At 43.3% G+C, this 144,179-nt stretch overlaps 2 protein-coding genes across 2 annotated transcripts; both read left to right on the top strand.

The window, feature by feature from the left end:
• The first annotated feature begins 13,981 nt into the window (after positions 1 to 13,981).
• GNB5 (G protein subunit beta 5) lies at positions 13,982 to 66,887 on the top strand. The gene is made up of 11 exons (XM_073653033.1): positions 13,982 to 14,210; positions 34,294 to 34,430; positions 35,833 to 35,874; positions 36,650 to 36,726; positions 41,439 to 41,571; positions 45,283 to 45,426; positions 48,970 to 49,061; positions 50,650 to 50,698; positions 57,045 to 57,141; positions 60,876 to 61,042; positions 61,580 to 66,887. The coding sequence occupies exons 1-11, from the start codon at positions 14,099 to 14,101 to the stop codon at positions 61,589 to 61,591; spliced, it is 1,062 nt and encodes a 353-aa protein (XP_073509134.1). The 5' UTR covers positions 13,982 to 14,098; the 3' UTR covers positions 61,592 to 66,887.
• Positions 66,888 to 108,618: 41,731 nt separating this feature from the next.
• On the top strand, positions 108,619 to 116,221 carry BCL2L10 (BCL2 like 10). Its single transcript, XM_073653034.1, has 2 exons — positions 108,619 to 109,299; positions 114,200 to 116,221. Exons 1-2 carry the CDS (start codon positions 108,910 to 108,912, stop codon positions 114,329 to 114,331), a joined length of 522 nt encoding a protein of 173 aa, XP_073509135.1. The 5' UTR covers positions 108,619 to 108,909; the 3' UTR covers positions 114,332 to 116,221.
• The last annotated feature ends 27,958 nt before the right edge of the window (positions 116,222 to 144,179 follow it).

Below are 144,179 nucleotides of genomic sequence, written 5' to 3' on the forward strand. Positions count from 1 at the left end.
ATCTGTTTCTTGCAGCTCACCAGAGACGTGAAGGATGTGTGATCAAACATTTCTAACTATCCTGTTCGGTCCATGTTCCAAATGCAGCAGAGAAAGACCATTACGGACCGTCTACATAAAGGCTGAGCCTGTCACCGTCTGTTCACTATGTGTGGAATTGGTATGTTCAGGTTTTACAATCAATAGTTACAATCACAATACAAAATGTATAAACAAATATAAGCAAAGTATTGGAGGTGGTTGGTAAAAAGTAAAGGATGAATATGCTGATTGTGACCTCGGATCCTTCATTGGAGTGCTCCATATATAAACATCTCCCTCTGCTTCCTCTTTGCCATATGAAGGTGCTGAAGTGACACCCGATCTGACCATCTGATCACGACATATTCCTTTATTATACGTACAGTTTTACAAACTATGTTTGAATTACTTCAATGCATTTAAAATAAAACATGAAGCGACTTTGCAACTAGTCGTCATAACAAAAAGATACTACCATTTGTGTGTGCAGATATTTGTGCCTCCCTAAATATAATCCATAGACATTAGGGCTCGTGCAGGTGACATCCGAGGGCAGTCCGACTCCCACGGACTAGGAGAATGGGGAAAATGGAGAAATGTTTTCTCCATTTTGTCCTCATCCGAGAGAATCGGATCACACTGTGATCTCTGATCAAGCTGTAATCAGAATGTGATTTGCATAATGGACCCGATTCTCTTGGATGAGAGAATTTATGCTCGTGTGACCCCAACTTCAGGTTAGCAAAAAGGAGGGGCAGAGTGGAGTGCGGTAACTCCTGTCTATAGACATGGTTTATTTGTAATGCTTTACTATGAAGACCAAGATATCGATTCTTTTTAACAAGATTATTTGCAAAATGTTATTATTTTGGATAGATTGAAGCAATAAAAGGTACATATCCCATTAGTCTCAGTATCATAGATCACGTCAGTCAGCATGTATTTTTTTTTAGTTTAGGTTAAAACACACTTTATTTAAATCTTACAAAATTGAAAGCAGTTTAGTATGACAAGTTCTGCAAACGAAGGTTACACATTACATTGTTCTAATGTCAAAGTTCTACTTGGAATCTGATGCAATGAAGTAAAACAACAAGACGGAATGTTCTACACTCAGCTCTTTGTTTTTCAGCCGACAACTTGGCTGAAACATAAGTGACATACAGTACTGTGCAAAAGGTTTAGATTGGTAGGAAAACTGCTGCAAAGTAAGAATGCTTTAAAAAATAGAAGTGTAATATTTTTATCAATTACCAAATGAAAAGTGAGTGATTAAAAGAGAAATCACTATTAGGTGTGACCACACTGTCTTCAAAATAACATCAATTCTCCCAGGTACACTTGTACACAGTTTTTGAGGGAACTTGGCAGGGAAGTTGTTCCAAACATCTCAGAGAACTAACCACAGATCTTCTGTTTATATGTACAAATCCTTCTGTTTCTCCATGTAATCCCAGACAGACTTGATGATGAGATCAGGGCTCTGTGGGGGCCATTTCATCACCTCCAGGTCCCTTATTTGCTCTTAATGCTGAAGACAATGACATCGGTTATGTTTTGGCGTTTTTGTCCTTCTGGAGAAACATTTTGTGCAATACTGTAGTTTGTTTATAAAGCACAGCGTTCCTCTGCTTACACAGTAGCCACCTATACAGAAGTAAGGAGAACTATGTAATAAGCAACAGCATAGTTAACCTATTTAATATGTCAGTACCCACTAAAGGTGGTGCATAGCTGTACATCATCTTTGACACTAAAGCTAACTCCACCTAAGATACATATCCACACTATTGTTTTGTCACATTCACCTTAGTTCACCCAGGCAGCTAATTTTTAGTTTATACACCTACTACATACTAAGGCTGCATTCACACATCCGTGCTGACCATTCTTTTCTCAGACAGCACATGGATCCATATTTCACTGGTCCATACATCTGTTCTTAAAAAGGATCCGTGTGTCTGATATGTGAGACTCAGAGCATTTCCTATTCTCATCCCCTTTTCAGCTGAAATAAATGAACGACAAAAGACATAATACTTACTTCAGTATTGCATCTATGTTTCATCCTTTTTAACTGATCCATTGCGAAGAGTCAATGGACAAAAAAAAGTTTACACAGTTTACTTTAGTTGAAAAAATACAGTCATGGCCAAAAGTTTTGAGAATGACACCAAAATTATATTTTCACATGATCTGCTGGCCTCTGGTTTGTATTAGTGTTTGTCTGATGTTTATATCACATACAGAAATATAATTGCAATCATATTATGAGTACCAATAGGTTATATTGACAGTTAGAATGAGTTAATGCAGCAAGTCAATATTTGCAGTGTTGCCCCTTCTTCTTCAAGACCTCTGTAATTCTCCCTGGCATGCTCTCAATCAACTTTTGGACCAAATCATGACTGATAGCAGTCCATTCTGGCATAATCAATGCTTGCATTTTGCCACAATTTGTTGGTTTTTGTTTGTCCACCCGTCTCTTGATGATTGACCACAAGTTCTCAATGGGATTAAGATCTGGGGAGTTTCCAGGCCATGGACCCAAAATCTCTATGTTTTGTTCCATGAGCCATTTAGTTATCACCTTTGCTTTATGGCAAGGTGCTCCATCATGCTGGAAAAGGCATTGTTGGGCGCCAAACTGCTCTTGGACGGTTGGGAGAAGTTGCTCTTGGAGGACATTCTGGTACCATTCTTTATTCATGGCTGTGTTTTTAGGCAAGACTGTGAGTGAGCCGATTCCCTTGGCTGAGAAGCAACCCCACACATGAATGGTTTCAGGATGCTTTACAGTTGGCATGAGACAAGACAGGTGGTAGCGCTCACCTCTTCTTCTCCGAATAAGCTGTTTTCCAGATGTCCCAAACAATCGAAAAGGGGATTCATCAGAAAAAATGACTTTGCCCCAGTCCTCAGCAGTCCACTCCCTGTACCTTTTGCAGAATATCAGTCGGTCCCTGATGTTTTTCTGGAGAGAAGTGGCTTCTTTGCTGCCCTCCTTGAAACCAGCCCTTGCTCAAAGAGTCTCCGCCTCACAGTGCGTGCAGAAGCACTCACACCAGCCTGCTGCCATTCCAAGCTCGGCACTGCTGGTAGTCCGATCCCGCAGCTGAAACAGTTTTAAGATATGGTCCTGGCGCTTGCTGGTCTTTCTTGGGCGCCCTGGAGCCTTTTTGACAGCAATGGAAGCTCTCTCCTTGAAGTTCTTGATGATGCGATAGATTGTTGACTGAGGTGCAATCTTTGTAGCTGCGATACTCTTCCCTGTTAGGCCATTTTTGTGCAGTGCAATGATGGCTGCACGTGTTTATTTAGAGATAACCATGGTTAACTGAAGAGAAACAATGATACCAAGAACCAGTCTCCTTTTAAAGTGTCCAGTGATGTCATTCTTACTTAATCATGACTGATTGATCGCCAGCCCTGTCCTCATCAACACCCACACCTGTGTTAATGGATCAATCACTAAAACGATGTTAGCTGCTCCTTTTAAGGCAGGACTGCAAAGATGTTGAAATGTGTTTTGGGGGTTAAAGTTCATTTTATGGGCAAATATTGACTTTGCAAGTACAGTAATTGCTGTTAAGCTGATCACTCTTTGACATTCAGGAGTATATGCAAATTACCATTACAAAAAATGAAGCAGTAAACTTTGGAAAAATTACTATTTGTCTCATTCTCAATACTTTTGGCCATGACTGTAGATGAGAAAAGGGAATGAGCAGTGGAGGCAAATCAGATGACACATGGAAAAAAAACAATCCAATTTACACAGATGTAAAAATAGACACATATGTGTGACTATAGCCTTAAAGGGAATCTGTCATTAGGTTTTTGCTAATCTGAGAGCAACATTATGTAGAGACAAAGACCATGTTTCCAGCAATGTGTCACTTACTGGGCTGCTTGCTGTAATTTTGATAAAATCACTGTTTTAGAAGCAGGAGATTATCACTAGAGGACTAGTAAACCTGCTGCCATGTAGTCCTCCCAGGGGCGGAATTACCGCCCGTGCAGCCGGTTCATTGAACGGGGGCCCCGAGGGAGAGGGGGCCCCTCCAGCCTCCAGCAGGGCCGCCATCAGGGCATGACTGCCCTGACTCCAGTATGGGGCCCGGCCGGTAGGGGCCCCCTCGGAGCCCCGTTGGGGGCCCCCCTCTTGTGCGTCTCTCTCCTCATGGGGCCCCCGGCCCCATGCTAAGCGCCGGGTCCGGGACATCTCAGCGCTGCGCTGCTATGGCAGCGCCTTCATGATTCCCCTGACTTTCGGTCATGTGACGGCGCCGTCACATGGCCGGAAGTCAGGAGAACCTGGTGTCAGCGATTTGGACGAGCGCCAGGATTTTGCAGGGATCGCATGGGGGTAAGTATAACAAGTTTTATTTGGGAGATGCACATGTGGGGGGGGATAAGAGATGCACATGTGGGGGGGATAAGAGATGCACATGTGGGGGAGGGGGATGAGAGATGCACATGTGGGGGAGGGGGATGAGAGAGGTGCACATGTGGGGGAGGGGGATGAAAGAGGTGCACATGTGGGGGAGGGGGATGAGAGAGGTGCACATGTGGGGGAGGGGGATGAGAGAGGTGCACATGTGGGGGAGGGGGATGAGAGAGGTGCACATGTGGTGGGGGGGATGAGAGAGGTGCACATGTGGTGGAGGGGGATGAGAGAGGTGCACATGTGGTGGAGGGGGATGAGAGAGGTGCACATGTGGGGGAGGGGGATGAGAGAGGTGCACATGTGGGGGAGGGGGATGAGAGATGTGCACATGGGGGGGTGAGAGATGTGCACATGGGGGGGTGGTGAGAGATGCACATGGGGGGATGAGAGAGGGGCACATGTGGGGGAGGGGGATGAGAGATGTGCACATGGGGGGGTGAGAGATGTGCACATCGCGGGATGAGAGCTGCACATGGGGGGAGATGAGAGCTGCACATGGGGGGGTTTGAGAGCTGCACATGGGGGGGTTTGAGAGCTGCACATGGGGGGGTTGAGAGCTGCACATGGGGGGGATGAGAGCTGCACATGGGGGAATTGGGAGAAAATGAGCTGCACATGGGGGAATTGGGAGTAGGGGGATAATGAGCTGCACATAATGAATGTGGGGTGGGGGAGAGTAAATGATAAATGATGATGGGGTGGGGAGAGCACGGACATGATATAATGAATTGGGGCAGGGGGTGCATGTAAATAATGAATGCGGGGAGCAGGAAGTATAGAGTAGGGGGCGTTGCGGATGCAGGAGTGTAACTGGTAACAAATTGGCGGAAAGAGTAGAGGTTCTAATTAATTATATATTAAGTGCCTATTTACAGTTAATGGGGGCACCGTGGTGGATTACAATTTATATTTGGAATGGTAGGTGGCATAATAACTAACCATATATTGATGGTGGATGCACGTCTGTATTCAGCTGTGTAATGTAGAAGTTGGGGAATGTGCTCTAGATAACTGTTATTTTATGCAGAGACGAGTCCTGGCTGGAAGACGTGATGGCGGTCTGTGCTGGACGAAGGAGAAAAGCGTAGCTGAAGGACTTCACCTAGAGACGTCACCAGTGAGTCAGTGTATTACATGTACACTTACACTATATACTATGTACCGGGCTCCTGTGTATAATGTTACTGGTGATCACTGTATTACCTGTACACTATATACCGAGCTCCTGTGTATAATGTCACTGGTGATCACTGTATTACCTGTACACTGACACTATATACAGAGCTCCTGTGTATAATGTCACTGGTGATCACTAGATTACCTGGACACTTACATTATACATACCATGTATAGAGCGCCCGTGTATAATGACACTTATGGTAATATTAGTAATGTGGTGGTAATATGTGGTCTGGTCATGGTGTGGCAGTTTTTCTCCCTTCTGTGTGGTATTATTCGGTCACTATGTTGTGGTAATATGTGGTCTGGTCATGGTGTGGCGGTATTCCCTGTATGTGGTATTATTGGTCATTTAAAAAAAAAATGTATATGACACATTCCCTTAAAGAAAACTAAATAAAAATATATCTAAAAAGAGTATTGGATATTTTAAGAAAATTTTAATAGGTTAGAGTAGGGCCCGGCCAGAAGAGTCTACCTTATCGTGGTGGCGGCTTTAAAAATCTTTTGGCCAAAACAAAAGCTGATGGCTATGTATGTGGCGCCGTCACATGGCCGAACGTCAGGAGAACCTGTAGCAGCGACGTGGACGAGCGCCAGGATTCTGCAGGGATCGCATGGGGGTAAGTATAACAAGTTTTATTTTTTTTAAATACAATTAATTAACTAGGAGTGGGGGGAATCAGAGATGCACGGGGGGGATGAGAGATGCACAGGGGGATGAGAGATGCACATGGGGGGGATGAGAGATGCACATGGGGGGGAATGAGAGATGCACATGGGGGGATGAGAGATGCACATGGGGGGGTGAGAGATGCACATGGGGGGGATGAGAGATGCACATGGGGGGGTGAGAGATGCACATGGGGGGATGAGAGATGCACATGGGGGGATGAGAGATGCACATGGGGGGATGAGAGATGCACATGGGGGGGATGAGAGATGCACATGGGGGGATGAGAGATGCACGGGGGGGATGAGAGATGCACGGGGGGGATGAGAGATGCACGGCGGGGGATGAGAGATGCACGGGGGGTGAGATGCACGGGGGGGTGAGATGCACATGGGGGGATGAGAGCTGCACATGGGGGGGTGAGAGATGCACATGGGGGGGTTATGTTTACATAACTTTGTTGCCTTATGAAGGGCAGGGGGGGGGCCCCCAAAAATTTCTTGCATAGGGGCCCACTACAGTCTGTGTCCGCCCCTGAGTCCTCCATATTCATGAGCTCTGTATAATCCCACCCACACTACTGATTAGCGGCTTTCTGCCTATGCATAGTGTACACAGAAAGCTGCCAATCAGTGGTGTGGGTGGGGTTATACAGAGCTCAGCATTCAGAGAATTGATAGATCTGCAGCAGATAAAACGTTTGGACACACCTTCTCATTTAAAGATTTTTCTGCATTTTCATGACTATGAAAATTGTACATTAACACTGAAGGCATCAAAACTATGAATTAACACATGTGGAATTATATACTTAACAAAAAAGTGTGAAACAACTGAAAGTATGTCTTATATTTTAGGTTCTTCAAAGTAGCCATCTTTTGCTTTGATGACTGTTTTGCACACTCTTGGCATTCTCTTGATGAGCTTCAAGAGGTAGTCATCGGAAATGGTCTTCCAACAATCTTGAAGGAGTTCCCAGAGATGCTTAGCACTTGTTGGCCCTTTTGCCTTCACTCTGCGATCCAGCTCACCACAAACCATCTCGATTGGGTTCAGGTCTGGTGACTGTGGAGGCCAGGTCATCTGAGGTAGCACCCCATCACTCTCCTTCTTGGTCAAATAGCCCTTACACAGCCTGGAGGTGTGTTTGGGGTCATTTTCCTGTTGAAAAATAAAATGATGGTCCAACTAAACGCAAACCGGATGGAATAGCATGCCGCTGCAAGATGCTGTGGTAGCCATGCTGGTTCAGTAAGCCTTCAATTTTGAATAAAACCCCAACAGTGTCACCAGCAAAGCACCCCCACACCATCACACCTCCTCCTCCATGCTTCATGATGGGAACCAGGCATGTAGAGTCAATCCTTTCACCTTTTCTGCGTCACACAAAGACACGGTGGTTGGAACCAAAGATCTCAAATTTGGACTCATCAGACCAAAGCACAGATTTCCACTGGTCTAATGTCCATTCCTTGTGTTCTTTAGCCCAAACAAGTCTCTTCTGCTTGTTGCCTGTCCTTAGCAGTGGTTTCCTAGCAGCTATTTTACCATGAAGGCCTGCTGCACAAAGTCTCCTCTTAACAGTTGTTGTAGAGATGTGTCTGCTGCTAGAACTCTGGGTGGCATTGATCTGGTCTCTAATCTGAGCTGCTGTTAACCTGCGATTTCTAAGGCTGGTGACTCGGATAAACTTATCCTCAGAAGCAGAGGTGACTCTTGGTCTTCCTTTCCTGGGGTGGTCCTCATGTGAGCCAGTTTCTTTGTAGCGCTTGATGGTTTTTGCAATTGCACTTGGGGACACTTTCAAAGTTTGCCCAATTTTTCGGACTGACTGACCTTCATTTCTTAAAGTAATGATGGCCACTCGTTTTTCTTTACTTAGCTGCTTTTTTCTTGCCATAATACAAATTCTAACAGTCTATTCAGTAGGACTATCAGCTGTGTATCCACCAGACTTCTGCACAACACAACTGATGGTCCCAACCCCATTTACAAGGCAAGAAATCCCAGTTATTAAACCTGACAGGGCACACCTGTGAAGTGAAAACCATTTCCGGTGACTACCTCTTGAAGCTCATCAAGAGAATGCCAAGAGTGTGCAAAGCCGTCATCAAAGCAAAAGGTGGCTACTTTGAAGAACCTAGAATATAAGACATATTTTCAGTTGTTTCACACTTTTTTGCTAAGTATATAATTCCACATGTGTTAATTCATAGTTTTGATGCCTTCAGTGTGAATGTACAATTTTCAAAGTCATGAAAATACAGAAAAATCTTTAAATGAGAAGGTGTGTCCAAACTTTTGGTCTGTACTGTATATACCTCCATACTGTCACTGCCAGCTCCACAATAGTGAAAAAGGACACCCGTTATAGGTAGTATATGGCTTCAGGGTTGCAGTTTACAGAACTAGAGGAACAGAGTTATTCCATTTCATATTTAATCCAGAAAGGTAGGCAGTGTTTATAAAAATATACAAGATGATACAGAATGGGAACAAAACAATACGATAAATACAATTACATGAAAAAAAGGAATAACAAAAGAAAATTACTAAACCTGATGTCACAGAATGCATTATGTTCATCCGTTCGCTATGACGCCGAAAATATACCTCCCATAAATATCGGATTGATGCAAACCCCAATATTCATCACTGACCACTGTCTCCAAAACGTCTAAGAAGATTATTTGATCAGAGGAAGCTTCATTCCTGGGAAAGGTACTTTCGTGCCTATACATAAACAGATCTCAGTCTTGTTGTCTTCTTTCCAGCAAATCACCCTGCTGTAATTATATAGCTACTGCAGGAGGGCCCTACTTCAATGGAGATGAAAGTGTCAGCTCTCTTTCTCTTCCCTAGTTATAATTAGTTTTTATATTTCCAGGTATAATTAATCCCATATGTTCAATGTGGAGTTGTACTTCAATGGAGGTTGAAGTGTTAGTTCTTTCTCTCTTTCCATATGTGCAATGTGAGAGGGACATGTCCCTTCCCTGGAGATGTCTGTATGGATTTTAATTTTTCTCTACAACACATATGGATACACATGCGGACAAAATTGCTGGTGCCCTTCTGATCAAGTAAGAAAAACCTACAATGGTCACTGAAATAACTTGAAACTGACAAAAGTAATTTTCAATTTAAACTTACTGAATATCAAGTAATGAAAATGACCTGGACAAAAATGATGGTACCTCTAGAAAAGATTTAAAATTATTTGACCATAGCGACATGTAAAACTAAAGTGTGTCCTGTAATTAGCATCACAGGTGCCTACATACTTGTAATCAGTCAATCTGCCTATTTATAGGGTGAGAAGTAGTCAGTGTGCTGTTTGGTATCATAGTGAGTACCACACTGAACATGGACCAAAGATGTCACGGGTGTGTCAGAGGTGACAGACAGTCGCCCTGCAGTTGGTTGCAGGAGATCTCTACGTTTGCCATTACAGACATCTTTTTATAGAAAGTATCTAGGAGCCAGCGGCTACCTCCCTTTGGCTAATTAACTCCCTGGCCTGGGTGTATAAATACCTGGTGTGTTCTAGAGGGAGGCGATATTCATTATTCGTTGTGAAGGCTTAGCAAGAGCAGTACCTTTTCCTCTCTGGAGCTTGAGGACGTGTTTGTGCATTTGTCTGGAGTCATCTAAAGCTAAGCACTTTTCCCCTGTTTGTCCTTCCTTGTTGTCTATAGTGCTTAGTGGAGATCGACTAGTGCTCATCTCCTCCTTTCACTAGCTTGAGCCAAACGCCAGGGAAAGACAGGGCGAGGTACACGTGCGGCGATTGGTTAAGAGCCAATACAGGGATGTTAAGGAAGACAGGGTGACGCTAGATCAACCTAGGAAGTCTCCATTTTCCCCCCTTTCCCTAGAGTCTGGGCTCTCTTTCCCTCTTCCCTTTGTATTGCACACACCTTGTGTGACAAAAGAAAGCTAAGGAGAGAGTTGTCTCTGAAGATTAGAAAGAAAATGATGGACAAACATATTAAAGGTAAAGGCTATAAGTCATCTCTAAACAGCTTGATTTTCCTGTTACTATAGTTATGCAAAATATTCAGAAGTTTAAGGTCTATGGGACTATAGCCAATCTCTCTGAACATGACAATAAGAGGAAAACTGATAACATACTGAAGAGATGGATATTATGAATGGTAACCAAAGAGTCCAGAACAACTTCCAAAGAGACTAGAGGTGAACTTCAAAGTCAAAGTTCATGGAAGACAACAGAGGAGAAAACCACTGTTGAAAGCAAATAATAAAAAAAAGCCAAAATGCATATTGAGAAACCACAAAACTTCTCAGAGAATATCTTTTGGACAGATGAGACACAATCTGTAGCTTTGTGGAAAGTGACATCAGCTCTATGTTCACAGATACAAAAATGAAGCATACGAAGAACAGAACATTGTACCTACTGTGAAACGTGGAGGAGGTTTGGTTATATTTAGGGGCTGTTTTGCTGAATCTGACACTGGGTGTCTTGAATCTGTGTAGGGTACAATGAAATCTCATGACTTTCCAGGTAGTCTGGAGCCAAATGTGCTGCCCAGTGTCAGATAGATTAGTCTGAGTCGCAGGTCATGGGTCCTCGAACATCCTCGAGGATCTCTGGAAGGAGATGTAACACACAGTCTGGAGAAGGCACTTTTCACACCTGAGACTGACAGCTGGAACAATTTACTCAGGAGGAGTGGGGCAAAATACCAGTGGACAGGTGCAGAAGTTTTATTGAGAGTTACAGAAATCGTTTGTTTGCAGTGATTGCGTCAAAAGGTTGTGCAACAAAATATTAAGTGTCATTTTTGTCCAGACCATTTCCACTTGTTTATCTATTTGAATTTTTCTGTTGAACCAAAATTTAAAAGCAATGTCTGATTTTCATTAATTTATATTCAGAAACTTTAAATTGAAAATTACTTTTGTCAGTTGCAAGTTATTTCACTGACCATTGTGGGTATTTGTTAATTTAAGGGCGCAGTCAGACGGCCATATAACACGGACAATGATTGCATCGCAATGATCGGACTGGCCAACGGCTCTCCTGACCAGAGCGTGACAGCTGCTTAGACGTACATGCTGTAATGCTTGGGTCAGGAGAGCTGCCGGCCAATCCGAGCATTGCGATGCAATTGTCGTCTGTGTTAAATGGATGTCTGACTGCACCCTAATAGAAGGGCAACAACAATTTTGTCCACGTATGTTGATACGTATGTTGATACATATGTACTGTGGTAAAGCGACAAGCTCAGCTATATGCGGAGGTAGACACAGGACACTGTCTCTTTAAATTTCAGGTTAGTTTATTCAGCATCATAAACTACCCTGGAGGCCATAAAGAAAAAAACACAGCCCATTCGGCTAAAGTGGCAAAACAAAATACCAAATTGCAGGACAGTCCGTATATCGGCCAAGGGCTGGCCACTCAGGATTAAACACAAACAGTTCAGCACAGCACATGCGAGTTCCACTCTGGAGCAGGTTTCACCAGATACTGAGCACACCTGAATGGCTACTTAAAGCCCAGACCACTCCCTGGATTGGAGATATGGTGGATGGCGTCCCGCCAAGCACTTCACCATCCACTAAAAACATTCCCTTGTAAACCTGGTCCGTTAACCCTCTCTACACCTAATGTGCAGGAGAAACTTCCATGTTTCATATCACTGAGGCTAATAGCCTCAGTGAAACATATCTCTCTTCTGCCACATGGCCAGTGACTTTGTCACAGTATATACACACACACACATGAAATAAATACTACATATTTTTAGTTCCTTCAAATATACCTAGAAGAATTGATGCTGTTTTGAAGATAAAGGGTGATCACACGAAATATTAAATTGATTTACATTTCTCATTTATTCACTTTGCATTTTGGTAATTGATAAAAATAACTATTAAAATGTCTATTTTCAAAAGCATTCTTACTTTGTAGCATTTTTATGCACTCTTCAACGCTGAAATTGCAACACCAAAAAGGAAAAGTCGTGGAATTATGGAAATTACTGGATTGTTAGACATGATAATGTTTTGCAAATAATGATATAATGGAAACAACATTTTCAAAACAGCTTGATTTATTCAGTACAGAGTATGATCACTATGCTGAGAAATATACGCACTGACACACCTTGGCTCCTATCAATGAGGTTATTAATGATTGTTTGAGGATTGTTCTGCCACTCTGAATGCACTTGGGCAAATCATCAAGAGCCACTGCTGGCAGCTCCCTTTCCAATAACCGACAAATAACATCTCAGATGTGCTTGATGGGAGACAAGTCCGGAGACGCTGAAGGCCATGGTAGCATGTTAAGGCCATGCAGGCTTCTCACAGTAGCATGGGTAAAATGAGGTCTGGCATTGTCATATTAAAAATTGGCTCCTGGGACACTTTGGAGAAATGGTCATATCACTTTTTCCATGACCAAATCAATGCGTTAATATGTTGGTGTACCTGGAATGAAGACTAGAGGGATACCATACATTATCTCATCCCACACCATAATCCTGAAAGTGGGACCAGTTCCCTCATGAAGGCCTCTGCATGGCATTTCCCAATGTGGTCTCCAGTCCAATCTCTTGTTATATGCAAAAGTGGGACTCATCACTGAAGAGGATAGATCACCTTTCCAGCCTCCATTGCCATCTTGCTCTGCAGCATGATAACGTTTGAGAGCAGAAGCATGAGGTCAATGAAGAGGCTTTCACGAAGAACATCACACTGGTCTTACGCTCAGGATTGTGGTGTGGGGTGGCATTATGTGTGGTTCCAGATCCTTCTAGTCTTTATTCCAGGTACGCTAACAGCTCGGATTTACATTGATTTAGTTATAGAACCACTGGTGTGGTCATTTCATTAAAGCATCCTAGGAGTCATTTTTCACAACATCACATTACATGATAACATCAGTCCGCATGTTGTTCAAGCTACTGTGAGGGAGCTGCCTGCAGGGGATCTTGATGATTTGAGTGCTCAAGTGCATTCAGCATGACATAACATTTCTCAAACAACCATTAACAAATTCATTTATAACATAGCAATCAGTGTAAGTGCGTGTATTTCTTAGTGTGGCACTTATACTCGATACTGAATAAACCAAGATATTTTGAACATTTTGTTTCCATTTTTTTATCATTTACATATCATTAAGCTGTCTATCCTGTGATTTCTTTAGTTCTAAGACTTTTCCATTTTGGTGTTGCAATTTCAATATTGAGGAATATATAGACTACTGATAGGTATAACCTAATCGCCGGCTCCCTTTAAATGTTTATATATTTAAAACCAGAAGTTTTTTTTTTTTAATTATATTTTCCTTTTTTAACATGTATGACCTTTCCATGTGATATGCTATAAATTCCCGAAATGTCTCCTTTGTAAAATGACTCTGAACTGTAAAACCATGCAGTGCATAGGATTTTGTAACACGTCATACTTAACTAGTATTAATTAAAATGAAAAGATTTGAGAATATTCTATTTTGCATGATATATAAATATTTACATCTACATATTATATCTTTGTGTATCACAATATATTATAGAAGATAATCTTTCCCTTATCTAGAAATGGCAACATTTTACAAAAATGCTCTTTTGTATTTTGCCAAATAAAGCTATTGTTGTTACAAAAAAAATGACTTGTCTCCAGCCAAGCAGCTGCTGCTCCAGCATCCCTGATAGTGCAGCCATCCCCATCATACACTGCTCCGCTTCCACCTCCCTCCTCTCCTCTCCTCCAACCTTCTCTCTCTTGTTTATCTCAAGATGGCAACCGAGGGACTGCAAGAGAACGAGACCCTGGCCTCCCTGAAGAATGAGGCAGAAAGCCTGAAAGGGAAGCTGGAGGAAGAGAGAGCGAAGCTGCATGATGTGGAGCGTACGTATTCATGCCTGTGTCTGTGCCCTGTGACAGCTGCTGGGGACTCAGCTGGGAAGTCATCAGAGTTGGTGACATGACAGGAGGGAGACAGAAAATCTGTGGCATTCTGCAATACAGTCTGTATCTGCACGGATTGTCGTCAGTGTGTCATCCCATGCATACACCGTATCACCCCTTGTGTGGCCACAGATCTGCAGCTTTTCCAGGACTGCGATCATTTGGACCCGCACGACTCATGAGTCATGCAATCCACACAGTCCTGTATAGAGGAGGAGAATCAGGTCTTACTATGTGTGGAGGATATTAGGAAATACAATGTCACACGATCTGCTGTTATGGTGTTACGTTGTTCTGGCAGGATACTGAAATAGTAATAACGGGATGATACATTACACAGAGATGGTCGTTGTTCACTGCTGGTATTCTGCCAAACCACATAAGGGCTCCCGCAATATTATCATTATTACTTATTTTTCCGGTTACATATATAGCACCAACATAATCCACAGATCTGTAAAAAGATTGTCCCAATTCACATTTCCACGTGGCAACGGCATATTGTAAAAACATGGTGCAGTGATCAGAGACTACCGGGCCATGCTGTTCAAATCGTCTGAAAGGCGTACACCCCGCAACAAACATTTATCACCTGTCCACAATGCAAAATGATAAATGTATGTTCACTTGGATCCCGATGGTTCAAGTCCCCAGTTTTGGAGGAATCTCTTTGTCAGTCTGTAGATATTAAAGAAAATCGTTTAGTAAGATCAACGCCCAAACCGCACCTAAGGGCATGCAAGTCTCTGAGATATAAATCCATCCGCAACTTTATATCTTCTGTCTGTTGCTGCATTTTTAAAGAAAGTAGCGTTTTAATTCACATGCAAATAAGGTTCTAAGTGCTCTGGGTGTGACATAGCACTTAACTAGCCCCTACCTCCCAAGGCTGTTTTCTTGTTTCCCCGCCCAGCACCAGCCTCTTTAGCCTGATTGATAGCTCACTGTCTAATTTTCATGACTGGTACATGACATCACACAGACAGTAAGCTATCAATCAAATTAAAGAGCCTGGTTCTGTACAGGGAAACAACATTCGGAGGCAGGGACTAGTTAAGTGCTCAGTCAAGTCCAAAGCACTTAGCACTCATTTGCATTTGAATTAAAATGCTAATTTCTTGGGAATGCAGTAACAGATAAAAGATATAAAAGTGTCCATGGATTTATATTTCAAAGACCCACATGCCCTAATGTGCCTTTTCAAGGGTTGATCTTATGGACCAATTCCCTGTAAGTGCTGTGACAGGATGCATGTGTCACCATCGCTCCATTCAATGTCCTCTTGAACAGGACGGGAGGGAGGAGGAAAGGCAGCATTGGAGTCCCAGTGATCATACATTATTCACCTATTCTGTGGGTAGGTGATAAATGTTTGTTGTGACATAAAGTGTCATAAACAGCTTAAACAATCTCGGTGGTTTTATAACCATGAGACTTGCCAACAAATTCCTATTTTTATGCTCCAGTTTTTTCAACATGGATGAATTAAGCAGATAATCCGTTCTTGATTAAAGGGGTTGTCTCATCTCAGTCAGACTGCAGATCTCAGGACTATCAGCTCTTTACTCTGGGTCTTGCTCCCGACGACCACAACAAACAATTGATTTCGACAAAGAAAATGCAGAAAGTCAGACATTATTTCTACAGTGTTGGAAAAATTGAACAGTGATCATTGATGAAGTGCAATGCCAAACATAACCTTTGAACTGGTGTGGCGCTGTTTTTAATGATAGCGGACATTTTTTCCATCCTGTACAATCGCTTTAATGCCTATATTTTAAATGCATAAAGTGATTTAATAATAGAACAGAAAGTATTGTGTGAGTGCAGAACATAAACAGAAATGCTCTGTGCAAGTGACACAAACAGCGCGAAGTATAAAAACTGTTTTAGCGGGCGGGAAGAAGCCACTTGGGGCACGCCTGTCTGACTAGTGTCCTGTGCGGCTCAGTCCCTGGCAGCTTTTAAAGTATGTTTTTCTCTGAGATGCTGCAGTGTTTCACAGATAAATATACATGGCTGAGATCATACAGCTGGTGCCTGATACATGCTGCTCGTGGATCAATCAGCTTTTATCATCTGTCAGGTTCCCTTTAAGGCCCAGTGATTGGGATGGAGTCATGAATAATTCCTCCTTCGTTACTAAAATGGCATACATACAGGATTTGTTCTGGGTAACAGTGACCCATATTATCTTCCAGACTAGAGGAGCGCTGACTGTGAGCATTTCTATATAAATGTAGGTCAGCTAGGAATATGTGAATAGCAGCAGAAGCAAATGTAGTAAAGTGCAGACAATAACAATGTCATGTGCCCCAGAAAAAGCCCTGCAAAGATAAATGTGATGTATGGTATCACCTAAATAGAGGAAGGGTAACTTGTGATGTGAAATTCCCAAAACAGGACAAGATCCGATAACAAGAAAACAATTCCATAACAAGGCTGTGTGCACACGATGCGTTTTTTAAGCATTTCCGCAGTGGCAAAAACGCTGCAGAAACGCTTAAAAAACGCATGGTAGAAGGCCTGCCATGGTCCCCAATGATAATCCGCATGCGGAAAAAAACGCAGCACTACCAATTATTTTGCGGAAGCGCTGCGTTTTCGCCGCCATTGACTTGCATTGAAACGCATGGATTACACATCACTGCATATGTAGATGCGCATTCCACGCGTTTCAATGTGCGGATGGTACCCAGGTCTAGAGGCTCTCCTCCGGACCCGGGTACCATAGAACCTGTGAAAAAAAGAATAAAATAAAAAATAAATGTTATATTTACCTTCTGGTGGCCCCCGCTGCGCTCGTCCTCCCATGCCGGCAGATCACGGTGGACTGAAGGACCTGCTCTGATGTCATAGTCATGTGACGGCAGGTCCTTCAGTGTACCGCGATCTGCCGGCAGCCAGGACGGAGTGAAGCAAGACAGCGGGGGCCATCGGAAGGTAAGTATATATTTATTTTTAACCATTCTTTACGGTCACACTATATAAATCCATACCGGCTGCATGGATTTATATAGTGTGACCAAGTTGTCAAGCACTTTCCAAGTGATGCTAAAATCGCTTGGAAAGCGCTTGACAACCCACATGCGGAAATGCATGCAAAAACGCTTGACAAACGCTTCTACCTGGCAGGAAAAACGCATGTACAATCCGCATGTACAATCCGCATGTACAATCCGCATGTACAATCCGCATGTACAATCCGCATGTACAATCCGCATGTACAATCCGCATGCGTTTTATTCTGCCAGGGAGATGCAGAAACGCTCAGGAAAAAATCCGGAGCATTTCTGCATCGTGGGCACATAGCCTAATAGCAATCATTATTTATATAGTGCCAACTTATTCTGCAACACTGTACAATTCAGAGGATATATAGAACCTAAAGCTGTCATGCACCTTTTAAATGTATCTCCCGTGACTCCCCCATACACATGAGCGTCCTACTTGGCCAAGTGTTTTGTGTTCAGTAGGGAGGGAAAGCTGCTGCCAGACTCTTCTGGCAGAAGCTAATTTTATGGAGAACAAAATGCGACAGCCGGTGAAATTTTAACTGCCCCACTCTTCTATATCCTGACATAATTTGTCAGAGGAGAGTCAGGTAGCCCCCATACACAGATGGTAGTCCAATCCCATCGTTGACATTGATAGCTGACTTTATGCCAGTGTGTATGGGATCCAATAATTAGACATAGAGTAATAAACTAACAACAATTCAAACCATAAGATTTAGGACCCTGCTCATAACAGGTTACAATCTAAGGGTATGTTACTCTGAGATTTTTCACACAGATTTAAACACATTGGCTGAGTGCCCACTATGCGTTTTTCAAGCGTTTTTGCCGCGGAATTTCTGCAGCGAAAACGCTTAAAAAATGCTTGGTAATACGTGCCCCATGGTCCCCAATGATAATCTGCATGTGCTATGCACATGCTGCGGAAATTTCCGCTGCGGATTATCATTGCAGAAAAATCTGCAGCATGTCCATTAATTTTGCGGAAGCGCGGCGTAATTGCCGCCATTGACTTACATTGAAACGCTTAATATCTGCATCACTACATGTGCACATGCGGATATTAAGCGATTCAATGTGCGGATGGTACCCGGGTCTGGAGAAGAGGAGACTCTCCTCCAGATCCAGGTACCATAGAACCTGTTAAAAAAAAATTTAAAATAAAAAATAAACATTACACTTACCTTCTGATGGCCCCCGGTCTCTTGTACGATGCGTCCATTCTCTTGTACGGCTCGCGATGGTCTAAAAGGACCCGTGGTGACGTCATTTAGTCATGTGACAGGTCACGCGACCGCTGACGTCGGCGGTCGCGTCACGTGTCACATGACTAAATGACGTCACCGCAGGGCCTTTTAGACCATTGCGAGCCGTACAAGAGAACGGACGCAGTGGAGAAAAGACCGGGGTCCATCGGAAGGTAAGTGTAATGTTTATTTTTTATTTTTTACCATTTTTTTTCTTTTTTTTACCTATTAACTTGGTCACACTATATAAATCCATGCCGGTTGCATGGATTTATATAGTGTGACCAAGTTGTCAAGCACTTTCCAAGTGATGCTAAAATCGCTTGGAAAGCGCTTGTCAACCCGCATGCGGAAATGCATGTGAAGAACGCTTGACAAACGCTTCTACCTGGCAGGAAAAACGCATGTAAAATCCGCATGCGTTTTTCCTGCCAGGGAGATGCGGAAAAAATCTGCAGCATTTCTGCATCGTGGGCACTTAGCCTTACAGTATTCCATGCTGAAATCCATATGAATGGCACCCAAATATCATTCAGGCATGACGCAAAAGGTAAAGTGCTAATGAGATGTTTTTTAGGTTACTTGTGTGACTAGTAACAGTAGCCAAGAGAAACTGGGTGAGGTTTGAGATGATAGAGTCACTAATGCTGGTGATATGGGGGAAGAAGAGAGGAACTTGGAGATTTCTACTGTTATTGGGTCCAGTAAACAAGGGAAAGTGCAGAAGGGAAGAGGGTAAATGTAAATTGGAGACTAGGAGATCATTCCATATCAGAAGTTGACAATGTTAACTTTGAAGTAAGTGGCCAGGTCTTCATCTATTACGTGTGTGATAGACCTGCACTTCAGGACTAAGAAGGGGCTAAAAATTATTTGATTATTGGATAGTGAAGAGATGAGATTGCATGCATTTCATCAAGTTGAAAACATATTCTCTAGAGTTATTCCACCCCAAATAGCTTTGCAGACTGTATAGAATTTGTCATAGAATATGCAATGTTACAATGACCTGCTCTGCACATATTTCCCTCATGGATAATGATCCAGGAGCTTAAAAATGCAAACTGTTTTGGGCTCCGTTTATAAGACCTGGACAGTCTTGGGCTTGAATATATCTGAATTTGGTGATTTGCCATACCATATCAGAGTCTTGGAATGGATCCAATAAAAAAGTGTATATATGGCTATATACGTCCTAATGCTGTAAGTCTGTAGGGAGGTGTTACTTTATAAATACATTTGCTATCAAACTTATTTTCACCATCATTGCAAATTAGGTGTATTAGCAACATTTACACAAAATTTCACTTTCATTCACTACTGCAGTCTCATAATTAGTCAGCCCTTTCACGATAAACATTTTTAGCACTTATTAAAGCAACTTTTGGTTGTTATGACCTACTGCAAACATGATGCATAGCCAGACACCATATTCTGGCTACGATCCTGAGGAATCTTAGGACTTTCCTCATTAGCAACGGTCTTCCAATAATATTGGGTTGTCAGGAGAGTAGCCCAAAAATATAATAAAAGATATTGCTGCTTTACAAAATCAAGGAAAAGCATACAAGTAGCAAAAACATTTAAAATACAGTTGGACAGTGCAGAAAGAGGAAGCTATTACCCACTGCCATCACATTCCTCAGGTAGCAGGTGGTTAAAAGCGCTCAAGTGGCTGCAAACAATCTGCAGCAAGATTTGATTTCAACAGAAACTAAGGATTCAGTCTGCACTGTAAGGGGCCTTCTAAATGCTTAAGGTCTCCATGCCTGAACTATAAGATGTACACCTATACCGGCCCAAAAACATAAGAAAAGTCCTCTTCAAAATGCTCAAATACATATAAATAAGCCACCGAAGTTTTGAGATTCTGTTCTGTGGAAATCTGAAAGAAAGCTAGAAGTTTTAACTCCTAGAGATCAGCATTATGGAGGAGGGAGAATGAAGCATATGCTGAAAAGTACACTCTGCCTACAATGAAGCATGGTGGTGGCTCACTGATGTTGAGGGGCTGCTCTTCTTCCTTTGGTACTAAAAGCAAGTAGTGTGTGGCTGGCAAAATGGATTTAATCAAGTATCAAGAAATCCTAGGTGGCAAAACATCATGACGTCTGTGAGGAAGCTGAAGCTCGTGCGTCATTGAACTTTCCAACAGAACAATAATCCCAAGCATGCCTCAAAATCCACCTAGGCTTGGTTTCAGAAGAAGTCCTGAAAAATTTTGGAGTGGTTGTCAAAGTTGGCTAGTGGGATTTGAAGCTGGCTGTTGCAGCATGAAAACCTAAAAATATTAGTGAACTAGAGGCCATTACCCATGAGGATTTAAGATTCCTTGGGAACGCTGCCAGAATCTAGTGTCTGGCTATGTTTGCAGCAGGTTATAACATCTTAAGAAATTTGAGACTACAGTAGTCATTCAAAGTGGCATTTTGTGTTGATTTTAGAGAAACCACTTCTTATATTTGCTCTTTTGAAAAAATTTAATTGTTATTGTTTGATTGGTTTATTACAAATAGCACAAAGTTTGCACAGTCGTGGCCAAAAGTTTTAAGACTGACACAAATTTTGGTTTTCATAAAGTTTGCTGCTTTAATGTTTTTAGATATTTTAGTCAGATGTTTCTATGGTTACTGGAGTACAAATTTAAGCATTTCTTAAGTTTTTAAACATTTATTGACAAATACATCAAGTTTATATAAAGACTCAATATTTACAGTGTTGTCCCTTATTTTTAATACTTCTGCCCTTCGCCCCGGCAGCTGGATCTCGGCTCCTGGGCCAAATCCTGACTGATGGCAACCCATTCATGCCTAATCAGTGCTTGGAGTTTATTACGTTTGTGTTTTTGTTTGTCCAACTGTTTTTTGAGGATTAGCAACAGGTTCTCAATGGCATTGAGATCTGGGGCAATTCCTGGCCATGGATTCCAAATGTTTTGTTCACCAAGCCACTTATTTATCATTTTTGCCTTGTGACATGGTGCTCTAATGCTGGAAAAAGCATTGTTCATCACCAAATTGCTCCTGGATCATTACATATAAGGTAAACATTATTCTGTTGAACTGACCTACAAATGTACAGAAAGCATATGGCTATAAATATTATGTACGTTATATAGAAAATTCATGTTCTAGTTCTTTTGTATGCTTTTCTATTTTTGTTAAACTATTGCAGTATTTCTTCTGACATCAAAGTAACCTCTCAGACACCCACTGGTGAAACACAGGAAGGATATACTGTAGAAGATACTGTACATTACTTTATTGCACAGATTCTTGAAACATTAAGAAATTATCTCATGAAGATTTTGATCTCCAAACACCATACCTCAGACTTTCTTATCGTGGGTTCCACCTTTAAATGTAAAGTTTACTTTTCACCTGACAGGTAAATCTCAGTGGTGCCCAAGTGTCTCCCATGTTGCCAATGTATATTCTAGCTAGAGAATATTTAACAAGGACAATGAAGGTGTTGGCTTCTGGAGCCTTCCTTTTCTCTTGTGTTGTATCTCCACTTGGCCAGATGAAGTGCAGACTGAGTAGGTGGTTACCTCGGTTGCCACTAAATACAGTTTTGCTTACAGGCCCTATCATTTTCACTGTTTCTTGTTTCAGTTGGTACCTGAACAGATAATGTAAAAGAAACCCCTAATTCTATCCACTGATGAAAGGGTTCCAGTTATTAGTATGTTACCATCTACATTTATTAAAAGGAACCTGGCATGTTGTACATGTAGTCCGATCTATGGACAGCACTGTATATAGGAAGAGAAGTGAATAAATAGGTTTGTTGGAAAAGTTTCAGTATAACTTGTATTTTATTAACTGAAATGTATGAGTCCAGTGGGTGGTCCTACTAGTGATTGACAGCTCTCTCTACATGCACAATCATGCAGGGAAGACTGTCAGTCACCAAATAGGGCCGCCCACTGGACTCATACAAACATCAGGGATTATAATGAATAAAATTCAAGTTTTACTGAAACTTTTCCCACAAGAACGTATATCAGTTATCAATGTATATCAATCTGATCAGCTTCACCTGGCCTTATAATTCCCTGCCTGGAGATCAGATACCATTTTCAACATGACAGGTCCCTTTTAACTAGAGTTTCTTAACAAATGAATCTAACCTCTTTGTAGACTATAAAACATGTATGCGTAAACCATAGAGCTACATACAGAGAGAAAGGGAGATGATCAGGCGACTATTATAGCCATACCACCACCATACTGCTGAGATGCGTACCTAGAACCCAATACTGGTAGTAGTGTACAATGAAGCAGGTCACTGCAAAAACACCCCTACAGTCTGTGTGACAGCGCACTAGAAGAACGACGCAATTCGTCACCGCTGACATAAAACAAACATTTCCCTGAGCATTATCAATGTTATGGAGCAAAGCTACTGTATTTTGAGATTAATGTCATCCTAGAATAATTATGTAATAGTTATGTAACAGAGGGATAGGCTGACTATTATTGTACTTGGGTGTGAAGGATGATCTGGAATGAGGAAAAGTGCAGTTGTGTTATCTCATAGCAAAACACGGCTCACTTCTTTATAATCAGCACTTTATTCTTTTGTTTTATTGTTTTCCTCGTCCTTACTAAATAGAAATGTTTTCATTATCTTTTATCAAGAGATTTTTTTGCTTTTCTTTAGTGATATTTAAGGTTTATGGAGAAGATTTGTATATCAATCTAAAGATGTGCACAAGTACAGTATTAATGTACAATACCTTCATCTACTCAGCCAATCAGGCAATGTCATGTCTATCTACAGCACACACATGGCAAACTCTGGCCCGCAAGATGGTTTTATTTGGCCCGCGACACCAAAATCACCACCCCTATGTGGGGCCATTATACTGTATGGAGCACTATGTGGGGCCATTATACTGTATGAAGGACTATGTGGTGCCCATTATTCTGTATGTAGGGCTATGTGGGGCCATTATACTGTATGGAGGACTATGTGAGGCCATTATACTGTATGGAGGACTATGTGGGGCCATTATACTGTATGGAGGACTATGTGGGGCCATTATACTGTATGTAGGGCTATGTGGGGCCATTATACTGTATGGAGGACTATGTGGGGCCATTATACTGTATGGAGGACTATGTGAGGCCATTATACTGTATGGCGGACTATGTGGGGCCATTATACTGTATGGAGGACTATGTACGGCCATTATACTGTATGGAGGACTATGTGGGGCCATTATACTGTATGGAGGACTATGTGAGGCCATTATTCTGTATGGAGGACTATGTGGGGCCCATTATACTGTATGGAGGACTATGTGGGGCCATTATTCTGTATGGAAGACTATATGGGACCCATTATTTTGTATGGAGGACTATGTGAGGCCATTATACTGTATGGAGGACTATGTGGGGCCATTATACTGTATGGAGGACTATGTGAGGCCATTATTCTGTATGGAGGACTATGTGGGGCCCATTATACTGTATGGAGGACTATGTGGGGCCATTATTCTGTATGGAGGAATATGTGGGCCCATTATTCTGTATGGAGGACTATGCGGGGCCCATTATTCTGTATGGAGGACTATGTGGGGCCCATTATTCTGTATGGAGGACTATGTGAGGCCATTATACTGTATGGAGGACTATGTGGTGCCCCTTATTCTATATGGAGGACTATGTGGGGCCCATTATTCTGTATGGAGGACTATGTGGGGCCCATTATACTGTATGGAGGACTATGTGGGGCCATTATACTGTATGGAGGACTATGTGAGGCCATTATTCTGTATGGAGGACTATGTGGGGCCCATTATACTGTATGGAGGACTATGTGGGGCCATTATTCTGTATGGAAGACTATATGGGACCCATTATTTTGTATGGAGGACTATGTGAGGCCATTATACTGTATGGAGGACTATGTGGGGCCCATTATACTGTATGGAGGACTATGTGGAGCCCATTATTCTGTATGGAGCACTATGTGTGGGGCCCATTATTCTGTATGGAGGACTATATGGGACCCATTATACTGTATGGAAGACTATGTGGGGCCATTATTCTGTATGGAGGACTATGTGGGCCCATTATTCTGTATGGAGGACTATGCGGGGCCCATTATTCTGCATGGAGGACTATGTGGGGCCCATTATTCTGTATGGAGGACTATGTGAGGCCATTATACTGTATGGAGGACTATGTGGTGCCCCTTATTCTATATGGAGGACTATGTGGGGCCCATTATTCTGTATGGAGGACTATGTGGGGCCCATTATACTGTATGGAGGACTATGTGGAGCCCATTATTTTGTATGGAGCACTATGTGTGGGGCCCATTATTCTGTATGGAGCACTATGTGTGGGCCCATTATTCTGTATGGAGGACTATGTGGGACCCATTATACTGTATGGAAGACTATGTGGGGCCATTATACTGTATGGAGGACTATGTGGGGCCATTATTCTGTATGGAGGACTATGTGGGCCCATTATTCTGTATGGAGGACAATGTGGTGCCCATTATTCTGTATGGAGGACTATGCGGGGCCCATTATTCTGTATGGAGGACTTTGTGAGGCCATTATACTGTATGGAGGACTATGTGGTGCCCATTATTCTATATGGAGGACTATGTGGGGCCATTATTCTGTATGGAGGACTATGTGGGGCCCATTATACTGTATGGAGGACTATGTGGAGCCCATTATTCTGTATGGAGCACTATGTGTGGGGCCCATTATTCTGTATGGAATACTATAGGGGGCTCATTATTCTGTATGGAGGACTATGTGAGGCCATTATACTGTATGGAGGACTATGTGGGGCCCATTATACTGTATGGAGGACTATGTGGAGCCCATTATTCTGTATGGAGCACTATGTGTGGGGCCCATTATTCTGTATGGAGGACTATTTGGGACCCATTATACTGTATGGAAGACTATGTGGGGCCATTATACTGTATGGAGGACTATGTGGGGCCATTATTCTGTATGGAGGACTATGTGGGCCCATTATTCTGTATGGAGGACAATGTGGTGCCCATTATTCTGTATGGAGGACTATGCGGGGCCCATTATTCTGTATGGAGGACTATGTGAGGCCATTATACTGTATGGAGGACTATATGGTGCCCATTATTCTATATGGAGGACTATGTGGGGCCCATTATTCTGTATGGAGGACTATGTGGGGCCCATTATACTGTATGGAGGACTATGTGGGGCCATTATTCTGTATGGAGGACTATGTGGGCCCATTATTCTGTATGGAGGACTATGTGGGCCCAATATTCTGTATGGAGAACAATGTGGTGCCCATTATTCTGTATGGAGGACTATGTGGGGCCATTATTCTGTATGGAGCACTATGTGGAGCCCATTATTCTGTATGGAGCACTATGTGTGGGGCCCATTATTCTGTATGGAGGACTATGTGGGACCCATTATACTGTATGGAAGACTATGTGGGGCCATTATACTGTATGGAGGACTATGTGGGGCCATTATTCTGTATGGAGGACTATGTGGGCCCATTATTCTGTATGGAGGACAATGTGGTGCTCATTATTCTGTATGGAGGACTATGTGGGGCCCATTATTCTGTATGGAGGACTATGTGAGGCCATTATACTGTATGGAGGACTATGTGGTGCCCATTATTCTATATGGAGGACTTTGTGGGGCCCATTATTCTGTATGGAGGACTATGTGGGGCCCATTATACTGTATGGAGGACTATGTGGGGCCACTATTCTGTATGGAGGACTATGTGGGCCCATTATTCTGTATGGAGGACTGTGTGGGCCCAATATTCTGTATGGAGAACAATGTGGTGCCCATTATTCTGTATGGAGGACTATGTGGGGCCCATTATTCTGCATGGGGGACTATGTGGGGCCAATTATTCTGCATGGAGGACTATGTGGGGCCCATTATTCTGTATGGAGGACTATGTGGGGCCATTATTCTGTATGGAAGACTATATGGGGCCGATTATTCTGTATGGAGCACTATGTGGGGCCATTATTCTGTATGGAGGACTATGTGGGGCCCATTATTCTGTATGGAGGACTATGTGGGACCCATTATACTGTATAGAAGACTATGTGGGGCCATTATACTGTATGGAGGACTATATGGGGCCATTATTCTGTATGGAGGACTAGGTGGGCCCATTATTCTGTATGGAGGACAATGTGGTGCCCATTATTCTGTATGGAGGACTATGTGGGGCCCATTATTCTGTATGGAGGACTATGTGAGGCCATTATACTGTATGGAGGACTATGTGGTGCCCATTATTCTATATGGAGTACTATGTGGGGCCCATTATTCTGTATGGAGCACTATGTGGGGCCATTATTCTGTATGGCGGACTATGTGGGGCCCATTATTCTGTATGGAAGACTATGTGGGACCCATTATACTGTATGGAAGACTATGTGGGGCCATTATACTGTATGGAGGACTATGTGGGGCCATTATTCTGTATGGAGGACTAGGTGGGCCCATTATTCTGTATGGAGGACAATGTGGTGCCCATTATTCTGTATGGAGGACTATGTGGGGCCCATTATTCTGTATGGAGGACTATGTGAGGCCATTATACTGTATGGAGGACTATGTGGTGCCCATTATTCTATATGGAGTACTATGTGGGGCCCATTATTCTGTATGGAGCAGGGGTGTGCACAAGTACAGTATTAATGTACAATACCTTCATCTACTCAGCCAATCAGGCAATGTCATGACATCAGTCTATCTACAGCACACACATGGCAAACTCTGGCCCGCAAGATGGTTTTATTTGGCCCGCGACACCAAAATCACCACCCCTATGTGGGGCCATTATACTGTATGGAGGACTATGTGGGGCCATTATACTGTATGGAGGACTATGTGGGGCCCATTATTCTGTATGGAGGACTATGTGGGGCCCATTATTCTGTATGGAGGACTATGTGGGGCCCATTATTCTGTATGGAGGACTATGTGGGGCCCATTATTCTGTATGGAGGACTATGTGGGGCCCATTATTCTGTATGGAGGACTATGTGGGGCCCATTATTCTGTATGGAGGACTATGTGGGACCCATTAATTATTCTGTATGGAGGATTTTTTGGGGCCCAATATACTCTATACTGGTTGGACCACGACTTTGTCCAAGTTTTTTATTTTGGCCCTCTCTGTATTTGAGTTTGACATCCCTGATCTACAGTATAAATTAGTATCCTGAATCTTATTAACCTTACTTGTGTAATTAAATAATACAGTCACTCGGTCACAAAACTTGAATTCAACTTTCCGACCTTGTGCCAGACATAACTGGCTTACATTACTCCATCACCGTAGAGGCGCATGACCCTGTTATTACTGTCTTGTGAAATAAGTTATCTCTTCCAGAAAACTGATGTAATACCTCATGGGCTTTTTTCCTGTTTATGATTACTTGTTTTGGACATGCTTTACGTGTCAACAATCAGTTTGCCGACATAATCCACAATTAAATTTCACCTTTCCATTTTTTTTTTATTTGAATTCCCTACACACTTTATTAAATAGAAATATATCAAAGTGCAATTCAGTATATAATGTCATAAAAGTAATTAGGATAATATTCCATGCAAAAAAACACCACTTTTAATACCTTATATTTTATTAGATCATTTTGTTTTACTTTTTGTAACTAATAAATAAGCGAATTTGAGAAAAGAATCAAGCTGTATGCATTCTGATAATACGGCTGACAGCGTCTGATGGAACCTCATTATTCTTCTACTATTGGAAAAAAAGAGAATGAGGTTCCATCAGACGCTGTCAGCCGTATTATCAGAATGCATACAGCTTGATTCTTTTCTCAAATTCACTTATTTATTAGTTACAAAAAGTAAAACAAAATGATCTAATAAAATATAAGGAATTAAAAGTGCTTTTTTTGCATGGAGTATTATTTTGCTTACTTTTGTGACATTATATATTGAAGTGCACTTTTATATATTTTTGTATTCAGAAAATTAGAGCTCATCCATGCTTATAGGGTAGGGTATGTTCACACATTGCTAACTGTCCGGTGCGAACCCCAAACTTTTAAGTTCAGGTTTGCTCATCTCAACAAATGACACATATAATCTGCACCAAAAACTCTGCATAAAAAAGCAGCAAAACCTGATTTTTGTGAGCAGCTTTTTTACTGCCAAGAGAACAGGTTTTGGCTGCAGAAAAAAATGCAGCAAAAAAGCAACGCGTGCACATAGCCCAATACATGGACTTTTAGTCTGAATGAGGAGGCATAATAATAATAATAATAATAAAGATAAAAGGGAAGGAACAATTTTCAATTGTCTATTAGATAGCATATAAGGAACTGAGCTATAAATGTCATAGTTGACAATTGGGTGGACTATAAAGATATTGGAGAATTGGGGGCCTACTGCCATGTATGGATGCACATGGACATATCATGTGGGATGGTTACTTGCTTCTCACAATGAGAATGTCCTGTTTGTGGTGATAATTGTCTATAAATGCAATATGTGATTCACGCTGGCAGTGGCTGGATGCAATGTCAGTGCTAGCCCGGCACATCCATATTGCACATCTTCCTCCTGATGGAAACTAGTGGTTTGCTAACAGCCTCTACTATTGTATGGCTGTATTTAATTGTTTCATGTCAGGCCGTTCTTCCTGTCAATCTTTATACCAAAATCTACTTTTCTAGAAGGGGGCTGGAGACAGCACAGCTAGGGGGAAGCCACCCATGACCGGGGTTGGCCTGGAGTTTTCACCCCCCCCCTTTTGAATAAAGCGGTCTTGGGGATTGGATAAGGCGTAGTTGGGGGCGGGTAGTGGGAGAGGTGCATATATAGGGAAAAGTGTGGGAAAACCGCCATTCCCTGAGGAGCAGCAGAGTGATTACCAGAGATGGCGTCCGTCAAATCCCTGGTGGGCCAACTCAGAGACATCGCCAGGTCACGGAGAGGGGGATGGCTGGAGGCCCAGCTTTCTGCCTTGCTGGTAGCAGCCGAAAATATGGAGGCGCCATCCGGAGCTGTGAGAAGGAGCAGGAGGACCCGGCCCCTGGAGAGACTGTCACCGGAGGTAACCACGCGCAACAGGAGCAGGCTCCGGAGCCCCTCCGGGGACCCTGCGGGGGTAGAGCGAGATGGTGCGGTCCCTGCCCGCCACGCTCGCCCCGGCAGGTATCCATCCAGCCGGCCTGTTGGCGCTGCACGGCGAGGAGCGCGGCCCGCACTGGAAGTCAGGGCCGCGCCGGAAGTGACGTCCGCACTGGATGTGCGCCCGGCAGGAACAGCGTCGCTGGAGCCGGAGTTCCGGGCCCCGGCCGAGCGGCGCACGCGCATTGCAGCTGGGCTGCACAGGCCAGCTGCCACCAGCGGTGGGGTTCCATAACGAGGGGAGAGGGCCCAGGATGATCGGGGGAGCAGCGCAGAAAACGGCAGGCGCCACTGGCGATGCCCCTGTCGGGGTGCCTGCTGGGAGGACCACTATGACACCAGGGAGGCAAGCATCTGCGGGCAGGCAACAGTCCAGGGAACCACTGCTGCCTGGCTCACATGGACGACGCAGAAGGGAAGGAGCGGCGGGCAGCGACACCGCGCTGCCTGGCAGCGTCCGTTCTGGCAGCACGGACCAGGCCCGTGCGTCTGGGTCTAGTAGCCGGAGGTGGCCCAGAGCTGCATCTAAGAGTATAAGACGGTCTGGCGGGAGGCGAGCGTCGAGGAGAAGACAGTCTGCAGCATCTGTGACCGTTCAGGTCCCCCCTGGTGACGTGGAGGCCAGAGGCGCATGCCTTGAGCGGCGAACGGACACAGAAGGATCCGATTCCAGCGGTGACCGTGACGGAAATGGTGAAAAGTGAAGTCGGGAACGTGCTGGCAATTTAATGATGGCCAGTGCAAATATGGGAACGGCTGTAAGCACATTTGTTCCCATTGCAACGGGAGCTCCCATGGGGCTGCAAAATGCTTAAAAAAAGGAAAAGGAAGGATGTCTGTGGGTACCGGTCAAGGGGGTGACTCCAGTGAATCTGCTAGGGATGGCCCCCTTTCTAAGTAGATATCCTGATCAATCGAAGGCCAGGATTATTAGTGATGGTTTTTTGGAAGGTTTCAGGATCCCGCCTCCTGACCATACGGTTCCTTTTTCTGTTAAGAATTTGAGGTCTGGTTTGTTGCATTCAGAGGTTGTCGGTGTTAAGTTGGTGAAGGAAGTGGAGTTAGGTCGTATGGCGGGGCCTTTTGATAGTCTACGGGTTGAAGGTGTGATCATTTCTCCTTTGGGGGTTGTGCCTAAGAAGGAGCTGAATAAATTTCTCCTGATCCAGCATTTGTCGTACCCGAAAGGTTGTTCGGTCAATGATGGTATAGCGCCGGAATTATGTTCGGATGAATACACATAATTTGATGCCGCTGTGTCATGGGTTCGTAGGTATGGGCCTGGGTCATTGTTAGCGAAAATTGACATTGAATCAGCTTTTAGGCTACTTCCGGTTCACCCGGCTAGCATTCCGCTTTTGGGTTGTTTTTGGAACAAAGGTTATTACCTGGATAGGTGTTTGCCTATGGGTTGTTCTATTTCATGTTCCTTGTTTGAAACTTTCAGTAATTTTCTGGAATGGGTGGTCAGGGACGTTGCAGGTGTGCAGTCTGTTATCCACTACCTGGATGATTTTTTGTTCATAGGTCCCCCAGATTCGTTTGTCTATGGTAATTTGTTAGCCGCCAAGGTGTGGGTTGCGGAACGTTTTGGGGTCCCTTTGGCTAAAGAGAAAACCGAAGGTCCTTGTACTGTATTGAGTTTTTTGGGAATATTGATTGATATGGAACAAATGGAGTCTCGATTGCCCGAGGATAAATTGTTGTTACTCAGGCAGGAAGTCGAGCGAATTGGTAAATTGCGGAAGGTGACATTGAAGGAGCTCCAGTCGCTGCTAGGAAGATTGAAATTTTCTTGTAGGATCATGCCTATGGGCAGAATATTTTGTCGCAGGTTGTCAAGGGCAACTGCGGGAGTGCGGGCATCGCATCACTTTATTCTTTTGAATAGAGAGCACAGAGAGGATTTGTTGGTGTGGAAGCGTTTTTTGGACAATTACAATGGCAGGTTGTTGATTCAGCAGGAGTTTTTGAACAGCTTTGATTGTGAGATTTACACGGACGCGGCAGGCGGTGCTGGCTATGGAGCTTTTTGTAAGGGAAAGTGGAGCGTGGGAAAATGGCCCGATTCATGGAAAGAGAGGGGTCTTACAAAGAATCTCGCTCTGTTGGAATTATTCCCAATTGTAGTTGCAGTCTCGATTTGTGGTGAGTTCTTTTTGAATCGGAGAGTCAGGTTTCACTGCCAGAATATGGGTGTGGTGGCGGTGATTAACAGTTTGTCGGCCTCGTCTCCTTCGGTTATTAAGCTGGTCAGGGAACTGGTACTCCGGTGTTTGGAGTTGAATGCATGGATTTCGGCGGTACATGTGCCAGGTGTCCAAAATTCTATAGCGGATGCTTTGTCTCGTTTTCAGTGGGAGCGTTTCCGTGCTCTGGCACCAGAGGCAGAGGTCGCAGGAGTGGAATGCCCTTCGCAGTTGTGACAGCTGATTACGGACGAGCTGGAAGATTGATCTAGGAGTCAGTGGCGAGTTCAACCTGGTCTGCTTATGAGGCATCGTGGCTGTGGACTTAGGGTGGTCGGCATCTGGAATTAGTAAATTTCTTGCTGGCCTCGCATTCGGTTTCAAGTTACAGGGTTTGACGGATGTTACTAAATCCTTTTTGGTAAAGCAGGCACTTAAAGGTTTTCGGAAAGGTAGCAAGAGTGTGGATAAGTGTAGGCCAGTCACGTTTAGTATGTTGGAAAGGTTAGGTCTGGTTTTGGAAAGGATTTGTTGTTCTACTTTCGAGGCGGCTCTGTTTAAGTTAGTTTTTCTTTAGCTTTTTTTGGGGCGATGAGGGTAGGTGAGTTGGTCGCCCCCAGCAGGAATAGGGAGGGAGGTTTATTAGCCGAAGACATGAGTTGCTGGGCCTGGGGTATCGATTTTTGGATTAGACGCTCAAAAACTGATCAATTGGGTAGAGGTAAGCGTGTCGTTTTGGGTAGAGTGGACGGGGCTCTGATGTGTCCAAGAAGGTGCTTGGAGGTTTATTGGCAAGTGTGGTCGGGTAGATGCGGCCCACTGTTACGTCATTGCGACGGGTCATTTCTTTACCGTTTCCAGTTTATAGCGGTCCTAAAAAAGGGGGTGCAGGAGTTGGGCCTTAGCCCAGGTGTTTATGGTTCGCATTCCTTTAGGATTGGCGCAGCGTCTGAGGCTGATAGGCGCGGTTTGGGGGCGGAGGTGATAAAGCGGATTGGAAGGTGGAGTTCGGACCATTATTTGACATATGTTCGTCGTTAAATACCGCAGGACTTTGTTTCATTTGTGAGTTGTTGGATAGTTGTTGAATATGCTTGTTTATTATTCTTTTAGGTGGCGTTCCCTCGTTAGCTTGGATTTTTGGAATTTCTTATGTGCATTGGGGGGCGCTGCATGCTGATGTAAGGCGTGACGGTAGGCAATTGGGCTTTCCGAGGGTACAAGTGGTTATAAGGTGGCTAGGTTTTAGGGGGATGGTATGGAGCCGTTTTTTGTCGGAATTTCATAAAGCGGCAAGATTGGACAGCACACCGGATATTCTGGTTGTGCATTTGGGAGGGAACGGTTTGGGGGCAAGGCCCGTGAGAGAGTTGATTCGGGATATCCGTTTCGATTTTTTGAGATTGTGGACTTCGTTCCCGGGGTTTCTGACGGTGTGGTCGGATATAGTGCCCAGGAAGAAATGGCGGGCGGTCAGATTGGAAAAAGGAATAAATAGAGCAAGAGTTAAATTAAATAGGGCCGTATCCAGTTTTGTGTCAAGGAATGGTGGCATAAGTGTTAGGCACTTTGACTTGGAATCGGGGGTTGGTAATTTTTGGTTGAAGGACGGTGTTCATCTCAATGATATCGGTATGGATCTTTGTGCCCTTGCAATACAGGAGGGGATTGAAAGGGCGTTGGTGGCTTTGGGGCAGTCACGAGCCTAAGGTTTCAGGGCTGTTCGTGGTTGGCGGGGGGTGGGGTTCTTGGAGTTGGTACCGAATTGTCGGTGGAAGAAATTGGGAAAAAATTCCAGGTCATTTAAATTGAGTGGGGGGTGATCTGGCAGTCGGTTCTGGGCTCTGAACGGGGTTTTACCTTGGGAGCATTTAGTTGGTTGGTCTTTCACGGAATGTGGAAGTTTTGGTGCCCTCGAGCTGGTGCTGAACGGCTGAGGGTAACATGGCGGTTGATTTTTATAGTTAATTTAAAGCCAGATCTATTAGCTCCAAGAACCCTCCCTCTATATATATATATATATATATATATATATATATATATATTTATCTCATTGTTATTTTGTTTGTTATTTGTTGTTTGTTAATAAACGGCCGCTGTGGCCAAATTTATCCAACAAATAACATGTTGTAGAGTCTTTATATCAGGGACGGGATCATGGGATCCCGGGGTATGTGGGAAATTGGAAGCCATCAGGTAGGAAACCACATTGGCCGTAACAGGTCAAGCAAATAATATGTTCATGCTCACATAAGGATAAACCAGTAGTGCTACTCCATGTGTGAAATATTGACCTCTGAGTAAAAATTCTCTACAACCCTAGAAAACGTCTATCATAGCAGTATTTTTATGAGACGTTTAAGCCTCTCAGTAAACGCCTGTACTGTTCCTTTGTAGTACATCAAGTGGCTGAACGTGTGGAGTCTCTTGGCCAGTTTGTCATGAAGACGAGGCGGACACTGAAGGGCCATGGTAATAAAGTACTCTGTATGGACTGGTGTAAAGACAAGAGAAGGATTGTCAGCTCCTCTCAGGTAACTAATCCACAATCTTACATAAGATGGGCGTGACCGAGAATCATGGACAAAAATACTGTCAAAATTCTGTGTTTGTCAGTTATACAGCCAGAAACAATATGAATGATTGTGTGACGTACCCATAGGTTTGTCGGTATTGATACCTGTGGTTGTTGTCTGTATGACTAGACAAAGTAATGCTACACAACAAAGTACAATATAATTAGACTTTTTTATGACGGGGACAATACAGTTCTCCTTTTATTTAATAGTATCTTTTATATGAAATTAATAATGTGGCATTTTGCATTGTAAAGCATTTAAGTAGTGACTCCAGTTACTGGTAGGTCCTAATGCACTATGGCTGTTCGTTAAAACTGCTGGTTAATAGTAGGTCACTTCCAGGCTGCCATAGACAATTCAGTGCAATAGAAGGGGTTGTCTCATGACAGATAATTTCTTTGGGAACCATAATGGCAATCTGTAAATCATCGCAGGTCTCTGTCCATATCAACTTCCGTTATTAAAATTAGCTATTTGCCTAGGGAAGTTGCCATTCCCGGAACATCTGCCTGGTTAGTGTAGTATTACATGCCGACTGTTCAGATGAAGGGTTATTCTTGTAACACATGGCCAGTCTAAAAGCCCCCATACACATAAGACTAATGTCTGCCAATATGGGTGGGCTTGGCCAACAGTCTAATGCATTTGGGGGCCTACCGACTTTCCCCGATAGATGATGTGGGGGGAGATAACAATACTACATTCCTGATTTTGGACTGCCAATCTTGTTGGTCTCAGTGAGATAAACCACCGTCAGAAAAGTCTGCCAGCAACTCTCTCATACAGAAATAGGAGCACTCAGCAGAGTAATCACTCCTGACTATGGAGGATTTGGGATTGATAGCTAAGCTGCCAGCCAAATGATCAGCCGAAACATTGTTCGACTGACAGCTAGCTATTCTGTATGTCTACCAGAGCGAGCTCTCCACTCTGGTTCTTCAGTGGGGTTTTGAGTAGGTGGTCCCCCTCTTTAATTCCAATATTCCCTATACAAACACGTATTCTTATGTTAAATCAATAGTTAAGATACCGGGAGAAGAATATGTATGCTCTGTGAAGCCTGTGAGACATTGGGTTTATATGGTAGCTCCATAGCTGAGACCATATAATGAGTCCAGATACAATTCACATTTTTGACACAAAAAGAAAAACCCAATTTAGGTGCTGAAGTTGGATAGACAAGATAGACAGACAGACTAGATAGATTTTCTTGTATTTTAGTATATAGGTTATGGTGGTTTCTAGTCTTATTATTCTTTTTATATTGCACTGAACATGGTTCATCAGCCTGTTTTATTGATCTGGTATCTACTTTCAAGTACATTTATGATTTTCTGTCTATTTTTTTCTTATATAGGATGGAAAAGTGATTGTGTGGGACGCTTTTACTACAAATAAGGTTTGTCACATCTGCACAACTTGTATGTATGAATGACCCTGTATAAAACAGATTTACTCATTAAGTTATAAGTGGAGGCAATAATACATTAGATAACATGTCTTCTTGTCATTATGCATAAAGAGCATGTGTAACAAAGTGTCACATCAGTTCCTAAGAAGAATCACAATAGTACATTGCCAATTTCCAAGTTCAGAAAAAATAATGGCCAAGCGATGAAATATCAAATGAACCTTTACATACCTGTTGTAGTACAGTCACTCCACTTCTTCCTACAGGTCTTTGTTTACTTGGCTGCAGGGATGTCATCTTAACACACATGACCCCTGCAGTCAATCATTGGCTTCTTTGGCCACACTGATAAGATCAGTGATTGGCTGCAGCAGTCTAATGTAGCAATGTGACTTAATTGTTGCAGCTAAATAAGTAAATAGTCAAGCAGGGACTGCTGTGATAGAGCAATGGAGAACTGAACAGATAAGTAAAGGTTCACTTAAACCCCTTAGAAGGAACATAGTTCACAAAGGGTTGTTCCAGGCCAGCATGTAGCTCTTTCAAAGACAAGTTCAACACTACCTTTACATGGCCAGTCCGTTCCCCCATTACTGTGAAATCAGTAGTGCTAGAATGTGCATCGCATAACAATAAAGGCTAAGAATGATATAGCATGAAAATGTGATTTTCTTTTTCCCCTTGTATGATATTTATTTTATTACACAAAATATACTTTCTATGATTAGAATTTGTATGCATTTCAATTCCTCCTGTCTTCTAGGAGCATGCAGTCACCATGCCGTGCACCTGGGTGATGGCCTGTGCATATGCTCCCTCTGGTTGTGCCATTGCTTGTGGGTACGTTTTGAACATATAGTGTTGCAGAATTTTTTTTCATATTTAGTATACATGAAAATAAAATTACATACATAACATTAGCATGTACAATCCAAATTCCAAAAATGTTGGGACGCTGTGTAAAATGTCAAGACAGCAGGAATGATTTGGAAATCTCTTCTAGCCATGTTTTATTCACAATGGAACATAGAGCGCATATCAGAAGGTGAAAGATAAATATGTTTCATTTCATTTAAAAAAAAATTAACTCAATTAGAAATTAATTGCAGCAACACATCTCAAAAAAGTTGGGACCTGGCCATGTCTACCATTGTGTAGCATCTCCTTCCGTCTGTAATCATTTGGGAAGTAAGGAGACCAATTGCTGGGGTTTTAGAAAGGAATTTTGTTCAGTTCTTGACTGATGTAGGATACTTGCTGCTCAACAGTCCTGGATCTTTGCTAAAATTTTTGTTTCATAATGCGCCCAATGTTTTCTATTGGTGGAAGGTCTGGACTGCAGGCGGCAGGTTCATCACTTGAACTCTTCTTCTGGGAAGCCATGCTGTTGTGATGGATGCAGTACGTGGTTTAGCATTGTTTTGGTGAGATATACTAGGCCATCCCTGATATAGATGTTGTCTGAATAGGGGCATGTGTTCTATAACTTCTATATAATTCTCAGTATTGACTTTCTAGCTGTGTAATCTGCCCATCCCATAGGCACTAATGCAATCCCATGCCATCAGAGATGCAGCTGTTGAACTGTGCGCTGATAACAAGCTGGATGGTCCCTCTCCTCTTGAGTCTCCAGGACAGAGCATCCACGATTTTCAAAAAGAATTTCAAATATTGATTCCTCTGACCACAGAACAGTTTTCCATTTTGTCTTAGTCTATTATAAATGAGCTTTGGCCCAGAGAAAAAGGCAGCATTTCTGGATTGTGCTGATAAATGGCTTCTTCTTTGCTGCATAAAGCTTTAAAGGGGTATTCCCTTCTCCAAGATCCTATCCCAATATGTAGGAGGTGTAATAATCATAATATTGGCAAATACCTTCAACTAGAAATGTAGTATAGTTTTTCTGATTCGCTATGTCTCTTTCCTCATGTGCAAGGCATTGCAGGACCTTAGGTATCCATGGTTACGACCACTAGCAACAAGCTAACTAACTGTCACTATATCAGTGGTCGTAACCATGGATTCCTAAGGTCCTGCAATGCCTGCACATGAGGAAAGAGACATAGGGAATCAGAAACACTATACTACATTTCTAATTGGAGGTATTTGCCAATATTATTATTATCAGACCTACTACATATTGGGATAGGATCTTGGAGATTGGAATACCCCTTTAACTTGTATATGTGGATTGCACAGCAAACTGTGTTCACAGACAATGATTTCTGGAAGTATTCCTGAGTAGTGACAAGCGAGCGTGCTCTTTTAACCTTTTAAACGAGCACAATTGCGTACTTGCCGAGTAGTTTCGGCGTGCTCGGCATTTCAGTAACAGCCGCCGCGGCTGCATGTGTCACATCTGTTAGACAGCTGTGACACATGAAGGGATAGCCTGTCAAACAGGCTATTCCTGAGCTCATGCAGTGATTTGTACAACTAAATCATGCCTGTTTTTATTGTAGTGCTGCCTGAGGGCCAGAAGGTCATGAGCATTAAATATTGACTGTCAGCCTTGTCCCTTGGGCACATGGAGTTCTCCAGAATCTCTGAATCTTTTGATGACATTATGTACTGTAAATCGTGGGATATTCAGAGTTTTGCAAATTTATGTTCAGGATCATTTTTGTTAAATTGCTTCACAATTAGTGAACCTCTGACCATCTTTGCTTCTCAGAGACTCTGCCTCTCTAACATGCTTTTTTTTATATTCAGCCAACAATTTCTAAGTTATTTCTTTTTTTTAAACACAAATATCTAACTTTAAACTTCTGATAAGTGTTCTATGTACTGGAGGACACAGGCCGAAAAGGGACCATGTGCAAGAACATTATATGAGCCCTTTACAGTCAAATAGGTCATCATAATGCAAAATTTCACCTGCTTTGGAGGTGGGAAAGGGCCCCCTTTATCTCTTGGGTACCTGTGCAGCTTCACAGGTTGCACCAATGATATGTCCGCCCCTGGTTCTATGTTTTCTTGTGAATGAAATATGGCTATAAGAGATTTCCAAGTGATTGCTTTCTTGTTTCCATTACATTTTACACAACGTCACAACTTTTTTGGAATTAAAGTTATAGACGATTGTTGTACAAAGGTTACAGTGCAGTATATTTTAGACATTTTCTGAAGTTTTTATTTTTTGAGATTTATTGTAGCCTTCTTCAAATTGTCATAACCGAGTCCACTGCACCTGCATCATGTAACCATGTAATTCAAGCTGGGCATCAATATAAAATAGCCGTCTGCTGAACTTATGAATTAGTCAGTATGTTCTATTAAAAACAAAGTGACAGTTTTACCATTAGTTTCCTAGAAGATTTTATGGCATCAATATAGCCGCACTTCTTATTGTCATTTTTAGAGTAAATGGCTGTTGTAACTAAATAGAAGAAAAAGAATATCTAAGTAATAAAAACAAAATAATAACATATTCTTTTAATCCTTAATAGTATAGGTAATTTTTTTTGTTTACCAGGCTACAATGATGACATTCACATTTCAATTTGTAAAAGCTGCAGCCAATCGCTGACTGTAGTGAGATCACCTCTGCTTCCAGTGACTGGCTGCAGTGGTCACACGTCACGTTCTCAGGTTACAACTTGTTATTTTAGACTACTTTACTTTAAAAAAAAAATATATATATATATATATATATATATATATATATATATATATATATATATATATATATATATATGTATTTTACAACCAATTTAAAGAGGTGCTCCAGGAATAGAAAAAATAAATTCAGGGGTCTACAACTTTAAATAAAACAGATCAGCCACTCATACCTATTTGTCATCCCATTGATTGAAAACACAAGACTCTAATTTCACGTTCTAATGATGTGCAAATCCTAAAGGTTCACATAGTTTTGCTACTCAGAGATGTGATTTTGGATATTTTTTTCTCATTTAAAAAATAACAAACTCTAATATTTTTTACTTATTTTGTATAATTTGGTTCTCTTTATTTTAGGACTTGTGTGAAAATCTGATGCAGTTTTAAGTCAAATTTATTTAGAAATAGGAAAAATTCTGAAGGGTTCACAAGCTTTCAAGCACCACTGTAACTAAAGGAAATATAATTGTAAATAAATATCTAAATATCTGTATAGGAAATTTTTCAGCAGATTTTTACCACCTAACCTGAGAGCAGCAGAATATAGGCACAAAGACCCTAATTCCAGGGATGTGTCACTTACTTGTCTACTTGCTGCCAGGTAGTCCAACCACGTCCCCACCACTGATTGGCATCTTTCTGCCTATGCAGAGTATACACAGACAGCTGTCAAACAGTGGAGTGGGCAGGGTTATAGAGGTCCCAGCATTCAAAGAATGGATAGTTCTTCAGTAGATAAAACTGATTTTTCCAAAACTGCGGCAAGCAGCCCAGTAAGTGATACACCATTGGAATCAGGATCTCTGCCCCTATATCATGCTGCTCTCAGATGAGGTAGCAAAAGTGTGGTGACAGGTTCCCTTTGATTAGCAAATCACACTAATTTTGTCTAGGGAGGTTATCACTATAGAATTAAAATGGTCACTGCCTTGTTACACTGACAGAAACCTGTCCTAGAAAGTTTGGACAGATGCTTGTGAGTATGTGCAGTAGGAAGCTCTGCTGCAGTGACTTGGAAATAACCTATACATACTGTCATTCATACAGACAGGGTAGGCAGCAATATGGGCTGCCTCTTCTTACTTTGGAACCTCTGGCATCTATGGTATTAGATTAGAAAGACAGGGTGGACAGCAATGTGAGCAGTCTCTTCTCACTCCTGGTAGCTCTAGTATTAGATCTGAAAGACAGGGTGGACAGCAGTGGTATCTTTAATATTAGATCAGAAAGACAGGTTGGACAGCAGTGTGAGCAGCCTCTTCTTACCTCCGCACTCCTGGTATCTCCAGTATTAGGTCAGATAGACAGGGTGGACAACAGTGTGAGCAGCCTCTTCTTACCTCCGCACTCCTGGTATCTCCAGTATTAGGTCAGATAGACAGGCTGGACAGCAGTATGAGCAGCCTCTTCTTACCTCAGCACTCCTGGTATCTCCAATATTAGATCAGATAGAAAGGGTAGACAGCAGTTTGAGCAGTCTTTTCCTACCTCATGACTCCTGGTATCTCCAATATTAGTTCAGATAGAAAGGGTGAAAAGCAGTGGTATCTTTAATATTAGATCAGAAAGACATGGCCGATAGCAGTGTGAGCAGTCTCTTCTTACCTCAGGACTCCTGGTAGCTCCGGTATTAGATCAGAATATCCACTGGGATCACACCTTCCTACACGTGAAGGGCGGATGTGGATTCTCCTACTACACCTGCTCACTGGCACTTGTCCTATTAACATTCTAATGTGTCTGTGAGTGTAACAAGAAAACATTTAACTCTATAGTGATTACCTCCCTATACAAAACCATTGTCATTTGCTAATTATAGATAGTTAGGAATTTATTTATGACATATCCTTTAGTTAGTTTTTCTGTTTCATGAGGACCCATTTAAGTTTTATTTAATTTGTTTATTAACATCTGTATTTTGATGATTGCAGTGGTTTGGATAATAAGTGCTCTGTGTACCCACTGACATTTGATAAAAATGAAAACATGGCAGCTAAGAAGAAGTCAGTGGCGATGCACACCAACTACTTGTCTGCCTGCAGCTTCACTAACTCCGACATGCAGGTAAATGATGCTGTACAGAGGCCTTTGTGGCTCCAAAATAGTCTCTCATTCCATTATTTCAAACCCCTTACTCTGTTTAGGTGAATAATAAAATGACAAGGTAAATTATAGAATTTTATCTTCCTAGGAACACTAGCCAGGGATGCTTACTATGTATAACGTCATACAGCTCTCATTGAGGTTCTGGAGACAGATATAAGTAACCAGAATTGTATCATTTAAAGGGTTTCTTCACTAGTTTTACATTGATGACTTATCACCAGGATAAGTCATCAATATCAGATCAGTGGGGGTCTGGTAATCCGGCACCCCCACCGATCAGCTGTTCTTGATGCTGAATGGACGTCAGCAGTGGCAAACAACTAATCAATGGGTGGCACAAGCTGTTGAACCCCCACTGATCTAATATTGATGACCTACTCTTCGGATAGGTCGATGATATATAAGTAGTAGAACAACCCTTCAATTTGTTAGCCTTCAGGTCAGTGCTTGGTCCCTTGCCACCACTGACTCTATAGCAGTGGCATGGTCTGTCTCTATACTGATGCTGTGTACTTGATTTTGCATGTCATTATTATTATCGATTGCCCGGGCTAGTACCTCCACTCAGTAATGTGTTGTAACCGTTTGCCGCCTATCTCTTATGTACTTAGCTGTTTGTGCTCCAAACCCTCCAAAGTTCAAAGTAGATCTGCCAGCGGATTGTACAATACAAACTGCATACATTATAAAATAGTTCTCTTAGACCTGAGGAGGCTGGTGTACTTAGTTTGGAAATCCATGTCACTATGGCTGTATAACCCTGTATGAATGTTTTCACATATAATATTAAAATCAGCATTTTATAAGTCCAGTGCCTCCAGCAAAGATTTGATCATAGCCCTAAATGTTAATGCGAATGTGAAAATATGACAACGATGTAAAGGTTTGGAACAAAGAACACAAATATGTATTGTTAATAAACAGCTGGACTCGACCTGGCAGTTACTAAAGATATTTTGGAGCTTGAAATGTTTTCTTCTTGTTGCTACTGTATCCAAGCAATTTGTAGGACTGGTGTTTTCAAGTCTCTAAATCTTCATAGGAAAATATGAAACTTCTCTTTTAGTAAAACCCAGCCGACTTCACCACTTACATGTCACATACTTATGAGTCACAGAAACAAGTTCAGTCTTGTCACTGTGAACTTTTTAGCAGGCTGCCTGATTACGTAAATCCAAACCCTTTGTGATCAGGTACGGTATGTAAGGCATGTAATAATATTACAATAATACATAGAATTAGTTTATAATACAAAGTCAGGGGACAAATAATATTAGCAGCTAGCTCACTAGTAAAAGACCTGGATTAATAGACAAGATGAAAATTGCTTTAAGTTAACATCCAAAAACAGCAGCCATTTAATAAAGTTACAAAACAAAATACTGCAACAATAATATATTACTATAAAAAATCCAAATAAAAGTCCTTGACTGTAGCCTGAAAACTTTAAATGAAAAAGAAAAATGTATTAGGGCAAATTTATCAATGCAATTACATTAGTTTTCCTTTGTACTTTTCATTGAAAAGTATTATGGTCAGGCCTAGTAATGTATATATAAAGCCTCCTGTCACTTTTTCAGATACATATAAAATTATTTTATGTATTGGAAAAAAGGGGACATTGCACACATGCACATCATAGCTCATTTATAGAAATTTTCAGACGCTTCTTCAGAAATAGTTACAACAGAGTATACAATTAAATGATGAAGACTGTGCTCACAATACGAAAATTACGCGCTAGGATGATTGACTAAAAATTGCACAAAATCTCCATTGTGTAAAAAGGCCTTAAAAACCCAAGATGAGCTCAGCAGGGTGTGACTACTTCTTTACTTAATCTCGGTCCCGAATCATTTGAGATGGTCTAAGAACAATACATGCACCCCCGAAAGTCTTATACACATGGTTGTATCACAATTCCATACAATCTGTACATTGTACAGAGTTGTAATAGGGCTGCCCAAGACTTCACAAAATCTGCAAGAAATTGTGCCTCTTTATTGCGGAGATATTAGCTATCAAAGTATTTGGCACCTAATGAATTAACTTTTGTTAAGTACAAACAGATGTTATCATATTTTTCACCGGTGACGTGTACTTCTCCCTGTATGAGCTGCCCAATCATAAGAAGGCAACAACAGAGTAAAAAATAACACGCCCCACCATAGCTTAAGTTTCTCAGTTTGTGAGATGGAGTGATGCAACTCTGGCCTCCTGGCCTAACCTCCTGAATGCTTGCAAAATTGCTGGGAGATTAGAGCACATATGAGATCAGATAAGCTCCCTGTGGAGGAAGGGGCACCACAGATGAGTTTAACTGTGTCACATTACAAACCTTTCTATCAGCTCTCCTCCTCTCATAACACTGTCACCTCTGCTGTAATGCCCCGCTTGACACACACACTGCCTGTCCAGAGCTTTGAGCACAACAGAGATAAGTGTGACTCATCTATGGGCGGGAATTGTGAGGAAACAGCTGCACTGCAGATCTGACAGTGCTATAAGAGGAGAAATACTGATAGAATGTTTTATAATGTGAAACAGCTAAACTCAGCTGTGCTGCCCCTTTCCCCCACAGGGACCTTATCTGAAAGATGTCACATCTGTGCTCTAATCTCCCAGCACTTTCTAATTATGCAGGAGGTTAGACCAGGAGACGAGAGTTATATCATTGCATCCCATACACTGAGAAACCTAAGCTATTGTGGGGGCTTGCTCTTTTTCAGTTGTTGCTGCCTGCTTATGATTGGGCAACTCATACAGTGGAAAGAAGTACACAGCACAGAAGTGTTGAGCACTGTGCAGTGCAATATATCTTCAGTGCTTGTTTAGGTTGCACACTCTGGCTGGCACTTGCTTACTGCTAATGATTGGTCAGTGTCATACAGGAGGCAGAAGAACACCCCCCCCCCCAGTGAAAATGTTCTGATAACACCAACTTAGACTTAACAAAAGATAACTCATTAGGTGCCAAATACTTTGATTGCTCATATTTCTGCAAGGCTAAATGTAAAAAAACATTTTATTTAAAAACTGCTATTACATTGTGTATCCAGTTATACGTGAAACATTTGGTGAAAAACACTCTGTAAATAAGAATTTCAAACCACGACCTTATTTGAGTATTGATGACAGTTCGTCTAATGATCCAGTTTTTCTTCTATTGCATAGTTTATGTTAGGAATTGTAGACAAATTTAGACCCTGATTCATCATTGTGTTAAGACAGAATTCTGACGTAAAATATGTTCATATGTCAAAGTATTTTAGTGCAACACAAAGCTGCTAAAAAATGTTGCAACTTTTAGTATTTTCACGTCAGTTTCGGGAATCTCCACCAATACGGAGCTGGGGTGGGACATGGTGTGACAAGGTCCGCCCGACAAATTTGTTAAAAAGATAGCAGTGTTCCTTATGGACTGAAGTAAAATTTCTGACGAGGCACCTCTAAATGAATAGGGTGCATCTTCTTCCTGCGTATTCTTCATTAAGACTGGTGTACAAATACACCAGTCTTAATGAATTGTGCCTTAGTACTGTGATATTAGCCAAATTTAAATACATCTGGAACTCCTTTAAAGTGAAGTGTGGACGATCTACAGTATGTATTGTGTAGATAATCTGTGTATCTATGTCTGATCCAGAGTATGCTTTCTTTTACACTCAGATTCTGACTGCCAGTGGAGATGGGACATGTGCCCTCTGGGACGTGGAGAGTGGTCAGCTGCTGCAGAGTTTTCATGGGCACGGTGCTGATGTTTTGTGCCTGGACCTTGCACCATCTGAAACTGGAAATACCTTTGTATCTGGAGTAAGTGATGGAATATTGGAAACAATATGGGACCAAAAATGTTATCAGGATAAGAATATACTCTGATCCTCCTGGTAGAGAGGCTTAGAAACTTTTTTTTCTTATAAGGAACCAAAATCATCAGACAAATTGAGAAGTGATAAATGGTGGTCAGCGACGGAAGATTGTGGATATTTTGTTAGTTGAGGAGTGTTGTGGCCAAGTAGGAATCTGTCCAATTATGTCAAAATGCTCTATGCACGCACCGGAACAGAGATCTTCCGCTGTCTGGTATAGAATCCTGTGTATTACAACATGTACAGTCATTAACTTGTCAGCTGTTACAAATACATAATTAGAGTTGTATAAGGCTATGCGCGTTCAGGATTTGAAGCAGAAATTTCTGCAGCTTTTGGCAGGAAAAACGCTGCGGAAAAAAATGTGCGGTTTTGCTGCGTTTTTTACACTTTTTTTATGCGTTTTTTGAAGCATTTTTGTAAATCAATGAATGCTTTTTGGAGCTAAATAAAATTATTTTGGTGGGACATTGCTTTAACCGTTGGATTACGGTCAGAACTGGGGTGAGTATATTGGTTAATTTAAATGATTAAAGAATGTGTCTGTTGTATTTCAAATAAAGTGTTTACTCTGTGTCTGTGTGTTTATTTAACTCTTTACTTTAGGTTTGGTGATGAAAGAGTCTGATTGACACCTTGTCATCACCAAACAAAAGAACTAGGTGTCAGCTAATCCCATTCACCCAATCATCATTAGCATTTCCATTCATGTAATTTCTGGGGCTGCTGTGAGCTGCTATTTTTAGCCTGGGAAGGTGCCATTAGGCAAACATGGTCCCTAGCTATTATTAACAGCTCACAGCTGTTTCATTAGACGCTACGTCCCCACGAACAGCAACAATCAGTGCTTCGGACGCAGCATATTTTCGCTGCATCCAAAACGCTGTGTTCTAATGCCACACTTTTGCTGTTGGTACATGTAAATCCACCACATATAATGACACGTCAATCGGTGAAAATCTGCAGCGGAGACTGGCGTGTCCGCCACAGAAATTGACATGCTGCGGGTGAGTTTAGGTACGTGGCCACGATCAGGAGCTGCTGCAGGTTTGACGCTGCGTGTTTATACAATGTCAAACCTGCAGCGTCCAGATGTTACAGCGTAGTGGATGGGATCTCTAGAAATCCCATGTCCACTATGCATGCATCTGAGGCTGCGGATCACCCGTGGACACTGACATGCGGCGTGCCTTTCAGGACCGCAGCATGTCAAATTCTCTTGCGGAGTCGCTACTCTCCGCAATAGAAATTTGACCACTAGAAAGTACTGAATGCGATAAATCTGTATGGTTCAGTGAACACATGTGGATTTACCTGCGTTCAATAGAATGTTTTGGACGCAGCAAAAATATGTGTCCAAAGCACTGCTACATTCTGATCGTGGGCACAGAGCCTAAATTTTTTTTAAAAAATGGCGTGGGCTCCCGCGTCATTTTTATAACAGCAGAGGGAAAGCCGACCGCTGGGGGCTGATATTAGTAGCCGGGGAAGGGGCCATTAGCCAACAATGCTCCCTGGCTATTAATATCAGCCCACAGCTGTTTGTTTTAGCCTTTACTGGCTAGATTACAGGGGGACCCCACAAAAAAATTGACATAGGGTCCCCCCTATAAAATCTAACCAGAAAAGGCTAAACAGACAGCTGCGGGCTGATATTAATAGCCAGTGAAGGGGCCATGAATACTAGCCTCCTCCGCGGCAAATAATATCACCCCTGAGCAATCCCAGAAATGGTGCATCCATAAGATGTGCCAAATCTGGCGCTTGGCCTCCGCTCTTCCCACTGCCCTGTAGCGGTGGCGAGTGGGGTACTGAGCTTGGAGTTCATGTCAGCCTTGTATTGGCAGCTGACGTAAAGCCCAGGTTAGTAATGGAGGGTGTCTATAAGCCGCCTCCATTACCAACAGCGCAGTAAAGCTTTCGCTGCTTTTTCAATAAATATACGGCCAGAATAAGGGATTTTAATGAAATAAAAAACACACGGTTTTAAAAATTTTTTTATTATACGCTCAGTCCCTGAATCTCTCGATCTTCTGTAAAAAAAAAAGTAAAATAAAAAACAACCTTATCCCTCACCTGTCTGCCATCACGATTGTCAGTTCGTGATCCGGGTCACTTCTACAGCAGTCACATCATAGTTTAAAATCACTCCTATCAGTATACATGCTGCAGTAGGTCACTGGGGTTCATTAGCTGAAGATCAGCTGATCAGCCCCGGTGACCTCAGCACCGTTACTGGTGGGAACATTCAGAAGGTTCCCATGCAGCACCGATGCCATAAAGTGAGGTTACGTGATATTCAGCTGAGAGCTTACGTGACCACATGTCCTGGCAGCGCAGTACACTGCTGGGAGCGAGCACGCTGCAGCCCATTGACTTTAATTGAACTGCAGCAAATCCGCAGGTATAAGTATTACACCTGCGGATTTTCTGCGGTTCAATTAAAGTCAATGGGTGGGAAACGGGGTGGGAAACGCTGCGGGAACGCTGCATACAATGGAGATGCTGCGTTTTAAAGTGCAATGGCAATCCTGAGCGGAAATTTTCGCATCATTTGCACAGCACATCAGGATTGCCATTGCAATAGCTGGCAGACCGATAACCAAGCGTTTTTGATGTGTTTTCGCGCCGAAAAACCGCCGCGAAAACGCATAAAAAACGCTACATGTGCACTTAACCTAATTTTGTAAAATGTTCCTTATATCTACTGTTGACAACAGTGTTTAATATGAATGGACTGTGTGACTGTGTGATTTAGGGTCAGGATACACTACAGTATCTGACCAAGTGTAAAAAAGTGCTAAGCCTTTAGAATAATCTTGTAGGAGTATTACTAACATTCTTTTCTTTGTGGGATGTCATGTTAAACAAGCCACAGATTTCTGCTGTTAGATTTTGGAGGAATATGCTGACAAATGTCATATTTACGGGGTTGTAAAACCCTATGCTGTCAGGGTAAAGTTGGGACATTTTGGATTTTTACCTGTACAATCTTATTTTATAACAAATGTGACACCAGAGGCGTCTAGCAGTCTCCTTTCTCTGCTTCTATTGAAATAAGCTGTTAGTTGAATGTTTGTAATATAATGTCTATTATAAGGGTCTGACTGACAGCACGATACAACCACCGATCGATAAACTTTTACTGATCAGCGGTGGCTTAAATGCCTGTTTACACAGACAGACCAACGTAGATGATGCACACTTAGCGATCTGTAGTAGATGGCGCAGTGCACATAGGCGGCACAGTACGAGTTCTGTTCCCACAGGACAATGCACCGCTGAGAACGGGTAATCAGCAGCCTGTTTACGCAACGAGATAATTGTGACATGAGCATTTTTAACAACGCTGTTTCTCGATTATCTTGCAGCGTAAATGCAGCTGAAGCCTCATACAGAATGTTTAGTGATGTATATATTCCTAAACCTTAAAATATATAATGTATTCAGTACTGGCTGAATTTTTCTGATTTTTCTCCCTGTTTAGGGCTGTGACAAGAAAGCCATGGTATGGGACATGCGAACCGGCCAGTGCATTCAGTCATTTGAAACTCATGAATCTGATATCAATAGTGTCCGGTCAGTACGACATGCTTCTGTAATGTGCACAACCTGCCTCTCAGATCTGAACAAGGCGGTATATAAGTCATAAAATACATTCACCGGTTTTCAAACCAGTTTATTCTGGGATACGTTTCTCGTCAATTTGGTCATTTTTTTGCAAAGTGGAAGGAATGCAATAGTCTTTTATTGTGAATGACCCATTTCCATGCAAGAAATGCATTTTTTGGTGAAATGTGCAACAGAATTTAAAGTAGTTTATATTGTAACTGCAGCTGGGATGAAAACAGATTTTGTATGTTCTTTCAATGTTTTTTTTGTGTGTTTTTATGACTCCTATTTGTAGTAACTATTGTAAATGTCTTGTTTTTGTGCAAATGTGATACAAAGCTTTGATAGGTAACGTGTGAGAAATGGACAGTTTTTTTTAGCTTGACAGTAAGTGTACAGCAGATATGTACTGTACCCATAGGGGTAAAGAGGTAGCAAGCACCCCTGAGTCCTGGTGCCTAAGGGGCCAGTAAAGGAAGTCAGTATGGTAAATGGCATATGCTAGGGGGGAGGCAGTTACAGATTTTGCAGTGGGGCCAAGTGACTTCGAATTACACCTCTGGTATACAAAACTGCAGAGTATGACAGTGCTACATGCCGTAAATATATGGGCAAATGATATGTAATATTACAGTGAAGATATTTCTGTAAACGGTAATCCAGTATAATTGTGCCTTCTCCTCCTAGAAGATAATCAGATCACATATAGTGTTTTGGTAGCCATAATATTATGACACCCTCAGGAAATCTAATCACAGTTCTTTGGTCTCTTAAAGGGAAACTGACACCAAGATTTTGCTACCCCATCTGAAAGCGGTATAATGTTAGGGGCAGAGACCCTGATTCCAGTGATGTTTCACTTACTTGACTGGGTGCTGCAGTTTTGATTAAAAACTGTTATATCTGCTGCAATTCTACTAGTTCTGTGATTGCTGAGTCTAGTATGACCCCACCCACACCACTGATTGGCATCTTTCTGTGTACACTATGCATAGGCAAAAAGCTGCCAATCAGTGGTGGTGTGGTTGGATTACTTGGCAGCAGGTTTACTGGTTCTTTTGTAATAATATATTACTGAACAAAATTATTTTATAAAAACGACACACAGCATCCCAGTAAGTGACACACTGCTGGAATCAGGGTCTCTGCCTCTATATTATGCTGCTCTCAGATTAGGTAGCAAACTCTGCTGACAGGTTCCTTTTAATGGTCATCCTTGTTGCTGCTGATGTGTTGTGTGACTTTCAGATTTCCATGGATGTTCCATTCATTTTCTCAGTGAAACAGCCCCATTAATGGAAGTGATTCTTCTGTCGGAGATATTTCTACAATAGATTTGTCATTTTGGACTATAACCTTATGTTCCTGTATTTAGTCTGCCCCTCTACCATTAGTGCCAGCTGTTTTGCATGCATATTATTTGGTTATTCAGTGCCTTCATGCAGTGTGAATAATGATCCATTCCCAGTGCTAGTATCAGTGTTATATTTATGCTGTGTACTAATATATTACCTTTACTTTTACAGTCGCTGATTGGCACTTTTCTTTTCTCTAGGTATTACCCCAGTGGGGATGCGTTTGCCTCTGGCTCAGATGATGCTACGGTAATTGTGATGACAGTGTAGGATGTTGTAGTAGCTCTATGCCACGTGCGGCGGCTACTTGTGCTTATTCTCTCATTACTCATGTATTCACTAATTTTATTGGCAACCTCAGCAAGTGTTCAAGCTCAGACAAATATTTATGCAAGTTTATGTGTACAGTGCATTTCTTCAGGCCTTCTAGGTCTTTATATAGTTCTGCACAGCAGGTACTCCTGTCTGACACAGGCCTGCAGCTCCCAAGTCTGTCCACAATGTGTTCTGGACACATCCAAAGCAGAACATGAAATTATTCCTAATTTGATAAATGCTCTGAAATAAACTCTCTAATGTCTGATTTATAATATATATATATTACATGCAGCTTTACAAGGGCCTGAAAATTAAGTGGAAATGATTAATATGCTGGCAGAAGTTGCCACCATGGAGACTGCCCAACATATTTTATTGTCCATATCTTAAGTCTTTGGTAAAGACATACAAAGAAGTCGCCAGCCTCCTCAAATCAGAGGATTGTAACGCAACTTTGTACTATAAAAAAATTAAAATAAATCTATAGGCAGAATAAATATTTTTTGGATCCTTCTACTCAAATAAATCATATGAACAAACTAAATATTTGGGGAGCAACTTTATAATTAAGTTCTAGTACTGAATGGTGCATGTGACTTCTCCTGCCTCATGTATTGGCTCCAAATAAGAAACTGAGTTTTTTGGCTGTCATGTAATTTTATTAAACGCTATATGGAACATTGTTTTTTTATTTCATATTGTAGCCAAATGTATCCCTTTATATAGTAGAGAGGAAGGTAGGGATTATACTGTTATAAAAAGGTGTTGTGGGGTGCTGTAATATAGTATATCCTCATTTCTACTGGATACATAAACTGCACTACTGAGCACCGCTTGATCACAATGTATAAATGTATATTCCTTTAAAGAGGACCTGCCATATGCAAAAAAAATTGCGCTAAATAACTTGTAAAAATCCCTGAGCTCCAACGATTCTGCTGCTTTTTTGCAAATTATGCTCCATTGCAGAGATATTGACATGTGTTGTTTTTGGAGTACAGCATGTGAAATCTCTGCTTATAATGCAACTCCGCATTTTTTCAGAGCTTTCTCTCGAGGTGTGAACTTTCACCCTTCCTAGACATTGTCAATCACAGCTTGACAGCATCTGAGACTGCTAGATCAGCTGCCAAGGTGTGATTGGCCGCGTCCGGTAGGGAAAGGTGAAAACTAAATTTTTTTTTAGCAAATCACAGGTCCTTCTGAACTTGACTAATAGAAAGATGTTAAAGGGAATGTCTTGACGAGTGATATCTTTGATTTTCCTATTGCAATTTGTGATCATTAGCCACTTCCTAACATCCACCACACATGTATGGTGCAAGTCGGGAGCGGATGTATGGAGCGGGCTCACAGGCTGAGCCTGCACCACACCCGGCAGATAATGGCTTTCACACACAGCCAGCATCTGCCTCTAACAGCGATGGGTGGAGCGGAACTGTTAGAAGCAGATGCTGCTGTCAATCTGTTACAATGACATTTATAGCACCCAGCATTGGGATGCGCCATTCCACATAGCCATCGGCACCACACGACTTAATTGTGGGGTGCCAATAGGTTGCTATTGCAGCATGGGGTCTGCTGAAACCCCAATGTCTGTCATCACAGCGCTCAGTTGAAACCCAGCCTGTGACTGGGCTGTAAAGGAGATCATGATTGTACTATATGCAGCAATACTAAAGTATTGTTGTATGTAGTATGGACTAGCAGGCAAGGTTCAAGTATTCTGAGGGACCTAACAAATACATTAAAAAGTTTAAAAAAATATTGAAAAAATAAAACCCATAAAAGTTCAAATGACAGAAACAGAAAAAAATTTGAAACGCCTAAATTCCTTTTTTTTTGTCATCGCAATGCTGCAAAAAGTTTGCAATGCAACACAAGTCTGGAGCGGGTGTAAGGAGGGGGATAACGAGGTGATCTCGACCCATACCCGACAGGTTATGGCTGTCTGTTACAGCAGGGACCTACCTCTAACAACCATGCGTGGTGCGGGGCTCCGCCCGCGATTCTTAACCTATTAAATGCCTTTGTCAGTCTCTGACAGTAGCATTTAAGACATGCTGGCATGGGTGCGAGTCATTCCATGTGCCCATGGGTGCATTTGTGATGTGATCACGGATCGCCGATGGTTTGCTATGACAGCCTTGGGTCCACTGAAGACCTCTGTGCTTATCATTACAGAGCTCCTTTGAAATCCTGCTTGTGGCTGGGCTTCAAAAGAGACAGTGATTTCTGCTATATACAGCAAGGCTGTGGTATTGCTGTATATAGCACAAGTGAACAGACAATCGCAACTTCAAATCCTCTAAGGGGAATATTAAGAACAGCAAAAAGTAAAAAAAAAAAAGTTTTAAAAAATAAAAAAAATAAAAGTTCAAAATTACCTCCTTTTCCCACATTAAACATAGAGATAATAAAAAATAAAAAAATACACATGTGGTATTGCCGCATTCAGAAAAATCTAAACATCATAAATGAAAAAAAATTCAAGAACGCCATAATTCCATTTTGTTAGTTGCTGCCACAAAAAATGCTATAACAAGAGATCAAAACCTCACATGTATCCCAAAATGGTATCAATAAAAATGTCATCTCGCCTCGCAAAAAATAAGCCATCACACAGCTCCATCGACTAAAAAATGAAAATGTCAAAGAATGTCGACAGAAACAAAATTTTTGTTTTACAAATATCCACATTTTTTTCAACACTAAAATAATTAAATAAAATGGACACGTTTCATATCACCATAATCGTACTGAGCTAGAGAATCATTTTACCACAGAATGAGTGCTGTAAACACCCCCCGCCCCCCCCCCAAAAATGGTCAAATTATAGTTTTTTTTCTATTTTCACTGCATTTGGAATTTTGTTTATTGTTTTCCAGTACATTGTGTGGTAAAATGGAAGAGGTCATTTAAGGCTGTGTGCCCACGATGCGTTTTTGAAGCGTTTCTGCAGCGGCAATTCCGCTGAAGAAACGCTTAAAAAACGCATGGTAGAAGGCCTGCCATGTTCCCCAATGATAATCCGCATGTGCTGTGCACATGCTGCGGAAATTTCCGCTGCGGATTATCATTGCGGAAAAATCCGCAGCACTACCAATTATTTTGAGGAAGCGCTGTGTTTTTGCCGCCATTGACTTGCATTGGAACGCATGGATTCCGCATCACTGGATCTGTACATGCGGATTACATGCGTTTCAATGTGCGGATGGTACCGGGTGTGGAGGAGAGGAGACTCTCCTCCGGACCCAGGTACCAAAGAAAACTGTAAAAAAAAGAATAAAATAAAAAATAAATGTTATATTTACCTTCTGACGGCCCCCGCTGCGCTCGTCCTCCCATGCCGGCAGATCACGGTGGACTGAAGGACCTGCGCTGACGTCATAGTCATGTGACGGCAGGTCCTTCAATGTACCGCGATCTGCCGGCAGCCAGGACGGAGCGAAACAAGACTGCGGGGGCCATCGGAAGGTAAGTATAGATTTATTTTTTATTTTTTACCATTCTTTACGGTGGTCACACTATATAAATCCATGCTGGCTGCATGGATTTATATAGTGTGACCAAGTTGTCAAGCACTTTCCAAGTGATGCTAAAATCGCCTGGAAAGCGCTTGTCAACCCGCATGCGGAAATGCAAGTGAAGAACGCTTCACTTCCGCATGTCCCTGGCAGGAAAACGCATGTACAATCCGCATGTACAATCCGCATGTACAATCCGCATGTACAATCCGCATGTACAATCCGCATGCGTTTTTTCTGCCAGGGAGATGCAGAAACGCTCAGGAAAAATCCGGAGCATTTCTGCATCGTGGGCACATAGCCTAATAGTACTCGTCCCGCAAAAAACAAGCCCTCATATGTTTGTGTGGATGGAAAAATAAAAAAGGTATGGCATCTGGAAGAAGAGGAAGAAAAAACAAAAATAAAATGGAGAAAATTGGCCTCAGTGGAAAGGGTTTAAATGCAATCTACTAAAAGATGTAATGTGCTATATAATCTAGAATCTGAAAATTCATATAATAACAGGGCGGTGGGTTGGCTCAATTTTAGAAATGCTGCTCTACCCTGCAGTAGAGATGAGCGGATAGATTTGTGCAGGATCGAGTTCAAGTTGAATTTCCAGAAATTCGCAGTTTCACAACAATTTGAACATTTTGAGATTCAATTTGTGGTTCACAACAAAAAGACCTCTCAGCACCATTTCCCACAGTGGTGAAGCATCATTTTGCTTTGCCTCGTGGGTCTCCCCATAATGCCCTGCAGCTGTGACATCTTACAGATTATCATACCTTGTATTTTTCATCTCCAGAGTCACTGAATAAGTCTCTCTCCTGCAGAGTGTAAGCTCTTATGGTCAGTGGGGTCCTCTCTCTCTCTGTCCTGTAGAGTGTAAGCACTTATAGTCAGCGGTGTCCTCTCTCTCTCTGTTCTGTAGAGTGTAAGCTCTTATGGTCAGCGGTGTCCTCTCTCTCTCTCTGTCCTGTAGAGTGTAAGCTCTTATAGTCAGCGGTGTCCTCTCTCTCTCTCTGTCCTGTAGAGTGTAAGCTCTTATGGTCAGTGGTGCCCTCTCTCTATCTTTCCTGTAGAGTGTAAGCTCTTATGGTCAGCGGTGTCCTCTCTCTCTCTGTCCTGTAGAGTGTAAGCTCTTATGGTCAGCGGGGTTCTCTCTCTATCTTTCCTGTAGAGTGTAAGCTCTTATGGTCAGTGGTGCCCTCTCTCTATCTTTCCTGTAGAGTGTAAGCTCTTATGGTCAGCGGAGTCCCCTCTCTCTGTCCTGTAGAATGTAAGCTCTTATGATCAGCGGGGTATTCTCTCTCTCTTCTGTAGTGTGTAAGCTCTTATGGTCAGTGGGGTCCTCTCTCTCCTATAGAGTCTAAGCTCTTATGGTCATCAGGGTCCTCTCTCTCCTGTAGAGTTTAAGCTATTATAATCAGAGTGGTCCTTTCTCTCTCTCTTCTGTCCTGTAGAGTGTAAGCTCTTATGATCAGGTCATCAGCGTTCTCTCTTTCTCTCTCTCGCCTGTAAAGTGTAAGTTCTTATGATCAGCAGGATCCTTTCTCTGTCCTATAGAGTGTAAGCTTGTATGGTCAGAAGGGGTCTTCTCTCTCTTCTGTAGCGTGTGAGCTCTTATGATCAGCAGGGTCCTCTCTTCTGTAGAATGTAAACTCTCTTGGTCTGCGGGGTCCTATCTTTCTCTCTCTCTCGCCTGTAGAGTGTAAGCTGTTATGATCAGCGAGGTCCTCTCTCCTGTAGAGTGTAAGCTCTTGTGGTCAGCGGGGTCCTATCTATCTATCTCGCCTGTATAGTGTAAGCTCTTAAGGTCAGCGGGATCTCCTCTTTCTGGCCTGTGAAGTGTAAGCTCTTATGGTCAGCGAGGTTGTCTCTCTATCCTCTCCTGCACATGTATTTTCAGAACAATTACAAGCTTTCCAGCATTGAAATTTTGAAAATGTATTTGAAAATGCGAGTCTAATTTATTGGAAAAATTAGGCGAATTCGAATTTCAGTCGATTCACTCATCTCTACCCTGGAGTCATGGTATTGGATTCCACCATGGTAGCATCTGCAATGAATCCTCATGTGTCCCACCTGCTTGGGTGTGTGTTTTTTTCCAGGGAGCATTGTCTCCTTCCATACTTCAAAAACATAATGCTAGATTAATTGGTTTCCTTTGAAAATAGTTCAAATCTATCTGGATTGCATGTGTGTATTGCTGCCATAGGATTACTAAATTGCCATATAATGGAATTATAATTTGCAGTGCTAATCTAATAAAAAGAAGCAATTCTGGGGGCTGTTGCATTTGATTTGAAAATACAGTGAGACATTAAGTTTTTCTGAGTTCAAAATGTTCTCAATGGACATGAATAACTTTAGTTCTTAAACAGTTTATTTCTGTCAAGTTGTTATAAACTCTATTTAGCTCTTTTCTGAAACCTCGATGACAACCAATGAGGCCCTCAGCATAGTTCCCACGGCATTGTGACCTCTTATATTTACTCGTACTCTTAAATACATCTGTTATTATGGAGTTTAGGAAACTTCTATGGTAATTGTAGAGAAAGCCATACTGGATGCCATCTAGTATTACTATAGGGTACATTTAAGGAGGTTAATGTAAGAGATGATTGTTATGGCGCTAATTGGTAATTGCCCATAGTCAAATCATTTTCTTTATAAGTCATTTTACTACTGCTAAAATATTGAGATGACATAGACAGTGTCCTAGTAATGTCTTCTACAATGATTCCTATGTATTTTACCGACAGTGTCGCATGTATGATCTTCGAGCGGATAGAGAAGTCGCCATCTATTCTAAAGAGAGCATCATTTTTGGAGCATCAAGTGTTGATTTCTCCCTTAGTGGTAAGTTCTCACCTACTTACATGATGTACACTATTCTTGAACATTGATATAATAATCTGTTTGCTAACTTTTTGTAAGAACTTTACTCAGGCATTTCCTATAAAGAACCTATCACTTCTGTGAAAAAAAAAAAGTGACAGAAGATGAAATTACAAGAATTTTCTCAAATTCATGGAATTAACAATTCAGATGTTTTCCCTCACTATTAAATGGACGTAGTTTTTACTTTCTCTTTACTAGACTGAGCACAGAATCTGGTGAGACTGTTCTCTGGGAAGTCAGGGGGAATTACAGAATCTGAATGGTGAATGGAGCCTTCTCAGATCTTGTCTGATTTGGACTGTTTTGCAATTTTGTTGAGTCGCTGCTATATAGAATACAATGTGAGAATCGATTCATCTATTTTTCACATATATTCACTAAATGTGAAGTACAAGTATGGTAAATTAATTCAGCAACTCACCTCAAAGTGCTGCAAATCAGCAAAGCTAAAATAAGGCAGGAAGTTTCCTCAAGTGCCGCCATGCACAATACAGAATATTGTTATATATCAGCCATTTCATAAGATGTCCCAGGGTATTATATAGCCTAGATATAGGGAAAGGATAAAGCTGCTTCAAAAGGGTTAATTTATCCTGGACATAGCTGCTTCTAAATGATTAATCTACTGTGGAGGACACAGATAATTGTAAAGGGTTAATCTGAGTCTTTCACTACATATACAGAGACATGGCAGCACACTGAGGAGCTGTCACAGGTTTTACCTTTGTAGCCATTCTTTCCACCCTCTTCCTCCCACTGCTGCTCTATAATACACAGGAACACGTCTTACACTGCCTCATACATTCTCTACATCCACTATGAATACAGAAGATCTTTCCTGTGGTTACAAGTAGTATACTCTGCACAGTGAGAACAACATGTATGTCTGGCCACCTTGTTTATGTGACGTAATAGGAAGTCAGCCTGGGTATATAAACCTGCCAGTTTACAGATTTCACTGGTGATTTTATTTGAGGGGAAATAGTCACTCGTGATTTGAATGCATCTTCTGGTAATTATCTTGAGCCCTCAGATACTGGAACATTTCCAATACGCACATAATACTGTAAAATCAAATGAAATCTATATAAAGCTTGAATGTAATGTTATTCATCCTGTGTAATGTTAGCTGGAAGGATTTCGCTGGAATGTGCACATTGGGTCATTTATTTTGCTGGAAACAGACAGTAGCAATTAAACTGCCTTTGTGACAGGAGACTGCTGTGTCGATGCTTGCTTTCAGGTATTTCACAGTAAAACTATCTTTAGTGATTGCATCCAGTCAGCACTTCTGCTTCACTCACAAAAAAAACTGCTGTCAACAGTTTTGACTGGTACTGGGTGGCAGAAAAATGCCAGCGCCATGCTTTATAGAGTGTTATTATAAGAGAAAATCTGACCACTGAGCTTCAAATAGCAGTCAGATACTGGAATAAGACTTTTTGATTAGTCCCTTCCTAGAATAATGAATCACAGCACGACAACAAATGGCTCTCAGTAGCCTTCTGGACTCGGCCAGCATGCCGGCATACTTACTCCAATATTTCTTACTCTTGTCTAAAATTAAAGATGTATGCTTAGTATTTATTTATTTTATTTGCCTTAGTTTACACCATAAACTGTTGTAAACTGATTTATATATATGGACATTAGTGTGTAGATGTAATCAAGAGTGAAAAGTACTTTTTATTTAATTACACATATTGTGAAGGAATTAGTAATTAATTAAAGAGGTTCTCCACTACTTTTACATTGATTACCTATCCTTAGGATAGGCCTTCAATATCTGGTCAGTCAGGGTCCGACACCCGGCACCCCCGCCGATCAGCTGTCATCGGTGTCAGCGGCCGGAAGTATTTAATTGAGGAGCTTGGCTGTCTACTTGTATTGGCTGCCACAGGGTACTATATATCCACCTCCTATTGATTTGAATAGGAGGGGGATGTGCAGTACTCCTCGGCAGATGCTACAAGTAGACGGCCAAGCTCCTCAAGTAAGTAATGATGTCTGCCGGCACCAATAATAGCTGATCGGTGCGGGTGCAGGGTGTCGGACCCTGACTGATCAGACATTGATGGCCTATAATAAGGATAGGTCATCAATGTAAAAGCAGTGATCATTTTATTTACATAGCGCCAACGTATTCCACAGCGCTTTATAATTAGCGTGGACATGTACAAACAATAAAGGTCTTACTGAGTAACACATCATTAAACAGTTACAGGAATAGTGAGGGTCCTGCTCACAAGCTACAATCTGTAAGGGAATGTGGGGGGTGCAATAGGTAAAAGGTGCTTGTTCTGCACAGTCCAGCCATCAATATAATAAATAGTGTTTTTTTTAAAATAAGCTGCATGGGATGGTCACCAGCCACAGTTACCCAGTGCAGTCGGGTGCATGGAGGATGTGGAGTCAGATGAATAGGAGGGACCAGATTCTGAGGAAAATTTAGAGAGAAGGAACAAGGGAAAGTTAGATTAGTGAAGTGAGGTGATTGGCCTGTCTAAAGAGATGTGTTTTTAAAGCATGCATAAAAATGTGGGAGCTTGGTATCAGTTGGATCGTCTGGGGCAGTGCATTCCAGAAAACTGGCGCAGTACGAGAGAAGTCTTGGAGACAGAGGTGCGAGGTTTGGATTATGGAGGATGTTAGAGTTAGATCAGTTGCAGAATGTAGAGCACTTGTAGGGTGATAGACAGAGATTAGGGAGGAGATATAGGTGGTCCAGAACTGTGTAGAGCTTTGTGGGTGAGAGTGATGAGTTTGTATAGTAAAGTATGTTGGTGGGAACAAACCCTAGGTCATTCTATTTTGGGTGGACAAACCAGCACTATTATGGGGGCTCATATTGATCCTGTGTATCCATTAGAAGGATCTTTGACGTGCAGTATCTGGAATACATGAAGGCTGTGATGGATGCTTATCATAGATTATAATGGTGTTAAATGGTTCTTTGTGACATATCTGTATGCTATTATAGTCTATGGGTGCAATTGGCAAGTTAGGCATCTGTCAAATGCATCCATAGGCTTTAGTAGCACCCATCATGAAAACTTACTGAAATGTCCACAATGTGTCGATTCATCAGACACCTGTGACAGATGCCAAACTGTGTCATCCATTACCCGTAGGAGTCCTGGATTGATGATCTGATATGTTATTTTATACCTTTTTTCAGTGGTATGCTTACATATATTGGATATATTGACCAAGTGGAAACTAAATAAATACTCTTTTGGCCTCTGTCTGACAATAAAACCCTATGAACACAAAAAAACACAACATCAGGTCCTCAGGAGGCCGACATAGATCTGTATACGTAGACTGCATACAGGAGGAACAAATGGCTATAGCAAAAAAATAGTGCAGAGAAGATCAATGAGATACATGGCAGACTTATTGTATGACTGTAATTAAGATCTTTCTGATTTTAAAGTTAACCCGTGAGGTACATAAAAATAACTCATTGCATTCACATAGCCATAATTATTCATATGGCAAAAGACTCTTGCACTTGTATGGAGCTACTGATATGGAGCAGTTTTCATCAGTGTTTTATGAAAACATATGTAATACATTCAGCTTGGAAATGCCATGATATGTGCCCCATTAACCGCAGTACAGAATAAACGCTTTCCCAGTTGAATGAACTGTTTTGCTTTTCTTGATGACCCATTGTTTGTTTGTCTCAGGTCGTTTGTTATTTGCTGGATACAATGACTACACAATCAATGTTTGGGATGTTCTAAAAGGAAGTCGTGTGTCCATCTTGTTTGGTCATGAGAACAGAGTCAGCACCTTGCGTGTGTCTCCAGATGGCACTGCGTTCTGCTCAGGATCATGGGATCACACTCTAAGAGTAAGCTTCTCTGCTTCTTGCCTATCCCATTATATAAAAGATATGCTAAGTTACAATATTATGTCAGAGGAAACTCTTATCCCCAAACTTTTCTCCATAAAACAGCCACACTGCCCAAAATTGGTCACAGCTATGGTGCCTCCATAAGAGACAAAGTACCGTACTCCCACAGTCACAGTCACAGCCAAACTGTCCCACATCACAGAAATGAGGAAAATGACTATAAGAGACTAATCAGCGGCAGATTGTAGGTGACTTCCTACTCTGCCTACAGTTCTGCCCAGCAAAAGCGATCTATGGTGCATCATTCCCAACACGGAGAGCGTTGGCATTCTGGGACTACCCTGCTGATGGTTGGTAGCTTTCACTAAGACCATGCTAATATAGTCAACCTCAAGGGTCATTTATTAGTTTGGGTCATTTCCCAGTAATGGTGCATATTAGGGATGAGCTCACCAATGTTCTGTATGCAGGGATTTCATTCGATTTCACTTGACATCATTATCAGTAGAAATATTTTTATCACTTTTTCCACAGATCTGGGCTTGATCCGACTTGTGAACATGTAGACTCATGAAGGACACTTCAGTCTCACTGTACTGGAACAGATGAAGCAGGGCACTGCGATGGATACACATTGTTTAGTAGCATATTACTGTCCTCAAAGTTTACAGGTACTACCAAAAATGGCCAGTGTCAGCTGCTTGTAAATGAAGGTAGTACATAGATATATTTAAAGGTCAGACAGTATAGTCATGTTCCCTTACTGAGTCGATTCAGGTAATATCACAAAGTCTGCTATACACTTGAAGACATATACTGACATCTACTGAGACCTCCTCCCATCCTTAGACCTCTATGAGATGCCGTAGGGTTCCCATAATCCAAATAATACTATATTCCAATACTTTCCCATATGGATGCATTGTGTCCCAATATTGGATTATGTCCGCTGGGCTTTCCTATGTCTGTTTCTTCCTTTGGGATATTGGTTGCACCTATTACAGTGGATAAACTATATGAAAGTATATTTCATTGTATCGAGTTGGTTGCCTTGAATGCTACTGAATAAACTGCGATTACTCTGTAGGCCATGACCAGGACGTAATTCCCATTCCAGTTACTGGCAGATGTCACATAGGTTTAAATACAGATTTCCCATCCCTTTCATTTTCTATAAAGACATTTTCTTACATTCATATTATTACTGTATATACAGCCTGACATAATACACGAGGCCACAACTAAACTGGTGTTTTCTATTGATCTCACCACTGCTAATATGTCTAAAGGATTCAGTACAGTGATATTACAATTCACATGTAAAATGCAGCTTTCTGCATCTTCACATAATTTCAATCAATCTAACTATAAAGATGAGCGACAGTAATCGTCATAGACAGCATGTAGCATTATGTAGCAGATTCTTTTCTATTTTGCGAACACTCTTTTCTTTACATAACATTAAGGGTATACATACATGGAAATATATATACATACATATATATGTTTATATATGGTTCTATATTTATACACAAACACACACGCACTATATATATATATATATATATATATATATATATATATATATATATATATATATATATATATGGTGTTCCTGTAGATAATCCATATATCCATATAGTTACAGTTGGATCTTCTAACCTATACTCACTTATATTCATATGTTTGCATGAAATGAGACTATAAGTAACATGATAAAGTGACATGGTGTCCTGCGCACTACTGGTACATGGAGCAAGGGCAGTACACTTTTTTTTGCACCACAGTTGGTTAATATCACAGCGACAGCCAGTATGCGGACAATCATAGAGATAACATTGGGGGATGTATGATTTCATTTTTGAGTGATCATTGAGCTGAACATTAAGATTAAAGACACTTTGTAATAAATAAAGTATATTAGACTATGTATTGTGCATCTGGACACTAAGTGTTGAAGCCACAGAACCCATTTACATCATAGCATCTTGTATACAGCGCTCCATTACATTCACTGCTATAGTAAGTATGATGCTTAGTGAAAAACTGAATACGGTAAAATACATGTATCTGAAGCATGTGTGATAATTATGTCATCAATAGTTTGGTTTACTATACAGCAACCAATAGCATATTAGTTGGTAAATCCACAAGCAATATCTAATAGGCAGGCAGGCAGAAAGTTGAAATAGCATCCATGTTCCAGTGGTCAGTATAAGGCTATGTTCACACATTGGGGTTTTTTTCTGCAGCAAAACCTGACCTCTTGCCAGGAGGATTGTTCAGGATTTTTCTTGCTTGTTTTTTGGTGCGTTTTTGCTGCATTTTTTCATTGTCCTTTAGTCTCTTTATGCATGTACATAAAGTTCAGTACAAAAAAAAAAATCTCATTCTGGTTTTGGCACAAAAAACGCTGAAAAAAGAAGGGACAGAAGGGAATGCTCTATTTTGCAAAAAAACAGGCAAAGCACAAAATCCTGGTTAAAAAAAAACAAGATGTGTGCATGAGATTTCTGGAATCTCATAGACTTTGCTGGTACTGTAAAACGCAGCTGCATAAAAAAACTCATCAAAAAAACGAAGAAAAAACGCAATGTGTGAACATAGTCTTAGTATGCTTATCTATCAATGGATCAAAGCTACACTATACAGCACCTCCTCAGCCAAATACTGGAAGGTCGACATGTGCTCATGAATGTTCCTGCGCTTTCACACTGATTAGTATGTCATTTGCTGGGGCACCAGTTAGTTCTGCATTACTGATCTTTCTGCTATAAGTAGATCCAGTAACAAGCTGCTACCATTTTGAAGGCTATAGAGGCCATGAGGAAGGGTTTTAATCACCCAGTTCGTCATCTACATACTGGTATAGATTGACCCTTCTCTGATCTCCACTCTTACGCTCCGTGTCTGTCACTCTTGTATATTACTGCCATATTCCCATGACTCGTATGACTACTTAGATAATACATAAGGGAGTGGAATTAGTTTAGTGAAGTAGTGTAAGTTTTCTCCTTGTGGAGAGTGACATGCCAGGTCTGGCACGCCAGTATGAGGAGACTCATACTTTGCACTGACGAGGGGCCAACACCCCGAAACACCGTGTCTGCAAATTGAGATATTGATTTAGCTTTTATCCTAAGTCATATTGCAAGCATATTGGCTTGTTAAAGGGTCGATATTTACTTGTACGATTGCTGCTTCCAATAGGTGGCGCTATAGAGTTCAAGTCCTCTTCCTCTCTGAAGAGACAATTTGCATATGTGAAGTACTGTAGAAATACCTACATAACAACCCATATAGGAAATAGCAATGTATTCTCCTTTTAAGCCATCCAAATCAATGGCTATAAAAGATATAGCATTAAAATATTAAAGTCACTGATATTTATAGTGAACACATTACTAGAAATATATTTTAAAGAGTAATTGAACTTTTTTTTATTTAAACTTTGAAGAGCCATTAAAAAGTTATGAATCTTTGTAGAGCAGCAGTTCAGAGCAGCTTCTAAAAGAGCATGAACAAGGCAGTTGAAAGGGCATTTTCAGCATGGTGTTTGAGAGAGAAGAAAGCAAAATAAGGTATTGGAGTATATAACAAAGATTCATACCTTTTCAATGGCTGATCAAAAACCAAATAAAAAAAAGGATAATTACTCTTTAAAGATCTTAAGATGTCTTAAAAAGTAGCACTTAGCTTCAATACAGCCTATACATATAACATATAGCATAGACTGACATACTATGAGATGTCATTGTGGAAACTTTCAGTTGTGAATTGACCAAACTTTGCATTGAAAATATCCATTTACTTCACTTATTTACAAACTACTTTTGAGCAAGCGTCTACTTATGTGCCAGGAATGTGTACACTGATCATAATGAAATGATTTCTAGACATCCTACACATTTCAAGTCATGTCATCCAAAAACTGTAAGGGTATGTGCCCACGATGCAGATTTTAAGCAGAAATTTCCTGAGTGTTTTTTCCTCTCCCTGGCAGAAAAAATGCATGCAGATTTTACATGCGTTTTTTTCTGCCAGGGAGAAGCGTTTTTTAAGTGTTTTTTCATGCGTTTTCGCATGCGTTTTTTCAAGCGCCTTTCCAAGTGATTTTCAGCATCACTTGGAAAAGTGCTTGACAAGTTGGTCACACAATATAAATCCATGCACCTATAGTAAAAAAAAAAAAAGAATTATAAATTTAAAAAAAAGAAAATATTCATACACATCTCTCCGGCCGTCCCCGGTCTGCTCCAGGCGGCCCGCTGTGTTCTGCCAGGACCTGCGGTGACGTAATTTAGTCAGCTGATGGTCACGCGACTATCACCTGACCGCTGGCGTCAGCGGTCGTGTGACCATCAGCTGACTAAATGACGTCACCGCAGGTCCTGCCAGTACACCGCGGGCCGCCAAGGAGAGAGGACGCCGCCGGGAGCAGACCGGGGGCCGCCGGAGAGATGTGTATGAATAATTTTTTTTATTTTTTACTTTATAATTCCTTTTTACTTGCAGGTACTATGGTACCCGGGTTGGAGGAGGGTCTCCTCTTCTCCAGACCCAGGTACCATCCACGCATTGAACCGCATAACATCCGCATGTATACATGCGGATGTTATGCGGTTCAATGTAAGTCAATGGTGGCGATTTTGCCGCAAAATCGCACAATAAATAGTTGTGCTGCGGATTTTTCCGCAATGATAATCCGCATCGGAAACTTCAGCAGCATGTGCACAGCACATGCGGATTATCATTGAGAAACATGGCAGACATCTTAACAAGCGATTTTAATGCATTTCCGCTGCGGAAATACAGCCGCAGAAACGCATTAAATCCGCATCGTGGGTACACAGCCTAAAACTTTTACTACTTCTTGGATTTTATGTGCTTTCTAAAGCACCAATTCTGACAACTGTTCATCTCTAGAAATATTTTCTGTAGGTTTCCAGGATGATAGATATACAAAATCAAAATGTAACATTATGTCGGTTATGTATTGCCCTTAGCATATACTCTTCCTGCTATAAATAGGCACTGTATAGAAGGGAATGACAAGGACATGGTGTTGTGCAACTTTAGCACATGCTAAATATAAAGCACAATACATCACTCTTATTAGGGGCAGTGATACTTGTGGACGTTGATATATAGAGTGCTGACATATTCCTCTTGAAGGACATTTATTTCAATAAACTGGACTTTTATGGCGAGACATTGCGAAGAGGCTTTTTTTTCTCCAAGTGGCTGTATTCTCATCCATAGCGAGTTTAAGATTTCAAGATTTCATAAACATTAGAAGGACAAATATATAAATCCTCCCTGGGTGAAGACCTTGACTTAGATCAGACTATTACACATTTTATAATCTGGAAAATAATATAATTTTATGCATCATTTGTCCAAATCTTTCATTACAAAAAGCCACAAAAGTGGTGTATTTTGTTCCATTGTGTTTTTAGAAAAAATAAGTAAATATTTCAAATTAATTATTTCAGTTCTTACTGCTGCTCTATTGTATTCTGTGGATGTAATACTCTCACACACGACGCTCTACTGACATAGCCCATCGTCTTGCAAGAAGATGTAGTCCATGTCTTTATATGTCTTGCCACAAGTGTAAGATGCGCAGCCTGTCCTATAGTATCCTGAATTTCATACTTTATAGAATGTAGACAACACCAAAACTGTATTGCACTAGGAGTAGTCTGCCGATGATATTATTTATTACGTTAAGCTGATGCACTGTTGTATAAATAACTTTCCTACATTGTGTCTGGTGTTTATTGTGTGTGACACTAGATATACAGTAGATATGTATAAAAATAAATATTTTACAATTTAATTCTCTAGTATGTGTCAATTCATCACACTCTGAATACTTTCAATTTTGTGTATTTAATTTATGAAATTGCTCACATCTAACATTGTGTTGCCATAACATACATGGAAGACAGAAAATACAGAATCAATATTTCTAGTGCCTGAATAATTTCCGGAAGACTGGTCGGCCTCATAAAAACAACAGGTTCCTTAACCTCTTCACCCTCAAGCCTGTTTTCACCTTCCTGATGAAGCCAAATTTTACAATTCTGACAAGTGTCACTTTATGGGTTAATAACTCTGGAACGGTTCAAGATATGTCATTGATTCTGAGAATATTTTTTTTTTTTTTCGGGACATATTGCACTTTATGTTAATGATGAATTTTGATCTATATGATTTGCGTTTATTTATGAAAATATCGAAAATTTTACAAAAAAAATGGGAAAATGTCGCAATTTTCAAACTTTGAAGTTTCATGCCCTTAAACCAAATAGTTATATCACACAAAGTAGATAATAAACAACATTTCCCACATGTCTACTTTATGTCATCATCATTTTTGAAACATCATTTTTTTTTTGTTAGGAAGTTAAGGGTTAAAAGTGGATCAGCAATTTTTCATTTTTCCAACAAAATTTACAAAATCTATTTTTTTTTAGTGACCATGCCACATTGGAAGTGACTTTAAGGGGTTTATATGACAGAAAATTCTCAAAAGTGACACCATTATAAAATCTGCACCCCTCAAAGTGCTCATTCAAGAAGTTTATCAACCCTCCAGGTGCGTCACAGGAATTAAAGCAATGTGGAAAGAATAAATGAACATTTTAAGTTTTCCCACAAAAATGTTACTTTTGCCCCAAATTTTCAATTTTCACAAGGATAACAGGAGAAAATGGATCATACAATTTGTTGAGCAATTTCTCCTGAGTACATCAATACCACATATGTGGTGGAAAACTACTGTGTGTTTAAAGCGGGCGTGATGGGGTGCACCAAAATACCAACTATGGTATCATATATACATAGATTAAAATGTGGGTACTATATCCTGCATTGAAAATGAGAAAATATTGCAAGGGAGAGAGGAGAGAAACAATGCATAAAGGGATATGCACACCAAATAGCCAAAAGTATACAAATTCATTCAAAAAAGATCCGTGCACACACGTGAAAACATTAAAAACATTTAAAAACTAATGACCAAAAAGACCATGTCCACAAAAGCTTGATATATTGTAGGATAAACAGTTACATATAAACAGAATATACCAAAGCATATACAAATAATGATCCAACCCACTCCTAAAGCATGATAACCAAAACTGCTGGACAGATAACCAAAACTGCAGACACAACCCCAAGGCGTCCCTATGGGGGAGTGTGTGCAAGAAATGTGTCTCAGTCCTACAGGGTACACAGAAAATCCTGCCAAGTAAATGTATAAGAAGCACACCCAAAGATAGAACGTATATGTCTCTGGGGTCCCCACTGTTCTGTCAGAATATATACAAGTACTACCTGCTATACCTAGCAAAATGAGACCTAGCAGCGGAGGAGGGGAGAGGAAGACCTGGACATGGGAAGAACCCTCGCGTTTCGCCGACTATCAGCTTCATCAGGGCTGGTCCCGCCCCTTGAGCACTGGAGTGCGGCTCCATGCACACCTGATACTGCTCAAGGTATTTGGCTCTATAGTATATATAGTGCGCTCACTAAACACTATGACCAGCCCTGACGAAGCCGCTAGTCGGTGATGCGCGTGGGTTCTTCCCATGTCCAGATCTTCCTCTCCCCTCCTCCGCTGCTAGGTCCCATTTTAAAGGGTTAAACGAGCATGCTCGCTCAACACTACTCTCAATGAATTCGGGAGGGAAGAAGTGTTATTTGACTTTTGAACAGCAAATTTTCGTAGAATAATTTGCGTACTCCATATACAGAGCCCCTAAGTGCTAGAAAAGCAGAATCCCCCCTCAAGTGACCCCATTTTGGAAATTACATCCCTCTGAGAATTTATCTACATGTGTATTGAAAATTTTGACTCTATGGGTGTTTTTCAGAAACAAGCAATGGATGTTGCCAAGTGAAAATTTTAAATCTGCCATTGTAGTGCCCAGTACGTTGTAGTGCCCATACATTGTGCTCAGCTCATGCTTCTGGAGACATTCACCCCGTTAATTAAGCAAGCTCTGACGACAACAGAAATGCCAAATATGTGGACTCTAAATGTGCTTTAGGCACACTGTGGGATTTAGAAGGGAGGGCGTCATTTGGATTTGGGAGCACAGATTTTGCTGGATTTCTTTTTTGGCACTTTCCCAGGGCCTTTGTGCCACCAGTAACGTAGAAGCACCTTATATTTCCAATGACAGATGATGGACGTGAGTGGGGACTTGCTTTTTTGTGAACTGAGTTGAAGCTTTTATTGGGAACATTTTACATAACATTTGAGATCACATTTATCCGGCACTCTACGCTGAGCACTTACATTGGGGTTTCCATTTAAATCTCCAAATGACGTGATTTAGATGAAACCCCTGAGGGATCCATTCACTATAATGAGGCAACAGAGTTACTCTGTATTCCGTCTGGCCTCTGTTCAGCTGAGTCATTCTTTTCCGAGGTGCACAAAACTGTGCACGCTTAAAAAGACGCTTAAAAAGACGGACACTGCTGGATCACAGGTCAGACGATGTCCACAGTGTCTTCATTTGCCTCATTATAGGGAATCTTCCACCAGGGGTTTCATCTAAATCACATATTTTAGAGATTTACACGGAAACCCCGGTGTAATTGCTCAGTGCCGAGCGCAGGATAAATGTGAGCCGAGCCTTACTTACTTACTTTGGGAGGCAGAATAAACAAATCAACAGCAGATCAAGAATTTGTTGAATTTATTTTTTCGCTGTTCCTTGTGCGGGATAAGTCATTAGGCAACTTTTTATATTCTTCGGGTCGGTGCGATTACAACGATACTAGATTTATATTGGGTTTTTATGTTTGGCAGCTGTCACAAACAAAAAGACACTTTTTTTTTGCATCAAAATATTATGATATTATATCAGAGCTATAATTTTTCTATATCTCTGCTGACAGAGTCATGTGAGGGCTTGTTTTTTGCGGGATAAGTTAAAGTTTTTATTGGCATTATTTTTGGGCACATGATATTTTTTTTTATCGCTTTCTATTCCGATTTTTGGGAGGAAGAATAAACAAAAAACAACAATTAAGGAATTGTCTTTTGGGTTTTGTTTTTAATGCCGTTCTCCATGTGGTAAAATTGTTAAGACATCTTTATTCTTCGGGTCAGTAGGATTACAGCAATAGTACAATTACAAGTTTATTTTAGATTTTACATTTAGCAAAAATAATTATTTTTGCTTTGTACATTCTGAAAGCTATAACTTTTTTATTTCTCCGCTGAAAGAGCTGTATGGCGGCTTGTTTTTTGGGGGACAAAAAAACGTTTTCAGCTATACCATTTTTATTTACATTGATCTGTTTTGTTGCATTTTATCCCACTTTTTGTTTGTATGATAAAAAAGCATAGTGTGACAGTTTTATAGGCCGAGTTATTCCGGTCACGGCGATACAAAATATTTGTACCCTTTTTTTTATTATTTTTGGTTTTACATAAATATATGTATTTATTGGTATAATATTTGTTTAATTTTTTTTTTCTCTTTATTTTGTGATTTTTTTTTAAAAATATTTTTACAATTTTTTTAAACCTTTTTTTTTTAATTTTGTCCCTCAATGGGACTTTAACTTTTTTTACTCTGATAACTAGTATAATGCATTGAAATGCACAATCTGTCAGTGCAACACTGACAGAACGCCTTTTAGGCCATGCGCCTGGCATGGTCTAACAGGCCACTGTAGCTGGCAGACCCACAGGTTGTCACGTGACCTCTGGTTGCCATGGCTACCATCAGTAGCCCGCAATTACGTTGCGGGGGTGTAGATTGGGAGGGAGTCTCCTCCCTCCTCATGCCTTCTAAATGCTGCAATTGCTATTGATCACAGCATTAAATATCTATCACTTAAGCCGAACTCCCGGTGGCAACCGTGCGGGCATAGCTCCTGTGCCCGCACGATCATCAGGACTGCACTGCAAAATAGGACGTACCGGTACTGCCAATGTCGGGAAGGTGTTAAAGAGTAATTAAACTTTTTTTCTAATTTTAAAGCTGGATATGTAATTTGCCAAAATATTGTATTGCAGTTGATTACCCTATTTTGCTGACTTTCTGCAGAAAAGTGATGCTGAACTGTACTGTAAAAACTGCTTAGATTCGTACAGTATATCTTGTGTACGGATCTGCTGACTTTGAGCACAGGGAGAAGCAGAGGCATCACAGAATTTTCACTCTGCCTCCTAGGAGCCATAGTAAGAGGAGACATCATCGTTGAGGCCCACTCAATGCATTTCATGCATGATAATGCCCCGTATCATGCTGCACATAACACATCTGCATCTCTGGCTGCTGTGGGCATAAAAGGGGACAAACTTATGGTGTGGCACCCATGCTCCCCTGACCTCAACCCCATTGAGAACCTCTGGAGCATCATCAAAAGAAGTGTCTATGATGGCGGGAGGCAGTTCACATCTAAGCAACAGCTCTGGGAGGGTATTCTGTCCTCATGCAAAACAATTAAAGCAGAAACCATCCAAAACCTGACAAATTCAATGGACGAGAGAGTTCAGAAGCTCCTTTCGAACAAGGGGTCCTATGTGCAAATGTAACATCACCTAGAATAAAGTTTTGAGTTGAAAACTGTTTGATTTCAGTTTGTAATAACCTGCTAATGCTTATAATTTCAAAAATGACAATTTTTTTGTTCTTTATTCAAATGAAAAGGTTGAAAACTCTGCTGTGCATAATAATTTGGAACATGAATTTTGAATGCAGCTTGAGTTTTTTATTTTTTTTAAATATACTGTTATCATAGGCAGTTTGTACAAAAACCTTTCAATTGTACTCTAATAGTTATTTGACTGGAAAATTACAATGACTGCAATTCATATAGGTAATTTGGGAAAATCTGAGAAAATATTATTTGCATAATAATTTGGAACACAGTGTATTTTTTACCATTCTTTTACGGTCACACTATATAAATCCATGCTGGTTGCATGGATTTATATAGTGTAACCAAGTTGTCAAGCACTTTCCAAGTGATGCTAAAATCGCTTGGAAAGCGCTTGTCAACCCGCATGCGGAAATGCAAGTAAAGAATGCTTCACATCCGCATGTCCCTGGCAGGAAAACGCATGTACAATCCGCATGTACAATCCGCATGTAAATCCGCATGTAAAATCCGCATGCGTTTTTTCTGCCAGGGAGATGCAGAAACGCTCAAAAAAAATCCGGAACATTTCTGTATCGTGGGCACATAGCCTTACATTAATTGTATGACTCAATATTGAGCACATGTAGCCATCTATACACAGCGGGAGGCTGCACGGTGCCATCTATACACAGCGGGAAGCCGCACATAGCCATCTATACACAGCGGGAGGCCGCACGTAGCCATCTATACACAACGGGAGGCCACACGGCGCCATCTATACACAGCAGGAGGCCACACGGCGCCATTTATACACAGCGGGAGGCCGCACGGCGCCCCCCCCAGAGACAGCGGGAGGCCGCACGTAGCCATCTATACACAACGGGAGGCTGCACGGCGCCATCTATACACAGCAGGAGGCCACATGGCGCCATCTATACACAGCGGGAGGCCGCACGGCGCCCCCCCCAGAGACAGCAGGAGGCCGCACGGCGCCATGTGTACTCAGCAGGAGGCCGCATGTAGCCATCTATACATAGCAGGAGGCCGCACGGCGCCATCTATACACAGCCGGAGGCCACACGGCGCCCCCCCAGAGACAGCAGTAGGCCGCACGGCGCCATCTATACACAGCGGGAGGCCGCACGGTGCCCCCCCCAGAGACAGCAGGAGGCCGCACAGCGCCGTCTATACTCAGCAGGAGGCCGCACGTAGCCATCTATGCACAGCAGGAGGCCGCACGGTGCCATCTATACACCGCAGGAGGCCACACGGCGCCATCTATACACAGCAGGAGGCCGCACGGCGCCATCTATACACAGCGGGAGGCCGCACGGCGCCATCTATACACAGCCGGAGGCCGCACGGCGCCCCCCCAGAGACAGCAGGAGGCCGCACGGCGCCGTCTATACTCAGCAGGAGGCCGCACGTAGCCATCTATGCACAGCAGGAGTCCGCACAGCGCCATCTATACACCGCAGGAGGCCGCACGGCGCCATCTATACACAGCAGGAGGCCGCACGGCGCCATCTATACACAGCGGGAGGCCGCACGGCACCATCTATACTCAGTAGGAGGCCGCACGTAGACATCTATACTCAGCAGGAGGCTGCACGGCGCCATCTATACACAGCAGGGGGCCGCACGGCGCCATCTATACACAGCAGGGGGCCGCACGGCGCCATCTATACACAGCAGGGGGCCGCACGGCGCCATCTATACACAGCAGGGGGCAGCACGGCGCCATCTATACACAGCAGGGGGCCGCACGGCGCCATCTATACACAGAAGGGGGCCGCACGGCACCATCTATACGCAGCAGGAGGCCGCACGGCGCCATCTATACACAGCAAGGGGCCGCACGGCGCTATCTATACACAGCAGGAGGCCACACGGCTCCATCTATACACAGCGGGAGTCCGCACGGCGCCCCCCCCAGAGACAGCAGGAGGCCGCACGGCGCCATCTGTACTCAGCAGGAGGCCGCATGTAGCCATCTATACATAGCAGGAGGCCGCACGGCGCCATCTATACACAGCCGGAGGCCGCACGGCAGAAACGCTCAAAAAAAATCCGGAACATTTCTGTATCGTGGGCACATAGCCTTACATTAATTGTATGACTCAATATTGAGCACATGTAGCCATCTATACACAGCGGGAGGCTGCACGGTGCCATCTATACACAGCGGGAAGCCGCACATAGCCATCTATACACAGCGGGAGGCCGCACGTAGCCATCTATACACAACGGGAGGCCGCACGGCGCCATCTATACACAGCAGGAGGCCACACGGCGCCATCTATACACAGCGGGAGGCCGCACGGCGCCCCCCCAGAGACAGCGGGAGGCCGCATGTAGCCATCTATACACAACGGGAGGCTGCACGGCGCCATCTATACACAGCAGGAGGCCACACGGCGCCATCTATACACAGCGGGAGGCCGCACGGCGCCCCCCCCCAGAGACAGCAGGAGGCCGCACGGCGCCATGTGTACTCAGCAGGAGGCCGCATGTAGCCATCTATACATAGCAGGAGGCCGCACGGCGCCATCTATACACAGCCGGAGGCCGCACGGCGCCCCCCCAGAGACAGCAGTAGGCCGCACGGCGCCATCTATACACAGCGGGAGGCCACACGGTGCCCCCCCCAGAGACAGCAGGAGGCCGCACGGCGCCGTCTATACTCAGCAGGAGGCCGCACGTAGCCATCTATGCACAGCAGGAGGCCGCACGGCACCATCTATACACCGCAGGAGGCCACACGGCGCCATCTATACACAGCAGGAGGCCGCACGGCGCCATCTATACACAGCAGGGGGCCGCACGGCGCCATCTATACACAGCGGGAGGCCGCACGGCGCCATCTATACACAGCCGGAGGCCGCACGGCGCCCCCCCAGAGACAGCAGTAGGCCGCATGGCGCCATCTATACACAGCGGGAGGCCGCACGGTGCCCCCCCCAGAGACAGCAGGAGGCCGCACGGCGCCGTCTATACTCAGCAGGAGGCCGCACGTAGCCATCTATGCACAGCAGGAGTCCGCACAGCGCCATCTATACACCGCAGGAGGCCGCACGGCGCCATCTATACACAGCAGGAGGCTGCACGGCGCCATCTATACACAGCAGGGGGCCACACGGCGCCATCTATACACAGCAGGGGGCCGCACGGCGCCATCTATACACAGCAGGGGGCATACAGACTCACCATCCCCCGGCTCCATTCCTCCTGCCTGCTCTGACTTCTCCGTTGCAGCAGTGCAGGCCGGGCGCGCACTGCGTGACGTCACAGCTAGGAGACACGGCCGTGCACAGGGCCGTGTCTCCTAGCAGTGACGCGGCCGGGCCAGCACAGGGAAGTTAACTGCTGCAGTGCTGGCCCGGCCGATGAAGAAGTAGCGGCCGTGCGCCGCTGCTGAGGGAGCGGTCCAGGCCCCCCCCCTCCCGCCACTGCTACCGGTTTGTGCCGCGGTGGCCCGCACATATAATGAGGGCAATCCGGCATTAGACAGCCCGCCCGGAGCCGCCAGCCCCCTGTAGGCTCGGGGGCACCGGGCGGTAGCCCGGATTGCCCTCACTATAATCCACCTATGCTTACAAGGTATTTTCAGTTATCACAGAACATATTTGACATTCTTTAGTATCTTCAGGTTAACAGCAGCTCAGATTAGAGACCAGGTCAATGCCACACAGAGTTCTAGCAGCAGACACATCTCTTCAACAACTGTTAAGAGGAGACTTTGTGCAGCAGGCCTTCATGGTAAAATAGCTGCTAGGAAACCACTGCTAAGGACAGGCAACAAGCAGAAGAGACTTGTTTGGGCTAAAGAACACAAGGAATGGACATTAGACCAATGGAAATCTGTGCTTTGGTCTGATGAGTCCAAATTTGAGATCTTTGGTTCCAACCACCGTGTCTTTGTGCGACGCAGAAAAGGTGAACGGATGGATTCTACATGCCTGGTTCCCACCGTGAAGCATGGAGGAGGAGGTGTGATGGTGTGGGGGTGCTTTGCTGGTGACACTGTTGGGGATTTATTCAAAATTGAAGGCATACTGAACCAGCACTACCACAGCATCTTGCAGCGGCATGCTATTCCATCCGGTTTGCGTTTAGTTGGACCATCATTTATTTTTCAACAGGACAATGACCCCAAACACACCTCCAGGCTGTGTAAAGGCTATTTGACCAAGTAGGAGAGTGATGGGGTGCTATGCGAGATGACCTGGCTTCCACAGTCACCAGACCTGAACCCAATCGAGATGGTTTGGGGTGAGCTGGACCGCAGAGTGAAGGCAAAAGGGCCAACAAGTGCTAAGCATCTCTGGGAACTTGTTCAAGATTGTTGGAAGACCATTTCCGGTGACTACCTCTTGAAGCTCATCAAGAGAATGCCAAGAGTGTGCAAAGCAGTCATCAAAGCAAAAGGTGGCTACTTTGAAGAACCTAGAATATAAGACATATTTTCAGTTGTTTCACACTTTTTTGTTAAGTATATAATTCCACATGTATTAATTCATAGTTTTGATGCCTTCAGTGTGAATGTACAATTTTCATAGTCATGAAAATATAGAAAAATCTTTAAATGAGAAGGTGTGTCCAAACTTTTGGTCTGTACTGTACATTCTAAGTTTTACATGACTGGTCTGTCAACAGCAGGCAACAAACACAGCTTAGCTAATTTCAACCCCTGTACACAGAACACTATCCTGTAATATATCCTCTCCTTAGCTCCTCTATACACAGCTCCATTCTGCAGTATATCATTTTTTTCAAACCCCTTCTACAGTATATCTCTTCTTTCAGTCCCCTGTATATAGATCCCCATCCTGCAGTATATACCTTCTCTCAGTGCCTCTATCTACACCCGATGCTGTAGTACATCGCTTCTTAGTTACCAGCGCACAGGCACACCACTGGTTCCTGGTATAACCTCTGCACGGTAATAAAGAAAGTACCATCCCTTTCTGGCCTAAACTTCACAGCAGTAGCTTCAAGAAGCACTCCCATCAAAGTTTGTATCCTCTTAACGCTTTGGCTCTAGAGAAAGTACAGAAAAATCTTTAAATGAGAAGGTGTGTCCAAACTTTTGGTCTGTACTGTATATATATATATATATATATATATATATATATATACTGTATTTTTCGGACTATAAGACGCACTGGACCATAAGACGCACCTAGGGTTTGGAGGAGGAAAATAGAAAAAAATAGAAGCAAAAAATGTGGTCAAGAAATGAAGGTCAGTCAGTCCGAAAAATTGGGCAAACTTTGAATGTGTCCCCAAGTGCAGTTGCAAAAACCATCAAGGGCTACAAAGAAACTGGCTCACATGAGGACCGCCCCAGGAAAGGAAGACCAAGAGTCACCTCTGCTTCTGAGGATAAGTTTATCTGCAGCAAAACTGATCCCCCTCCAGAAAATCAGCTGCGTCAAAAATGCAGGTTTTGCTACTTTTTTTTATGCATTTTTTCCAGTGTTTTTGTTTTTTCAGCGTTTTTTTTCACTGTCCTTCTGTCTCTATTTATGCATGTACATAAAGTTCTGTGAAAAAAAGAACTCCATTCTATTTTGCCATCAAAAACGCTGAAAAAATTTACCTGTGTTTTTTTGTGCTTTTTGTCAGCGTTTTTTTCACCACCCATTACTTTCTATGGGTGAAAAACGCTGATAGACGTGACATGCTCTATTTTCCAAAAAACCAACCAAGGCACAAAATACGCAGAAGAAAAAAATAAGGTCTGTGAACAGAGAATTCTGGTTACTCATAGGCTTTGCTGGTACTGCAAAACGCAGCTGAAAATGTGCATAAAAATCTGCAGGAAAATACGCTGAAAACCCAACGCGTGTGAACATATCCTAAGAGATGTGTAAGAATAGCTGCTATTTTTTAGTAACACGATTTTCCTCTTTACTGATAAGTCATGTTTATTAGCAGAAAGGTCTTGCTATAAGTATATAAACATGATAATTCCCGAAGTTTAGCGCCACTCCAGCATTTTTTTATCCCTTTATTATGGATCACATATGTAAGTGTAATCCATGTACGTAGTAACATACTCACTGCTAGCTGTCGTCACTCGTTTTCAGCCATGCTGCGGCATCACATGACTGTAGTTGTCCACGGCCAAATGACACAGTGGTTGCTGTAAGAAGCAGGTCATTTTTTAAAAACTTCTCTATGCACATCTATGGGAATTCACAACAAGGCTCTGTAGTTTCGTTGTGAGTCCCATAAACTTGTATTGAGAAAAGCGACTTCCAGAAAACATAGTGGTCCGGCAAGGGGCCCCATAGCAGAAGTTCTAATTGTCTCCACTCCCCCAAAATAAATAAATAATTGACAGGATCACAGAAGAGCAGATCTCACAACTTTGCAGCATTTACATAGTAATTTTCCTCCTGCTGTCCTAGATTCCACTTTCATTGCCCCCATAAAGTAAGATGCCAACAAAAGTACCCCCCAAATACAGTTTCCCCCATGGTAAATTCCTCCACTTTAGCCTCCACATGCACAGTATAATGACCCTACTTTACCCCACTCAACTCCCAGGGCAAAGTATGCTGACCCCAACACAGTATGATCCCTCAACTGTGACCCCCACACAGCTCTCCATGTAGTATAACGGGCCTACATACAGTATAATGGCCCCACACCTCTCTACACTATATAATGGCTTCCACTGGCCCTCCACACATTATGATGGACCCCACACAAACACTCACACTGTATAATTGCTTGCATACAGTATAATGGCCCTCAAAATATTATAATGGCCCTACATAGCCTTCCATTTAGTATAATGGGCCCCATATAGTCCTCCATATAGTATAATGCGCCCCCCATAATCCTCCATATAGTATAATGTGCTCCCCATAATCCTCCATATAGTATAATGCGCTCCCCATGGTCCTCCTTACAATATAATGCACTCCCATGGTTCTCCATACAATATAATGCACTCCTCATGGTCCTCCATACAATATAATGCACTCCCTATGGTAATCGATACAATATAATGCACTCCCATGGTATTCCATATAATATAATGCAATCCCCATGGTCCTCCATACAATATAATGCAATCCCCATGGTCCTCCATACAATATAAAGCACTCCTAATGGTCCTCCATACAATATAATGCACCCCCCATGGTCCTCCATATAATATAATGCAATCCCCATGGTCCTCCATACAATATAATGAAATCCCCATGGTCCTCCATACAATATAAAGCACTCCGCATGGTCCTGCATACAATATAATGCGACCCCCATGGCCCTCCATATAATATAATGCGCCCCCCATGGCCCTCGATACAATATAATGCACTCCCCATGGTCTGCCATACAATATAATGAACTTCCCTTGGTCCTCCATACAATATAATGCACTCCCCATAGTCCTGCATACAATATAATGCACCCCCATGGTCCTCCATACAATATAATGCACTCCCCATGGCCCTCCATACAATATAATGCAGAACACCTACAAAGAACTACTAAGAGTCATAGGAGGTCAAAGACACCAATTTAAATAAAACATAATTTTATTGATTCTTAAACAACCATTTTTTAAAAGACATATTATAGAGCCCTGCTCAGTAGCATAGGCCCAAATAGGGGAAAATTCCCACAAGTAGTACAGAGGTATCAGTAAGACTCATAGAAAAAGGCTTATTGGAAGACTCATAGATAGGTAATACAGTGGTGGCCAAAAGTATTGGCACCCCTGCAATTCTGTCAGATAATACTCAGTTTCTTCCTGAAAATGATTGCAATCACAAATTCTTTGGTATTATTATCTTCATTTAATTTGTCTTCAATGAAAAAACACAAAAAGAATTGTCCTAAAGCCAAATTGGATATAATTCCACACCAAACCTAAAAAAGGGGGTGGACAAAAGTATGGGAATTTTTGAAAAATCATGTGATGCTTCTCTAATTCGTGTAATTAACAGCACCTGTAACTTACCTGTGGCACCTAACAGGTGTTGGCAATAACTAAATCACACTTGCAGCCAGTTAACATGGATTAAAGTTGACTCAACATCTGTCCTGTGTCCTTGTGTGTACCACATTGAGCATGGAGAAAAGAAAGAAGAACTGTCTGAGGACTTGAGAAACCAAATTGTGAGGAAGCATGAGCAGTCTCAAGGCTACAAGTCCGTCTCCAAAGACCTGAATGTTCCTGTGTCTTCCGTGCGCAGTGTCATCAAGAAGCTTAAAGCCCATGGCACTGTGGCTAACCTCCCTAGATGTGGACGGAAAAGAAAAATTGACGAGAGATTTCAACTCAAGATTGTGCGGATGGTGGATAAAGAACCTCGACTAACATCCAAACAAGTTCCAGCTGCCCTGCAGTCCGAGGGTACAACAGTGTCAACCCGTACTATCTGCCGGCGTATGAATGAAAAGAGACTGTATGGTAGGATACCCAGGAAGACCCCACTTCTTACCCTGAGACATAAAAAAGCCAGGCTGGAGTTTGCCAAAACTTACCTGAGAAAGCCTAAAACGTTCTGGAAGAATGTTCTCTGGTCAGATGAGACAAAATTAGAGCTTTTTTGGAAAAAGCATCAACATAGAGTGTACAGGAGAAAAAAAGAGGCATTCAAAGAAAAGAACACGGTCCCTACAGTCAAACATGCTGCAGGTTCCCTCCATACAATATAATGCACTCTCCATGGTCCTCCATACCGTATAATGCACTCCCCATGGTCCGACATATAATGTACTCCCCATGGTCCTCCATATAATATACTCCCTGTGATTTCCCATACAATATAATGCACTCCCATGGTTCTCCATACAATATAGTGCACTCCCCATAGTCCTCCATACAATATAATGCACTCCCCATGGTCATCCATACAATATAATGCACTCCCCATGGTCCTCCATAGAATATAATGCACTTGCCATGGTCCTCCATACAATATAATGCACACCCCATGGTCCTCCATAGAATATAATGCTCTTTCCATGGTCCTCCATAGAATATAATGCACTCTCCATGGTCCTCCATAGAATATAATGCATTCCCCATGATCCTACAAACAATATAATGCACTCCCCATGGTCCTCCATAAAATATAATGCACTCCCCAAGGTCCTCCATACTCTATTATGGCCACCAGTTACTAATTAAAAAAAATACAATACTCACCTCTCCTCGTTTAACGTGATGCTCCGGTCTCCTGAGTGTGTGGTGTGAACTGCTGCACATCTTAGAACAGTGGGCGTGCAGTAATGACGTCATCGCGCCCGCTGCTCTGACACGTCAGGCACCAAGGTAGAATGATGGCGGTGGAAGCACCAGCTGACGCTCCCGCCTCCATCATCATTGCGGGCGCTAATGGGCAGACTGTGGTCGCTGATGGGCGGTGGGGGGCCTGGTGTGGGGGCTGATACGAGCCCCATAGCAGTCGCATGGCTTGCAGAAATTAGCAGTACGCCACTGGGTTCGATGGGTTACAAAAGCCATTTTATGGTGCAGGAGTGACCAGATTGTGGCTAAAAAAAGGTAAAGATGCTTACTCGTGAGTATGTACAGTAGGTACGGAAAGTATTCAGACCCCTTTAAATTTTTCACTCTTTGTTTCATTGCAGCCATTTGGTAAATTCTAAAAAGCTCATTTTTTTTCTCATTAAAGTGCACTCTGCACCCCATCCTGACTGAAAAAAAACAGAAATGTAGAAATGTGGAAATTTATTAAAAAAGAAAAACTGAAATATCACATGGTCACAAGTATTCAGACCCTTTGCTCAGACACTCATATTTAAGTCACATGCTGTCCATTTCCTTGTGATCCTCCTTGAGATGGTTCTACTCTTTCAGCTGTGTTTAATTAAACTGATAGGACTTGATTTGGAAAGGCACACACTTGTCTATATAAGACCTCACAGCTCACAGTGTATGTCAGACCAAATGAGAATCACGAGCTCAAAGGAACTGCCCAAGGAGCTCAGAGACAGAGTTGTGGCAAGGCACAGATCTGGCCAAGGTTACAAAAGAATTTCTGCATTACTCAAGGTTCCTAAGAGCACAGTGGCCTCCATAATCCTTAAATGGAAGAAGTTTGGGACCACCAGAAGTCTTCCTAGACCTGGCCGTCCAGCCAAACTGAGCAATCATGGGAGAAGAGCCTTGGTGAGAGAGGTAAAGAAGAACCCCAAGATCACTGTGGCTGAGCTACAGAGATGCAGTAGGAAGATGGGAGAAAGTTCCACAAACTTTTTAGAATTTACCAAATGGCTGCAATGAAACAAAGAGTGAAAAATTTAAAGGGGTCTGAATACTTTCCGTACCCACTGTAATTACATACATAACACTTACATATGAGATCCGTAACCAGGGGTGGATTAAGAGTAGCAAGGGCCCCGGGCCGTTTAGAAGGCGCGGCCCGCCACCCCCCACACCTGATTTATCACGTGACATGTCACATGATCCCCTGTGATAGATCATGTGATAGTTCACGGGAAATTAATTTGGCACAATATTAATTGTGCTGCCCCATCTGAGAGCAGCACAATATAGGGGCAGATACCCTGATTCCAGCGATGTGTCACTTTTTCAGCTGCTTGTTGTCATTTTGAGAAAATCACCGTTTTATCTGCTGCAGATCTAGCAGCTCTCTGAATGCTGCGCTCTGTATAGCCCCGCCCACACCACTGATTGACAGCTTTCGGCCCATGCTCAGTGTACACAGAAGTCTACTGATCAGTGATGGGGGTGGGGTCCTACAGAACTTACTAGTCAATTACCTTCTGACAAATCAATGATTTTATCAAAACAACACTAAGCAGCCCAGTAAGTGACACATTACTGGAATCAGTGCCTCTAACCCTACATTATGCTGCTCTCAGATTAGGTGGCAAAAACCTGATGACAGATTCCCTTTAAAGGAGCTGTAAAGACAAAAAAAGTTTGCATTAAAAAAAATACAAGCCATTTGTGAAATTAACTTTTTTTCATTGTTAATTCACATTAGACTGTATCTTCAACCCTTTTGTCAGCAGGTCTTATTACAGACTCTGAATAGGGCAGCTCTCTCCCTCTCCCTCAGCAGAAAGTCACAGCATGGTTAAAAAACTGGATCTTTTATGATTTTCTCATAATAAATAAAAAAGGACATGCAAGTCCTCCAAACTATTTTCCGTTTCTGTATAGGGGAGGTCCTAAATCTTTCTTGTTCTTTAGTTGATCACATGTCAAAAAGGCAAAGCATTTACTATGAACTCGCCTAAAAAAATATACACTGGGAGAGTAATATCATCATCTGCATGTAAATATTCCTTGACTCTAAGGGCTCACTCACACTGTCGTATAACACGGCTGAATGCTATGTGATGTTTTATCGGATAGGACTTGGCCCTATGTTATACTATGGGACAGTGCAGATCTGCGATTATTGGCATGAGAAAATAATCTCATTTGATATTCGGACCATGTGCACCCATACAAGCCTACGGGTGCACGTAAAACATTGGACTGCACTCGGATGTCATCCAAGTGCAGTCCGATGAACACTCACAGAGACTATGGAGAAGATGGAGAAATTAAGTTCTCCATCTTCTCCATATCTGTGCTGCGAGAGAATCGGATCACACTCAGTTGAAGCTCTGACAGAGTTTGAGCCGAGTGTCATTAGCATAATTGGCCCTATTCTCTTGCATGAGAGAATATATGGCTTAGTGAGTGGACCCTAAAACTGAATAGTAGTGACGGACAGGCACCTCACAAGCGGGATCCATGTAGCTCTCAGATGTCATGTAGGTAGGGCTTCATTCCATGGGGTAGGGCTTAATTTCAAGGTATATAAAAAAATGGACTTCAAATAAAAATTAAATGCACTAATTGAATTATTTTTTTCGTATTTATGTTTGCAGCCCCTTTAAAAACCCTTTGAGGACCAAGGCACATATATGTCCCATAGTTTTAAACTGGAAAAAAATTTGATTGAATAAAATTTAAGGTCCTCCAAGGTTTAAGTAGGTCATAAATTCATATGAATACTTGCTCATACAATTGCACATGCCAAAAGATGAAGAAGAACAGAATCAAAATATGACATTAAGTGGAGCACTTACAGGTATTCAAGGTGAAAGTGACCAGCAAAGGCATCGTCTCGAATGACAGTAAATGAGTTAGAATTCAGCGAGCTGAAAATGAAGACAGCAGGTTAGAAGCGAACCAGACTTTATGGTGCTCAGAATTAGTCAAGCAGAATTTATTGACTGCTGTTGCAAAGCACTGAGACTCCTGCAGTGTATAGATGGCGCCGTGCGGCCTCCCGCTGTGTATAGATGGCGCCGTGTGGCCTCCTGCTGTGTATAGATGGCGCCGTGCGGCCTCCCGCTGTGTATAGATGGCACCGTATAGATGGCTACGTGCGGCCTCCTGCTGAGTATACGTGTATAGATGGCTACGTGCGGCCTCCTGCTGAGTATAGATGCCGCACGGCGCTCCCCCCAGAGACAGCAGGAGGCCGCACAGCGCCATCTATACTCAGCGGGAGGCCGCACGTAGCCATCTATACACAGCAGGAGGCCACACGGCGACATCTATACTCAGCGGGGGGCCGCACGTAGCCATCTATACACAGCGGGGGGCGCACGTAGCCATCTATACACAGCGGGGAGCGCACGTAGCCATCTATACACAGCGGGGGGCCGCACGGCGCCGTCTATACACAGCGGGGGGCCGCATGTAGCCATCTATACACAGCGGGGGGCCGCACGTAGCCATCTATATACAGCGGGAGGCCGCACGGCGCCCCCCCAGAGACATCAGGAGGCCGCACGGCGCCAACTCTACTCAGCAGGAGGCCGCATGCAGTCATACACACACACAAACATATACAGACACGCATAAACACATTTGAAACACAAAAATACATACAGACAGACATCACACAATGACATCTGCCCACACACACACACACACACAAACAGACAGACATCACACACACACACACACACCTGCCCATACACACACACCTGCCCACACACACACCTGCCCACACACACATCTGTGTGTGTGTATGTATAGTGTGTGTGTATAATGTGTGTGTATGTATAGTGTGTGTATGTATAGTGTGTGTGTGTGTGTGTGTGTATAATGTGTGTGTATGTACAGTACAGACCAAAAGTTTGGACACACCTTCTCATTTAAAGATTTTTCTGTATTTTCATGACTTTGAAAATTGTACATTCTCACTTAAGGCATCAAAACTATGAATTAACACATGTGGAATTATATACTTAACAAAAAAGTGTGAAACAACTGAAAATATGTCTTATATTCTAGGTTCTTCAAAGTAGCCACCTTTTGCTTTGATGACTGCTTTGCACACTCTTGGCATTCTCTTGATGAGCTTCAAGAGGTAGTCACCGGAAATGGTCTTCCAACAATCTTGAAGGAGTTCCCAGAGATGCTTAGCCCTTGTTGGCCCTTTTGCCTTCACTCTGCGGTCCAGCTCACCCCAAACCATCTCGATTGGGTTCAGGTCTGGTGACTGTGGAGGCCCGGTCATCTGGCGTAGCACCCCATCACTCTCCCTCTTGGTCAAATAGCCCTTACATAGCCTGGAGGTATGTTTGGGCTCATTGTCCTGTTGAAAAATAAATGATGGTCCAACTAAACGCAAACCGGATGGAATAGCATGCCGCTGCAAGATGCTGTGGTAGCTATGCTGGTTCAGTATGCCTTCAATTTTGAATAAATCCCCAACAGTGTCACCAGCAAAGCACCCCCACACCATCACACCTCCTCCTCCATGCTTCACGGTGGGAACCAGGCATGTAGAGTCCATCCGTTCACCTTTTCTGCGTCACACAAAGACACGGTGGTTGGAACCAAAGATCTCAAATTTGGACTCATCAGACCAAAGCACAGATTTCCACTGGTCTAATGTCCATTCCTTGTGTTCTTTAGCCCAAACAAGTCTCTTCTGCTTGTTGCCTGTCCTTAGCAGTGGTTTCCCATCAGTTATTTTACCATGAAGGCCTGCTGCACAAACTCTCCTCTTAACAGTTGTTGTAGAGATGTGTCTGCTGCTAGAACTCTGTGTGGCATTGACCTGGTCTCTAATCTGAGCTGCTGTTAACCTGCGATTTCTGAGGCTGGTGACTCGGATAAACTTATCCTCTGAAGCAGAGGTGAATCTTGGTCTTCCTTTCCTGGGGCGGTCCTCATGTGAGCCAGTTTCTTTGTAACGCTTGATGGTTTTTGCAACTGCACTTGGGGATACATTCAAAGTTTGCCCAATTTTTCGGACTGACTGACCTTCATTTCTTAAAGTAATGATGGCCACTCCTTTTTCTTTACTTAGCTGCTTTTTTCTTGCCATAATACAAATTCTAACAGTCTATTCAGTAGGACTATCAGCTGTGTATCCACCTGACTTCTGCACAACACAACTGATGGTCCCAACCCCATTTATAAGGCAAGAAATCCCACTTATTAAACCTGACAGGGCACACTTGTGAAGTGAAAACCATTTCCGGTGACTACCTCTTGAAGCTCATCAAGAGAATGCCAAGAGTGTGCAAAGCAGTCATCAAAGCAAAAGGTGGCTACTTTGAAGAACCTAGAATATAAGACATGTTTTCAGTTGTTTCACACTTTTTTGTTAAGTATATAATTCCACATGTGTTAATTCATAGTTTTGATGCCTTCAGTGTGAATGTACAATTTTCAAAGTCATGCAAATACAGAAAAATCTTTAAATGAGAAGGTGTGTCCAAACTTTTGGTCTATACTGTATATGTATAGTGTGTGTATGTATAGTGTGTATAATGTGTGTGTATGTATAGTGTGTGTGTGTGTGTGTGTGTGTGTGTATAACTTGTGTGTGTGTATTTTTTTTTAAGTTAAAAACAAGTAAAATGCAGGTGGCATCAATATCAAGACTCCAGATATAAGGGCCTATTCACACTGAATTTTGCAATGCATTCATCTCCTCTTTCCAGGCTTCTATCTAAATCCCTGAAAAATGGCATTCAGATGGGCCTCGACATAGCCATTGATTTGAACAAAGGCAAACCGAGGCTAAAGTCTGAATCTTTAGGCTCCATTTGCTCTGCTTTCAGATGTCTCATTTCAGACAGCACAATCCTGAATTTCATGGATTCAGTTGTAAGCCTTGTGTAAAGACCTGAATGCAGCGCTGAATGTAGTGTGAATAGGTCCTTACATCCTACACCACCTCAGGGGATTGTTGTTATGGAGTATTGCCCCTGGGTGGCCGCAGTTATGACCACCACCAGGGCTCGCGGTCACCCACCCTAGCTTTGGTATTCTCGGGAGCTGGTATAATGAATATCTGAGAAGAGCCCTAGAGAAGCAAGAACATTGGACAACCAAGAGGTGGTGGCCTCAAGTCAGGTGTAGTGTTCAACAGGGCAAGACTTTCTAACCTGCCCACACACACACACACACACACACACAACACACATATATATACACACACCTGCCCACACACACACCTGCCCACACACACACACACAAATATACACACACACATATACACACACGCCTGCCCACACACACACACGCCTGCCCACACACACACACACACCTGCCCACCCACACACACACACACACACACCTGCCCGCCCACACACACCTGCCCACACACACACACCTGCCCACACACACACACCTGCCCACACACACACACATATATATACACACACCTGCCCACACACACACCTGCCCCCCCACACACACACATATACACACACACACATATACACACACACCTGCCCACACACACACACACACACACCTGCCCACACACACACACACCTGCCCGCCCACACACACACACACACCTGCCCGCCCACACACACCTGCCCACACACACACACCTGCCCACACACATATATACACACACACACACACCTGCCGAAAAACACACACACACACCTGCCCACACACATATACACACACACACCTGCCCAAAAACACACACACACACCTGCCCACACACACACACATATACACACACACACACACCTGCCCACACAGACACCTGCCCACAAACACACACACACCTGCCCACACACACACCTGCCCACACACACACCTGCCCGCCCACACACACATACACACCTGCCCACACATACACACACACTCACCATCCCCTGGCTCCATTCCTCCTGCCTAATCTGTCTCTTTTCCGGTGCAGCACTGCAGGCCGGGGCGCACTGCGTGACGTCACAGCTAGGAGACACAGCCGCGCACAGGGCCGTGTCTCCTAGCAGTGACGCGGCCGGGCCAGCACAGGGAAGTTAACTGCTGCAGTGCTGGCCCGGCCGATGAAGAAGTAGCGGCGGCCGCTGCTGGGGGAGCGGTCCGGCCCCCCCCCCTCCCGCCACTGCTACTGCTATGTGCCGCGGCGGCCCGCACATATAATGAGGGCAATCCGGCATTAGACACCCCGCCTGGAGCCGCGGGCCCCCTGCCGGCTCGAGGCCCCGGGCGGTCGCCCAGATTGCCCTCATTATAATCCGCCTATGTCCGCAACAAAAAATAATCCGAATCCAGGAAGCGTAACAAATTTCAAAGAGACACTGAGGATTACGAGTCTAATAAAGTATACCGCTGGCAAGAGAGATATCAGCCAAGTGGGAATCCTCCTAGATTCACTCGTTCCTCTGCAGACGCTTCATCCTCAGGTTCTGAACCAGATAGAGGAGACTACTTTTCTAACACATCTCGTTTTTTAGGCCAACCACGACGTTATCAACCAAGAAGAAGACGAAGAGGGGCGGCCAACGCCGGAGGCAACACAGACTACCAGAGAGTAACTTGGTCCCAGACTCGCCCCGCTTGGTGGTAAATATCTCTTCTAAGACTCTCAATATGGCCCAACTATCGGTCCTACAGAAGGGACTTTCTTTCAGTCCCACTACTAGATATAATACTTTCAGGCTTGAAATGGAGTTGCAGCGTTTCTATCGCTCATTAAGGTTGAAAGTTCACTTTGACCAGACTCACGTCACACCACCACTCCCCAACACTTTGGATGGGGCGGTCATTTCTGCCAAAGATTTGGGCTTATACACTAAGAGTACTTATAGACCCCCTCAGGGCTCTCATGCCCTTGAAACATTTATCGGCTTCGTCAATTCGGCCTTTAGGGATCTACGCTCTAAGGCTGACGAAGGTAAACTTCATTATGAACCAAACCTGACTGCTCTCGACTTCCAAGCCCTTAATAGTCTTCGAGAGGACCATGACCTAGTTATAAAACCAGCAGATAAAGGGGGTGCTATAGTCGTTATGGACAAGGCCCTATACACTAATGAGGTGGAGCGTCAACTTAGTGATAAGACCACATACCGACAACTTCCCCAGGACCCCACCTCCCAGTTCCAAACCATTATTAGAGACACCATTGACCGACACATTAGAGCAGGAACGATTGATATCAAAACGGGTGAATATCTCACCAAAACACATCCCATCACCCCTGTTCTATATGTCCTACCCAAGATACATAAAAATTTGACCGAACCCCCTGGACATCCTATCGTGGCCTCTACTGATTCGCTCCTTTCCCCCCTCTCGATTTTCGTGGAAAGAATCATCACACCCCTTGTACAGAAGAGCACTTCCTTTCTGTTAGACACAGGCTCATTCCTCAATATCCTTGCAGATCTCAAACAGGTTCCATCTTCCGCATGGCTAGTCTCTTTTGACGTCAAGGATCTCTACACCTCCATCCCGCACGATCAAGGTATACATGCAGTCAGAACACTTTTGTTAGAGGCCCAGACCAATCATCAGATTGTTGACCTAGTTGTGGATTTACTATCTTTAATACTTAAAAAGAATTACTTTATGTTCCAAGATAGATATTTCCTACAGACTAAGGGCACGGCTATGGGTTCTAATGTTGCGCCACCCTACGCTAACTGCTATATGGCGGCATTTGAAACACAGATCGTCTACACCCATCCCCTCTTCCAATCACACTCTATGATTTGGAAGAGGTATATAGATGATATTTTTTGTATCTGGGATGGCCCCCTGTCTTCTCTTGAGACATTCTTTACTGATCTCAATGTTGCATGGCCTGACTTAAAATTTACCATGACCCATGATTTAAACCAGATCAGTTACCTAGATACAGTAGTCATCAAGAACAATACTGGCTCTCTCTCCACAGATCTATATACCAAACCCACGGATCGGAATAGCCTCCTTCACTATTCTAGTAATCATCCTGTACACATTAAAAAATCCGTTCCCCGGTCTCAAATCAAGAGGGTCGAGCGGATTGTATCCAACCCCGACACCCGTAAACTAAGACTACATGAAATGCATCGGAAATTTGCAGAAAGGGGCTACCCTTCCCCCTCCATACAGCCCCCAAGGGCTGCCTCTCAGGATACACGTCCTGACATTTCAAATCGTATCCCCTTTGTACACACCTTCCACCCGTTTGCTTATATACTCCACAAGACTATCCGTAAACACTGGAATATCTTACGTACAGGCTACCCATCCATCACTAGCTTCCGTAATCCCTTCATGTCATGCTTTAAACGAGCCCCCAATCTCAGAGATTCACTCATCCGAGCTGATATTGGCACAAGTTGACCCACATCTACACAACGTTTTCTTCAGAACCCCAAAATGGGTACTTTCCCGTGTCTACAGTGTAGGCAGTGTAACAATGTCTTGAAAGGTAACCTCATACACCATCCCCATTCTGGACGGAAATACAACATCAAAGGTTTCTTCACCTGTGAGAGCTCGTATGTGGTATATTTAATTAAATGCCCGTGTGGACTCCTTTATGTGGGCGAAACTACCCAACCTATAAGCGACAGAATTTCCAAACATAAGTCCACAATCCGTTGCAAGAACCTTCTCTTGCCAATACCCCACCACTTCATATCAACAGGCCACAACATCTCCCAACTTAGGTTTCAGGTGCTTGAACAGATTCTACCACCCCGACGGGGTGGCGATCGGATCCGCCTCCTTAAGCAACGTGAGGCATTTTGGATCCATAGGTTAGATTCCCTTTCCCCAAGGGGCTTAAATAGGGATTATGACTTAATGTCCTTTATCTAAAGTCTCACCCCACAGTACCCTACCATGGTTTACGTTTTTTTCTGTGGATCTCTTTTACAATACTTTGTCATCTATGCTTAATTCTGGTACCCATTCAGAAGATGTTGTTGCATTGTATTTTATTATTATCTGTGATTCCATTTATTGTATTGTCTTGCTATCATGCTTATGCCTGTCCATCTCATTGACATATATCGTTTCCTTTTTTACAGATTTGCCTATTGCCTGGTCCTCCACCGTCTTCCCCTCCTGCTCCTGTACCCTTCCAGCACCAATCTGAACGGTTTACACACCGTCACTAGCCTTGCGCCGCTCATCTCCAATGTGGAACGCAAGCTTTAGTCCAATGGAACGCACACGTGACCTGTTCCCCGTTCCTTCCGGTCACGTGACTCTATTTACTTCCAGACATGCGCAATCGCGGAATGTAACGCTCTCGCAGATGATTGGCTTTCCAATCATCCTCCTCCATATTTAAATGCCCTCCCTCCCGCTCTAAGCCACAGCATCTAGCGGTGGATGCCGCGCTGCCGGTCCTGAGTCCCCTACGAGCTCCCTAGCAGGTATATGCCCGGGTCTTTTCTCCCCAAACTGGCCATTTGATTTATTTGCTTTGTCCACATACATGTTTTGTTGCGCTGCCTCCAACACGGCTTTTTACCCTACTATCACACATATTTACTATTCTCCCTCCAGGCTGTCCTAGTTGACTCCTCCAGCTTATCTTCCCTTATACCATTGATACGAATATACGGGTAGGTCCTACACTTAACATGGCCTTTCCCTCTTCCTCCCTCCTTTTGTGTTGCCCTCTATTTGTCTCCCTATTCCCCTATACTCCATTGCCCTGTCCTCCGTTGATTTGTAACATTGTATGTCTTTTGCATATGTTTATATACGGTTTTTTGAACAGAGATTTTCTGTATTCTTTTGTTTATGTTTTCTTTATTTGTCCATTTTTTCAGTCAACTGAAGAAGGTTGTGTAGACCGAAACGTTAACGTATGTTTACTGTATATTAATATGGACTGTAATAAATTTTCTTAAAGCAGAATTTTTTCGAGTGCCAAGGTTATTTTCACATGTGACAGGGCACGGTCCCTTCTTGAGCACCACTTTAGGGTGTGCAGTGATTTTTTTGATTTACTGTTATACCGGTCCGCTGGCACCCCTAAGGGGATATGTCCTCTTCCACATTCTCCTATAATGCAGAGGAAACCAATTCTATCTTGGCTCGTACCTGCATCTCTAGCGACTTCCTCAAGGTGCCTCCAGGCGAGGTGAGAGGACGGAATTTGGAGAAGGACCATCGACAATTGGTAAATCTGGAACTGCACTGTACAACGCTTACTGAATACCTGCGAGTACAAAGAATCCCTAGGGGTCTTAGGGTCCCCCTTAGACCCACACTTTTTTCTGATCTGCCTGACTACAATAACAAATTTGAACAAATTCTTAATAAGTGCTCCTTTGACCTTATGGTCCTTACTATAGACTTTCTACATAAGTCCATAGCATCCACCAAGGAGCTGATCAGTAATACGGAAGCACAACTCGTCTCCTCCCTGAGTCCAGACGCATGGTCTAACCTCAAAACGAAAATCCAATCCAATATTGATCTACACAGAAGGGACATCGAATCCAGGAAGCGTAACAAATTTCAAAGAGACACTGAGGATTACGAGTCTAATAAAGTATACCGCTGGCAAGAGAGATATCAGCCAAGTGGGAATCCTCCTAGATTCACTCGTTCCTCTGCAGACGCTTCATCCTCAGGTTCTGAACCAGATAGAGGAGACTGCTTTTCTAACACATCTCGTTTTTTAGGCCAACCACGACGTTATCAACCAAGAAGAAGACGAGGAGGGGCGGCCAACGCCGGAGGCAACACAGACTACCAGAGAGTAACTTGGTACCAGACTCGCCCCGCTTGGTGGTAAATATCTCTTCTAAGACTCTCAATATGGCCCAACTATCGGTCCTACAGAAGAGACTTTCTTTCAGTCCCACTACTAGATATAATACTTTCAGGCTTGAAATGGAGTTGCAGCGTTTCTATCGCTCATTAAGGTTGAAAGTTCACTTTGACCAGACTCACGTCACACCACCGCTCCCCAACACTTTGGATGGGGCGGTCATTTCTGCCAAAGATTTGGGCTTATACACTAAGAGTACTTATAGACCCCCTCAGGGCTCTCATGCCCTTGAAACATTTATCGGCTTCGTCAATTCGGCCTTTAGGGATCTACGCTCTAAGGCTGACGAAGGTAAACTTCATTATGAACCAAACCTGACTGCTCTCGACTTCCAAGCCCTTAATAGTCTTCGAGAGGACCATGACCTAGTTATAAAACCAGCAGATAAAGGGGGTGCTATAGTCGTTATGGACAAGGCCCTATACACTAATGAGGTGGAGCGTCAACTTAGTGATAAGACCACATACCGACAACTTCCCCAGGACCCCACCTCCCAGTTCCAAACCATTATTAGAGACACCATTGACCGACACATTAGAGCAGGAACGATTGATATCAAAACGGGTGAATATCTCACCAAAACACATCCCATCACCCCTGTTCTATATGTCCTACCCAAGATACATAAAAATTTGACCGAACCCCCTGGACGTCCTATCGTGGCCTCTACTGATTCGCTCCTTTCCCCCCTCTCGATTTTCGTAGAAAGAATCATCACACCCCTTGTACAGAAGAGCACTTCCTTTCTGTTAGACACAGGCTCATTCCTCAATATCCTTGCAGATCTCAAACAGGTTCCATCTTCCGCATGGCTAGTCTCTTTTGACGTCAAGGATCTCTACACCTCCATCCCGCATGATCAAGGTATACATGCAGTCAGAACACTTTTGTTAGAGGCCCAGACCAATCATCAGATTGTTGACCTAGTTGTGGATTTACTATCTTCAATACTTAAAAAGAATTACTTTATGTTCCAAGATAGATATTTCCTACAGACTAAGGGCACGGCTATGGGTTCTAATGTTGCGCCACCCTACGCTAACTGCTATATGGCGGCATTTGAAACACAGATCGTCTACACCCATCCCCTCTTCCAATCACACTCTATGATTTGGAAGAGGTATATAGATGATATTTTTTGTATCTGGGATGGCCCCCTGTCTTCTCTTGAGACATTCTTTACTGATCTCAATGTTGCATGGCCTGACTTAAAATTTACCATGACCCATGATTTAAACCAGATCAGTTACATAGATACAGTAGTCATCAAGAACAATACTGGCTCTCTCTCCACAGATCTATATACCAAACCCACGGATCGGAATAGCCTCCTTCACTATTCTAGTAATCATCCTGTACACATTAAAAAATCCGTTCCCCGGTCTCAACTCAAGAGGGTCGAGCGGATTGTATCCAACCCCGACACCCGTAAACTAAGACTACATGAAATGCATCGGAAATTCGCAGAAAGGGGCTACCCTTCCCCCTCCCTACAGCCCCCAAGGGCTGCCTCTCAGGATACACGTCCTGACAATTCAAATCGTATCCCCTTTGTACACACCTTCCACCCGTTTGCTTATATACTCCACAAGACTATCCGTAAACACTGGAATATCTTACGTACAGGCTACCCATCCATCACTAGCTTCCGTAATCCCTTCATGCCCTGCTTTAAACGAGCCCCCAATCTCAGAGATTCACTCATCCGAGCTGATATTGGCACAAGTCGACCCACATCTACACAACGTTTTCTTCAGAACCCCAAAATGGGTACTTTCCCGTGTCTACAGTGTAGGCAGTGTAACAATGTCTTGAAAGGTAACCTCATACACCATCCCCATTCTGGACGGAAATACAACATCAAAGGTTTCTTCACCTGTGAGAGCTCGTATGTGGTATATTTAATTAAATGCCCGTGTGGACTCCTTTATGTGGGCGAAACTACCCAACCTATACGCGACAGAATTTCCAAACATAAGTCCACAATCCGTTGCAAGAACCTTCTCTTGCCAATACCCCACCACTTCATATCAACAGGCCACAACATCTCCCAACTTAGGTTTCAGGTGCTTGAACAGATTCTACCACCCCGACGGGGTGGCGATCGGATCCGCCTCCTTAAGCAACGTGAGGCATTTTGGATCCATAGGTTAGATTCCCTTTCCCCAAGGGGCTTAAATAGGGATTATGACTTAATGTCCTTTATCTAAAGTCTCACCCCACAGTACCCTACCATGGTTTACGTTTTTTTCTGTGGATCTCTTTTACAATACTTTGTCATCTATGCTTAATTCTGGTACCCATTCAGAAGATGTTGTTGCATTGTATTTTATTATTATCTGTGATTCCATTTATTGTATTGTCTTGCTATCATGCTTATGCCTGTCCATCTCATTGACATATATCGTTTCCTTTTTTACAGATTTGCCTATTGCCTGGTCCTCCCCCGTCTTCCCCTCCTGCTCCTGTACCCTTCCAGTACCAATCTGAACGGTTTACACACCGTCACTAGCCTTGCGCCGCTCATCTCCAATGTGGAACGCAAGCTTTAGTCCAATGGAACGCACACGTGACCTGTTCCCCGTTCCTTCCGGTCACGTGACTCTATTTACTTCCGGACATGCGCAATCGCGGAATGTAACGCTCTCGCAGATGATTGGCTTTCCAATCATCCTCCTCCATATTTAAATGCCCTCCCTCCCGCTCTAAGCCACAGCATCTAGTGGTGGATGCCGCGCTGCCGGTCCTGAGTCCCCTACGAGCTCCATAGCAGGTACATGCCCGGGTCTTTTCTCCCCAAACTGGTCATTTGATTTATTTGCTTTGTCCACATACATGTTTTGTTGCGCTGCCTCCAACACGGCTTTTTACCCTACTATCACACATATTTACTATTCTCCCTCCAGGCTGTCCTAGTTGACTCCTCCAGCTTATCTTCCCTTATACCATTGATACGAATATACGGGTAGGTCCGACACTTAACATGGCCTTTCCCTCTTCCTCCCTCCTTTTGTGTTGCCCTCTATTTGTCTCCCTATTCCCCTATACCCCATTGCCCTGTTCTCCGTTGATTTGTAACATTGTATGTCTTTTGCATATGTTTATATACGGTTTTTTGAACAGAGATTTTCTGTATTCTTTTGTTTATGTTTTCTTTATTTGTCCATTTTTTCAGTCAACTGAAGAAGGTCGTGTAGACCGAAACGTTAACGTATGTTTACTGTATATTAATATGGACTGTAATAAATTTTCTTAAAGCAGAATTTTTTCGAGTGCCAAGGTTATTTTCTCATATGTCCTTAACAAAGGCATCGGAAAAAGTAACAAAACGCTGGAGTGGTGTTTTAAAAACTACCCATTAATTAAAAAAAATCACAAATCAATAATGCACATTGAAATAAGCAACTTTGTAATATATCCTATCAGAGAAATCAGTTTCTTACTCCTCCTGGATTGATCTTTCACTCTCAATTCATGGGCAAAAATGGTAAAATCTGTCTCCAGTGAAGACAGATTTCCCTGTTACTGAGATAGATGACAGTTGGTGCTTTTAAAATTCTGTGTAGAGGGAGGAGAAGGAGACAGAAACAGACATTCTGCTGCAAGTTCTGCTGAAATGACAGTAACAGTTCTCCACAGAACTTTATGAGCACCAACTGTCATCTCATGTCTCAGTAGTGGGAAAATCTGTGTTCACTGAATACAGATTTTACCCATAAATTGGGAATTTTGAGAATTACTGATCAGTCCAGGAGGAGAAAGTAGCGGATTTGTTTAGTAATATATATTACAAAGTTTCACGTGTACTATTGATTTATGAAAAAATAAATAAGTAAATAAAACAATGGTGTCTCTTTAAGGTTATGTTCGGGTCCTTTGCACCACTTTATTTGCAGCAGAAAATCTTGGAAGGGACATTACAGTTTTATTTCCTGCTGCCATTAATTAGGTTTTACAACAGTTTCCTCTGATATTTGTACAGGCAAAGTTGCCTCTGCTTGCAGCATGAGAGAGCGCATAATTCAGCATTGTTGCATCAATGGTCTGAACTGTCAGTCGTTCAAGAGTACACTGTCTGCTGGCAAGCAGGAAGCCAGGAGGCAGGGGAGCGGTGCACTCTTGAAGACAGGACCAGGAGAACAACCCTTTAATGACAACAGGAATACATACAGGAGTGGTTACACCAACATTTGACCAGTAGTATATAAGGGATTGAAGCAGAAAGGATTTAATCCATTTTCCCACTGAATGCAACCATAAAGATTTTGGAGGTCATCAAATTTAAAGCACAATTTATAGCCAATGGGTATATACAGTGAGGAAATAAGCATTTCATACACTGCCGATTTTACAAGTTTTTCCACTTACAAAGAATAGAGAGGTCTGTAATTTTTGTCGTACACTTCAACTGTGAGAGACAGGATCAAAACAGAAAAACTAGAAAATAGCATTGTATGATTATTTAAGAATTAATTTGCATTTTATTGCATGAAATAAGTATTTCATGACCTACCAACCTGCAAAACTTCTGGCTCTCACAAACCTGTTAGTTTTTCTTTAAGACGCCCTCCTACTCTGCATTCATTACCTGTATTAATTGCACTTGTTTGAACTCGTTACCTGTATAAAAGACACCTGTCCACACACTCAATCAATCACACTCCAACCTCTCCACCATGGCCTAGACCAAAGAGCTGTCTAAGGACACCAGGGACAAAACTGTAGACCTGCACAAGGCTGGGATGAGCTACAGGACAATAGGCAAGCAGCTTGGTGTGAAGGCAACAACTGTTGGCGCAATTATTAGAAAATGGAAGAAACAGAAGATGACTGTCAATCTTCCTCGGTCTGGGGCTCCATGCAAGATCACACCTTGTGGGGTAAGGATGATTCTGAGAAAGGTCAGGAACCAGCCGAGAACTACACGGGAGGACCAGGTCAATGACCTAAAGAGAGCTGTGGCCACAGTCTCAAGCATTACCGTTAGTAACACACTATACCGTCATGGATTAAAATCCTGAAGGGCACGCAAAGTCCCCCTGCTCACGCCAGCACATGTCCAGGCCCATTTGAAGGTAGCCAATGACCATCTGAATGATCCAGAGGAAGCATGGGAGAAGGTCATGTGGTCAGAGGAGACCAAAATAGAATTTTTTGGTATCATCTCTACTCGCCGTGTTTGGAGGAAGAATGATGAGTATAACCCCAAGAACACCGTTCCAACCATGAAGCATGGTGGGGGAAAAATCATACTTTGGGGGTGCTTTTTTGCAAAGGGGACTGTACGACTGCTCCGGATTGAAGGGAGGATAGATGGGGTCATGTATCATGAGATTATGGCCAACAACCTCCTTCCTTCAGTACGTGCATTGAAGATGGGTCGTGGCTGGGTCTTCCAGCATGACAATGACCCGAAACACACAGCCAGGGCAACTAAGGACTGGCTCCATAAGAAGCATTTCAAGGTCCTGGAGTGGCCTAGCCAGTCTCCAGACTTGAACCCAATAGAAAATCTTTGGAGGGACAACTCAATGTTGTCTAGCAACAGCTCTGAAACCTGAAAGATCTGGAGAAGATCAGTATGGAGGAGTGGGCCAAAATCCCTGCTGCAGTGTGTGCAAATGTGGTCAAGAACTACAGGAAACGTCTGACCTCTGTAACTGCAAACAAAGGTGGCTGTACCAAATATTAAGTTCTGTTTTTCTACCTTATCAAATATTTATTTCATGCAATAAAATGCAAATTAATTCTGTAAAATTAATATAATGTGATTTTCTGGATTTGTTTTTACATTCTGTCTTTCACAGTTGAAGTGTACCTACGATAAAAATTACAGACCTCTCCATTCTTTGCTGGTGGGAAAACTTGCAAAATCAGCAGTGTATCAAATACTTATTTTCCTCACTGTAAGAGAAAAATCTCCCACTTTGTAAAATATTATTTTCTCCAAGTTTGCCTCCTTGGTTCTGTCTCACTGATGAGTGTCATTGCTATTGGTGCACAGAATTCTCTGGCTACAAGAAAATCCTGAAATCAGGATCAGTCGAAGCTACTCCAAGGCTGCCCAATCCGCTCTGAAGGCTCCTTAGACATTTAAGGAAATCAGTCAGCGCCGAATGACTGGTCAAACCAAGTGCATGCGCTCGGTGAATCATGACGGGGCCAGACATTTATATACACCTTCCCACCTGCTTGTTTTCCATCTATCTTTGCCCTTCTCTGGTTCTAGCAAGCCAGAGCTGTCAATCAAAGAAAAGGGGTTGGGGGAGATAGAGAGAAAACAAGTAGGTGGGAAGAATGATTGGCCCTGCCATTATACTGTATGGCGGACTATGTCGGGCCAGTATACTGTAATGGAGGACTATGTGGGTTCATTATACTGTATGGAGCACTATGTGGGGCCATTATACTGTATGGAGGACTATGTGGGGCCATTATTCTGTATGGAGGACTATGTGGGGCCATTATACTGTATGGAGGACTATGTGGGACCATTATACTGTATGGAGGACTATGTGGGGCCATTATTCTGTATGGAGGACTATGTGGGCCGATTATTCTGTATGGAGCACTATGTGGGGCCATTATACTGTATGGAGCACTATGTGGGGCCATTATACTGTATGGAGCACTATGTGGGGCCATTATACTGTATGGAGGACTATGCGGGGCCCATTATACTGTATGGAGGACTATGTGGGGCCCATTATTTTGTGTGGAGGACTATGTGGGGCCATTATACTGTATGGAGGACTATGTGGGGCCATTAAACTGTATGGAGCACTATGTGGGGCCATTATACTGTATGGAGGACTATGTGGGGCCCATTATTCTGTGTGGAGGACTATGTGGGGCCATTATACTGTATGGAGGACTATGTGGGGCCCATTATTTTGTATGGAGGACTTTGTGGGGCCATTATATTGTATGGAGGACTATGTGGGGCCATTAAACTGTATGGAGCACTATGTGGGGCTCATTATTCTCTATGGAGGACTATGTGGGGCCCGTTATTCTGTATGGAGGACTATGTGGGGCCATTATTCTATATGGAGGACTATGTGGGGCCTATTATACTGTATGGAGGACTATGTGGGGCCCATTATTCTGTAGGGAGGACTATGTGGGGCCCATTATTCTGTATGGAGGACTATTTGGGGCCGATTATTCTGTATGGAGGACTATGTGGGCCCATTATACTTTATGGAGGACTATGTGGAGCCCATTATTCTGTATGGAGGACTATGTGGGGCTCATTATTCTCTATGGAGGACTATGTGGGGCCCGTTATTCTGTATGGAGGACTATGTGGGACCATTATTCTGTATGGAGGACTAAGTGAGGCCCATTATTCTGTATGAAGGACTATGTGGGACCCATTATACTATAACGAGGACTATATGGGGCCATTATACTGTATGGAGGACTATGTGGAGCCATTATTCTGTATGGAGGAGTATGTGGGGCCCATTATTCTCTATGGAGGACTATGTGGGGCCCGTTATTCTGTATAGAGTACTATGTGGAGCCATTATTCTATATGGAGGACTATGTGGGGCCCATTATACTGTATGGAGGGCTATGTGGGGCCCATTATTCTGTATGGAGGACTATGTGGGGCCCATTTTACTGTATGGAGGACTATGTTGGGCCTTTTTTCTGTGTGGAGGACTATGTGGTGCCCATTATTCTGTATGGAGGACTATGTGGGGCCCATTATACTGTATGGAGGACTATGTTGGGCCTTTTTTCTGGGTGGAGGACTATGTGGTGCCCATTAGTCCGTATGGAGGACTATGTGGAGCCCATTATACTGTATGGAGGACTATGTGGGGCCCATTATACTTCATTGGAGGACTATGTGATGCCCATTATTCTGTAAGGAGGACTATGTGGGGCCATTATTCTGTATAGAGGACTATGTGGGGCCCATTATACTGTACAGAGGAATATGTGGGGGCCATTATGTATGGAGGACTATGTGGGGCCATTATACTGTATGGAGGACTATGTAGGGCCTGTTATACTGTATAAAGGACTATGTGGGGTCATTGTACTCTATGGAGGACTATATTGGGCCCATTGTACTGTATGGAAGACTATGTGATGTACAGCACCATGGAATCAATGGTGCTATATAAATAAATAATAATATGAAGGACTATGTGGGCCCATTATACTGCGTGGACGGCTGTGTGGTGATTGCACCTCAAACTTCCTCAATTGTAGACATTTTTTAAGAAATATCAAGGTTGGCCCGTGACTTTGTCCAAGTGTTTTATTTTGGCCCTCTGTGTATTTGAGTTTGACATCCCTGCTCTAGTGTAATACAAATTAAAAAAAACGAAGACTGGTCATATATAGATATATAAACATAAACATATACTTGTAAAAATGTGGAGAGCAGCGGCGGCCGGATTATTTTCTGTATATACAGTCATATGAAAAAGTTTGGGCACCCCTATTAATCTTAAGCTTAATGTTCTATAAAAATTGGTGTTTTTGCAACAGCTATTTCAGTTTGATATGTGTAATAACTGTTGGATACAGTAATGTTTCTGCCTTGAAATGAGGTTCATTGTACTAACAGAAAATGTGCAATCTGCATTCAAACAAAATTTGACAGGTGCATAAGTATGGGCACCTCACCAGAAAAGTGACATTAATAGTTAGTAGATCCTCCTTTTGCAAAAATAACAGCCTCTAGTCGCTTCCTGTAGCTTTTAATGAGTTCCTGGATCCTGGATGAAGGTATTTTTGACCATTCCTCTTTACAAAACAATTCCAGTTCAGTTAAGTTTGATGGTCGCCGAGCATGGACAGCCCTCTTCAAATGATCCCACAGATGTTCAATGATATTCAGGTCTGGGGACTGGGATGGCCATTCCAGAACATTGTAGTTGTTCCTCTGCATGAATGCCTGAGTAGATTTGGAGCGGTGTTTTGGATCATTGTCTTGCTGAAAGATCCATCCACTTTGTAACTTCATATTTATCACTGATTCTTGAACACTATTGTCAAGAATCTGCTGATACTGAGTGGAATCCATGCGTCCCTCAACTTTAACAAGATTCCCAGTGCCAGCATTGACCACACAGCCCCAAAGCATGATGGAACCTCCACCAAATTTTACTGTGGGTAGCAAGTGTTTTTCTTGGAATGCTGTGTTTTTTTGCCACCATGCATAACGCCTTTTTGTATGACCAAATAACTCAATCTTGATTTCATCAGTCCACAGGACCTTCTTCCAAAAAGAAATTGGCTTCTCCAAATGTGCTTTTGCATACCTCAGCCAACTCTGTTTGTGGCGTGCTTGAAGAAACGGCTTCTTTCGCATCACTCTCCCATACAGCTTCTCCTTGTGCAAAGTGCCTTGTATAGTTGACCGATGCACTGTGACACCATCTGCAGCAAGTTGATGCTGCAGCTCTCTGGAGGTGGTCTGAGGATTGTCCTTGACTGATCTCACCATTCTTCTTCTCTGCCTTTCTGATGTTTTTCTTGGCCTGCCACTTCTGGCCTTAACAAGAACTGTCCCTGTGTTCTTCCATTTCCTTACTATGTTCCTCAGAGTGGAAACTGACAGGTTAAATCTCTGAGACAGCTTTTTGTATACTTCCCCTGAACAACTATGTTGAATAATCTTTGTTTTCAGATCATTTGACAGTTGTTTTGAGGAGCACATGATGCCACTCTTCAGAGGAGATTCAAACAGGAGAACAACTTGCAAGTGGCCACTTTAAGTAGCTTTTCTCATGATTGCATACACCTGGCTATAAAGTTCAAAGCTCCATGAGGTTACAAAACCAAAAAAAGTGCTTTAGTAAGTCAGTAAAAAGTAGGTAGGAGTATTTAAAACAAGAAAATGATAAGGGTGCCCATACTTATGCACCTTTCAAATTTTGTTTGAATGCAGATTGCACATTTTCTGTTAGTACAATAAACCTCATTTCAAGGCAGAAACATTACTGTGTCCAACAGTTATTACATATATCAAACTGAAATAGCTGTTGCAAAAACACCAATTTTTATAAAACATTAAGCTTAAGATTAATAGGGGTGCCCAAACTTTTTCATATGACTGTATTATGGGGTTGGTCCCTATGCGAACCTCATCCGGAGTTCGGAGTACCTGTGCTATAAGTTTTAAATAAAGCTGTTTTGTTTTTGATACTTCCTGCTATTTGGCTTTGACAAAAGTTTATTGGTACAGTCATGTGCAGATTAGATGAGCAGATTAGTGCGCTTCTGCAGCACTAATAACGCATATGCATTTTTACCAGCAAATTTTCAGCATTTAATGTAATTCTATGGGTTAAAATCTGTACATAAAACTCAGCGCACCCGCGAGAGATTGCTATGTTGTGGATTTGAAACACGCACCGCGGATCAGTTTACGCAGCATAAAAAAAGCAGATGAGGTTTCTATCAATCCCGTTCACTCTGCCAGAGCTGTAAGATGCTGCATTTTTTGCCCAGATTATATACGCAGCATCAAAAACTCATCATGGACACACAACCTTAACATCCTTATGGACACTTTAAAATTAGAAGTCAAAATAATATGAAATAAAAAACAAGACTGCAGCACAAAAATGAAAAAAAAAAAATGCATGTTTTTTACTTTGTGATGTAAAGAAAAATGCCATAGAGGCAGAATTTTACAGGTCTGCTACGAGGTTATATTAAAGTGACTTATTTTAATAAATAGCTTTTGTGGTTTAGTCAATATAACCCTATTAACAGACTTGCACAGAAGCCAAGTAGTTGGTGCCAAAAGTTTAGTAATAGAAACAAGAGAATATATCTATGTGCCAAGGGTAACGTTATAGGAATCATGAAAACAGATGCCAAACAAGGTCAAAATGTATGATCCAAGAGGAAGAAGGGTCACACGTTATCGCTCCCTCGCAGAAACAGTTAATTGGGGAATTGGAATATACCACTAAACGATGCCATACTGATGGCCACAATCAGTGTACTGTGAACTGAAATGTAGAAATTGATCATATCTCCAACCAGCGCTCTGAGGCACAGCCTGGTGTGAAGAGAATAACCCTGATTGTGTCTTTATGTCTCCCCACATCGAAGACTCCTAACACAAGCCCCCTGACGAAGGTGGTCCAAAACGCGCGTCGGGACGGACGCATTGGCTGTGTGGAGCCCTCCTCTTGAACTGCGGTAGTAAAGTATGGCACTATCTAAATATTATGGTTACTATGAAAATCTTGCCACATTCTGTGTTCCTTAGCCGCGTATACTCATCTGATATATTTTTTGGTACAATTGAGGGGATATTACTGTATGATTACACTATATCAGGGGTCTCAAACACGCGGCCCGCGGGCCGCATGCGGCCCCTCCGGCTGCTTCTTGCGGCCCGCAGGCACAGACCCCGTAACTATCGCGGCCCTCTCCAGCAGCCGCCGACATCAGCGCTGTAATGCAGTGTATTGCCGCGCAGAGACCGGCTCTCTGCACAGCAATACCAGTGTCAGCCGCCGGCCTATCAGAGGCTAGCAGCTGACCTCTGCGTCCCAGCGCAGCGGCGTATGACGTCACTGCCATGCGCAGATGTCAGCTGCTGGCCTCTGATAGGCCGGCGGCTGACACTGGTACTGCTGTGCAGAGAGCCGGTCTCTGCACGGCAATACACTGCACTACAGCGCTGATGTCGGTGGCTGCTGGAGAGAGCCGTGATCATTACGGGGTCTGTGCCTGCGGGCCACAGGTGCAGAAAGGACGCCGAGGGAACGGAGGACAGGTGAGAATCTTTTTTTTTTTTCTCTGTCATGTGAAATATAGGGGGGGGGGGGGGCACGGTGCGCTGTATGGGGGGGACGGGGACCCTGAGCGCTGTATGGGGGGGACGGGGACCCTGAGCGCAGTATGGGGGGGGACAGGGACCCTGAGCGCAGTATGGGGGCGAACGGGGACCCTGAGCGCAGTATGGGGGGGAATGGGGACCCTGAGCGCAGTATGGGGGGGACGGGGAGCCTGAGCGCAGTATGGGGGGGACGGGGACCCTGAGCGCAGTATGGAGGGGGACGGGGACCCTGAGCGCTGTATGGGGGGGACGGGGACCCTGAGCGCCGTATGTGGGGGACGGGGACCCTGAGTGCAGTATGGGGGGGGGGGGGGACCCTGAGCGCAGTATAGGGGGACGGGGACCCTGTGCACAGTATGGGGGGGGCAACCTAGATGGGGGACATGTCTGCAATATGGGGGACTTGGATGGGGGACCATGTCTGCAATATGGGGGACCTGAATGGGGGACCATGTCTGCAATATGGGGACCATGTCTGCAATATGGGGGACTTGGATGGGGGACCATGTCTGCAATATGGGGGACCTGAATGGGAGACCATGTCTGCAATATAGGGACCATGTCTGCAATATGGGGGACCATGTCTGCAATATGGGGGACCTGGATGGGGGACCATGTCTGCAATATGGGGGACCTGGATGGGAGACCATGTCTGCAATATGGGGGACCTGGATGGGAGACCATGTCTGCAATATGGGGGACCTGAAGGGGAGACCATGTCTGCAATATGGGGGACCTGGAGGGGAGAATATGTCTGCAATATGGGGGACCTGGAGGGGAGACCATGTCTGCAATATGGGGGACCTGGATGGGAGTCCATGTCTGCAATATGGGGGACCTGGATGGGAGACCATGTCTGCAATATGGGGGACCTGGAGGGGAGACTATGTCTGCAATAAGGGGGACCTGGAGGGGAGACCATGTCTGCAATATGGGGGAACTGGAGGGGAGGCCATGTCTGCAATATGGGGGACCTGGAGGGGAGACCATGTCTGCAATATGGGGGAACTGGAGGGGAGACCATGTCTGCAATATTGGGGACCTGGAGGGGAGACCATGTCTGCAAGATGAGGACCAGTTCAAAAGGTGTATAGAAAATAAAATGGTATCACTAAAAATGTCGCTTTGTCAGGCAAATAATGCGGCCCCCCAAATTAAATGTTTTTCCGTGTGCGGCCCATATGCCCAGCTGAGTTTGAGACCCCTGCTCTATATGGTACTTTTTAGTGCTATTGCATTGTTACTCTATGTTGCTTTGGTATTTCTCCACTTCCACGCTCTCTATGCACAGCTTGCACTGCACATATGTAGCTTCTTCTCCTTTTACCTGCATTGTATTTCCTAAATAAAATCTGATATTTTCTGAAATGTATTTGACCAAAGATGTGGACAATCATCTGGCTGCCAACTACACTAGATTATCAAAAATGCCGCTGTTCTCCTGAATCTAGTATTGTTTTTTCTTTTGTGCATGCGCCTTTCTATTCTTGAGATATGGCCCCCTCCGCTCTGTATATAAATCTAATCTTTTTACTAATTGGGCAATGGTTGTCAAGAAAACACACACAAATATGGGAAGACCACGACCTCTTGGCTAAAAGACTCAATTTATATACAAGGGAGAGGTGGTCATATCTCAAGGACGGTGGGGTGCAGGAAGGAAAGGAAAAATATGTCAGCATCAGGAAGACAGCAGAGTTTATTTACATCAGGAAAAAATCCATGTTCATGTCAAGTGACTAGACTTTAAATTGGTACTCAGGACAAAGCTTAAAATCCAGCAATTGTCTAGAGTAGAAGTGCCCACTCAACTTCCAGAACCTCTCCTAAGTGATACCCTGCCCCTGAGGATACAGGTGCCTCTCAGGAGGTCATGGCCAACCGTCATCTTGACCTGCCTGAAGACCTGTATAGGGAAAGTGTCACTCCATGCACACCAGGTAACAATGAAGCACGACAACCACTGCTGGGACCTGAGCACAGGAACTGATGAGGTGGGTGGGTTTCCAGCTTTTGCCTGGAATGTTACTTGGCCCAACATATGTCACATTTTAATGCTGAACGAGGACCTTTCAAGAATGTTTCATGTTGAACTGGACAACGATGTAATAATGGCTGCAAAGAGGAATGAAATTGTTTTTTTTTTGTTCTTTTTATTTCAACGCTCCATTGTGGAGATGTCATAAAACAAAGTATTTGACACCTAATGAGCTAACTTTTGTTAAGTCCAAGTGGGTGTTATTACATCCTGCACGGGCCAGTGTGGGGGATGGGCAGTGCAGATGAGTTTCTCTGTGTCACTTTACAAACCCTTCTATCAGCTCTCATAGCACTTTCACCTCTGCTGTACTTCCCCTCCCCCCCCCCACTGCCTGTGCAACAATGTATCAGTAACAACTTATGTCTGGTTAGGTTACATCTGTGTGAGACATAATGACAGCCCTGATCTCACTGCAGAGCACCTGAGCACAGTAGACATGAGTGTGATTACATCTCACACTGAGAAACCTGCTCTAAGCTCCGATGGAGGAGTGTTCTTCTTTCTCCAGTGTGTTGCTGCCTGCTTATGATTGGTCAGCGTCCTACAAGGTGAAAAAGTACAGATTCCCCAAGTGAAAACTATCTAACAACCATTTTGACCTAACAAAATGTAACTCATTAGGTGCCAATACTATGGTTGCTAATATCTCCACAATGGCAATCGCTATTACATTTTGTGTGCAGTTCAACATGACATGTTTGGTGAAAGGTTCTTTTAAAAGGGTGGTCCACTACTCGGACAACCCCTCCTCAATCACTATCTTCCCCCATGTAAAATAATAACAGCTATACTCACTTCCAGTGGGGGGCGCCGTGCCAATGACCTCGGTGTCTGGTCTCCCAGGGCTTGCATGACGTTAATATGTCACGAGAACCCTGCAGCCAATCAGCAGCCACTTTACCCTCTCTTCCTGAGTACAAAACTGACACCTGGAATTTAACATGAGTGCTGCTGCTGCACTCGGGATGTCAGTTTTGTCTGAAGGAAGTGAGAGTGAGGTGACCACTGATTGGCTGCAGGGCTGGTGTGACATAGCAACGTCATGGAAGACCAGGTGCTGACGTCACTGGAACTGGAGGTGAGTATAGCTGTTATTATTTTACATGGGGGAATAAGGTGATTACAAAGAGGTTGTCCATTAATTTATCATTGATGATGACCTATCCTTGGGACAGGCCATCAATGCCTGATCGGTGGGGGTGCGACACACGGCACCTCTGCCGATCAGCTGGTCCCGGGTACGGCACATCCGCCCCCTATGCACATCAATAAGGGGTGGATGTGCAGTACCCGCCGCGGCCACTAGCAGGAGATGGCGCAGCTCCCTAACTGAGAACTTCCAGCAGCACCGGCGAGGGTGCCAAATATCGCACCTCTACCCAGCAGACATTGAAGACCTATCCTGAAGTTAAAGAAGTGGACAACCCCTTTAAGGACTGAAATGTCACTATGTATATAAAGTTGGACGTTTGACCCCTCATCTGTTTGGAGTGTGGTGGTCTTTTCTACCTTATGGGCTATGGAGGGATAGCCTCCCCGAGCGCCCTCATACACACATGTGCAGTGCCCTGTATCATGCTAATCGCATGCTCTGCTAAGGCCGTGTTCACACCAGCCTAGTCTGTAGACGGATCGCCCTGGTCTCCTGCTATGTGTCTATGAGGCTGTAGATCCCATGACATGGCAGGACTGCTGGGCCCAGGGGCTCAGAGACCTGTAGCGATGCCCTGATGTACCGGCCGGACACAATTCATTGTTACACGGTAACACACAGACATCACTGCACTTCCTGCAGATTCATTCATTCTTCCCTATATAATGTGTAGCACTGACCCCGGAACGTGACATTCTCAGGTGTGAGGAAGTGAGTGGGGGGCATGTCACGTGAGGCCCGTGCTTCTGTCACGTCACGGCGGGGATAGGACATTGTGTTCCTCTGACAGGCGGGTGACGTGAGCAGAAAAGATCAATGAGAGCGGCGTGCCGTGCGGCTCGTCACCAGCAGAGGGCGTGTGAGGCAGCGGAGAGTGACTGGGATTCCTCCCTATCTGATGAATGGACGGAGCACGGGAAGGGGCGTGGAGCGCAGGAAGTCCATAGCCTTTTAAACAAAAGGTGGAGGTGACTTTTACCCCACAGCAGAGCGCAGTGCCCCGATCGTGCGTGGTCCGGCTGAGAACTAGCAGCCGACGGATCTCTGTGGCAGTAGACAGTAGACAGTAGGCAGCAGCAGCAGCAGCGGGGGGCGGGGACAGTCGCACTTATATGGAGAGATCGCACCGTCTGCTCTCATCCCGATACTATGTCTGAGCAGCTGGAGGAGGAGACCCGCGTCCTGGTGGAGGACTACATCCAGCGCTACGTGGGCACTGAGCGCCCCCAGCCGCGCTCCCCTGTGGCGGAAACCCTGTGGCGGGTGGCGCAGGAGGTGCACCTCGGGAACAGCGCCTTCTTCAAGTCGTGCGAGGAGTTGGACGTGGATCCGTGCGCGATCCTGCAGCGTGTGGCACCGGAGGTGGCCCTGGAGGGAGGACTCAACTGGGGGCGCGTGGTCGCGCTCATTGTGTTCGCTGGGACCTTGGCGCAGAGGCACCGGAGGAGCAAAGCGGGGACCCCCCGGGAGCTGGCCGGGGTCCTGAGCCGGTTCCTGGCCACGGAGCACAAGGACTGGCTGCAGAAGAGCGGAGGCTGGGTAATTACACGCGGAGCCGGGCTGTGGGCTGCAGGGGGCCTGGGGCGGGTGGGGGTCGTAGGTAGGTAGGTGTGTGTGTGCTGGGGGTCGTAGGTAGGTGTGTGTGTGTGTGTGCTGGGGGTCGTAGGTAGGTGTGTGTGTGTGCTGGGGGTCGTAGGTAGGTGTGTGTGTGTGTGTGTGTGTGTGCTGGAGGTCGTAGGTGTGTGTGTGTGTGTGTGTGTGCTGGGGGTCGTAGGTAGGTGTGTGTGTGTGTGTGCTGGGGGTCGTAGGTAGGTGTGTGTGTGTGCTGGGGGTCGTAGGTAGGTGTGTGTGTGTGTGTGCTGGGGGTCGTAGGTAGGTGTGTGTGTGTGTGTGCTGGGGGTCGTAGGTAGGTGTGTGTGTGTGTGTGCTGGGGGTCGTAGGTAGGTGTGTGTGTGCTGGGGGTCGTAGGTAGGTGTGTGTGTGTGTGTGTGTGCTGGGGGTCGTAGGTAGGTGTGTGTGTGTGTGTGTGTGCTGGGGGTCGTAGGTAGGTGTGTGTGTGTGTGCTGGGGGTCGTAGGTAGGTGTGTGTGTGTGTGCTGGGGGTCGTAGGTAGGTGTGTGTGTGTGTGTGTGCTGGGGGTCGTAGGTAGGTGTGTGTGTGTGTGCTGGGGGTCGTAGGTAGGTGTGTGTGTGTGTGTGTGCTGGGGGTCGTAGGTAGGTGTGTGTGTGTGTGTGCTGGGGGTCGTAGGTAGGTGTGTGTGTGTGTGTGTGTGTGTGTGCTGGGGGTCGTAGGTAGGTGTGTGTGTGTGTGCTGGGGGTCGTAGGTAGGTGTGTGTGTGTGTGTGTGCTGGGGGTCGTAGGTAGGTGTGTGTGTGTGTGTGTGTGTGCTGGGGGTCGTAGGTAGGTGTGTGTGTGTGTGTGTGTGTGTGCTGGGGGTCGTAGGTAGGTGTGTGTGTGTGTGTGTGTGTGTGCTGGGGGTCGTAGGTAGGTGTGTGTGTGTGTGTGTGTGTGCTGGGGGTCGTAGGTAGGTGTGTGTGTGTGTGCTGGGGGTCGTAGGTAGGTGTGTGTGTGTGTGTGTGTGTGTGCTGGGGGTCGTAGGTAGGTGTGTGTGTGTGTGTGTGTGCTGGGGGTCGTAGGTAGGTGTGTGTGTGTGTGTGTGTGTGTGCTGGGGGTCGTAGGTAGGTGTGTGTGTGTGTGCTGGGGGTCGTAGGTAGGTGTGTGTGTGTGTGTGTGCTGGGGGTCGTAGGTAGGTGTGTGTGTGTGTGTGTGCTGGGGGTCGTAGGTAGGTGTGTGTGTGTGTGCTGGGGGTGTGTGTGTGTGTGTGTGCTGGGGGTGTGTGTGTGTGTGTGTGCTGGGGGTCGTAGGTAGGTGTGTGTGTGTGTGCTGGGGGTGTGTGTGTGTGTGTGTGCTGGGGGTCGTAGGTAGGTGTGTGTGTGTGTGTGTGCTGGGGGTCGTAGGTAGGTGTGTGTGTGTGTGTGTGTGTGCTGGGGGTCGTAGGTAGGTGTGTGTGTGTGTGTGTGTGTGCTGGGGGTCGTAGGTAGGTGTGTGTGTGTGTGTGTGTGTGCTGGGGGTCGTAGGTAGGTGTGTGTGTGTGTGTGTGTGTGCTGGGGGTCGTAGGTAGGTGTGTGTGTGTGTGTGTGTGTGTGTGTGCTGGGGGTCGTAGGTAGGTGTGTGTGTGTGTGTGCTGGGGGTCGTAGGTAGGTGTGTGTGTGTGTGCTGGGGGTCGTAGGTAGGTGTGTGTGTGTGTGTGTGTGTGTGTGTGTGTGTGTGTGCTGGGGGTCGTAGGTAGGTGTGTGTGTGTGCTGGGGGTCGTAGGTAGGTGTGTGTGTGTGTGTGTGTGCTGGGGGTCGTAGGTAGGTGTGTGTGTGTGTGTGTGTGTGTGCTGGGGGTCGTAGGTAGGTGTGTGTGTGTGTGCTGGGGGTGTGTGTGTGTGTGTGTGTGTGCTGGGGGTCGTAGGTAGGTGTGTGTGTGTGTGCTGGGGGTGTGTGTGTGTGTGTGTGTGCTGGGGGTCGTAGGTAGGTGTGTGTGTGTGTGTGTGCTGGGGGTCGTAGGTAGGTGTGTGTGTGTGTGTGTGTGTGCTGGGGGTCGTAGGTAGGTGTGTGTGTGTGTGTGTGTGTGTGTGCTGGGGGTCGTAGGTAGGTGTGTGTGTGTGTGTGTGTGTGTGTGCTGGGGGTCGTAGGTAGGTGTGTGTGTGTGTGTGTGTGCTGGGGGTCGTAGGTAGGTGTGTGTGTGTGTGTGTTGGGGGTCGTAGGTAGGTGTGTGTGTGTGTGTGTGTGTGTGTGTGTGTGTGTGTGTGTGTGTGTGCTGGGGGTCGTAGGTGTCACTCGTGTGCGCTGGAGCCATCACCCAGAACAATGCCCTGGTGACACCGTGCGGCCCCAGCATGGGGGTGGCTGCTCCTCCGCTGACTCACGTATGGAGAATGTTCTTCATTCCTCCTCTTCACTTTCTGATCCTTTTATAGTTAGATTTTCCCCAGAAATGTGATGAGTCTGAGCTAATGGTGAGCGAGTTCTGGAGGAGTGTGGAGATTGGGGTCAGTGACTCCCAGAATTAGGAATTCAGGGGTGAGGTGCCCCCCGTTACTGTGTGTACTGTGCCCAATCCTGCCATACTGCCAGATGTGGTGCCAGCTGGTGAGGTGCTGTCTGGTGCCTCCTACAGAGGCTGGTGGAGAATGGCTCTTAACATGTCTCTTCTTCATACACAGTTGTACTTCATCTTTGCACAGTGGCTAGGAGTTTTCATTACAATCTCAGCCCCTTTACTTGGACTGTTTAATCTCCGCTTTTGGCTCTGTGGAGACATTACCTAAATTGCTCTCCATGGCTTGGGATCCCTAGCCATAGTGATTCTGGGGGTAAAGGGTTTTTAATGTAGTTGTAGCCACCTGGCCGATGCTTCTACCCTGGACTACGTTGTTGTGAGTAGTGTCGCTGAGGGTTGGCATCTAGGTCTTCTCCTGACTTTCTATAACAGATGAACAGGAATTATTGCTCCATTCTTCTCCCAAGGCCAAATAAAATGAATTCTTGTACATTTTAGAACGTGTAAAAATGATTCCATTTATTACCAAAACATGTTGGGCTGCACACAGCTCTGATGGAAGGTTTCTCATCTTACATAAGGATGTCTTTGTCTTACACCCCGGTCAGAGATGTTGCCAATGAGACTCTTATGTGAATTTTTAGATGTACATGGTCTAGCTAGTAATAATACCAAATAGGAGTGCCACAGAAGTTCATTATTGACCTACAGTTACACTATTAATCCATACTTGTGGGTGAGCTGTAATTCAGCCACGTGCATGGCCAGAGGACAGTCTGAATCGGTGGTCTCCAGCTGTTCTCAGATGCTGACAGCATGAAGGAAGTTCTTGTTCTGCCACATCTGGAGAGCACTGGCTGCAGACCGCAGGGCTAGGTGGACGTTCATAAATCAGAGCTGGCCCCCTGCAGACATGACAGGTGGGGGGGGGGGGATCTGGGTATTGGCCCCCTGCAGACATGACAGGGGATCTGGGTATTGGCCCCTTACGGACATGACAGGGGATCTGGGTATTGACCCCCTTGTTAATGGTTTTGTGTGATGCTGGGTGCCTTTGAGGCTTAGGAATAGTTTTTCTTTCTCAGTATATTTCTATTCCCATCAATCTTTACTGACCTAATAGAAGCTAACTGGATAATCTTCATAGGCAAGCACTGCTGCATCATAGCTGCTGGCCTGATAATCTAGTCCTGTGTAAAGTGACATAATAATTATTAGGTATATGTAACGTAGGGACAACTACTAGCAAAACTGAGTCGATTGTATGTCTAGACCATTGTTACATGTAGATAATTCATTCTACCATTGTTAAACCCTTCTTTCCCCCAAAACCTAAATCCTCAGCTCAAAATAATACACCCCCCCCCCCCCCCATATTTTTTTTGCATATATTCTAATTCAATCTGTCGGCACTGTAGCCGCCTGGGTTGTGATAATAGGGACTTTCCTTCTTGGTAAATCTCCTACAGTCAATTCTCATTTTGTTTCCTAAATGTATAAAGTATACGTTTCCCTTATTGAGTTTTGAATACACAATCCGTGTCTGGCTGCACAGTGGGGATTTCCTAGGGCCACACAAGTTTCTTGTGTGATGTGATCGGTAAGTGTAGGAGTATAGCTTCCAGTAATGGGGTCACCGATGTTTCTCCTTAGCTTATTGTACAGGCATAACTTGGGTGTCAGCCTATTGTAGGTCAGTGTGAAATGGCTATATTCTGCAGAACAGTTTCTTAGAAGAACCAGCAGTACTGATGAGATGTCACATATAGTAGGCATATTTGTCTAGAAATGTCGTTTTGCCTTCTTGGATAATAGGGCTTTTTTTTTTTTTTTTTTTTTACTGTCAGGTGAGAAATATCCAGAATATTCTAGAGGGGGGGGAATGCTGTTAACAAATTCCAGTTGTATTGAGTCAGTGGTGCAGGAGTAATTAGACCAGTGAGTACACGTGGCTCACTCAGAACAATGACCAAAGCTCTAGAGCAATTGGAATTCTCCTCTGCATTGGCATAAAAGAGGTTAATGAAAGTCACGAGGCAGAAAAAGTTCTGTTTGCACAAATTAATTGTAAAGAGCAGACTTCCGGAAGGTATTGAGGGTATAACTTGTGTACACAGCCCTCTGCCAAGCAGCGTTCAAACATTACCATCTGGAGGCGATTGCTTCCCTGCTTCATTATGCTGAATAAGGATCCAGTGAGCAGCTGCTCTGCCCGCTCCTATATACAGGCTGTGCTATCACAGAGGACATTGTCTATAGATCTAATGGATCTTACAAGACAATTGTTGGGGAAATGTAGAAATCTCGCCTGCTTTGGTAAAGGTTCCAGATGTTCACTATGCAGTAGGAGTGAAAACTTTTTGTTCTTAATTTAATTATTTTTTTATTTTTCAGGAGGGGTTTCAAAAAGTCTGCAACAAAAAACTCGACCACCAAGGACAAGAGAACAATCATTTTTCTAACGCCCTTATGGCTGCGGCTGGAGTTGGACTTGCAGGATTAGTTTTCCTTCTGGCCGTAAGATGAATGGTGGAAACAATGGACTTCAAGGATCTTTTTTGGACCACAAGATCATCTGAACTTTTATCTCTGCCATCGATGCCAAAGACCTTTCATAAAGGACTGCCGATAATGCTTACATTTACAAGTCTGTAGAAATGTATTTTAAATGCACAGCTACACACAGCCACCCGTAACTAACTAGACAGCACTTTTGCCAATGAAAGGAGTCATGTTTTGTTTTTGTTTTTTTAACATACAGACTGAAGTTTGAAGTTTTAAAATTATGTGATTGGTAAAGGAAAGAAAAAAAATTCATAAGGATTAAAATCAACATCATTTCATTACTATGTAAAATGTTCTGTTAATCTCATATCAAGCACTTTTTTTTTGTTTAGACTTTACTAGTAAATTCTATTTATTTAGGGTAATGTTTTATTTTTTACACTCTCTCCAGTATTTAGGAAAAAAATGTTACAATAAAGAAAAAACGAAAAAATTGTAAATCCCATTTTAATTTGCTGTAGGCGGCGTGCACGCGGCATACATAACCATGATTGGGATATATCCCTAGTGGCCATAGCTGGGGCGGACATGTCCCATATTTGTGGAGGTAGGAAGCTTCACTCTTGATAGTCAGGTTTCAGGACCTTAATCCAATATTCACAGGACTTGTATCACTGAAGCGCTGCTGTCATGCAAAACACATCCTCGTCTGTATCCCGTATCGCCATGACTTTATTTTCTCCGCTGTGGTCACCTATTTGGCAACTTATTGTGACCCCCCCTGGAGAATACGCTGGCTCATTAACATATGACATCCAAATAGTCCCAGAATATAAATGCATAAGGCCCCTGTAATCCAGGCTATTGGGGGTTATTGTCAAATTATTTTTACCTTTGCCCACTGTGTAGCCAGTGGTAAAAGCTTCCATGAAAATATGGGGTTAACTAAAGTTATACAAGACGCTTGGAACAACAATGCTTTTATGTTAACAAAGTTGTATAATTTAAAAACTAATATTATATATATATATATATATATATATATATATATATATATATATATATATATATATATATATATTACACCCTCTTCTAAAACTGTGCAACACATGGCCGCTCTGCTTGCCACCCCACATGCCCAACACCAAGTTTTCTTCTAGACAATGGTTACAAGGTAATTAAAGTACCAGGTTGTAGCCTAAATCAATGCCATTCAATACATATTTAATAACCATTTTCTTTTTGAAATCCCGGGAACAAGTGGAAATTTTTGATAAATCTCTCACTGTTCATTGTGTAATCTAATGAGGAATTACCATATTTATGCTAGACTATCATATACCTTGTATTCCCCAAAGAGATCTGGTATCTCTAAGGCTTTTTTTAAATGATAATATATGGTGTACTTGCATCTCATTTTATAATACTTGGGATGGACAGTATTTTTTACTGTGTTTTTAATGTTTAATAAATTTGCAATCATTTGGCACTCGCTGGACTGGTTATTATATTTTGAACAATCCTACTATTCAGGACAGCGCACATCTACCAGTAAATCTACAGCGTTCAATATCTGTGCTCTCATTGTGAGTGTGTAGTGTTAACAGTTATTTTGTCTTTATTAAAGGGGTATACCATACATGTTTATATAGAACACATAGGCTATAGTGGATATGTAGGTTGGAGACACATCATTTTTGATCCAATTTGTTGATTAAACGTACCCATTTAAATCTGCAGAGGGGGGGGGGGGGGGGGACTCCTAGGACTCCGATGCCATGTGTGGATCATCTGATAGCTTTTTCTGCCACTTGGATGTTGCAATTTTAATCATTGATGAATGTGAGCGAAGTATTTGTAAAAACTAATAACTTTGCACTTTTCTTTATTAAAAATTCTCTCAATTTGGAAGACTGGTGGAATTTTTAATTTGATAATTTATTGCTCTGTTGCCTAGGTTACCGCCCACCTCAGAGTGGCCGGTCTCCTAGGCAAGGAGCTCATACCTGCAAGCTGTTTCCTATACAGCATGCAAGATCTGCTCTGAAAGTGGTTGTGTTCTGCTAGATTGTGTTGCAGCTTAATGGCTCGCTCATATGAGCGTATAACACGGCCGGGTGCTATCTGATGTTTTATCGGATAGCACTCGGTACAATATTATACTATGGGGCAGTGCAGATTTATTTATTTTTTCTCTCCAGCTGATACGACACAAGAAAAAAAAAAAATCGCTGCGAAAGGCTCTGAAATTTGGATCACCCTTACCTATACAAGTCTATGGATGTGTGCAGTCTGACATCCATGGACTCAGACAATGGAGAAGATGGAGAAATTTAAGTTCTCCATCTTCTAACCTGTGATATGATTATTCCATGTGAGCGAATCGGAGCACAGTAAACTGACATTCGGCTCAAACTCTGACAAAGTTTGAGCCCAGTGTTATTGGCGTCAAGCCAATTCTCGCATTGGAGAGCGCTCAGTTCAGACTAGCAGCATAACCAAGCCTCTGAACTGTCAGTCTTCAGGAGCGCACTCCCTCCCTGGCAAGCACAATGCACAGAGTGAAAATTAATGAAAATTGGATCCAGTGCAAAGGTTAAAAAAAAAAAATCTTTTATTAATTTTCTTCGTACAAGAAATAATACACAATAAATGGTTGGCTTCTCCTGCCAAAATTGCGGTGTATGGAGACTTTTAGTTATTGAATGATTTCAGTTACGTGCTTGTTATTTGTAACTGTACACGTCCCCATGCTCTTCTTGGTGAGACCCTATAAGAGAGAGATTGAGAAGCCATGCTCTGAAACATGACGCAAAGCTGAGGAATAGAAGTAAGGTTTCTAAGGGGCTCGTCCGCTACTGGACATCCTATTGTTAATAATTCAGCACTGCGACAAGAAATAAAAACCGTATTCTTACCTGCTGGACCAGCACAATTTCTCCAATGTTGATGTATCCCCTGGGCCATTATGTCATGCGACTACTGAGGCCAATCAACAGTCACTGATCAGCTGCAGCGGTCACATGACCGCTGATATCAGAGAAGCAGGTCTGGTCTGGCAGGTAAATGTACTGTTTTTGTAATTTTTATTGCAGCGCTGAGCTATGGAGAAGTTAATTTTCTGCAAAAAAATAATAAAAATCCAAACTTCCCAAATTTAGGTCCCCAAAAAAGTCCCTATTATTTCACACTTGTTTTTATGATGGGATTACTGTCCAGTACAAAGCACATGTTCCTGTAACCATAACTGTCTAATGAAATGAAATTTCCCTCTGCCTCCTGCATGCTCCTACTCTTCTGTGCCCAGTGGTATAAGATGTTACATCTCAGTGGGAAATCTGCGGCTCACATAACTCCTAACTGTATAAGGATCGGCAAAAAAGTAGGTGTGTGTATATATATATATATATATATATATATATATATAATATATCTGACTGGAAAGATCCGTGACCCATAAGCTCTTAGGACAAGGGGGCCCCACATGGCGCTGATAAGGGATCCCTGCTATACAGTGTCCTATATAATATATGTGTGCCGACAGGGCTAGAAAACTTTGCACGACGGTCTAGTTATACTATGTAAAGGTGTGGTTTAGCCATAAAGTCAACCTGTCACATTTAATGCTGTGAGATTTGCATGTTTTAGAACAAGGTATATGAAAATTTGTGTGAGAATATTCATTGTAACTACTATATGAATAATTTAAAGGGGTGGTCCAGCACTGCTCACTTTTGTAAAGGGCGGCGAGCAGTGTCGATGATGCTGTATTTACTCGTACCTGCTGGGGCACATGCACGATTGGCAGCTGTTGTGCATGTGTCCTATGTTAATGATCAGGGGTTGACTGGTAAATTTTGACATGGGAGGCAAGCACTGGCCCATGAGTAGCAGCCCTTCCTGATCAAGGAAGGATTAAATTCACCATAAATACGCCAGTAAAACAGATGGCTGGTGGTGTCAGTTCCAGATTACACAAGCATGTGTAATCCCAGATACACAATGAAACTGTTAGTAGCAGCTCAATCATTTAGTGGGACCAGGAATTATTACTGAATTCTTATTTAATTTGCATAAGCCCTAAGTGCAGCCGTGTAGTTCAATGTTGTCAATAACCTTTTATTATAACTAGTCTGTTTCCTGCAACATCAGCATCCTAAATAGAAATCTGGTGTTACAATGTAGTGAATAGATTGTACATAATGGGGGACATTTCTTAAGGCAAGAGTACTTTAGGCCGGTCTTAATAAAAAGTAAGTTTGCTGCTTGTGGCCCTGCCCCATCCATTAAGTTCCGACCACTTTTTTAAGAGCCCCATGAGCGGCAAAGAAAGTTTAAAAAATCGCAAATTGTGGAGTGCAAATAGTGAGTGGCAAAATTTGCAACTTGTTTTTTAAGCTAGTTTCTGGCGTAATTGCAATAACTGGCCCCTCCTATGTATATAATACTGGCTATAAAAAGTTCAACATGGAGAGGACTCAATACAGCTTCACAGAATATCTGACACCAGATACCAAGCTCTTTACATAGATTGGGAACAGAACCAAAGTCAGTACAACGATACTCAATAACCCATCAGTGAAAACTGAGCTCTACTATTAAATTATCATAGTAAGACCATTAGTACTCCCAACTTTTTTATGCATTGAAAGAATTTAAAGGGGTTTTCCCACAAGCAAAGTCTATTTTAATTAATATAACATGGAATAAAAATAAGTTCCAGAATTGGATGTGTTAAAAAAATGTCCCTGTGCTGAGATAATCTTATAAATGTGCCCCTGCTCTGTACTGTGTAATGGCTGTGTCTGACCATACAGGAACATGGTCTGATCATACCACATCTCCTGGGCAGGGGAGGAAGCAAAAGAGACAATACAGACAGGACCGCATGGGATCACAGATTTATATTTAGCTAACATAAATGAGTTCAAGTCTCCAGGTCCAGATGATTTACATCCCAGAGTACTGAAGGAGATCATAGAAGAAATTTTAGAACCACTCTCCATAATCTTTGAAAATTCTTGGAGAACAGAAGATTTCCCAGAAGACTGGAGAAGAGCAAATGTTGTTCCTATCTTCAAAAAGGGGAAGAAGTTGGACCCAGGGAACTATAGGCCGGTGAGTCTGACTTCCATACCAGGAAAGATCTTTGAACAAATTATTAAACAACATGTATGTAAGTACATGGGTAAGAATGAAGTGATTAACCAGAGTCAGCATGGGTTTGTAACTAACAAGTCATGTCAGACTAACTTAATTTCCTTCTATGACAGAATCACTGACTGGGTGGATCAGGGAAATGCTGTAGATATAGTATATCTTGACTTCAGCAAAGCATTTGACAAAGTATCTCACACCATCCTTATTGAAAAAATGACCAAGTATGCAATGGACCAGGCAACTGTTAGGTGGATTCATAACTGGCTTAGTGATCGGACTCAAAGGGTGGTTGTAAATGGCTTCACATCCAGCTGGATGAATGTCTCAAGTGGGGTACCACAGGGCTCCGTCCTGGGACCTGTATTGTTCAACATCTTTATCAATGATTTAGATGAAGGAATTGAGGGTAAACTGATTAAATTTGCTGATGACACAAAGCTAGGAGGGATAGCTAATATTAGAGAAGAGAGAGAGAGGATTCAAAAAGACCTAAATAAACTGGAGCAGTGGGCAGCAAACAACAGAATGGTTTTTAACAGGGAAAAATGCAAAGTACTACATCTGGGCAATAAAAATGAAAAAAGCATATACAGAATGGGAGAAATAGAGCTAAGCAACAGTACATGTGAAAAAGACTTAGGTATACTAATAGATCATAGACTGAACATGAGTCAACAGTGTGATGCAGCAGCAAAAAAGGCAAATACAATTCTGGGATGTATTAACAGAAGCATACAGTCTAGATCACGTGAAGTCATTATCGGTCTTTACTCCTCTTTGGTCAGACCTCATCTGGAATACTGTGTACAGTTTTGGGCACCACATTTTAAAAAAGACATAGACAAACTGGAGCAAGTTCAGAGAAGAGCGACCAGAATGGTGACTGGTCTGCAAACTATGTCCTATGAGGAACGGTTGCAGGATTTGGGAATGTTTAGCTTGCAAAAAAGAAGACTGAGAGGAGACTTAATAGCTGTCTACAAATATGTCAAGGGCTGTCACATTGTAGAAGGATCATCTTTATTCTCATTTGCACAAGGAAAGACTAGAAGCAATGGGATGAAACTAAATGGGAGGAGACACAGATTAGATATTAGAAAAAACTTTTTGACAGTTAGGGTGATTAATGAGTGGAACAGGCTGCCACGAGAGGTGGTGAGTTCTCCTTCAATGGACGTCTTCAAACAGAGGCTGGACAGACGTCTGTCTGAGATGATCTAGTGAATCCTGCTTTGAGCAGGGGGTTGGACCAGATGACCCAGGAGGTCCCTTCCAACTCTACCTTTCTATGATTCTATTATTCTTTGGGCTTGTTCACACGACCGTATTTTGGGTCCGAGTATCGTTTATGAAAGCAACAGAGATGTTATTAAGTGGGACCATGTAGTTGAGATATTTTTTTCTCTGACCAAGTGTGTGTGAGAAAAAATTGCAGCATGCCTTAGTTTCTTTCATAAATTGGATGAGATTCGCCCATTTAAGTCTAGGAGTGTGTGAAAAAAATTGGATGCCAAACGGAGTCACAGTATAGCATTCGACTTTTTCAGACACATTGCAGTTCTGTAACATGGGAAACTGTAAATGGTCCTGTAAATGATTAATAGCTGTTGTAAAAAACGGATTGTATACGGATGACAAGTGAGAAAAAAAATCATCGCACTTTTTTGGATGAAACTGAAATATTTTCTATATGATCGTGTAAACCTACCCTTTCTATGGGGTAAAACATATTTTTAAACAGACAGGGAAATGTTTTACCTCACAGAAAGCAGCATCTGCCCTCCTGCTCCCGGCACTGCCTGCCCTGGTTAATGAATAGGCCATATACACAATATGTGGAGGTTATGCACACATCCGGGAAGATATGTGTAGATACGGCATCTTCAGCGCCACTTACTTCCTGATGCGGCAGTGAGCAGTGCAAGACAATCCCTTTAAACCTCTCTTCATTCTGAGATTAGGAATCTAGTGAGCAATCTAGGAAGATTGACATCACCCTAGTATAAGTATACAGAGACAGCTATCAGTTAATGAGTTCTGTATAACCAAGCTGGACACCTAAGTGCAGAATGAGCCACTGATTAGGTCAATAGATGAAAACTTATATTGAATGTTCTTCCTTAAACCTAAATATGTGTGCAGGGCCTCCTAATTTGTGACATGCCATGATAACAGGATATACTATCACTTTGTGATTCTTGGGCATATATCTATTGAGATAGTAAACCTCTTCTGAGGAAGCTAAAAGCGAAACTGAGGTGCACGATATCTGTCCTTACTTTCTTAGTCAAATGTACCACTCCGGTCCATGGGTAACACTTTCTTTTCACTTTAACTTCCCTTTTGCATATTATATTGTTTCCACATGATTGGTATGTATGTTAATAAGTTAAAACATACTGTGGCTCTTTATACTTGTAATCTTCATTCATTAGTATTTCAGTATTTGGACCATATCAATCATACATTGAAGGTATATATTGTATATTCGAATTTGCTAATAATGTTACAGGTCACACATCCCCTTTAATTTTATAAAAATACCCAATATTAATTCATTCCGATGAACATTAAGAAAAAATCATCCACTTTATATGGGTTTTCTGTACTCCGGATCACAAGGGTAAATGAGGATATCTGTTCTGTGTTGGAGGTGTTTTTTGCTATCCCACCAGTGGGCTTGTGACCTTTTTCTTCTCTGTTCTCCAGTCTACACATCTTGCCATGTTGTTACGTATATTGCAATGAGCGTAAGAGAAGAGCTCTGTGCTAGTTGGCGCCTCAAGCAGTAGAAGGACTTGTTTCACCCTTACATGAAAGTGTCATGTGAATTCCTGTGGGTGCTGGGCAATCACACAATGATGATTGTTTGCGTTCAATCCAATGTGAGAATTTATTAATGAATTATGACTGTAGGTTACGCAATATGCCAAGTAAAATGATTATTGGTTTAGTATTTTATCTTTTCTCAAGCATTATTCCTTTACATAAACCTAGAAGACAGGAATGCTGTACGTATACATTTGTGCAAACATTTTATCACAAGCAGGTCCTTCAATCTATATAGTAACCCACTACGGGATGGCCACTTCCAACCAAATACAATATAACCATATACCAGGTTCACATAGTTTACCCAATAAAAAGAAGTGAAACCCAAAATACTATAAAAGTAAATCTTTTATTAGACAATTTTTTTAAAAACTAATAAAAAAAAAATCAGAAAGGAGCTGACACATGAGGGACACAGGTTCTGATAATCTGTATGCACAGATGCAATATTTATCTATATAATTGCGGTTACAGGCTTAAATAGAGGTTTTATCTAACAATATGGCAAAAAAACGATGTTTTTTCTCTAAATGGAAATCATATACTGGGGTAAAGCATGTGGTAAGGACCCCAGGTTACTTACATACTGTTTCTGACCATAATATATGTAGATTTCATTATATACAAAAGAAAAGGAACTTTCTATTGTGAACAGTGAACAAAAAAAGTATTAAAATGGATCACATGGTAGTGATCACAATTACGTGGAGAGAACCTGGTATAAAATACTGGGGGGGTGGGTGGCTGTAATGATAAAGCCTATCTCCTGCTGAAGTTCCTTTCCCTTTGGTTACATGTGGCTTATGGTCACTAACAGTAGGCATAAAGTACTGTATATAAATTGACACAGTGCTGCTGGCTAGATAGATCACACTATCAAAATCAGTGACAAGTCATGGACAGTAAGTAGGCATTGTATAAACTGCCATCTTGCTGCAAGCTAAATAAGTGAAGCTATTAAGATCAAGCAAAGGTGTTTACCTGCTAGTTATACCACTAATGGGTAGTGTGGATATCAAGCTGTGTCCTGCTGCCCTGATGCGCGTTTCGTCCAGCTTCTTCTGGGGCCCACACCTGTTACTTGCCACAGGTGAGTTTGAACGAGCATCACATGCTTGAACCAAAGTTGTTTACCCACAATTTCGGAAATGTGTCAACAATTTTGTCTGGCCCATTGTTGGCATTGTGTGTGAAATTATGGCCAATTTTCCTTTTTTCTCAGTTTTTTTGTGTTGTTCCAGAAAATTATCGCAATTACACATGTTTATTTACTTTTTGTGTATTGGAAGAATTAATTGTTTTCTGGAACAATTTCAATGCGGATATGCAGATGCAATGCATGAAAGTTGTTATGCCAGAATTCTGGCACAAAAGCTTTGAAAAGTTGCAAAATTTAGGTACAACCCAGAGCTGTGCCTGAATTTTGTGACTTCCGGCATCTTCACACCAGTTTCTCCCAGCTATGCTGAAATGGGAGATACTGGAGTGCGGGCTCCAGCAGGGTCTGGAGTAGGATTTGTGGCAAGGTGCACACAGAGGTGATCAGGAGCATCTGACTCTGGCATGGACCGACGTGACCAACTCCGGTCTTGATGATTGGGCCCATTATGTGCACATACCTTTAGGAAGTCTGACCCCCAGTATTATTAAGCATGCCTTAATACCTTGCTTTTTTAAATTTTACTATATTGTTTATTGTACTACTGATGCAGAAATTGCAAAAAAAAAGGAATTCTGTAATGAACGTAAGGTTACTGAGAACCAAAAGGAAGATACAGTTGGAATGGAAATTATAGCAATGAAAACTACTGGCATTGCAGCTTGGACTGGATCCAACAAAAGCTGCTTTTTGGGATAGAAAAATAAAAGATGTTTCATGATCCTATTTGTTTCCTGCTAATTGCTTAGATTTTTACACAACTAACATTCGTAACAAATCAATCACTGTCCAGCCGGGGACAATCTTCCTGCAGGTTTTAGAATTTCCACTACTTGTTTTTGTAGACCGACAGGTGACTACACCGGTTTCTCCTCGGAGCAGAGTTCAAAAGTCATCACCTTCTAGCCAAGGTGTCAGCTAGCCGCCATCACAAATGACTACTTCTTAGCAGTCCAATAGAATTACTAACGAATAGTTAGTTTTCTCTTCGTGTTATGATGCGGTTACTGTGCCCAAGTTTACAGTAGAGAATATTATAGTTTTAACTCTCAGAATCAAACGTGAGCACAGAAGGTGAACAAGCATCTAAATGACTGTACGGATACCATTATTAAGGCACGTTTCCTAAGCATACCATGAGATATACTCATCACACATAATAATCACAAGCACATGGACAGCGTGGCAATAAAGGAATTGTTTACACCATGTGTAGATATATACTGTAAGTAGTTTATACTATTACTAATAGATGCTCAACCTAGATCCTTCAAGGAAACCGGCTATGTCTGGTAGATAATTGCTGTGAAAGACTAATCTTAAAGCATGATGAGAGCCTCAGCAAACTATGAAGCAAAGCATAAACCAGTTAGAAATGAGCTGAAAAATTATTTTGTTTTTCTGCATGTAAAGCTACAACCTCTGACAATACCTTGTAAAAGAAAACTTTATCTGGTATAGCCAGGATGGGATTATAGGGATGGTGTGTGAGCCATAGACCTTCACACCTTGTGGTGTGTCACTTGTGTGCTCACTCACCTATATGTAATGCACTGTATGTATATACAGGCTTGGACTGGCCCACCGGAGAACAGGAGAATCCTCCGGTGGGCCACCACCCTCTTATATGAGCAGTACTTGGCACAATATACTTGATTCACTATGTACAGACATAGGCACATCTTATTCATTTAATAATCTACCCAGTTCATTGTTATATAAATCTGTGATTGAGGATAATGTCACATTGGCATGTAGCTGAAAAGTGGGGCCCTGGAGTTGGTTATTAGTGGGTGCTTGGCACCCCAGTCCGACACTGGGTATATACATTAAAACACGTAAAAAAAAGATTTATGTGAGTCATTAGTAATTGTTACCTGTTTTATAACAAAAGATTACTGGTATTACTGCACTGCGGGATAATTCTCCTACACATATAATAAAGGTGTCTGCTTTATTAGATTGTTTGGAATTTATTAGCTGACTGCTTTTAGACTGTGGTTGTCTATAATATTCCATGCAGTACACCTGCAGCAGGGGCGGACATACTGTGTAGCTGCATAAGGTCCCAAAAGGTAGGGGGCCCATTTCCACCTCTAAAGCGGGTGGATTTGTGCATTATGATATTATGATGAGCTATTGGACTGCAAAGTGCCCATATACTGTTCTTGCACAGAGGCGCTTTTCTGTCTTTGTCTTTGTTGCTTTCAATGAAGAAACGTTCTGATATTCAAAGTTGATTCATCCTTTATAGAAAAAAAAAAAAAAATAGATTTTCCTGTTTACATTGGCTACAACTGCCGGATTTCAGGAAATATCATCCAATCTGAACTATTTATGATCTGATTATACATTTTCCATCATTTTAGTGAAAATATTTGTGAAACAGGAAGAATTCTGTAGTGTATCATAAAAATGAGCCAGTGCATAAAAAAGCTTCACCAATGATATAAAAAGTAAGTCTACATAAAGCACCTCAAGTTATATATCTACCCTAGTTGTTATACATTTTATCACAGCTCCTAGAAGCTTTCTATGTTATCATATGTTACATTTGTTGCAGAAATTTTTGCAAGTGTCCTATTAATCTTCATTCGGCTTTCTGGAATCCATGCAGACATCTTTGTAACAAATTTTCCGCCTGTTAACATAATGTTAATAACTGAACTAAACCCCTGAATGGTAACTCTGACAGGTTAACTAATGATAGACTGCCTGCCATTGTATGTTAGAAGAGTAGCAGGAACCCAATTGCCTTTTGTTGTCTGTCAAGCGAAGGGAGTCCTATGGATACATTTCATATACACTGCTCAAAAAAATAAAGGGAACACTTAAACAACAGAATATAACTCCAAGTAAATCAAAGTTCTGTGAAATCAAACTGTCCACTTAGGAAGCAACACAGATTGACAATCAATTTCACATGCTGTTGTGCAAATGGAATAGACAATAGATGGAAATTATTGGCAATTATCAAGACACCCTCAATAAAGGAGTGGTTCTGCAGGTGGGGACCACAGACCACATGTCAGTACCAATGCTTTCTGGCTGATGTTTTGGTCACTTTTGAATGTTGGTTGTGCTTTCACACTCGTGGTAGCATGAGACGGACTCTACAACCCACAGAAGTTGCTCAGGTAGTGCAGCTCATCCAGGATGGCACATCAATGCGAGCTGTGGCAAGAAGGTTCGCTGTGTCTGTCAGCGTAGTGTCCAGCGGCTGGAGGCGCTACCAGGAGACAGGCCAGTGCACCAGGAGACGTGGAGGGGGCTGTAGGAGGGCAACAACCCAGCAGCAGGACCGCTACCTCCGCCTTTGTGCAAGGAGGAACAGGAGGAGCACAGCCAGAGCCCTGCAAAATGACCTCCAGCAGGCCATAAATGTGCATGTGTCTGCACAAACGGTTAGAAACCGACTCCATGAGGATGGTATGAGGGCCCGACGTCCACAGATGGGGGTTGTGCTCACAGCCCAACACCATGCAGGACGCTTGGCATTTGCCACAGAACACCGGGATTGGCAAAATCGCCACTGGCGCCCTGTGCTCTTCACAGATGAAAGCAGGTTCACACTGAGCACATGTGACAGACGTGACAGAGTCTGGAGACGCCGTGGAGAGCGATCTGCTGCCTGTAACATCCTTCAGCATGACCGATTTGGCAGTGGGTCAGTAATAGTGTGGGGTGGCATTTCTTTGGAGGGCCGCACAGCCCTCCATGAGCTCGCCAGTGGTAGCCTGACTGCCATTAGGTACCGAGATGAGATCCTCAGACCCCTTGTGAGACCATATGCTGGTGCAGTTGGCCCTGGGTTCCTCCTAATGCAGGACAATGTCAGACCTCATGTGGCTGGAGTGTCTCAGCAGTTCCTGCAAGATGAAGGCATTGAAGCTATGGACTGGCCCGTCCGTTCCCCAGACCTGAATCCGATTGAGCACATCTGGGACATCATGTCTCGCTCCATCCACCAACGTCACGTTGCACCACAGACTGTCCAGGAGTTGGCGGATGCTTTAGTCCAGGTCTGGGAGGAGATCCCACAGGAAACCATCCGCAACCTCATCAGGAGCATGCCCAGGCGTTGTAGGGAGGTCATACAGGCACGTGGAGGCCACACACAATACTGAGCCTCATTTTCACTTGTTTTAAGGACATTACATCAAAGTTGGATTAGCCTGTAGTGTGTTTTTCCACTTTAATTTTGGAGGTGACTCCAAATCCAGGCCTCTATTGGTTCATAAATTTGATTTCCATTGATGATTTTTGTGTGATTTTGTTGTCAGCACATTCAACTTTGTACAGAACAAAGTATTCAATGAGAATATTTCATTCATTCAGATCTAGGATGTGTTATTTGAGTGTTCCCTATATTTTTTTGAGCAGTGTATATATCCTGGGAGCATTTTCTCCCGTATACTCTTTACATATCATTTGCACACATTGTGCACAGATCACTCAAAAACAGAAAAGGGAGTCATAAAGTTCTATAAAAATGTATATATTTTATACACAGATAATTAAAAGCAGAATTGTAAAGCATTAAAGCAATTCAAGATATAACCATAAGAAAAGGTGACATCAGAAATGAAGGCTGTGTGCACACGTTGCGTATTTGCTGCCTTTTTTCAGTGCTGATTTGTCACAAAACCTGAAGGGTTTCCTGATGCAAAGTGAGTGAGAATCCTGACGTCTCATGCACATGTTGCTTATTTGTGACTTGCAGATTTGGTGCAGATTTAAATCTACAGCATGTCAATTCAGTGTTTTTGTTGCAGATTTCACTCATACTAATGAATGGGGAAAAATCTACAACAAAAACGCAAGTAAAAAAGACAGCAAAAATGCAAATTTTTGCCGCTACATTTTTCCTGCCAAGAGAAATAAGCAGAAATTTCTGCACTAAATATTTAACGTATGAACATACCCTAAACAGAAAGTACACATTTATAATGTCATCCACAATGTATACACTACAAATGTATTATGTAAATGTAAAAATATCTATACATCATGCAAGTATATCAAGCTAATGCAACAACATTAGAATTTAATACAAATTCCAGGTATATTATATCAAACCAAAGGTACATACACAGCGGACCACATAAAATGCAAGTGATGATGTAACATTAAATAATGCCAGAATACTAGCGTTCGGATAGTCTAACTCATTATGTGCCTGTCTCCAGCCCCAACGCATGTTTCGCCCATATAGCTTCCTCATACCGTTCCTACTGTGAGAGGGGTGGATGGAGGAGGGGTGAAGGTTGACTCTATCTACCCAGAGGGCAGCAGCTAAATGTATCAGAGCATATAACACAGCCCAAAGATAACACTAACACAAGCCCAGCCACTCAGCAATAAGTCCCTAAATATTAGGTTAGACACAGCCTTTCCTGACTGTACTATATCTAGTTCACATCTACTGTTGTCTAAGGAGTGAATGTGAAATAACAATAACATAATTTTATAAAATGATGAAAGACACAAGACAAGAACTGCTACTCTAATCTTTTCTCCGAAAATATCTGATTTCTTCATTACGACACACTAATATGAGAAACAATGGACAATACATAAATCACGTGAGCATAGTATTGGCCTATAATACAGAAATAATGGATACATTTCTATCCATCACATTCAGTGTTTAGACATGATATCATTTATTTTGCTCTTCATTATTAGTTCTTTATGTATGAAGAGATGTGGCATTTAATCCAATTGAAATCTGTATGTAGACATTGACTTCTACAGCAAAGAACTGATTGATCATTTAATATTGTTCTTATAGTGTCAAGAAAATGAAAGAAATGAAGGTCTGATGCTGTATGTAAATACAATTATCATTTGTCTCTAATAAACATTAGGTCTCCCACAAAATGGAGCCGATGGCGGCGCAGAGGAGCAGCGAGGAAGTGCACAGAAGAGGAGACCGCACAGAAGAGGAGACCGCACAGAAGAGGAGACCGCACAGAAGAGGAGACCGCACAGAAGAGGAGACCGTACAGAAGAGGAGACCGCACAGAAGAGGAGACCGTACAGAAGAGGAGACCGTACAGAAGAGGAGACCGCACAGAAGAGGAGACCGCACAGAAGAGGAGACCGTACAGAAGAGGAGACTGTACAGAAGAGGAGACCGCACAGAAGAGGAGACCGCACAGAAGAGGAGACCGCACAGAAGAGGAGACCGCACAGAAGAGGAGACCGCACAGAAGAGGAGACCGCACAGAAGAGGAGACCGTATAGAAGAGGAGACCGCACAGAAGAGGAGACCGTATAGAAGAGGAGACCGTACAGAAGAGGAGACCGCACAGAAGAGGAGACCGCACAGAAGAGGAGACCGCACAGAAGAGGAGACCGTACAGAAGAGGAGACTGTACAGAAGAGGAGACTGTACAGAAGAGGAGACCGCACAGAAGAGGAGACCGCACAGAAGAGGAGACCGTACAGAAGAGGAGACTGTACAGAAGAGGAGACCGCACAGAAGAGGAGACCGCACAGAAGAGGAGACCGTATAGAAGAGGAGACCGCACAGAAGAGGAGACCGCACAGAAGAGGAGACCGCACAGAAGAGGAGACCGCACAGAAGAGGAGACCGTACAGAAGAGGAGACTGTACAGAAGAGGAGACCGCACAGAAGAGGAGACCGCACAGAAGAGGAGACCGTATAGAAGAGGAGACCGCACAGAAGAGGAGACCGTACAGAAGAGGAGACCGTACAGAAGAGGAGACCGTACAGAAGAGGAGACCGCACAGAAGAGGAGGCTGCACAGAAGAGGAGACCGCACAGAAGAGGAGACCGCACAGAAGAGGAGACCGTACAGAAGAGGAGACTGTACAGAAGAGGAGACCGTACAGAAGAAGAGACCGTACAGAAGAGGAGACCGTATAGAAGAGGAGACCGCACAGAAGAGGAGACCGTACAGAAGAGGAGACCGTACAGAAGAGGAGACCGTACAGAAGAGGAGACCGTACAGAAGAGGAGACCGTATAGAAGAGGAGACCGCACAGAAGAGGAGACCGTACAGAAGAGGAGACCGTACAGAAGAGGAGACCATACAGAAGAGGAGACTGTACAGAATAGGAGACCGCACAGAAGAGGAGACCGCACAGAAGAGGAGACCGCACAGAAGAGGAGACCGCACAGAAGAGGAGACCGTACAGAAGAGGAGACCGTACAGAAGAGGAGACCGCACAGAAGAGGAGACCGCACAGAAGAGGAGACCGTACAGAAGAGGAGACTGTACAGAAGAGGAGACCGCACAGAAGAGGAGACCGCACAGAAGAGGAGACCGTACAGAAGAGGAGACCGTACAGAAGAGGAGACCGTATAGAAGAGGAGACCGCACAGAAGAGGAGACCGTACAGAAGAGGAGACCGTACAGAAGAAGAGACCATACAGAAGAGGAGACTGTACAGAATAGGAGACCGCACAGAAGAGGAGACCGCACAGAAGAGGAGACCGCACAGAAGAGGAGACCGCACAGAAGAGGAGACCGTACAGAAGAGGAGACCGTACAGAAGAGGAGACCGCACAGAAGAGGAGACCGCACAGAAGAGGAGACCGTACAGAAGAGGAGACCGCACAGAAGAGGAGACCGTACAGAAGAGGAGACCGTACAGAAGAGGAGACCATACAGAAGAGGAGACTGTACAGAATAGGAGACCGCACAGAAGAGGAGACCGCACAGAAGAGGAGACCGCACAGAAGAGGAGACCGCACAGAAGAGGAGACCGTACAGAAGAGGAGACCGTACAGAAGAGGAGACCGTACAGAAGAGGAGACTGTACAGAAGAGGAGACCATACAGAAGAGGAGACTGCACAGAAGAGGAGACCGTATAGAAGAGGAGACCGCACAGAAGAGGAGACCGTATAGAAGAGGAGACCGCACAGAAGAGGAGACCGTATAGAAGAGGAGACCACACAGAAGAGGAGACCGCACAGAAGAGGAGACCGTATAGAAGAGGAGACCATATAGAAGAGGAGACCGCACAGAAGAGGAGACCGTACAGAAGAGGAGACCGTACAGAAGAGGAGACCGCACAGAAGAGGAGACCGCACAGAAGAGGAGACCGTACAGAAGAGGAGACTGTACAGAAGAGGAGACCATACAGAAGAGGAGACCATACAGAAGAGGAGACTGCACAGAAGAGGAGACCGTATAGAAGAGGAGACCGCACAGAAGAGGAGACCGTATAGAAGAGGAGACCGCACAGAAGAGGAGACCGTATAGAAGAGGAGACCACACAGAAGAGGAGACCGCACAGAAGAGGAGACCGTATAGAAGAGGAGACCATATAGAAGAGGAGACTGTACAGAAGAGGAGACCGCACAGAAGAGGAGACCGTACAGAAGAGGAGACCGTACAGAAGAGGAGACCGTACAGAAGAGGAGACCGCACAGAAGAGGAGACCGTACAGAAGAGGAGACCATACAGAAGAGGAGACTGTACAGAATAGGAGACCGTATACAAGAGGAGACCATATAGAAGAGGAGACTGTACAGAAGAGGAGACCGCACAGAAGAGGAGACCGCACAGAAGAGGAGACCGTACAGAAGAGGAGACCGTACAGAAGAGGAGACTGCACAGAAGAGGAGACCATACAGAAGAGGAGACTGCACAGAAGAGGAGACCGTATAGAAGAGGAGACCGCACAGAAGAGGAGACCGTATAGAAGAGGAGACCGCACAGAAGAGGAGACCGTATAGAAGAGGAGACCACACAGAAGAGGAGACCCCACAGAATAGGAGACCGTATAGAAGAGGAGACCATATAGAAGAGGAGACTGTACAGAAGAGGAGACCGCACAGAAGAGGAGACCGTACAGAAGAGGAGACCGTACAGAAGAGGAGACCGCACAGAAGAGGAGACCGTACAGAAGAGGAGACCGTACAGAAGAGGAGACCGTACAGAAGAGGAGACCATACAGAAGAGGAGACTGTACAGAATAGGAGACCGTATAGAAGAGGAGACCATATAGAAGAGGAGACTGTACAGAAGAGGAGACCGTATAGAAGAGGAGACCGCACAGAAGAGGAGACCGTATAGAAGAGGAGACCGCACAGAAGAGGAGACCGTATAGAAGAGGAGACCACACAGAAGAGGAGACCGCACAGAAGAGGAGACTGCACAGAAGAGGAGACTGCACAGAAGAGGAGACCGTATAGAAGAGGAGACCGTACAGATGAGGACACCGTACAGAAGAGGACACCGCACAGAAGAGGAGACCGTACAGAAGAGGAGACCACACAGAAGTGGAGACCGCACAGAAGAGGAGACCGTATAGAAGAGGAGACCATATAGAAGAGGAGACCGCACAGAAGAGGAGACCGCACAGAAGAGGAGACCGTACAGAAGAGGAGACCGTACAGAAGAGGAGACCGTACAGAAGAGGAGACCGCACAGAAGAGGAGACCGTACAGAAGAGGAGACTGTACAGAAGAGGAGACCGTACAGAAGAGGAGACCATACAGAAGAGGAGACTGCACAGAAGAGGAGACCGTATAGAAGAGGAGACCGCACAGAAGAGGAGACCATATAGAAGAGGAGACCGCACAGAAGAGGAGACCGTATAGAAGAGGAGACCACACAGAAGAGGAGACCGCACAGAAGAGGAGACCGTATAGAAGAGGAGACCATATAGAAGAGGAGACTGTACAGAAGAGGAGACCGCACAGAAGAGGAGACCGTACAGAAGAGGAGACCGTACAGAAGAGGAGACCGTACAGAAGAGGAGACCGCACAGAAGAGGAGACCGTACAGAAGAGGAGACCATACAGAAGAGGAGACTGTACAGAATAGGAGACCGTATAGAAGAGGAGACCATATAGAAGAGGAGACTGTACAGAAGAGGAGACCGCACAGAAGAGGAGACCGCACAGAAGAGGAGACCGTACAGAAGAGGAGACCGTACAGAAGAGGAGACTGCACAGAAGAGGAGACCATACAGAAGAGGAGACTGCACAGAAGAGGAGACCGTATAGAAGAGGAGACCGCACAGAAGAGGAGACCGTATAGAAGAGGAGACCGCACAGAAGAGGAGACCGTATAGAAGAGGAGACCACACAGAAGAGGAGACCCCACAGAATAGGAGACCGTATAGAAGAGGAGACCATATAGAAGAGGAGACTGTACAGAAGAGGAGACCGCACAGAAGAGGAGACCGTACAGAAGAGGAGACCGTACAGAAGAGGAGACCGTACAGAAGAGGAGACCGCACAGAAGAGGAGACCGTACAGAAGAGGAGACCGTACAGAAGAGGAGACCATACAGAAGAGGAGACTGTACAGAATAGGAGACCGTATAGAAGAGGAGACCATATAGAAGAGGAGACTGTACAGAAGAGGAGACCGCACAGAAGAGGAGACCGCACAGAAGAGGAGACCGTACAGAAGAGGAGACCGTACAGAAGAGGAGACTGCACAGAAGAGGAGACCATACAGAAGAGGAGACTGCACAGAAGAGGAGACCGTATAGAAGAGGAGACCGCACAGAAGAGGAGACCGTATAGAAGAGGAGACCGCACAGAAGAGGAGACCGTATAGAAGAGGAGACCACACAGAAGAGGAGACCCCACAGAATAGGAGACCGTATAGAAGAGGAGACCATATAGAAGAGGAGACTGTACAGAAGAGGAGACCGCACAGAAGAGGAGACCGTACAGAAGAGGAGACCGTACAGAAGAGGAGACCGTACAGAAGAGGAGACCGCACAGAAGAGGAGACCGTACAGAAGAGGAGACCGTACAGAAGAGGAGACCATACAGAAGAGGAGACTGTACAGAATAGGAGACCGTATAGAAGAGGAGACCATATAGAAGAGGAGACTGTACAGAAGAGGAGACCGTATAGAAGAGGAGACCGCACAGAAGAGGAGACCGTATAGAAGAGGAGACCGCACAGAAGAGGAGACCGTATAGAAGAGGAGACCACACAGAAGAGGAGACCGCACAGAAGAGGAGACTGCACAGAAGAGGAGACTGCACAGAAGAGGAGACCGTATAGAAGAGGAGACCATACAGATGAGGACACCGTACAGAAGAGGACACCGCACAGAAGAGGAGACCGCACAGAAGAGAAGACCGTATAGAAGAGGAGACCGCACAGAAGAGGAGACCGTATAGAGGAGGAGACCGCACAGAAGAGGAGACCGTATAGAAGAGGAGACAGCACAGAAGAGGAGACCGCAAAGAAGAGGAGACCGTATAGAAGAGGAGACCGCACAGAAGAGGAGACCGTATAGAAGAGGAGACCGCACAGAAGAGGAGACCGTACAGAAGAGGAGACCGCACAGAAGCGGAGACCATAAACATTGCGCTGCTCCTCTGGGCACGGTGGGCAGTGCATGCACAGATTGAAAATTAGTATAGACTATTAGATGCAACTGCGCATGCGCTGGTGCCATTTTGTGGGAGACCTAATGTTTTTGGAGAGAAAATAAAGTAATGCACAGGCACTATATTTCAAATAGGAGGCAGGCCACTGACCGATCAGTGACCTGTCATTCCAACAGGAGCACCAAGAAAAGACTGCCCATAGTCCGACCCATAGTCCCGCCCCGATGTATGAAAACATGATAACAGTAAACACTCATTACGCAACCACAAAACAGATTTCTTCACCGCAGGTATCATTTTAATCAGTATTACAGCACTAATTAACATGGCCCTGCCTGTAGTTTACATAGCAAAATCCTGCTGACAGGTTGTCGTTAACTTATATCTGGATGTGATCGTTATTGGAAAGAAGCCTCACTGTGCTATTTATGGCAGTGATTATCTTCTAGGAACCTGGCTCCCTAGGGCTGCAGGATGCTGTTTACTTTCTTAGTTGCTTACTGTGGAGTAATTGCCATGGGCTGGGTACGACATTATACACACACGGACTGAATTGTTTCTTTTGCTAATACAGTGTACAAAACAAAATATCCAAATCACATCTAGTAAATAACAGTAATATATCCAGGTATATACTGATGCAAATGATGGATTATGGATTATGGTTGTAGACGTCATATCAGGTGCTGGGGGTCCCAGTAGCTTTAGGGCCCCACTCAGATGCAGTAACAGTGCCCTGTTTTTACACATTGAAAGTAGCCCATTATACTCAATCCATTGATACTTATGGGCTTCACTGAAGATGGGCATTTACATTATTGTTCCCTTGGTTCCAACTGCCGAGTATGGTTAGTACAAGCAGAGAATCACAGTCTTTAAAGGTAATCTTCCAGCACAAAATAACTGTTCAAACCAAGCACAGACACTTGGTGCAACCTTGGCATGACACCTTCCCGCCTGTTTTCCATCTATCTACACCTTCCTCTGACTACTGGAAAGTCAGAGCTGTCAATCAAGGAAGATAAAGGAGGAGATACAATAGAGGCAAAACAAGAAGATGGAAAGGTGCGTTGAACTGCTTGGCTATGTCAAGGATGCACCAAGCGCCTGAGCTTGGTTTGAACAGTCATATTGTGCTGATAGACTCTCAAGGTCAACTATTCCACAATAAGGTACATTTCAAAATCTGCATTTGAAACCAAAGGCAAATTGTAATATTAGCTAGAATTTGCTTATTTCTTTTGTAGCCACAAAAGGTTGGCCATAACATTTGTCTCAGACACCTGTTTTACTATACCTTACATCACGGGCATACACCTAGTCAGGAATCAATCCTGCAGAGGTGAATAAAACAAATGAGAAGATAAGTTTCGCCACTTGTAACCAATATAATAAAACATCAGACGAAAGTTGTTAGGTACAAACTAACAGAACAGAATTGAGTATATGATGTGAACACAGTAAGGTAGAATTATTAATGTATTAATAATTCTATTTATATTAGTTTTTGTGAACATGGAAAAACTTACCAATTGTATCAAACACCATATTTATGAAGAATCTGCATAACTTTCCCAGCACATGCTAAAAGTGTTAGAAAGAGTCTCAATGTGTGACTCTTTTATTAAAGGGAATCTGCCACCAAGTTTTTGTTACCTATCTGAGAGCAGCATGTTTTAGGGGCAGAGACCCTGATTCCAGCAATGTATCACTTACTGGCCTTTGTGTTGTATTTTTGTGTTATAAAATCACTATTTTATTCACTGCAGATCTAGCAGTTCTCTGAATGCTGAACTCTTTATAATCCCATCCTTACCATTGTTTGACAGCTTTCTGTGCACACTGTGCATAGGCAGAAAGCTGGCAATCAGTAGTGGAGTGGGGTTAAACACAGCTTGTGAATATGGAGGACTACATGGCAGCAGGATTTGTAGTCATGTAGAGATAATCTCCTTCAGATAAAACAGTGATTTTATTGAAACTATAGCAAGCAGCCAGGTAGGTGACACATTGTTGGAATCAGGGTCACTGTGTCTACATTATGATGCTCTCAGATTAGGTGGTAAAAAACATGATAAATTCCCTTTAAGCTTTCCCTACCTCATTGCAGTTAGATAACTACATTTCCAGCACATGTGGAATGTCCCCTGGTCTTTTTTACCATTTTGGGAATGAATACATAATGTGCAATTTCTTTGAAATGTCCCTGTATATACAGTTATATGAAAAAGTTTGGGCACCCCTATTAATCTTAAGCTTAATGTTTTATAAAAATTGGTGTTTTTGCAACAGCTAATTCAGTTTGATATATGTAATAACTGTTGGACACAGTAATGTTTCTGCCTTGAAATGAGGTTTATTGTACGAACAGAAAATGTGCAATCTGCATTCAAACAAAATTTGACAGGTGCATAAGTATGGGCACCTCACCAGAAAAGTGACATTAATATTTAGTAGATCCTCCTTTTGCAAAAATAACAGCCTCTAGTCGCTTCCTGTAGCTTTTAATGAGTTCCTGGATCCTGGATGAAGGTATTTTTGACCATTCCTCTTTACAAAACAATTCCAGCTCAGTTAAGTTTGATGGTCGCCGAGCATGGACAGCCCTCTTCAAATGATCCCACAGATGTTCAATGATATTCAGGTCTGGGGACTGGGATGGCCATTCCAGAACATTGTAATTGTTCCTCTGCATGAATGCCTGAGTAGATTTGGAGCGGTGTTTTGGATCATTGTCTTGCTGAAAGATCCATCCCCTGCGTAACTTCAACTTTGTCACTGATTCTTGAACATTATTGTCAAGAATCTGCTGATACTGAGTGGAATCCATGCGTCCCTCAACTTTAACAAGATTCCCGGTGCCGGCATTGGCCACACAGCCCCAAAGCATGATGGAACCTCCACCAAATTTTACTGTGGGTAGCAAGTGTTTTTATTGGAATGCTGTGTTTTTTAGCCGCCATGCATAACGCCTTTTTGTATGACCAAACAACTCAATCTTGGTTTCATCAGTCCACAGGACCTTCTTCCAAAAAGAAATTGGCTTCTCCAAATGTGCTTTTGCATACCTCAGCCGACTCTGTTTGTGGCGTGCTTGCAGAAATGGCTTCTTTCGCATCACTCTCCCATACAGCTTCTCCTTGTGCAAAGTGCGTTGTATAGTTGACCGATGCACAGTGACACCATCTGCAGCAAGTTGATGCTGCAGCTCTCTGGAGGTGGTCTGAGGATTGTCCTTGACTGATCTCACCATTCTTCTTCTCTGCCTTTCTGATGTTTTTCTTGGCCTGCCACTTCTGGCCTTAACAAGAACTGTCCCTGTGTTCTTCCATTTCCTTACTATGTTCCTCACAGTGGAAACTGACAGGTTAAATCTCTGAGACAGCTTTTTGTATCCTTCCCCTGAACAACTATGTTGAATAATCTTTGTTTTCAGATCCTTTGACAGTTGTTTTGAGGAGCCCATGATGCCACTCTTCAGAGGAGATTCAAACAGGAGAACAACTTGCAAGTGCCCACTTTAAGTAGCTTTTCTCATGATTGCATACACCTGGCTATGAAGTTCAAAGCTCAATGAGGTTACAAAACCAAAAAAAGTGCTTTAGTAAGTCAGTAAAAAGTAGGTAGCAGTATTTAAAACAAGAAAATTATAAGGGTGCCCATACTTATGCACCTGTCAAATTTTGTTTGAATGCAGATTGCACATTTTCTGTTAGTACAATAAACCTCATTTCAAGGCAGAAACATTACTGTGTCTAACAGTTATTACATATATCAAACTAAAATAGCTGTTGCAAAAACACCAATTTTTATAAAACATTAAGCTTAAGATTAATAGGGGTGCCCAAACTTTTTCATATAACTGTATACAGTGCCGTGTGAAAGTCTTTGGCCCCCTTGAACTTTTCTACCTTTTGCCACATTTTTGGCTTCAAACATAAAGATATAAAATTACAATTTTTTTGGGAAGAATCAACAACAAGTGGGACACAATCGTGAAGTGGAAAGAAATTTTTTAGATATTTTAAACTTTTTAAAAAAATTAAAAACTCAAAAGTGGGGTCTGCAATATTATTCGGCCCCCTTGAGTTAATACTTTGTAGCGCCACCTTTTGCTGCGATTACAGCTGCAAGTCGCTTGGGGTATGTCTCTATCAGTTTTGCACATCGAGAGGCTGAAATTCTTGCCCATTCTTCCTTGCAAAACAGCTCGAGCTCATTGAGGTTGGATGGAAGGCGTTTGTGAACAGCAGTTTTCAGCTCTTTCCACAGATTCTCGATTGGATTCAGGTCTGGACTTTGACTTGGCCATTCTAACACCTGGATACATTTATTTTTGAACCATTCCATTGTAGATTTTGCTTTATGTTTGGGATCATTGTCTTGTTGGAAGATAAATCTCCGTCCCAGTCTCAGGTCTTTTGCAGACTCCAACAGGTTTTGTTCCAGAATGGTCCTGTATTTGGCTCCGTCCATCTTCCCATCAATTTTAACCATCTTCCCTGTCCCTGCTGAAGAAAAGCAGGCCCAAACCATGATGCTGCCACCACCATGTTTGACAGTGGGGATGGTGTTTTGAGGGTGATGAGCTGTGTTGCTTTTACGCCAAACATATTGTTTTGCATTGTGGCCAAAAAGTTCGATTTTGGTTTCACCTGACCAGAGCACCTTATTCCACATGTTTGGTGTGTCTCCCAGGTGGCTTGTGGCAAACTTCAAACGAGACTTTTTATGGATATCTTTGAGAAATGGCTTTCTTCTTGCCACTGTTCCATAAAGGCCAGATTTGTGCAGTGTACGACTGATTGTTGTCCTATGGACAGACTCTCCCACCTCAGCTGTAGATCTCTGCAGTTCATCCAGAGTGATCATAGGCCTTTTGGCTGCATCTCTGAGCAGTCTTCTCCTTGTTCGAGATGAAAGTTTAGAGGGACGGCCGGGTCTTGGTAGATTTGCAGTGGTCTGACACTCCTTCCATTTCAATATGATCGCTTGCACAGTGCTCCTTGAGATGTTTAAAACTTGGGAAATCTTTTTGTATCCAAATCCGGCTTTAAACTTCGCCACAACAGTATCTCGGACCTGCCTGGTGTGTTCCTTGGTCTTCATGATGCTCCCTGAGACTATCACAGAGCAGGTGCATTTATACGGAGACTTGATTACACACAGGTGGATCCTATTTATCATTACCAGTCATTTAGGACAACATTGGATCATTCAGAGATCCGCACTGAACTTCTGGAGTGAGTTTGCTGCACTGAAAGTAATGGGGCCGAATAATATTGCACGCCCCACTTTTCAGTTTTGAATTTTTTTAAAAAGTTTAAAATATCCAATAAATTTCGTTCCACTTCACGATTGTGTTGTTAATTCTTCCCAAAAAAATTAGAATTTTATATCTTTATGTTTGAAGCCAGAAATGTGGCAAAAGGTAGAAAAGTTCAAAGGGGGCCAAATACTTTCACAAGGCACTGTATATATTGATGCATGTTTAAAAGATCACCTCAACTGTACGCAGACCTGCCATAGCTTGTTACAGCTATATAGACATTCTAATTATTTTGCACTAAGTACCAAAATGGGGCCATAAAGGTGATTTTAGCATGTGTCTCTAATTTCAAACAGTGCTATAAGTATGTCTTCTTTTGTGAAATTCTATATGTGTATGCTCCATTGGATCTCATATATAAGATATGCTGGGGGAGAAGAGTCTGCTGGAGTCTGTATGGCAGCACATAGCTCTACCATGTGAATGAGCAGATTATAGATGGGCACATCTGTGACAGCTCTGGACTGGTGGAAATCTCGTGCTTCTAAATGTTACAGATATTCATCATAAGCTGTTAGAAAATACCACAGGCATCATTTGAATTACTGTTTGTGTTAATAGATGTGCCCTGGTGGCTTTTTAATAACTTCTTACAGGCAGTGTGGGAGGCAGAACTATATTAGAGGCATGTGAAGAACTTGATCGAAAAACATGTCACAACAACGTGTCAGCGCAGGATAATTAACACAGCGTCACGTGTAAGCTTTAATAACACGTGGATTAACAAATACTCGCATGGATTGGTGAATGTGTAAATCTAATTTCTTCTAGTAAAGTTAATAGGGAATGGTTGATTAGACGTGTGAAAATTGCAGCCTTTCATTTCACGGTGTCATTCATTTTGTTATGGAAAGAACTAATGCCGGGTGTCGGATTTGTCACAGCTGCTCAATGCTGCTTGGCAAAGATTTGAAGAGGTCAGTAGACAGGACTAGTTGGATAATGATATGATCTGCTTTTTACAAAAAAAAAGCTTGTTTGAGTTCTACATAAGGTCCCAAGTTGCAACTTTTTATAAACAATCAAATGTTGCACTGAGTGTGATAATGTTGTAGAGCGATGTTATCTGTACTGAGTCATCACAATATCAAAATACACTATGAGGCCTCTTTCACACATCAGTATTTCCGGTACGTGTGGTGACAGTTTCCACACGTACTGGAGACACTGACAGACGCAGATCCATTCAAATCTATGGGTCTGCGCACATGTCAGTGTATTTCCATGGACCGTGTGTCCGTGTGCTCCACACGCTGACATGTCAGTTTTTTTCCAGATGCACGATTTGCAAAATGTCTGAGCACACACAGATGACATCCGTGTATCAGTGTGACACATACTGGCGCCCGGGAATCAGTGTACAGTTAGCGCTGTTCCCAAGCTCCGGGTGATGAACACTGCCCTCATCATTGTTCCTTGCTTGCGCTGTGATTAGCACGAGCAAGGGACAATGTTGTGAGTAGTAGTGTCTGCTCTTGCAGTGTCCCTGTGTAAAAATAAGAATAAAATAACAAAATCCTTATATTCACCTGTCCAGAGATGTCCCCTGCTGTAATCCATGCGACCACTGATGCCGAGGAGCCGGAGAGAATGAGTCGCTCCAGCGAGAGGGCCCTGGAGCTGCACTCAGCTCAGGAACAGTGTCCTGTCACTCAGTGAGCTCCACGCAGCTTCGGGGCCCGCTCTGACCAAATACTGATAGTGAGGCCGTGGCCTAAGGGCTCATACCCATTACCATAAAAAAAAAAATCGGTCCGATGTTCCTAAAAAATTGGACGACTGTCAATGTGATTCTTCTCACCTAGCATGCAAATGCAATCCATATGCAATGCAATTTTAAAATGAGCTTTTACATTGTGAATTACTCTGTCATTTAAAGATAGTTATCAAAGGAAATACTCGTCAATACATAGATATACAGTACAGACCAAAAGTTTGGACACACCTCATTTAAAGATTTTTCTGTATTTTCATGACTATGAAAATTGTACATTCACACTGAAGGCATCAAAACTATGAATTAACACATGTGGAATTATATACTTAACAAAAAAAGTGTGAAACAACTGAAAGTAAATCTTATATTCTAGGTTTTTCAAAGTAGCCACCTTTTGCTTTGATGACTGCTTTGCACACTCTTGGCATTCTCTTGATGAGCTTCAAGAGGTAGTCACCGGAAATGGTCTTCCAACAATCTTGAAGGAGTTCCCAGAGATGCTTAGCACTTGTTGGCCCTTTTGCCTTCACTCTGCGGTCCAGCTCACCCCAAACCATCTCAATTGGGTTCAGGTCTGGTGACTGTGAAGGCCAGGTCATCTGGCGTAGAACCCCATCACTCTCCTTCTTGGTCAAATAGCCCTTGCACAGCCTGGAGGGGTGTTTGGGGTCATTGTCCTGTTGAAAAATAAATGATGGTCCAACTAAACGCAAACCGGATGGAATAGCATGCCGCTGCAAGATGCTGTGGTAGCCATGCTGGTTCAGTATGCCTTCAATTTTCAATAAATCCCTAACAGTGTCACCAGCAAAGCACCCCCACACCATCACAACTCCTCCTCCATGCTCCACGGTGGGAACCAGGCATGTAGAGTCCATCCGTTCACCTTTTCTGCGTCGTACAAAGACGCGGTGGTTGAAACCAAAGATCTCAAATTTGGACTCATCAGACCAAAGCACAGATTTCCACTGGTCTAATGTCCATTCCTTGTGTTCTTTAGCCCAAACAAGTCTCTTCTGCTTGTTGCCGGTCCTTAGCAGTGGTTTCCTAGCAGCTATTTTACCATGAAGGCCTGCTGCACAAAGTCTCCTCTTAACAGTTGTTGAAGAGATGTGTCTGCTGCTAGAACTCTGTGTGGCATTGACCTGGTCTCTAATCTGAGCTGCTGTTAACCTGCGATTTCTGAGGCTGGTGACTCGGATAAACTTATCCTCAGAAGCAGAGGTGACTCTTGGTCTTCCTTTCCTGGGGCGGTCCTGATGTGAGCCAGTTTCTTTGTAGCGCTTGATGGTTTTTGCAACTGCACTTGGGGACACTTTCAAAGTTTTCCCAATTTTTCGGACTGACTGACCTTCATTTCTTAAAGTAATGATGGCCACTCGTTTTTCTTTACTTAGCTGCTTTTTTCTTGCCATAATACAAATTCTAACAGTCTATTCAGTAGGACTAACAGCTGTGTATCCATCTGACTTCTGCACAACACAACTGATGGTCCCAACCCCATTTATAGGGCAAGAAATCCCACTTATTAAACCTGACAGGGCACACCTGTGAAGTAAAAACCATTTCCGGTGACTACCTCTTGAAGCTCATCAAGAGAATGCCAAGAGTGTGCAAAGCAGTCATCAAAGCAAAAGGTGGCTACTTTGAAGAACCTAGAATATAAGACATATTTTCAGTTGTTTCACATTTTTGTTAAGTATATAATTCCACATGTGTTAATTCATAGTTTTGATGCCTTCAGTGTGAATGTACAATTTTCAAAGTCATGAAAATACAGAAATATCTTTAAATGAGAAGGTGTGTCCAAACTTTTGGTCTGTACTGTCTATAGATAGATAGATAGAAAGATAGATAGTGTAAAAGAGAATGGGACAGCACCAAAGTAGCGGAGCAATGGGTGCAGGGCCTCCCGGACAGCTATCCTGTAGTTATGTATATATTTCAAAAGAAAAGCAGACAGCACTCCAAACAATGGTGAAAAAAGAGAGGACTTTATTAGCCCATCTGGTGTGTCAACGTTTCGGCTGTGAACAGCCTTTTTCAAGCTAAAGGAAACTGACTGCCAAAAGATTTGCATATACTATTTATTGATCACAGCATAGAGAGTAATTCATTGTATATAATGCCATAACTTAGAATTTTATAGCATAACCTCTAGCTTTAATTTCTGCACCACACCGACGAGGCATTGAAGCCACTAGGGTATTCAAGACATCTTGAGGGATCTTGCTCCATTCCATTTGCAAATCTGCAAACAATTCATCTTTATTGCTATGGGTACGGGCCCCAACTCATCACCCTAACTCATCCTAAAGGTGCTCTATAGGG

This window comes from Phyllobates terribilis, unplaced genomic scaffold, assembly GCF_046119375.1.
Source record: "Phyllobates terribilis strain yellow unplaced genomic scaffold, ASM4611937v1 Scaffold_11__3_contigs__length_659146591, whole genome shotgun sequence".
Lineage (NCBI taxonomy): Eukaryota > Metazoa > Chordata > Amphibia > Anura > Dendrobatidae > Phyllobates > Phyllobates terribilis.

Excerpts from the sequence above, each read along its gene's own strand:
- GNB5 (XM_073653033.1), top strand. The coding sequence starts at position 14,099 with ATGGCAACCGAGGGACTGCAAGAGAACGAGACCCTGGCCTCCCTGAAG. Across the intron at positions 14,211-34,293 it reads GAAGCTGCATGATGTGGAGC|TACATCAAGTGGCTGAACGT; the intron begins GTACGTATTCAT and ends GTTCCTTTGTAG. Across the intron at positions 50,699-57,044 it reads CTGGCTCAGATGATGCTACG|TGTCGCATGTATGATCTTCG; the intron begins GTAATTGTGATG and ends TTTTACCGACAG.
- BCL2L10 (XM_073653034.1), top strand. The coding sequence starts at position 108,910 with ATGTCTGAGCAGCTGGAGGAGGAGACCCGCGTCCTGGTGGAGGACTAC. Across the intron at positions 109,300-114,199 it reads TGCAGAAGAGCGGAGGCTGG|GAGGGGTTTCAAAAAGTCTG; the intron begins GTAATTACACGC and ends TTTATTTTTCAG.